Source organism: Odontesthes bonariensis, chromosome 17 (genome assembly GCF_027942865.1).
Source record: "Odontesthes bonariensis isolate fOdoBon6 chromosome 17, fOdoBon6.hap1, whole genome shotgun sequence".
Classification (NCBI taxonomy): domain Eukaryota; kingdom Metazoa; phylum Chordata; class Actinopteri; order Atheriniformes; family Atherinopsidae; genus Odontesthes; species Odontesthes bonariensis.
Genome location: NC_134522.1, coordinates 866,860 through 995,867, shown reverse-complemented (window position 1 = coordinate 995,867; position 129,008 = coordinate 866,860). Strand labels below are relative to the sequence as shown.

At 46.7% G+C, this 129,008-nt stretch overlaps 3 protein-coding genes and 1 long non-coding RNA gene across 7 annotated transcripts; 3 read left to right on the top strand and 1 right to left on the bottom strand.

Moving 5' to 3' along the window:
• Positions 1–17,387: 17,387 nt before the first annotated feature.
• LOC142366181 (NLR family CARD domain-containing protein 3-like) lies at positions 17,388–48,508 on the top strand. Of its 4 annotated transcripts, none has more exons than XM_075447999.1 (10): positions 17,388–17,668; positions 18,434–18,544; positions 26,563–26,630; positions 28,264–28,545; positions 33,375–35,172; positions 35,394–35,570; positions 42,233–42,406; positions 47,288–47,461; positions 47,688–47,781; positions 47,938–48,508. In XM_075447999.1, exons 2-9 carry the CDS (start codon positions 18,477–18,479, stop codon positions 47,740–47,742), a joined length of 2,796 nt encoding a protein of 931 aa, XP_075304114.1. In that variant the 5' UTR covers positions 17,388–17,668; positions 18,434–18,476; the 3' UTR covers positions 47,743–47,781; positions 47,938–48,508. The 4 variants fall into 4 exon arrangements, with proteins under 4 accessions (XP_075304114.1, XP_075304112.1, XP_075304113.1 ...); XM_075447997.1 differs by having other exon boundaries at positions 47,605–47,781; XM_075447998.1 differs by lacking the exon at positions 18,434–18,544 and having other exon boundaries at positions 47,605–47,781.
• A 2,252-nt stretch (positions 48,509–50,760) lies between these two features.
• On the top strand, positions 50,761–73,217 carry LOC142366262 (transcription regulator protein BACH2-like). The gene is made up of 5 exons (XM_075448094.1): positions 50,761–50,875; positions 59,283–59,553; positions 60,645–61,796; positions 66,024–66,230; positions 72,837–73,217. Exons 2-5 carry the CDS (start codon positions 59,299–59,301, stop codon positions 73,191–73,193), a joined length of 1,971 nt encoding a protein of 656 aa, XP_075304209.1. The 5' UTR covers positions 50,761–50,875; positions 59,283–59,298; the 3' UTR covers positions 73,194–73,217.
• Positions 73,218–82,192: 8,975 nt separating this feature from the next.
• Positions 82,193–90,321, bottom strand: LOC142366605 (uncharacterized). The gene is made up of 3 exons (XM_075448555.1): positions 90,198–90,321; positions 84,087–85,508; positions 82,193–82,605 (listed from the first exon to the last, which is right to left on the bottom strand). The coding sequence occupies exons 2-3, from the start codon at positions 85,468–85,470 to the stop codon at positions 82,193–82,195; spliced, it is 1,797 nt and encodes a 598-aa protein (XP_075304670.1). The 5' UTR covers positions 85,471–85,508; positions 90,198–90,321.
• Positions 90,322–120,172: 29,851 nt separating this feature from the next.
• Positions 120,173–121,651, top strand: LOC142366485 (uncharacterized). The gene is made up of 3 exons (XR_012766832.1): positions 120,173–120,276; positions 120,425–120,692; positions 120,896–121,651. It is a non-coding gene; the product is annotated as an uncharacterized LOC142366485 (long non-coding RNA).
• Positions 121,652–129,008: the final 7,357 nt, after the last annotated feature.

Sequence of the window (129,008 nt, the reverse complement as noted above, 5' to 3'; positions counted from 1 at the left end):
CAGTATGACAGTAAGGTGAGAGCAGTATGATAGTAAGGTGAGAGCAGTATGATAGTAAGGTGAGAGCAGTATGACAGTAAGGTGAGAGCAGTATGATAGTAAGGTGAGAGCAGTATGATAGTAAGGTGAGAGCAGTATGACAGTAAGGTGAGAGCAGTATGACAGTAAGGTGAGAGCAGTATGATAGTAAGGTGAGAGCAGTATGATAGTAAGGTGAGAGCAGTATGACAGTAAGGTGAGAGCAGTATGACAGTAAGGTGAGAGCAGTATGACAGTAAGGTGAGAGCAGTATGACAGTAAGGTGAGAGCAGTATGACAGTAAGGTGAGAGCAGTATGACAGTAAGGTGAGAGCAGTATGACAGTAAGGTGAGGGCAGTATGACAGTAAGGTGAGAGCAGTATGACAGTAAGGTGAGAGCAGTATGATAGTAAGGTGAGAGCAGTATGACAGTAAGGTGAGGCAGTATGACAGTAAGGTGAGAGCAGTATGACAGTAAGGTGAGAGCAGTATGATAGTAAGGTGAGAGCAGTATGACAGTAAGGTGAGAGCAGTATGACAGTAAGGTGAGAGCAGTATGATAGTAAGGTGAGAGCAGTATGACAGTAAGGTGAGGGCAGTATGACAGTAAGGTGAGAGCAGTATGACAGTAAGGTGAGAGCAGTATGATAGTAAGGTGAGAGCAGTATGACAGTAAGGTGAGAGCAGTATGATAGTAAGGTGAGAGCAGTATGATAGTAAGGTGAGAGCAGTATGATAGTAAGGTGAGAGCAGTATGATAGTAAGGTGAGAGCAGTATGACAGTAAGGTGAGAGCAGTATGACAGTAAGGTGAGAGCAGTATGATAGTAAGGTGAGAGCAGTATGATAGTAAGGTGAGGCAGTATGATAGTAAGGTGAGAGCAGTATGACAGTAAGGTGAGGGCAGTATGATAGTAAGGTGAGAGCAGTATGACAGTAAGGTGAGAGCAGTATGATAGTAAGGTGAGAGCAGTATGATAGTAAGGTGAGGGCAGTATGATAGTAAGGTGAGAGCAGTATGACAGTAAGGTGAGAGCAGTATGATAGTAAGGTGAGAGCAGTATGACAGTAAGGTGAGAGCAGTATGACAGTAAGGTGAGGGCAGTATGATAGTAAGGTGAGAGCAGTATGACAGTAAGGTGAGAGCAGTATGACAGTAAGGTGAGAGCAGTATGATAGTAAGGTGAGAGCAGTATGATAGTAAGGTGAGAGCAGTATGACAGTAAGGTGAGAGCAGTATGATAGTAAGGTGAGAGCAGTATGACAGTAAGGTGAGAGCAGTATGATAGTAAGGTGAGAGCAGTATGACAGTAAGGTGAGAGCAGTATGACAGTAAGGTGAGAGCAGTATGACAGTAAGGTGAGAGCAGTATGATAGTAAGGTGAGAGCAGTATGATAGTAAGGTGAGAGCAGTATGACAGTAAGGTGAGAGCAGTATGACAGTAAGGTGAGAGCAGTATGAAGTAAGGTGAGAGCAGTATGACAGTAAGGTGAGAGCAGTATGATAGTAAGGTGAGAGCAGTATGATAGTAAGGTGAGAGCAGTATGATAGTAAGGTGAGGGCAGTATGACAGTAAGGTGAGAGCAGTATGACAGTAAGGTGAGAGCAGTATGATAGTAAGGTGAGAGCAGTATGATAGTAAGGTGAGAGCAGTATGACAGTAAGGTGAGAGCAGTATGACAGTAAGGTGAGAGCAGTATGATAGTAAGGTGAGAGCAGTATGATAGTAAGGTGAGAGCAGTATGACAGTAAGGTGAGAGCAGTATGACAGTAAGGTGAGAGCAGTATGACAGTAAGGTGAGAGCAGTATGACAGTAAGGTGAGAGCAGTATGATAGTAAGGTGAGAGCAGTATGACAGTAAGGTGAGAGCAGTATGACAGTAAGGTGAGAGCAGTATGACAGTAAGGTGAGAGCAGTATGATAGTAAGGTGAGGGCAGTATGACAGTAAGGTGAGAGCAGTATGACAGTAAGGTGAGGCAGTATGATAGTAAGGTGAGGCAGTATGATAGTAAGGTGAGAGCAGTATGACAGTAAGGTGAGAGCAGTATGATAGTAAGGTGAGAGCAGTATGACAGTAAGGTGAGAGCAGTATGACAGTAAGGTGAGAGCAGTATGACAGTAAGGTGAGAGCAGTATGACAGTAAGGTGAGGGCAGTATGACAGTAAGGTGAGAGCAGTATGACAGTAAGGTGAGAGCAGTATGACAGTAAGGTGAGAGCAGTATGACAGTAAGGTGAGAGCAGTATGACAGTAAGGTGAGAGCAGTATGACAGTAAGGTGAGGCAGTATGACAGTAAGGTGAGAGCAGTATGATAGTAAGGTGAGAGCAGTATGACAGTAAGGTGAGAGCAGTATGATAGTAAGGTGAGAGCAGTATGACAGTAAGGTGAGAGCAGTATGACAGTAAGGTGAGAGCAGTATGACAGTAAGGTGAGAGCAGTATGACAGTAAGGTGAGAGCAGTATGATAGTAAGGTGAGGGCAGTATGACAGTAAGGTGAGAGCAGTATGATAGTAAGGTGAGAGCAGTATGACAGTAAGGTGAGAGCAGTATGATAGTAAGGTGAGAGCAGTATGACAGTAAGGTGAGAGCAGTATGACAGTAAGGTGAGAGCAGTATGACAGTAAGGTGAGAGCAGTATGACAGTAAGGTGAGAGCAGTATGACAGTAAGGTGAGAGCAGTATGACAGTAAGGTGAGAGCAGTATGACAGTAAGGTGAGAGCAGTATGACAGTAAGGTGAGAGCAGTATGACAGTAAGGTGAGAGCAGTATGACAGTAAGGTGAGAGCAGTATGATAGTAAGGTGAGAGCAGTATGACAGTAAGGTGAGAGCAGTATGATAGTAAGGTGAGAGCAGTATGACAGTAAGGTGAGAGCAGTATGACAGTAAGGTGAGAGCAGTATGACAGTAAGGTGAGAGCAGTATGACAGTAAGGTGAGAGCAGTATGACAGTAAGGTGAGAGCAGTATGACAGTAAGGTGAGAGCAGTATGACAGTAAGGTGAGAGCAGTATGACAGTAAGGTGAGAGCAGTATGATAGTAAGGTGAGAGCAGTATGATAGTAAGGTGAGAGCAGTATGATAGTAAGGTGAGAGCAGTATGACAGTAAGGTGAGAGCAGTATGACAGTAAGGTGAGAGCAGTCATGACAGTAAGGTGAGAGCAGTATGACAGTAAGGTGAGAGCAGTATGACAGTAAGGTGAGAGCAGTATGACAGTAAGGTGAGAGCAGTATGACAGTAAGGTGAGAGCAGTATGATAGTAAGGTGAGAGCAGTATGACAGTAAGGTGAGAGCAGTATGACAGTAAGGTGAGAGCAGTATGATAGTAAGGTGAGAGCAGTATGACAGTAAGGTGAGAGCAGTATGATAGTAAGGTGAGAGCAGTATGACAGTAAGGTGAGAGCAGTATGATAGTAAGGTGAGAGCAGTATGACAGTAAGGTGAGAGCAGTATGATAGTAAGGTGAGAGCAGTATGATAGTAAGGTGAGAGCAGTATGACAGTAAGGTGAGAGCAGTATGATAGTAAGGTGAGAGCAGTAGTAGGGTGAGCAGTATGATAGTAAGGTGAGAGCAGTATGACAGTAAGGTGAGAGCAGTATGATAGTAAGGTGAGAGCAGTATGACAGTAAGGTGAGAGCAGTATGACAGTAAGGTGAGAGCAGTATGACAGTAAGGTGAGAGCAGTATGACAGTAAGGTGAGGGCAGTATGATAGTAAGGTGAGAGCAGTATGACAGTAAGGTGAGGGCAGTATGATAGTAAGGTGAGAGCAGTATGATAGTAAGGTGAGAGCAGTATGACAGTAAGGTGAGAGCAGTATGACAGTAAGGTGAGAGCAGTATGACAGTAAGGTGAGAGCAGTATGACAGTAAGGTGAGAGCAGTATGACAGTAAGGTGAGAGCAGTATGATAGTAAGGTGAGAGCAGTATGACAGTAAGGTGAGAGCAGTATGATAGTAAGGTGAGAGCAGTATGACAGTAAGGTGAGGGCAGTATGATAGTAAGGTGAGAGCAGTATGACAGTAAGGTGAGAGCAGTATGACAGTAAGGTGAGAGCAGTATGATAGTAAGGTGAGAGCAGTATGACAGTAAGGTGAGAGCAGTATGATAGTAAGGTGAGAGCAGTATGACAGTAAGGTGAGAGCAGTATGATAGTAAGGTGAGAGCAGTATGATAGTAAGGTGAGAGCAGTATGATAGTAAGGTGAGAGCAGTATGACAGTAAGGTGAGAGCAGTATGACAGTAAGGTGAGGGCAGTATGACAGTAAGGTGAGAGCAGTATGACAGTAAGGTGAGAGCAGTATGATAGTAAGGTGAGAGCAGTATGATAGTAAGGTGAGAGCAGTATGATAGTAAGGTGAGAGCAGTATGATAGTAAGGTGAGGGCAGTATGATAGTAAGGTGAGAGCAGTATGACAGTAAGGTGAGAGCAGTATGATAGTAAGGTGAGAGCAGTATGACAGTAAGGTGAGAGCAGTATGACAGTAAGGTGAGGGCAGTATGATAGTAAGGTGAGAGCAGTATGACAGTAAGGTGAGAGCAGTATGACAGTAAGGTGAGAGCAGTATGACAGTAAGGTGAGAGCAGTATGATAGTAAGGTGAGGGCAGTATGACAGTAAGGTGAGAGCAGTATGATAGTAAGGTGAGAGCAGTATGATAGTAAGGTGAGAGCAGTATGACAGTAAGGTGAGAGCAGTATGATAGTAAGGTGAGAGCAGTATGACAGTAAGGTGAGAGCAGTATGATAGTAAGGTGAGAGCAGTATGATAGTAAGGTGAGAGCAGTATGATAGTAAGGTGAGAGCAGTATGACAGTAAGGTGAGAGCAGTATGATAGTAAGGTGAGAGCAGTATGACAGTAAGGTGAGAGCAGTATGACAGTAAGGTGAGAGCAGTATGATAGTAAGGTGAGAGCAGTATGACAGTAAGGTGAGGGCAGTATGACAGTAAGGTGAGGGCAGTATGACAGTAAGGTGAGAGCAGTATGACAGTAAGGTGAGAGCAGTATGACAGTAAGGTGAGAGCAGTATGACAGTAAGGTGAGAGCAGTATGACAGTAAGGTGAGAGCAGTATGACAGTAAGGTGAGAGCAGTATGACAGTAAGGTGAGAGCAGTATGACAGTAAGGTGAGAGCAGTATGATAGTAAGGTGAGGGCAGTATGACAGTAAGGTGAGAGCAGTATGACAGTAAGGTGAGAGCAGTATGATAGTAAGGTGAGAGCAGTATGACAGTAAGGTGAGGGCAGTATGATCAGTAAGGTGAGAGCAGTATGACAGTAAGGTGAGGGCAGTATGACAGTAAGGTGAGAGCAGTATGACAGTAAGGTGAGAGCAGTATGATAGTAGGTGAGGAGGCAGTATGACAGTAAGGTGAGAGCAGTATGACAGTAAGGTGAGAGCAGTATGACAGTAAGGTGAGAGCAGTATGATAGTAAGGTGAGGGCAGTATGACAGTAAGGTGAGAGCAGTATGATAGTAAGGTGAGGGCAGTATGACAGTAAGGTGAGGGCAGTATGATAGTAAGGTGAGAGCAGTATGACAGTAAGGTGAGAGCAGTATGACAGTAAGGTGAGAGCAGTATGACAGTAAGGTGAGAGCAGTATGATAGTAAGGTGAGAGCAGTATGACAGTAAGGTGAGAGCAGTATGATAGTAAGGTGAGAGCAGTATGATAGTAAGGTGAGAGCAGTATGATAGTAAGGTGAGGCAGTATGACAGTAAGGTGAGAGCAGTATGACAGTAAGGTGAGGGCAGTATGATAGTAAGGTGAGAGCAGTATGACAGTAAGGTGAGAGCAGTATGATAGTAAGGTGAGAGCAGTATGACAGTAAGGTGAGAGCAGTATGACAGTAAGGTGAGAGCAGTATGACAGTAAGGTGAGAGCAGTATGACAGTAAGGTGAGGGCAGTATGATAGTAAGGTGAGGGCAGTATGACAGTAAGGTGAGGGCAGTATGATAGTAAGGTGAGAGCAGTATGACAGTAAGGTGAGAGCAGTATGACAGTAAGGTGAGAGCAGTATGATAGTAAGGTGAGAGCAGTATGACAGTAAGGTGAGAGCAGTATGACAGTAAGGTGAGAGCAGTATGACAGTAAGGTGAGGGCAGTATGACAGTAAGGTGAGGGCAGTATGACAGTAAGGTGAGGGCAGTATGACAGTAAGGTGAGGGCAGTATGATAGTAAGGTGAGAGCAGTATGACAGTAAGGTGAGAGCAGTATGACAGTAAGGTGAGAGCAGTATGACAGTAAGGTGAGAGCAGTATGACAGTAAGGTGAGGGCAGTATGACAGTAAGGTGAGGGCAGTATGATAGTAAGGTGAGAGCAGTATGACAGTAAGGTGAGAGCAGTATGACAGTAAGGTGAGAGCAGTATGACAGTAAGGTGAGAGCAGTATGACAGTAAGGTGAGAGCAGTATGACAGTAAGGTGAGAGCAGTATGACAGTAAGGTGAGAGCAGTATGACAGTAAGGTGAGAGCAGTATGACAGTAAGGTGAGAGCAGTATGACAGTAAGGTGAGAGCAGTATGACAGTAAGGTGAGAGCAGTATGACAGTAAGGTGAGAGCAGTATGACAGTAAGGTGAGAGCAGTATGACAGTAAGGTGAGGGCAGTATGACAGTAAGGTGAGAGCAGTATGACAGTAAGGTGAGAGCAGTATGACAGTAAGGTGAGAGCAGTATGATAGTAAGGTGAGAGCAGTATGACAGTAAGGTGAGAGCAGTATGATAGTAAGGTGAGAGCAGTATGACAGTAAGGTGAGAGCAGTATGACAGTAAGGTGAGAGCAGTATGACAGTAAGGTGAGAGCAGTATGACAGTAAGGTGAGAGCAGTATGATAGTAAGGTGAGAGCAGTATGATAGTAAGGTGAGAGCAGTATGACAGTAAGGTGAGAGCAGTATGACAGTAAGGTGAGAGCAGTATGACAGTAAGGTGAGGGCAGTATGATAGTAAGGTGAGGGCAGTATGATAGTAAGGTGAGAGCAGTATGACAGTAAGGTGAGAGCAGTATGACAGTAAGGTGAGAGCAGTATGACAGTAAGGTGAGAGCAGTATGATAGTAAGGTGAGAGCAGTATGACAGTAAGGTGAGAGCAGTATGACAGTAAGGTGAGAGCAGTATGACAGTAAGGTGAGAGCAGTATGACAGTAAGGTGAGGGCAGTATGACAGTAAGGTGAGAGCAGTATGACAGTAAGGTGAGAGCAGTATGACAGTAAGGTGAGAGCAGTATGACAGTAAGGTGAGAGCAGTATGACAGTAAGGTGAGAGCAGTATGATAGTAAGGTGAGAGCAGTATGACAGTAAGGTGAGAGCAGTATGACAGTAAGGTGAGGCAGTATGACAGTAAGGTGAGAGCAGTATGACAGTAAGGTGAGGGCAGTATGACAGTAAGGTGAGAGCAGTATGACAGTAAGGTGGAGGGCAGTATGACAGTAAGGTGAGAGCAGTATGACAGTAAGGTGAGGGCAGTATGATAGTAAGGTGAGAGCAGTATGACAGTAAGGTGAGAGCAGTATGACAGTAAGGTGAGGGCAGTATGATAGTAAGGTGAGAGCAGTATGACAGTAAGGTGAGGGCAGTATGATAGTAAGGTGAGGGCAGTATGACAGTAAGGTGAGAGCAGTATGACAGTAAGGTGAGAGCAGTATGACAGTAAGGTGAGGGCAGTATGATAGTAAGGTGAGGGCAGTATGACAGTAAGGTGAGGGCAGTATGACAGTAAGGTGAGAGCAGTATGACAGTAAGGTGAGGGCAGTATGACAGTAAGGTGAGGGCAGTATGATAGTAAGGTGAGAGCAGTATGACAGTAAGGTGAGGGCAGTATGATAGTAAGGTGAGAGCAGTATGACAGTAAGGTGAGAGCAGTATGATAGTAAGGTGAGAGCAGTATGATAGTAAGGTGAGAGCAGTATGACAGTAAGGTGAGAGCAGTATGACAGTAAGGTGAGGGCAGTATGATAGTAAGGTGAGGGCAGTATGACAGTAAGGTGAGGGCAGTATGACAGTAAGGTGAGAGCAGTATGATAGTAAGGTGAGGGCAGTATGACAGTAAGGTGAGGGCAGTATGACAGTAAGGTGAGGGCAGTATGATAGTAAGGTGAGGGCAGTATGACAGTAAGGTGAGAGCAGTATGATAGTAAGGTGAGAGCAGTATGACAGTAAGGTGAGAGCAGTATGATAGTAAGGTGAGGGCAGTATGACAGTAAGGTGAGAGCAGTATGATAGTAAGGTGAGGGCAGTATGACAGTAAGGTGAGAGCAGTATGATAGTAAGGTGAGAGCAGTATGACAGTAAGGTGAGAGCAGTATGATAGTAAGGTGAGGGCAGTATGACAGTAAGGTGAGAGCAGTATGACAGTAAGGTGAGGGCAGTATGATAGTAAGGTGAGAGCAGTATGATAGTAAGGTGAGAGCAGTATGACAGTAAGGTGAGGGCAGTATGACAGTAAGGTGAGAGCAGTATGATAGTAAGGTGAGAGCAGTATGACAGTAAGGTGAGAGCAGTATGATAGTAAGGTGAGAGCAGTATGACAGTAAGGTGAGAGCAGTATGACAGTAAGGTGAGAGCAGTATGACAGTAAGGTGAGAGCAGTATGACAGTAAGGTGAGAGCAGTATGACAGTAAGGTGAGAGCAGTATGATAGTAAGGTGAGAGCAGTATGACAGTAAGGTGAGAGCAGTATGACAGTAAGGTGAGGGCAGTATGACAGTAAGGTGAGAGCAGTATGATAGTAAGGTGAGAGCAGTATGACAGTAAGGTGAGGGCAGTATGATAGTAAGGTGAGAGCAGTATGATAGTAAGGTGAGAGCAGTATGATAGTAAGGTGAGAGCAGTATGACAGTAAGGTGAGAGCAGTATGATAGTAAGGTGAGAGCAGTATGACAGTAAGGTGAGGGCAGTATGACAGTAAGGTGAGAGCAGTATGATAGTAAGGTGAGAGCAGTATGACAGTAAGGTGAGGGCAGTATGACAGTAAGGTGAGGGCAGTATGATAGTAAGGTGTGAGCAGTATGACAGTAAGGTGAGAGCAGTATGATAGTAAGGTGAGAGCAGTATGACAGTAAGGTGAGGGCAGTATGACAGTAAGGTGAGAGCAGTATGATAGTAAGGTGAGAGCAGTATGACAGTAAGGTGAGGGCAGTATGATAGTAAGGTGAGAGCAGTATGATAGTAAGGTGAGAGCAGTATGATAGTAAGGTGAGAGCAGTATGACAGTAAGGTGAGAGCAGTATGATAGTAAGGTGAGAGCAGTATGATAGTAAGGTGAGAGCAGTATGACAGTAAGGTGAGAGCAGTATGATAGTAAGGTGAGAGCAGTATGATAGTAAGGTGAGAGCAGTATGACAGTAAGGTGAGAGCAGTATGATAGTAAGGTGAGAGCAGTATGATAGTAAGGTGAGAGCAGTATGATAGTAAGGTGAGAGCAGTATGATAGTAAGGTGAGAGCAGTATGACAGTAAGGTGAGAGCAGTATGACAGTAAGGTGAGAGCAGTATGACAGTAAGGTGAGAGCAGTATGACAGTAAGGTGAGGGCAGTATGACAGTAAGGTGAGAGCAGTATGATAGTAAGGTGAGAGCAGTATGATAGTAAGGTGAGAGCAGTATGACAGTAAGGTGAGAGCAGTATGACAGTAAGGTGAGAGCAGTATGACAGTAAGGTGAGGGCAGTATGATAGTAAGGTGAGAGCAGTATGATAGTAAGGTGAGAGCAGTATGACAGTAAGGTGAGAGCAGTATGACAGTAAGGTGAGAGCAGTATGACAGTAAGGTGAGGGCAGTATGACAGTAAGGTGAGAGCAGTATGACAGTAAGGTGAGAGCAGTATGACAGTAAGGTGAGAGCAGTATGACAGTAAGGTGAGGGCAGTATGACAGTAAGGTGAGGGCAGTATGACAGTAAGGTGAGAGCAGTATGACAGTAAGGTGAGAGCAGTATGACAGTAAGGTGAGAGCAGTATGACAGTAAGGTGAGGGCAGTATGATAGTAAGGTGAGGGCAGTATGATAGTAAGGTGAGAGCAGTATGACAGTAAGGTGAGAGCAGTATGACAGTAAGGTGAGAGCAGTATGACAGTAAGGTGAGAGCAGTATGACAGTAAGGTGAGAGCAGTATGACAGTAAGGTGAGAGCAGTATGACAGTAAGGTGAGAGCAGTATGACAGTAAGGTGAGAGCAGTATGATAGTAAGGTGAGAGCAGTATGACAGTAAGGTGAGAGCAGTATGACAGTAAGGTGAGAGCAGTATGACAGTAAGGTGAGAGCAGTATGACAGTAAGGTGAGAGCAGTATGACAGTAAGGTGAGAGCAGTATGACAGTAAGGTGAGGGCAGTATGATAGTAAGGTGAGAGCAGTATGACAGTAAGGTGAGGGCAGTATGATAGTAAGGTGAGAGCAGTATGATAGTAAGGTGAGAGCAGTATGACAGTAAGGTGAGAGCAGTATGACAGTAAGGTGAGGGCAGTATGACAGTAAGGTGAGGGCAGTATGATAGTAAGGTGAGAGCAGTATGACAGTAAGGTGAGAGCAGTATGACAGTAAGGTGAGAGCAGTATGACAGTAAGGTGAGGGCAGTATGACAGTAAGGTGAGGGCAGTATGATAGTAAGGTGAGAGCAGTATGACAGTAAGGTGAGAGCAGTATGACAGTAAGGTGAGAGCAGTATGACAGTAAGGTGAGAGCAGTATGACAGTAAGGTGAGAGCAGTATGACAGTAAGGTGAGAGCAGTATGACAGTAAGGTGAGAGCAGTATGACAGTAAGGTGAGAGCAGTATGACAGTAAGGTGAGAGCAGTATGACAGTAAGGTGAGAGCAGTATGATAGTAAGGTGAGAGCAGTATGACAGTAAGGTGAGAGCAGTATGACAGTAAGGTGAGAGCAGTATGACAGTAAGGTGAGAGCAGTATGACAGTAAGGTGAGGGCAGTATGATAGTAAGGTGAGGGCAGTATGATAGTAAGGTGAGGGCAGTATGACAGTAAGGTGAGAGCAGTATGACAGTAAGGTGAGGGCAGTATGATAGTAAGGTGAGGGCAGTATGACAGTAAGGTGAGAGCAGTATGACAGTAAGGTGAGAGCAGTATGACAGTAAGGTGAGGGCAGTATGATAGTAAGGTGAGGGCAGTATGACAGTAAGGTGAGGGCAGTATGACAGTAAGGTGAGAGCAGTATGACAGTAAGGTGAGGGCAGTATGACAGTAAGGTGAGGGCAGTATGATAGTAAGGTGAGAGCAGTATGACAGTAAGGTGAGGGCAGTATGATAGTAAGGTGAGAGCAGTATGACAGTAAGGTGAGGGCAGTATGATAGTAAGGTGAGAGCAGTATGACAGTAAGGTGAGAGCAGTATGACAGTAAGGTGAGGGCAGTATGATAGTAAGGTGAGAGCAGTATGACAGTAAGGTGAGAGCAGTATGATAGTAAGGTGAGGGCAGTATGATAGTAAGGTGAGGGCAGTATGACAGTAAGGTGAGAGCAGTATGATAGTAAGGTGAGGGCAGTATGATAGTAAGGTGAGGGCAGTATGACAGTAAGGTGAGAGCAGTATGATAGTAAGGTGAGAGCAGTATGACAGTAAGGTGAGAGCAGTATGATAGTAAGGTGAGGGCAGTATGACAGTAAGGTGAGAGCAGTATGACAGTAAGGTGAGAGCAGTATGACAGTAAGGTGAGAGCAGTATGATAGTAAGGTGAGGGCAGTATGATAGTAAGGTGAGAGCAGTATGATAGTAAGGTGAGAGCAGTATGACAGTAAGGTGAGGGCAGTATGACAGTAAGGTGAGAGCAGTATGATAGTAAGGTGAGAGCAGTATGACAGTAAGGTGAGAGCAGTATGACAGTAAGGTGAGAGCAGTATGACAGTAAGGTGAGGGCAGTATGACAGTAAGGTGAGAGCAGTATGACAGTAAGGTGAGGGCAGTATGATAGTAAGGTGAGAGCAGTATGATAGTAAGGTGAGAGCAGTATGATAGTAAGGTGAGAGCAGTATGACAGTAAGGTGAGGGCAGTATGACAGTAAGGTGAGAGCAGTATGATAGTAAGGTGAGAGCAGTATGACAGTAAGGTGAGAGCAGTATGATAGTAAGGTGAGGGCAGTATGACAGTAAGGTGAGAGCAGTATGATAGTAAGGTGAGGGCAGTATGATAGTAAGGTGAGAGCAGTATGATAGTAAGGTGAGAGCAGTATGATAGTAAGGTGAGAGCAGTATGACAGTAAGGTGAGGGCAGTATGACAGTAAGGTGAGGGCAGTATGACAGTAAGGTGAGAGCAGTATGATAGTAAGGTGAGAGCAGTATGATAGTAAGGTGAGGGCAGTATGACAGTAAGGTGAGGGCAGTATGACAGTAAGGTGAGGGCAGTATGACAGTAAGGTGAGGGCAGTATGACAGTAAGGTGAGGGCAGTATGACAGTAAGGTGAGGGCAGTATGACAGTAAGGTGAGGGCAGTATGATAGTAAGGTGAGGGCAGTATGACAGTAAGGTGAGGGCAGTATGACAGTAAGGTGAGGGCAGTATGACAGTAAGGTGAGAGCAGTATGATAGTAAGGTGAGAGCAGTATGATAGTAAGGTGAGGGCAGTATGACAGTAAGGTGAGGGCAGTATGACAGTAAGGTGAGAGCAGTATGATAGTAAGGTGAGAGCAGTATGATAGTAAGGTGAGAGCAGTATGACAGTAAGGTGAGGGCAGTATGACAGTAAGGTGAGAGCAGTATGATAGTAAGGTGAGGGCAGTATGATAGTAAGGTGAGGGCAGTATGACAGTAAGGTGAGAGCAGTATGACAGTAAGGTGAGAGCAGTATGACAGTAAGGTGAGGGCAGTATGACAGTAAGGTGAGAGCAGTATGATAGTAAGGTGAGGGCAGTATGATAGTAAGGTGAGAGCAGTATGATAGTAAGGTGAGAGCAGTATGATAGTAAGGTGAGAGCAGTATGACAGTAAGGTGAGGGCAGTATGACAGTAAGGTGAGGGCAGTATGACAGTAAGGTGAGAGCAGTATGATAGTAAGGTGAGGGCAGTATGATAGTAAGGTGAGAGCAGTATGATAGTAAGGTGAGAGCAGTATGACAGTAAGGTGAGGGCAGTATGACAGTAAGGTGAGGGCAGTATGACAGTAAGGTGAGAGCAGTATGATAGTAAGGTGAGGGCAGTATGATAGTAAGGTGAGAGCAGTATGATAGTAAGGTGAGAGCAGTATGATAGTAAGGTGAGGGCAGTATGATAGTAAGGTGAGAGCAGTATGATAGTAAGGTGAGAGCAGTATGATAGTAAGGTGAGAGCAGTATGACAGTAAGGTGAGAGCAGTATGATAGTAAGGTGAGAGCAGTATGATAGTAAGGTGAGAGCAGTATGACAGTAAGGTGAGAGCAGTATGATAGTAAGGTGAGAGCAGTATGATAGTAAGGTGAGAGCAGTATGACAGTAAGGTGAGAGCAGTATGATAGTAAGGTGAGAGCAGTATGATAGTAAGGTGAGAGCAGTATGATAGTAAGGTGAGAGCAGTATGATAGTAAGGTGAGAGCAGTATGACAGTAAGGTGAGAGCAGTATGACAGTAAGGTGAGAGCAGTATGACAGTAAGGTGAGAGCAGTATGACAGTAAGGTGAGAGCAGTATGACAGTAAGGTGAGAGCAGTATGACAGTAAGGTGAGAGCAGTATGACAGTAAGGTGAGAGCAGTATGATAGTAAGGTGAGGGCAGTATGACAGTAAGGTGAGAGCAGTATGACAGTAAGGTGAGGGCAGTATGACAGTAAGGTGAGAGCAGTATGATAGTAAGGTGAGAGCAGTATGATAGTAAGGTGAGAGCAGTATGACAGTAAGGTGAGAGCAGTATGACAGTAAGGTGAGAGCAGTATGACAGTAAGGTGAGGGCAGTATGATAGTAAGGTGAGAGCAGTATGATAGTAAGGTGAGAGCAGTATGACAGTAAGGTGAGAGCAGTATGACAGTAAGGTGAGAGCAGTATGACAGTAAGGTGAGAGCAGTATGACAGTAAGGTGAGGGCAGTATGACAGTAAGGTGAGAGCAGTATGACAGTAAGGTGAGAGCAGTATGACAGTAAGGTGAGAGCAGTATGACAGTAAGGTGAGGGCAGTATGACAGTAAGGTGAGAGCAGTATGACAGTAAGGTGAGGGCAGTATGACAGTAAGGTGAGAGCAGTATGACAGTAAGGTGAGAGCAGTATGACAGTAAGGTGAGGGCAGTATGACAGTAAGGTGAGAGCAGTATGACAGTAAGGTGAGAGCAGTATGACAGTAAGGTGAGAGCAGTATGACAGTAAGGTGAGAGCAGTATGACAGTAAGGTGAGGGCAGTATGACAGTAAGGTGAGGGCAGTATGACAGTAAGGTGAGGGCAGTATGACAGTAAGGTGAGGGCAGTATGACAGTAAGGTGAGGGCAGTATGACAGTAAGGTGAGGGCAGTATGACAGTAAGGTGAGAGCAGTATGACAGTAAGGTGAGAGCAGTATGACAGTAAGGTGAGAGCAGTATGACAGTAAGGTGAGAGCAGTATGACAGTAAGGTGAGAGCAGTATGACAGTAAGGTGAGAGCAGTATGACAGTAAGGTGAGAGCAGTATGATAGTAAGGTGAGAGCAGTATGACAGTAAGGTGAGAGCAGTATGACAGTAAGGTGAGAGCAGTATGATAGTAAGGTGAGAGCAGTATGACAGTAAGGTGAGAGCAGTATGACAGTAAGGTGAGAGCAGTATGACAGTAAGGTGAGGGCAGTATGATAGTAAGGTGAGAGCAGTATGATAGTAAGGTGAGGGCAGTATGACAGTAAGGTGAGAGCAGTATGATAGTAAGGTGAGAGCAGTATGACAGTAAGGTGAGAGCAGTATGATAGTAAGGTGAGGGCAGTATGACAGTAAGGTGAGAGCAGTATGACAGTAAGGTGAGAGCAGTATGACAGTAAGGTGAGGGCAGTATGATAGTAAGGTGAGAGCAGTATGACAGTAAGGTGAGAGCAGTATGACAGTAAGGTGAGAGCAGTATGATAGTAAGGTGAGAGCAGTATGACAGTAAGGTGAGAGCAGTATGATAGTAAGGTGAGAGCAGTATGACAGTAAGGTGAGAGCAGTATGACAGTAAGGTGAGGGCAGTATGACAGTAAGGTGAGAGCAGTATGACAGGACTCTCTTGCATTAGCTCTCTGATCTCAGTGAGACACTTCCTGGTTGAATAAAGGCGATGAGGTGAGCTTCCGTTAGCTTTGCATTCACAGAGCTGCTGGAATTTCCCTTCAACAGGTTACTTTGTACTTTTAGACTGAAAAGTACATTTCAGAGTATGTATTACCAAATATTTTCTCTACATGAATTATCACATGTGTGTATAATGAAATGTTTTTTAATGTATTCTGTGTGTAAATTCTCCCAGGAAGGTAGTATCATATCATATGTCAGGTTGTGTATGTTTTTCTCAGGGGTGGAAAGTAACGAATTACATTTACTCACGTTACTGTAATTGAGTACTTTTTATGAGTAATTTGTAATTTTCTGAGTAGTTTTTGAAATGTGTAATTTTTACTTTTACTCGAGTACATTTTGACCCAAGTACTTTTACTTCGCTACATTTGAAACCCCTCACGTTACTGAGTAAAACAAATATTTATGGTGAAAAATTAAATGCGGGCGGAAATTTAAACAGCTGTCCCGGAACTGAAAGTCAATAGCTGGCTTTCACTTGACGTCACTTCTGTATTTTCTAAGCGCGCGAACCTAAATGGTGGGCAACCTGAGCTGGAGCCCTTTGAAAACACTGTGTTTTGTCTGCCACTTTTTTGCCCAAAATGCCTCAGTTTTGTGCCGTTTTTGGATGTTGCAATCGGTCTAACCGAGAGAAGGGAGAGGGTTACTATCGAGTACCTGAAGGTAATCGCCCATAGAGGTGAGAAATGGAAAAAAACTCACAGAACAACGCCGTAAAAAGTGGATAGCTAACCTACGTTTACAGACTGGAGGAGCTGAATCTGCAAATGCTCGTGTCTGCGGTGACCACTTCGTCAAAGGTATGCGCGAAATCTAACTGTTTTGTAGTAGTGCAGTAAAGTATTATGTTGCTAAATGCCAATCAGCAGTAATGTAATACGGGCTACGTTTGGGCTTTGTTTTGAAGGCTGCCCCAGCGCGTTGTTGGCTACCGAGTCAGTGGACTGGGCTCCGACGTCAGTATTTGGATATTTGGATCTCGGCATTTTATCAAAACATAAACATTTTTTATTGTTATTCCACAATGAAGTCCCGCAGGTCAGAGGGTTCTGGGGAATTGGACGGGTACCTTGCCTGTGTGTCGGAGAGCATGGACCTGCTGAACTCCTTCCCAAACATTAAGAAGCTGTCTCTGAAACTCAACACAGGCCTTCCAGCCTCAGCTGCCTGTGAGAGGCTTTTTAGTTCAGCCGGGTTGCTCTTCTCAGCAAAGAGAGCAAGACTTACAGCAAAAAACTTCGAAAATCAGCTGCTGCTGAAATTGAACAAGAGCTTTTCCGGTCCAAAATTGTAGATTATAGGCAGATTTGTGGGATCCTGTGGGCACTGTATTTTGTATGGTGGGATCCTGTGAGCATTTTGTTTTATTTTGAGATGTGGGATCCTGTGGCATTTTATTGTGAATAGTGGGATCCTGTGGCATTTTATTGTGAATAGTGGGATCCTGTGGCATTTTAGTTTGATTTGTGGTATCCTGTGGGCACTTAATTTTTTTGTGCATTTTGTTTTTTTAAATACTTTGATTGTAGTTTAAATTTCTTTATTCTTATCATAGTGTTGTCCATTGGACAATAAGACTGAAAATTCTTTGCACTTTATTCAATTCAATTCAAAAATACTTTATTTATCCCAGAGGGAAATTAAATGTTGATGTAGCTCAATTAAATCAAGGAGTTATTATAGATGCTGATGGCTGTGGGCAGGAAAGATTTCCTGTAGCGGTCCGTTTTGCATCCAAACTGAAGAAGCCTTTGACTGAAGAGACTCTGTTTTCCGATAACAGACTCATGGAGAGGATGTTCAGGGTTGTCCATAATTATGGTACAAGTTGTGACTGTCCTTGTGAGGAAGTATGTTCCTGAGCCCAGTTGATCTTTTGCAAGTGTGGATGTGCACTTTAATACACCTCGAAATAGATTAAAACAACTTGTACTGAATTTGATTCATAACTCGTCTTTTTTTGCATTAAGAAACTGAAAGTAATTAAGTAACTTTTACTCAAATTACATTTTAAATGAAGTAATTTTGTACTTTTACTCAAGTAAATTTTGAGATGGGTAATTTTACTTTTACTCTGAGTAGAATTTAGGCAAAGTAAAGATACTTTTACTTAATTACAATTTTTCAGTACTCTTTCCACCTCTGGTTTTTCTGTCACTTTAGTAAAATGCCAGGCAGAGGACAGTGAAAGTGCTTGTGGAACTTGGACAATAATGTACAAAACAGGGGAGATTTTATTCATTTTTATTAAGAAATAATGTGGTACAGCCGGGTAGTGAAGCTTTGGACGTCATCATTTTCGGCTCCTCCCCTAAATGAAGGAAGCCTAAACACACACACTTCGAAGCCTCCGCACATCACACATAACATCAGGAGCTCCACCATGGAACGCTGTTCATTTCTGGTGTTTCTGCTTCAGCTGTGAACAATCTGTAAGTTCAAACTTTCCTGTTTGTTTCTGCTCTGTAATGTTGGAGAAAAGGGTTCACTTCTTATTTCAGAACAAACTTTGATCAGTTTGTGTTTGAAGATAAATCTACATGATTATCAGATTATTGATTAACTGGAAAGAAATCAACATGATGATCGGCTGATGTTTTTTTTGTTTGTTTCCTTCACAAACAAACTGCTTCATGTTTTTATTTCCTGGAATCAAAGTGTCGTCTCCACCATTAAAGTCAGAAAGAGCAGCTTCCTGTCAGAGCTTCCGTTATGAAACTGTGATGAAATGTATGAAGATGTGAAGAGTTCATTGTGGTTCAGTCTTTTCACTTCCTGCATTTTGCTGCAGGATCCAGTTAGACCAATCAGAACCTGCCGTGTGGGAGTCTGTCGCTTTTTCAGTCAGACTTCACATTCAGACTGAAATCATTCTTTAACATAATCCTTTAGTTTCTGTTGTTGATATCTATTCATTACATTCAGAGTACAAATGCTGCTGTATTCAGGTGTCAGCAGGAAAAGAAACTCTGAAGTGTCTAAAAGTCAGTTTAGAGGAGATGTTAAAGATCAGGGGCTGCATTTATAAAGATTCTGTTAGAGCTGCTCCTGGTGATGAAAATCTAAATTCTTAGAATGTTTGAGAATGAAAGAGTAGATCCTTCTAAAGATAAAAGTTATTCAGCAACATGTTAACCCTTAAAAGGAAGGAGGATTTGAGTTGATGTGCAGATGAATGATTTGTGTTTCCTCTGCAGATGAAGGTAGAAAGTGTGTGTGAGCTGATGTGAGTTCAGCAGCATGGATCAGTGTGAGGACACTGAAACCTCTCTGTGTGGGGAACATGAGAGCCAGAGCAAAGCTCAGAGGTGAGAGGACCATCTCTAAAGGCTGAGTCATACTTCTTTTAACTGCCCTTGCGCTTGCGTCTTGCGCGTATGTTAATGGCTCGAGACGTTTATACTTCATTTTGCTTTGTCTGCGCCTGCGTGTGCTGCATGGCGATTCACCGCCAGGACAGTAGGTGGAGTAGCGGGTTTTTTCAATGACAAGCCTACTATGATGAAAGGAAATTCACCGCCAGGACCTCTTCGAGTGGATTCATGCTTCTTCTGCTTGTAAATAGCCGGTATTTTGTCAGATTTTCAACACCTTGGGGGTCTAAACGACTACTTTCTCGCCTGAAAATGTTTCAAATGTTGCTAAAGTTATATATTTACAGAGTTTATAGCTTAAGGGAAATCAGCTTTTCAGGCTGGCTGATTTCGGCTCGGGCAGGAGTGAAGTGCACTGTGTGTAAACGCTCTGCATGCTGTCAGATCAATGAGTATGCCGTTTTCAAGTAGTAGGCGGTTTCGAACACAGCCAGTGGCTTGCGCTTGCGTCTTGCGTAAAGTTTAGAAAATTGAGGTGACACACGCAAGCACGCAAGGGGGGGCTTGCAACCGCGCAAGGGCTTGCGTTGCGTCTTGCGTTGCGTCTTGTGTTACCGACTATAAACCAGGCTTAACTGTCCGTGACTCTTCTCCATGTCAGAGCTCAGCACTCACATCACCAAACCACCTTTATTCACAGTAAAAAAAAAGTTAAGTGTTGTGTTAAAGACCAGAACAGCAACAAACTTCTCACGATGCTGGACATGGACCTAAACTTCAACCTGCATCCGGACCAAGCTCTGTCACCAGCTTCATATTTTCTAACCCAGAAACACTTCCCTTCCTGTTCGTCCACCTCGCTGTTCACTACACCTGGAACTGAACCTGAAGAACCAGTTCCTAAAAACAAACCTAATTATTGGCCTTCAATTCAATTCATTTTTATTTATATAGCGCCAAATACAACAAATGTCATCTCAAGGCACTTAGATAATAAAGTCCAATTCAAGCCAATTGGAATTCAATTAATTGTAATCATAATTATTCATAAAATAATCCAATTCGTTCATATAGAGCCAATTCAAAAACAATTTCCTAGCTAAGAAAACCAACAGATTGCACTGAAACTGTAACACTATTCAAAGGATATCTGTTGGAACAGGGAAACACGAGTTAATGACCACAATAATGTCACATGTACATAATATCATTTGAGAAATTAAACGGGGGAAAAAGAGTAAAGTGAGGAAAGGTGTGACAGATGAGGCCCCCCAGCAGGCTGGGCCTATAGCAGCTTAACTATGGGATGTTTCAGGATCACCTGAGCCATCCCTAACTATAAACTTTATCAGAAAGGAAAGTTTTAAGCCTGGTCTTAAAGTGGAAAGGGTGTCTGCTTCCAGGACATTTACTGGCAGCTTATTCCACAATATAGGGGCCTGATAACTGAAGGCTCTGCCTCCCAAACTGGCAGCTGGTTCCACAGAGAGGGGCCTGATAACTGAAGGCTCTGCCTCCCAAACTGGCAGCTGGTTCCACAGAGAGGGGCCTGATAACTGAAGGCTCTGCCTCCCAAACTGGCAGCTGGTTCCACAGAGAGGGGCCTGATAACTGAAAGCTCTGCCTCCCAAACTGGCAGCTGGTTCCACAGAGAGGGGCCTGATAACTGAAGGCTCTGCCTCCCAAACTGGCAGCTGGTTCCACAGAGAGGGGCCTGATAACTGAAGGCTCTGCCTCCCAAACTGGCAGCTGGTTCCACAAGAGAGGGGCCTGATAACTGAAGGCTCTGCCTCCCAAACTGGCAGCTGGTTCCACAGAGAGGGGCCTGATAACTGAAGGCTCTGCCTCCCAAACTGGCAGCTGGTTCCTCAGAGAGGGGCCTGATAACTGAAGGCTCTGCCTCCCAAACTGGCAGCTGGTTCCACAAGAGAGGGGCCTGATAACTGAAGGCTCTGCCTCCCAAACTGGCAGCTGGTTCCATAGAGAGGGGCCTGATAACTGAAGGCTCTGCCTCCCAAACTGGCAGCAGGTTCCAGAGAGGGGCCTGATAACTGAAGGCTCTGCCTCCCAAACTGGCAGCTGGTTCCTCAGAGAGGGGCCTGATAACTGAAGGCTCTGCCTCCCAAACTGGCAGCTGGTTCCACAAGAGAGGGGCCTGATAACTGAAGGCTCTGCCTCCCAAACTGGCAGCTGGTTCCATAGAGAGGGGCCTGATAACTGAAGGCTCTGCCTCCCAAACTGGCAGCTGGTTCCTCAGAGAGGGGCCTGATAACTGAAGGCTCTGCCTCCCAAACTGGCAGCTGGTTCCTCAGAGAGGGGCCTGATAACTGAAGGCTCTGCCTCCCAAACTGGCAGCTGGTTCCATAGAGAGGGGCCTGATAACTGAAGGCTCTGCCTCCCAAACTGGCAGCTGGTTCCACAGAGAGGGGCCTGATAACTGAAGGCTCTGCCTCCCAAACTGGCAGCTGGTTCCTCAGAGAGGGGCCTGATAACTGAAGGCTCTGCCTCCCAAACTGGCAGCTGGTTCCACAAGAGAGGGGCCTGATAACTGAAGGCTCTGCCTCCCAAACTGGCAGCTGGTTCCATAGAGAGGGGCCTGATAACTGAAGGCTCTGCCTCCCAAACTGGCAGCTGGTTCCATAGAGAGGGGCCTGATAACTGAAGGCTCTGCCTCCCAAACTGGCAGCAGGTTCCAGAGAGGGGCCTGATAACTGAAGGCTCTGCCTCCCAAACTGGCAGCTGGTTCCTCAGAGAGGGGCCTGATAACTGAAGGCTCTGCCTCCCAAACTGGCAGCAGGTTCCACAGAGAGGGGCCTGATAACTGAAGGCTCTGCCTCCCAAACTGGCAGCTGGTTCCTCAGAGAGGGGCCTGATAACTGAAGGCTCTGCCTCCCAAACTGGCAGCTGGTTCCACAAGAGAGGGGCCTGATAACTGAAGGCTCTGCCTCCCAAACTGGCAGCTGGTTCCATAGAGAGGGGCCTGATAACTGAAGGCTCTGCCTCCCAAACTGGCAGCAGGTTCCAGAGAGGGGCCTGATAACTGAAGGCTCTGCCTCCCAAACTGGCAGCTGGTTCCTCAGAGAGGGGCCTGATAACTGAAGGCTCTGCCTCCCAAACTGGCAGCTGGTTCCACAAGAGAGGGGCCTGATAACTGAAGGCTCTGCCTCCCAAACTGGCAGCTGGTTCCATAGAGAGGGGCCTGATAACTGAAGGCTCTGCCTCCCAAACTGGCAGCTGGTTCCTCAGAGAGGGGCCTGATAACTGAAGGCTCTGCCTCCCAAACTGGCAGCTGGTTCCTCAGAGAGGGGCCTGATAACTGAAGGCTCTGCCTCCCAAACTGGCAGCTGGTTCCATAGAGAGGGGCCTGATAACTGAAGGCTCTGCCTCCCAAACTGGCAGCTGGTTCCACAGAGAGGGGCCTGATAACTGAAGGCTCTGCCTCCCAAACTGGCAGCTGGTTCCTCAGAGAGGGGCCTGATAACTGAAGGCTCTGCCTCCCAAACTGGCAGCTGGTTCCACAAGAGAGGGGCCTGATAACTGAAGGCTCTGCCTCCCAAACTGGCAGCTGGTTCCATAGAGAGGGGCCTGATAACTGAAGGCTCTGCCTCCCAAACTGGCAGCTGGTTCCATAGAGAGGGGCCTGATAACTGAAGGCTCTGCCTCCCAAACTGGCAGCAGGTTCCAGAGAGGGGCCTGATAACTGAAGGCTCTGCCTCCCAAACTGGCAGCTGGTTCCTCAGAGAGGGGCCTGATAACTGAAGGCTCTGCCTCCCAAACTGGCAGCAGGTTCCACAGAGAGGGGCCTGATAACTGAAGGCTCTGCCTCCCAAACTGGCAGCTGGTTCCTCAGAGAGGGGCCTGATAACTGAAGGCTCTGCCTCCCAAACTGGCAGCTGGTTCCACAAGAGAGGGGCCTGATAACTGAAGGCTCTGCCTCCCAAACTGGCAGCTGGTTCCATAGAGAGGGGCCTGATAACTGAAGGCTCTCCCTCCCAAACTGGCAGCTGGTTCCATAGAGAGGGGCCTAATAACTGAAGGCTCTGCCTCCCAAACTGGCAGCAGGTTCCACAGAGAGGGGCCTGATAACTGAAGGCTCTGCCTCCCAAACTGGCAGCTGGTTCCATAGAGAGGGGCCTGATAACTGAAGGCTCTGCCTCCCAAACTGGCAGCTGGTTCCACAGAGAGGGGCCTGATAACTGAAGGCTCTGCCTCCCAAACTGGCAGCTGGTTCCACAGAGAGGGGCCTGATAACTGAAGGCTCTGCCTCCCCAACTGGCAGCTGGTTCCACAGAGAGGGGCCTGATAACTGAAGGCTCTGCCTCCCAAACTGGCAGCTGGTTCCACAGAGAGGGACCTGATAACTGAAGGCTGTGCCTCCCATTCTACTTTTAGAAACTCTGGGAACCTCAAGTAAACCTGCAGTTTGTGAACGAAGTGCTCTGTTAGGAAAATATCTTACAATGAGATCTTTAAGATATGATGGAGCTCGGTCATTAAGAGCTTTATATGTGAGGAGAAGAATCTTAAATTCTATTCTGAATTTAACAGGGAGCCAATGAAAAGAAGCTAAAACTGGAGAAATATGATCTCTGCTGTTAGTTCTCATCAGAACTCTGGGTGCAGCATTTTGGATCAGCTGGAGGCTTTTCAGAGAATATGTGGGACAGCCCAATAATAAAGAATTACAGTAGTCCAATCCTGAAGTAACAAATGCATGGACTAGTTTTTCTGCATCACTCTGAGACAAGATGTTCCTGATTTTAACAATATTACGAAGATGAAAGAAGGCAGTCCTAGAAACCTGTTTTATATGCGAGTCAAATGATAAGTTCTGGTCAAAAATAACTCCAAGGTTCCTCACTGTAGAACTAGAAGCCAAGGAAATACCATCTAGAGTAACTATATAGCTAGACAATTTCTCCCTGAAACGCTCAGGTCCAAAGATAACGACTTCAGTTTTGTCTGAGTTTAGAAGCAGACAGTTCTGAGTCATCCAGGTCTTTATGTCTTTAAGACATGCTTGTAGTCTGACCAACCTATTGGGTTCATCTGGTTTTATAGATAAGTACAGCTGAGTATCATCAGCATAGCAATGGAAATTTATGCCATGCTGTCTAATAATGTTACCTAATGGAAGCATGTATAAAGTGAAAAGAATCGGTCCAAGCACAGAACCCTGAGGAACTCCATGACTTACTCTGGTGTGTGAGGAAGATTCTTCATTTACAAGAACAAACTGAAATCTATCAGATAAATATGACTTAAACCAGCCTAATGCAGTTCCTTTAATCCCAATAACATGTTCAAGTCTGTGTAATAAGATACTGTGATCGACCGTATCAAATGCAGCACTGAGATCCAACAGGACAAGCACAGACACAAGTCCGCTATCAGAGGCTAAGAGGAGATCATTGGTAACTTTCAGCAGTGCAGTTTCTGTGCTATGATGCACTCTGAATCCTGACTGAAACTCTTCAAACACATTATTTCTGTGTAAGTGATCACAAAGCTGAGCTGCAACTATTTTTTCAAGAACTTTAGACATAAAAGGGAGATTGGATATAGGTCTATAATGAGCCAACACTTCTGAATCAAGAGTAGGTTTTTTAAGTAAAGGTTTAATTACAGCAACCTTAAAAGTCTGAGGTACATATCCTGTCAACAAAGACAGATTGATCAAATCCAATATGGAAGTGTCAATTAATGGGAAAACCTCCTTGAACAGTCTGGTTGGGATTGGGTCTAAAACACAAGTTGATGGTTTAGAAGAGACTATTGCTGTTGTTAGTTCAGAGAGATCAACTGGGCAGAAGCCGTCTAAATACAAATCAGGTTCTAAAGATACTTCTAAAGCTGCTGTACTTGATGATACATCACTGATAATAGTGGGAAGGACTCCATCAATCTTCTCTCTAATAGAAACAATTTTATTGATAAAGAAGCTCATGAAATCATCACTGCTGAGAGTTAAAGGAATAACTGGCTCAGCAGAGCTCGGACTCTTAGTCAGACTGGCTACAGCGCTGAAGAGAAACCTGGGATTATTCTTATTCTCTTCTATAAATGATGAATAATAAGCAGTTCTAGCTTTACGAAGGGCTTTCTTATACATTATTAAACTATCTTTCCAGACTAACTGAGACTCTTCTAAATTAGAGGAACGCCACTGTCTCTCCAGCTTTCTTGCAGTCTGCTTTAAAGCACGCAGCTGTGAATTATACCAAGGAGCCAGCCTCTTCTGACTGATTACCTTCCTTTTCAGAGGGGCAACATTGTCCAGTGCTGCACGCATTGAAACTATAGTGCTGTCAACAAGAGAGTCAAGTGTTGCTGGAGTAAAGTTTAGGTAGTCGTCCTCTGTCATATCTGCACATGGCAGTGAAGAAAAGGATGATGGAATTAATTCTTTAAATCTGGTTACAGCATCCTCTGATAGACACCTTCTATATGTAAATTTCTTCTCAGAAACTGTATAGTCAAGTAATGTAAACTCAAAGGTTATCAGAAAATGGTCAGACTAGAAATGCACTCAGAGACTGCAGACCTATCTATAGTTAATCTATATTGTATATAATAATAATCTATATCTATAGACGCCAATGAAGCTTTGTTTTATAAGCGCATTTTTTTTATCCACCCATATATTGTAGTGAATGGTCTGAAACGATTAAGGTCGTAATCCACCACGTCCGAGAGAAAGCGATGCGTCTGCTTAAACTTGTGCATAGATTCAGCTGGCTCGTGTTCCGATTGAAAAGGTTTACAAAGTTAAGATGCTATCTTTCAGATGCGACTTCTCAGAAACGGCAAAGACGGCTTTCACACTGCGACCCGCTACCTTAGCGGGTCCAAATTGCGGTTCTCCTTGTCTCCCCAGTTGGCCATATTAAAAAATGTCTCCAACTTGATGTAGGCTAAAACAGAGTGAAACTTGTCCTCACCTGTCGCTGTTGTTCTGAATCAGCTGTCCATTCTGTCTTTTAAACTCCTCACGTCACGCCACGCCCACGTCCGACCAGCGTCGATTGTGTTCACATCAAACTCGGCTCGGCAAAAACACTAGGGTCCGACGCGGGTCGAAAGGCGAGTCGAGTTGACGCGGCAGCCCGGGTCGTCAGTGTGAACACAACAGCGGACACGCTAAATTCGCGAATTAAACGCGGGTTATTCGGCAGTGTGAAAGGGGCTACTGTTTACCTTCCCCCCTGCGCAGTTAGTGTAAGCTTTCCCCCTGCGCACCCCCTCCTACCCCTCCCTCAACGACAACGAAACAACCAAGCCCCGCCACCTTGTGGCAGGTCGCAATATTGCAGCACGAACAGACGAACATCCAGACCAACAGACAAACTCGGGCGATCACATAACCTCCTTGGCGGAGGTAATAAGACAGAGTTATGAGGGAACACTGTTAACTGTTCACTCTCAATGCCATAAGTCAGAACAAGATCAAGGGTGTGATTAAGGCAGTGAGTCGGTCTGTGAACACTCTGAGAAAATCCAATAGAGTCAAATATAGAATTAAAGTTCATTTTCAGGCTGTCATTTTCAACATCTACATGAATATTAAAGTCACCCACTACAATGACTTTATCTGTACTCAGCACCAACTGGGATAAAAACTCTGAGAATTCTCAGAAACTCAGAATAAGGGCCAGGTGGACGATACACAACACCTTCTGAAGCGTCCTCTGAACCTAAACCTGCCTCACATCCTGGAGCTTGTGCTAAATATGAGCCCAAAGTATGTGAACCAGCACCAGCAGTCACATCCAGAGTTCAACCTGAATACGAACCACCAGTTGAGCCAAGACTAGAGTCTGGACTGCATTCAGCTCTTGAAAGAAAGCCTCTGAAGTAAACTGAAGCTGAAAGTTACTCAGATTAGCTTCATGGTGAAATATTTTAAACCTTCACACACACTCTGGTTACATACTTAGTAATTTACTTTTGCATCAGTTTCATTAGTTTTTGTTGCATTATAGAGAACTTTCCGGCTTCTTTTTCTCTTTTAGAGCAAAGATGGAGACACCTGTGGAGCACCCGGAGGACCCTCCACCCCAGGCAGCTCCAGCTTCAGCAGGTAGGAGTCCAACAGTTTCTGCATGGAGACACCAGTAAGACACATGATGCTCAAACTGACCAATCACAGCTCCGGTTGTTTCTGTGTGGTTCCTTCAGTTAGCAGTGACTGTTAGACTCTTTAACTACGTTATAAACCCTTAATACAACTGCAGCAGGAGGCAGGGTACAACACCCCACATTCACCTGTCAGTCACAACTCTGATATGTAAGGGAAAACACCAGTTACCATGGTGATAAGTGCCTAACAGTCTTATGTGATTTAAATTCCTTTAATCTAAAGATCTCTGCAGCCTGCCATCGGTTTGATGCCATCATTGAACAGAATGTAGAATGAGTTTTTAGGTGATGTCTTCTCCAGAATAACCAGAAACAAGTATAGAAGCCTGTTCTATCCCGCTGATATCTGATCCAACACATCAGCCTTCATATCAGAGAGCATACGTCAGATTAAAGTCAACTTTGATTTGGTCATTGAATCTCTACATTATTTTTGCTCACTGTCAGAGCGAACTCCGCTGCTTATTAAGTTCAGAGCTTTATGTGCAGCTGTCAGGACATTAATGGCAGATAGATATAAACTTTGCACAAATTATACAAGTTTTCATTTTGCTTTTGGAAACAAAAGTCTAAAAATGTTTTAGTTCTAATTGTGTTTATTTTGAAAATGCTTCAGATTTTCATCACTACTTTATAGCATTAGCTTTAATTTATCTTCAAACAGATCCACCCATCAAAAACCATCTGGTTAAATATAGAACAAACCATTTCTGATCAAGTTATCTTTGATCTGAAACAGGGACAACAGCAATGACTGACTGTCAGTTAGGGTGGTGTGAAAGGACACGGATGCGGATGTTGAAAAAAGCAAACTTGATTTATTTAACAAAAACAAAGTACCAACAGAAAGCGCGGCTGAGCCGGATTCAAAAACCTAAACTGTGGAATAATTATTTAACAAGACAAAACACTTGGCATAGCATGGAAAACCACTTAACTGGGTCGTGGCATGGCATGGAGGATGTTGACGGGGAAGGATCTCACAAAACAATGAGGGGACCTGGAAACTAAATACTGTGGAGGGTGATTAGGGATAGAGTGCAGCTGATGGGGAAAACACAGGTGCAGTGAATGAACTAAGTGCAGGGAAACTAAAACATGGGAAAACTAAGAACTAAACTAAGACATGACTAAAACGTGATCTAAAAACCAAACATGACCTAAAACATAGTCCCATGACTCTGACAGCCTGGAAGGTTGATAAAATCACAAGCACTCTTCTTGTGATTTACCCCAATTTTTGGAATACCTTGACTTTCAACCTTTTATGTCATTAAAATATTGTTTAACACCCGGGTCCCATTTTCTCATTTGGTTTGGGTGTGTGATATTAGGAAGAAACACTTTTTGGGAAATCTTGCACACAAAGCGAGCTCCTCTTCCCTGAGCCTCACAGCCATATGAGCAACAAAAGCACAATGAAAGCTATGCTCATGGCATCATTCATCACTGACTGTCAGCTTTAAAATGTACAGGGACCCCTGAAGTAGTCATGATTCACACGCATTAGTTTTACATTTCAACAACATTTACTGAAAAGTGAGATTCGTGTTCATGTCTATGACACCTTGCAGAGAGCGAACTCAACAGAATACGAGCGGAGTTTGTGGAGAGGGTGACAGAAGAAATCATCAAGCAGCTGCTTGATGCCCTCTTAGCAGATGGTGTCTTCAATCGTTTGGAGAAAGAAGCAATAAGCGAGGAAAAACATAAAGCAGATCGGGCACGAAGCCTCGTCGATGATGTAGGAAAAAAAGGAGAGGAAGCCAGCAGGATGATGATGGAACATCTTCAAAAATTAGACCGTACACTTTCCTCTCAGCTGGGTTTGTTGTCTGGCCCATCAGCACAAACAGGTAAGGCCACATATTTCTGTTATAAGGGCTTATATTTTTATATTCAGTTATATTGACCAAATTAGTCTTTTGGACTCATAATTTAAACATCTCTTAAAGAGCTGACATCCCTTAGGGCCCTTTAAGACCAAGTGTGACATGTGCCATGGAGAAAAGCCCACCCTGATAAGTCAACATTTTCTTGCTACTCGAGCACGTGTCAGACCTTTTCTAGAATAGATTTTTTTTTAGTCTCTGCCAATTTGAGATCTACTATTTCAGACAGCTGGTATGATAGTATAGTAATATCGGATCATGCCTCTGTTTCATTTAATTTAAATGCACCCAAAGCTTTTCTTAGGTCCACTAGATGGCACCTTCAATCATTCTGGCTGAAGGATCCAGACTTTTTGCATTGTATTGGGGCACAAATTGATTGTTACTTTGAACTGAATACTCATCAAACATCTGCTGCTATACGCTGGGATGCCTTTAAAGCATTTTTGAGAGGTCAGATGATAAGCTACACTAGCTTTAAACATAAAAGTTGGAAGAAAGAGATGGAACAATTAGAACAAAAGATAAAAAACATTCAAACAGATTATTTTACAAACCCCTCTGAGGCATTATTTAAAGAGCTGAATGAAAATAGAGCTAAGTATAATGTACTGTCAATAAACAAGGCAACCAAAAGCCTAATGAAATTGAAACAGTCTTACTGTGAGCAAGGTGAAAAAGCCAGTAAGTTGTTAGCCTGGCGTATTAAGCAGTTGGAAATTGAGAGAACAATCAATACAATTACAACTGAAGAGGGTTTAGAAACTAGTGACCCACAGGAAATTAATAGAACTTTCAAAAAGTTTTACGAAGAATTATATCACACAGACTGCTCATCTGCAACTATTGAAACACAAAAGGAATTCTTAGATTCGTTCAATTTTGCAACTTTGGATGACGATTCTGTAAAATCCCTAGACTTGGAACTAATTGCTGAGGATCTATCCCTGGCCATTTCCAGCATGAAGGGAGGAAAAAGTCCTGGACCTGATGGAATTCCTATTGAAATATATCAAATATTTAAGGATAAACTAATACCTCCTCTATCAGATATGTATAATGCATCTTTGGATAATGGCTCCCTTCCTCCATCTCTTAACATGGCAGAAATTTCACTCTTGTTAAAACCAGGAAAAACATCCTCCCTGTGTACATCATACAGGCCAATCTCACTTCTTAACAATGATCTTAAAATTCTCTGTAAAGTGTTGGCTAAGCGGCTTGAAACACTCTTGCCACAGATGGTCCACTGTGACCAGAACGGTTTTGTTCAAGGAAGACAAGGTTTTCATAATATACGAAGCGTGTTTAACATACTCTGTGAAAAATCTGGTTGTCATGACACCGCCATTTTGTGTTTAGATGCCGAGAAGGCTTTTGATAGGGTGTCGTGGCAATACCTATTTGAAGTTATGCAAAGATATGGTATTAAAGGGAAATTTCTTAGTTGGATTAAACTAATATATGCTGATCCACAGGCCATGGTTTTAACCAACGGACTGACTTCCCAGCCTTTCCATCTGCTACGGGGCACAAGACAAGGCTGTCCTTTATTGCCACTGCTATTTACCCTGGCTATTGAACCACTGGCTATGGCTATCCGTAAAGATCCAAAATTAGAGGGCATAAAGGTTGGAGATGTAGAACATCGTATAGCACTTTACGCAGATGATATTCTTTTATTTTGTTCTAATTTGAAATATACATTACCCACTTTAATAGAACTGAAGTTATTTGGGTCTTTTGCAGGTTATAAGATTAATGATACTAAATCAGAAATTATGTTCATGAATGAAAATGAGGCACAAAATCCTCCAATACACAGTCCTTTTCGGATTTCCCCAAAAGGCTTCACCTATTTGGGCATTAAGATTTCTCCATATGTTGATAAGATTGTTCCTGACAATTATAATCCAATTGTGGAAAAGGTCACTCAGCTGGTGAACAGATGGACAAAAGTCCCTATCTCTATGATAGGACGAGTGAATGTTCTTAAAATGTCAATATTACCAAAGTTTTACTCATTACGAAAGCTTTTTTCTAACTTCATATGGAACAATAGGCGCCCCAGGCTCAGGTTATCACTACCTTATGATAGAGGTGGACTAAAGCTTCCAAACCTTGAATCAGGGCAGGGATGTTTTATTTTGAAAAAAATAATCCTCCATCCTGGATTTCAATTGAATCACATCAAATCAATATCTCCCCAAACCTATATATGTACTCTGCCAGTAATAACATACTAACTAGCAAGACAAAAAACCCTTACCTTAAAAATACCATTTCAGTCTGGTTTAAAGTCTGTGCACATTTAGCTGAGCCTCCACAAACATTAACACAGTTTTCCCCCATTTATGGCAATAATGCCTTTCAACCTGGTAGGTCTGATGCAGGATTTAAATTTTGGGCATCTCAGGGTACAGCTAAGGTAGCTGACCTATATGATGATAGATCTGTCTTCATGTCATTTGAAGAACTTCAGTCTAAGTACACAATCCCTTCCAAACACTTCTTTAAATATTTACAATTGAGAAGCTTTATCCTAAGTCGCCAAGGCGGTAGCTTACAACTACCCCCTCTTTCTACTTTAGAAAAAATAATTCTCAATTTCTTAAACTCCAGAGGACAGGTCTCTTTATTGTATAACCTCCTTGTGGGTAATTCCTCAGAATCATCACATAATATCCTTCAAGCTTGGAAAGCAGACTTACAGGAGGCTATCACAGAAGAAGACTGTCCTGAAGCATATACTTTAGCTCAGTCACAAACCATAAATATAAATTCTAAACTACTACAATACAAATGGTTGAATAGACTATACATAACTCCAGCCAAGCTACATCGATTTAATCCCAATATTCCAGACACCTGTTTTAAATGTAAACATAGCAAAGGGTCTTTATTTCATTGTATGTGGGAGTGTCCACATTCCTTTTCATTTTGGAAGAAAGTGACAGACGTTGCTAGTCGGATCATCGAGGAAGAGGTGCCTCTTAAACCAAAACTATGCCTACTGCACATCTATCCAGAAGACTTTACCCCCTCTAACAATGCACAACACTTGCTGAATATTTGTTTTTTGGAGGCTAAGCGCTGTTTGGCCAAAGAATGGAAAACAGAAGTGTCCTGTGTTTAGGCGCAGTGGTTGAAAGGAATGTGCTTTTATTTTGCTGTGGAGAGAATTAGTTATACCACAAAAGGCAAGCTAGACACGTTTTGGAAGATTTGGTACATATTTTGCGACTTTCTTGAAAATAATAATATTAAAGTAGAAGGCTGGGATACTGTTGGAATTTGAAATGAGCCCCCCCTCCCTTTTTTTTTACTTTATTTTATTCTATTCTAATTTATTATTATTAATTATTATTATTATTATTAGTTTGTTTTTATTTTAATTTATTAAATTTTTATGTATATATGTATTTTCCTTTTCCCCTTCAAAGAACCCACAACTTTATCAGTTCCTTACCGATTGCTTTTGTTTGTGTGTATTGCATTGAGGCTGAGACATTAATCAGCTTGACATAATATGTAATGTGTCTTGGAACATACATTTGGGTTGTTTTTGGACCACACAACAAGGAATTTCTGTCTTTAAGAGACTTTATTCCTTTTATTAGGTGGACACTTACAGAGCTCATGCTTTCAGGGGAGACTTTTTATATCATTTCAGTTTGTGCCTTGGGTTTGGGGTTGTTGTGTGTTTGTATAAAAGAACGAAACCTTATGGCCCTGTCACACTGTTGCGTATGAGAGAAGCGTATGAGTTGCGTATGAAAATTAATAATATAATTTTCATACGCACGAAAAGTCCTTGAAAATAAAGAATTGTGCGTATACTTACCGTATTGAACCTATGAGTAGCGTATGAGTAGCTTATGGTCAGCGTATTGATAGCGTATGGACAGCGAATGTTAGCAAATGTCAGCGTATGAACAACGTATAACCAGCGTACTCTGCGTATGACTAGCGTATGAGTAGCATATGAACTGCGCATGCCCAGCGTACGTTTCAACGCGCCTACATCAGCAGCCTTTCCACATTGCTCCATTATTGCAGTAGAGTCGACGACGCGCTATCAACATCTCTCGAGACATTCTTCTCGATCATGCCTCCCAAGAAGCAATCGTCGTTTGCCCGGGCCCTGGGCCGAGGAAAAGGCAACAAAACACAAGAATCATTCTCACCCAAACCTGCTGAAATGCCTGATGCACCTGCGGCTGATGAGTTACATGCTTCTGAGCGATCAAGATCCCCAACTCCTCCTCCTGACCGCTCCCGTGAATCGTCGGTTGCCTCAGATATGTCAGTTGCAGACGGGCGGAGGCTATAAATACGCTAGCTGTACGGTACACCTTCATACCAATGTATGGCAACTTATGTCCAGCGTTCTCGACCTATCAGTAACGTACCTATATCGTACCTCTAGCGTATTCAGCGTATGCCTAGCGTATGCTTAGCGTATTAACCATACGCACAAAAGTTTTGAGCATGTTCAAAAATTTATTTCGGCCTCAGCGTATGCCAACGTATGGCAACGTGCTTGAAACGTATACAACCTATGCCTAACGTTCCCCTGGCGTATGTCAGCGTATACCAGCGTATGAGTGATCATTTTCATACGCAACTCATATGCTTCTCTCATACGCAACAGTGTGACAGGGCCATAAGATAAGTGTCTCATCAGAGAGTGAGGGAAATTTAGCTTTAAAGGCACGTGACTTCAGACTTTATTTTCTTTATATTTACGCTCCATACGCTGCTCAGTAACAGGAAATCTTCTTATCTTCCAGTTCGTCATTCAGAGCTTCTTCACAGGTGTCAACCCAAACTCAAGTCTGCTCTGAAGAAGAAGTTCCAGCGTGTGTTTGAGGGGATTCCTGAAGCAGGAAAGAAAACCCCTCTGAGTCAGATCTACACAGAGCTCTACATCACAGAGGGAGAGGTCAATGATGAACATGAGGTCAGACAGATTGAAGCAGCAGCCAGGAAAGCAGGCAGAGCAGAAACATCCATCAGACAAGAAGACATCTTTAAAGGCCCACCTGGAGATGACCCAATCAGAACCGTGCTGACAAAGGGAGTGGCTGGCATTGGGAAAACAGTCTTAACACAGAAGTTCACTCTGGACTGGGCTGAAGGCAAAGCCAACCAGGACATCCAGCTCATGTTTCCATTCACTTTCAGACAGCTGAATGTGCTGAGAGAGAGAAAGTTCAGCTTGGTGGAACTGGTTCATGAATTATTTAATGAAGTTAAAAAAGCAGGAATCTGCAGCTTTGAAGAGTTCCAGGTTGTGTTCATCTTTGACGGTCTGGATGAGTGTCGACTTCCTCTGGACTTCCACAGCGAGGAGCCCCTGGCTGATGCTACAGAGCCCACCTCAGTGGCTGTGCTGCTGACAAACCTCATCAGGGGGGAGCTGCTTCCCTCTGCTCGCCTCTGGATAACCACACGACCCGCAGCAGCCAATCAGATCCCTTCTGACTGCGTTGACATGGTGACAGAGGTCAGAGGGTTCACTGACCCACAGAAGGAGGAGTACTTCAGGAAGAGATTCACAGATGAGAAGCTAGCAACCAAAATAATCTCCCACATCCAGACATCCCGAAGCCTCCACATCATGTGCCACATCCCGGTCTTCTGCTGGATCACTGCTACAGTTCTGGAGAAAGTGTTGGAAACCAGAGAGGGAGCAGAGCTGCCCAGCACCCTGACTGAGATGTACATCCACTTCCTGGTGGTTCAGGCCAAAGTGAAGAATGTGAAATATCATGAGAAAGCTGCGACAGATGCAGCCTGGAGTCCAGAGAGCAGGGAGATGATTGAGTCTCTGGGAAAACTGGCTTTTGAGCAGCTGCAGAAAGGAAAGCTGATCTTCTATGAATCAGACCTGACAGAGTGTGGCATCGATATCTCAGCAGCCTCAGTGTACTCAGGAGTGTTCACACAGATCTTTAGAGAGGAGAGCGGGCTGTACCAGGATAAGGTGTTCTGCTTCATCCATCTGAGTGTTCAGGAGTTTCTGGCTGCTCTTCATGTGCATCTGACCTTCAGCAACTCTGGACTCAACCTGCTGAAGCAGCAAACAAGCCCCTGGAGGCCTAAATGGTTCAATAAACAAGGTCTGAAACATCTCCATCAGAGTGCTGTGAACCAGGCCTTAGAGAGTCCAAACGGACACCTGGACCTGTTCCTCCGCTTCCTCCTGGGTCTTTCCCTGCAGACCAATCAGAGGCTCCTACGAGACCTGCTGACACAGACAGGAAGTAGCTCACAGACCAATCAGGAAACAGTCCGTTACATCAAGAAGAAGATCATCAGTAAGAATCTGTCTGCAGAGAGAAGCATCAATCTGTTCCACTGTCTGAATGAACTGAATGATCGTTCTCTGGTGGAGGAGATCCAACAGGCCCTGAGTTCAGGAAGTCTCTCCACAGATAAACTGTCTCCTGCTCAGTGGTCAGCTCTGGTCTTCATCTTACTGTCATCAGGAGAAGATCTGGATGAGTTTGACCTGAGGAAATACTCTGCTTCAGAGGAGGCTCTTCTGAGGCTGCTGCCAGTGGTCAAAGCCTCCAACAAAGCTGTGTACGTACAACATAGATATATTTCTTTTTAAGTACATTCTTTACTTATTAACAGAGAAAAAAACTCTATTTAGCTTCTTTTATTTCATGTTTTTACTTTATTTCCATAGACGTATAAACAGAAACAAACAGGGAAACAGAATTCTTCCACTAAAGAAATTCAAATGCAGTTTAATTGATTAATCGATCAAGTTATTTCCTTCCATCTCATTTCCTCCTCAGCCTGAGTGTCTGTAACCTCTCAGAGAGAAGCTGTGCAGCTCTGTCCTCAGTTCTCAGCTCAGAGTCCTCCAGCCTGACAGAACTGGACCTGAGTAACAACAAAAAGCTGCAGGATTCAGGAGTGCAGCAGCTTTCTGCTGGACTGAAGAGTCCAAACTGCAGACTGGAAAAACTCAGGTAAGGATTCATGAGCTTTCCAGCTGAGAGCTGATATAATTCTGGCTTAAATGGATTAAAAACAGCTTCCAGGTACCTTGATCAATGAAACGGGTTGATCTGTTCTGCCTTTTGATTATCTGGCTTAAATAACTCTGATAATGAAATATAACGCACACAGTTTAAAGACATACCAAAGTGCTCTTTCACTCCTTTGCATTCCTGTAGATTTGTCCTAAAACACAGATCCATCACATACCCAAAGTAAACTACTTTACAGAAATATGAGCTGTTTTTCCTCTGAATGTGAGCATCAAACCTCCTTTAAATGTGGACACACTGCACTGGAACAGAGGGATGATATCTGTATGGTTATTTGGTTTGAGGTGAACCTGAGCCTTTGTGAATTAGACAGATGTGCAGCCTCTGGTTTGCTGCCATTTAACGGGCAACAAAGCCACAGAATCCTTCAGTGAATCAGAAGCTGAATGTGTTTCCCAAACACACAGAATCCTTCTAAGTGTTACTGGAAGTGAATAAGACATGTTTGAACACACTGGGGAACAAATCATGTCCAGGTGACTTTTATTAACAGATGTCTGTAGATGACTAAAATCAGGATCTGCAAGTCCTGCTGCTCACCAAGTCTGACTCCTAATATTAAAATGGAACATAAAGGATATTTTACAGCTTTTTATCAGACTAAATGTAGAAGCTGTCCAAAAGCAGCTCCACACAGTCCACAGAAATGTTGCTGCTTTTATCAGATATTTCCTCCCCAGACTCCTCAGAGTCATGCTGACTGCATGTTTTCAGCATGTCAGGAAAATGAATAAGAATACTCAGGAATACTGTCTGAAGTTCCAAAGCAGAGGACATTAATTCTCCTGCAGCAAGGGAAGGTTTACATCCAGAAGCTGTGATGCAAATGTTCAGAGATGCAGAGTTCTCAGGAAGCTTTTATAGGCCAGAGAAGACGGATGCTTGCATCTATTTATTTATTTTTTATTCTATTTTTATTTTTTCACAAATATAACAAACAAACAGCTAAAATACAGCAAACCAGATGTGCAGGTGAGATTAAAAAAACCCAGAGAGGTTTATAAGTATATCTCACCTCATAGAAACAAAAAATTGCAAGCCACAACAATAAACAAGACAAAACAAGCTATCTTAAAAGGCATAAAATCAAGAAAAAAAATACAATATAGAACAGAGCTAAATTTAAAAGTGAGTATATGTTAGTGTGATGCATGCTTATGTGTACGTGTGTGTGTGCATATGTGCGTGTGCATGAAGGTGTCTAGCGAACATGAAAATATGCAACTGTGGGCTACACGCATTCCAAGGCATACTTCAGTTCAGTCAAGTCCTTATAGTGAAGGGAGAATAGACGGTTTTAGTCAGGTAAGAGTTTGGTTCATCAGATAGGACCGAAGCCTTTGTTTGAATTTCTGTAAAGAGCTGGACTGGAATGCAATTGGAATATGACTGTTCCAAAGCTGGGCTCCTTTATATCGAATAGACAACTGACAAAGCCTGGTATGAAACATTGGAAGGTGTAAATCTTTGGCCCGTCTAGTATTATATTTATGAACATCACTATTAATCAAAAAAAAATCTTTACAAGGCATGGAAAATGATACAGGCATATAAATAATTTTATAGATGAAAATACAAGTTTGATATATATTTATTTTAAAGATTGATAAAACATTGAGCTGATTAAAGAGAGGGGCAGAGGGTTCTGTTTGGTTGCCATTGGTAGCAATTCTACAGAATTTTTTTTGTAAGATATAGAGCTTATGTAGGTGAGTGGGATAGGTAGCTCCCCAGATGATATTATAATATATGAGGTAAGGATAAATTAGGCTATAATAAAGGGTTAGTAGGCACTTCTGATGAACCAAACTTTTAATTTTGCCAATGATACCAATAGATCTGGATATGTTATTACAGACAGACTGGATGTGAGTCTTCCAACTTAAGGTTTCATCGATTAGAACTCCAATGAAATGTGTAGATGAGACCTGAGAGATGGGATTATTTCCAATGGAGAGACAGGAGTTGGATTTGCAGTATTTTTTGTTCTTTGAAGAAAATACAATGAAATTAGATTTTTTGAAGTTTAAAGATAATTTGTTTGATTGAAACCATTTGAAGATTTTTTTCTAAGTCAGACTTTGCTTTGGCCATCAGTACAGAAAAATCAGAATGTGAAACAACTAAACTGGTATCATCAGCAAAAAGTATAGGGAATATAGAGGATAACGCTGCGGTCAGGTCGTTGATGTAAATAAGGAATAAGAGTGGTCCTAAAATAGATCCCTGAGGGACCCCACATGTTATAGTCGCCCTGTCAGATGTCGATCCATTAATATTAACAAATTGTTGTCGATTATGAATATAATTGTAAAACCATATGTAGGTGCTTCCAGTGAAGCCATAGTGTAACAATTTTGATAATAAAATATTATGATTAACAGTGTCAAAGGCCTTGGATAAATCAAGAAAAACTCCCAAAGCATATTCGTTGTTATTTAACGCAGTGTGGATTTTGTCAACTAGTTGGAGCACAGCCATTTCTGTTGAATAATTTTTCCTGAATCCATACTGATGTTCATAGAGGATGTTAAACCTCTGCAGATGGATCATCATTCTATTGTACACCAATTTCTCCAGAATCTTTGAAAAGCATGGAAGGACAGAGATTAGGCGATAGTTGTTAAAAGAGCCTTTGTCACCAGATTTAAATACAGGGGTTACTATGACTATCTTTAGGTCTCTTGGTAATGTTCCAGACTCTAAAGATTTAGCAGATATATAGGTCAAAGGCTTGATAAATGAGGGAATAAATTGTTTGATCACACATGCCCTAATCTCATCATGACCAGCAGCGGAATTCTTCATATTGACAACAATGTCCATGATCTTCTTCTCAGTAGGAGGGTCAAAACTCAGGAGGGAAGGGTAGCAACCCTTCAGGTACTCAGATGGAGACCCGGTTGAATACATCCTCTCTGACAGAACTGAACCCATGTTGACAAAATAGTGGTTAAACGCATGAATCTGTATAAACTCTATTTTCATCAACAAACTGAGAGGGGAAAGTGGCTGATGTCTTTTTTCTATGCAGAAGCTGATTGATGACTCTCCATGTTTCTTTAATATTATCTGAGGCCTCGTTAAATTTGGTGGTGTAATATTTTTTTTTGGCAATTCTAATTAGATGGTTATATTTATTTCCATATATCTTATAATTTGCAGCATTCAAGGGAGATGGATTTGTCATAAATTTCCTGTACATTCTATTCTTTTTTAGTGCAGACTTGTGGATACCTGGAGTAAACCAGGGTTTGCTAAATGATTTTTCTTTTTTAGTGAGCATTTTAACCAGTGGAAAACATTTGTTGAATGCAGAGTTGAATAACGCTATAAATGACTGATAAGCAAGTTCAGCATTGTCATGCGTATATACATTATCCCACGTGACATCACCAATCAGCTTCCCAAATTTGTCAGTATTTCTTTTGTTGAACACGCTCATCCTTGGGGATTTCGCTATTTCCTGCTGTTTTGCTATAGTGGTTGCAATGAAATACTGGAAAATGATCAGATATATCACAGTAAAAGACACCAGACCTCCATATGTTACTGAGAGAGTTGGTAAATATGTTATCAATCAAGGTCGCAGATGAAGGAGTTATCCTAGTAGGTTTAGTGATTAGGGGATATAGGGAATTAGCATAGAGTAAATTCAGAAAATCAGCCTTGAGGGAATGAGACTCATTTTTAAAAAGATTAATGTTGAAATCACCTATGAGGAAGCATAATCTACCGTCATGATTAATTTTTTCCAAGACACAAGCGAGACTAGAATTAAAATTTGCAATGCTTGTATCAGGAGGCTTGCAATGCAACCGATGATGACATTTTTACCAGCAAAATTATCACATGAATGTATTTCAAGAAAGAGGGATTCGACATCATTACAGGCAGAATTCAGCATAAGATCATCTCTAAGCCTATAATTAAATTTAATGTGTAGATATATGGATACCCCTCCACCAGATCTATTCTTTCTATAATGATGGAGAGCATGATAATTTGGGATGCTGTAAAGAGATGTGAATTCATTAGTTAACCAAGTTTCTGTAAAAGCTATCACTGAGAATTCATGATTTAAAGAAGACAAAAAGTGACAGAGTGAATGAAAATTCTTGGAGAGACTGCGGATATTTAAATGGAGAGTAGAGAATATAATAGTTTGGGGCTCAGGTAGCTCATTATTAAATCTATTAATATTAAGATAATTACAGGATAAAGCCTTTAAATCTGGTGAGTTAAAGAAATTAGAATCGGGATCAAAAGGCTCCATAAATTTTGTGTCACTCTGTGACACAAAGGATTAAAAACCAAATGATCAAGAGTAGTTTTCTTTTTGTAATTTTGATTGATATCAGCAATCAGACCATCATCACTGACATCATGATAAGGAAACATGGAAACACAATTTGCACAAGTCCATGAAAACCATTCGTCCATTTCATGTTCACCAACAGGTGTACATCTCAGATGGGAACATATTTTACAACATGAACAATAGATGATGGAAGACAGGATTAAAGTCTGACAGTGGTAAAGAGAGTTTTGGTGCCTTATGGGCATGGAAATGCTGATGGGTACACAAAAATGCATGAGACGTTTCCTTCTGTCCTGCTGGGAGCAGATAGTGGTGCTGGTACCGCCCAGGCTGTGGGACACTCACTTCTTAGAGCGGACAGCGGTGATCTCCAGAGTGCAGCTATTAATCTCATGCATGCGGCAACATAAGCAGTTACACACAAGCAGAAATGATCATGTGAGCATAAAGGATCAGATTTTTTCTATCACAGTACGTACTGAAGTGTAGATTTAGTTTTGCTGTCCGTTCTGAACATGAACATGAAACTTTAAGAATAAATAAATAAATAACCAAAGTGCAGTTTAAGCTTTTTAAACTCTATAACGGGAGTGAACCGGGCTTAGACCATACAGTGGGATGACATCATTGACGCGTGGAATGTACTTCTCTGTGGAAACTTTTTAAAGTGAGTCAAAGTAAAAGAAAAACAAGTTGTCCTTTCTGTATTAATATGTTGGAAGAAAGGTCTGCCAGTCCTACAGAAAGCATGGCGGTCTGCAGAGCGACACACAAAGGCTGCAGCTACAGAGCCCCGCTCGGCTCGGGTTAGAGGAGAGCAACATGAAATATTTCCACATGCTAAGTAGGAGTTTAAAGGTTTATTGAGGGACCAAGGGGATTAAAAAGACGAGATAAACCTGAGGAATTTAGGGCAGAAGGGCTAAAGAGCCGATCCTTGCTGGGTGATGACACACTCGACTTTGCATGAAGGAGGGAGGTTGGGTGACTTCTCCAGAGGCCGAGGGCCTTAAAGGGGAAGTTCGTTTTTTTAAACCTGAACTTTATTTCTGGCATAAAATACGTTCATCTACTCACCGATAACAGTTTGGTGAAAGTCAGCGTCCTTCGGACACTATTTATATCACTCGAGATCCGCGTAGAGAACCGGGCTTAGACAATACAGGGGGAGGACATCATCGACGCGTGTATAGAAAGCCCCCGGTAGCCCCAAATAACAACAGCATGGCAGCTCTGAGCTAACAGGGCAATAGTACGCGTTCATTCAGTCATTGGTCTTAAAGTATTGGTGAAATAAAGACAGATAATGCCTTATTTAGAGGCCGTATTGTCTGCCCTGTTCACTCCGGCAAAACAGCTGACTGTCAGTGTGAGAAGATGCTTTGCTCACATGGTGTTCTTTGCTGAGCTGAGATCATCAGTAACAAAACAGGATGAGCCGACAACAGCAGAAGATACATCTCTTAGTTTCTGCTTTGGTAGCGAGCATCTGTACTGATCTGCTCATTAGTCCAGTGTTTGGATTTCCTGAAGATGAGTCTCTCAGTGGAGCTGCTGCCGGCTGTGTTTCTGTCTGCTGCTAAATCATGTGACTCTGATGGAAGCTGTGATGTTTAAAGACTGAATGGAAACACTGAACTGAACACTCTGACTCCTCTTGACTTCAGCTTTGTAGCTTCCTGCTGGAGATGGGGAGGTCTCCCAACCATCAGCCTCAAACTGCACTGATTCTGATAGTTAGTCAAAGCGTCCATCAGCATCCATTAATCAGCCAAACTGATCAATCAGTCCACCTCTGGATGCTTCCAACACTTTTCTAAGGCTCTGTAATGTTTGCACTGACTGAAATATTCAAACACAACAAGTCACAGTAACAAGTTCTGCTGCTGTCCACTCTTTAAAGAAGTTTGATTCCATGATTCCATTAAACATCACTGCACCATGTTTTTGTGCCTTTAACCTTCAATAAAACACTGAACCTGATCTCCATTTCTATCACTTTGTTCCCATTTGCTCCAAAGTTGCTCCTGACATGTTTGTTTTCTTTGAAACTTGAATCATTTGGCTGCACAACATGAGTTTGTATGGATGGAGCCACTGGTGGAGCTGGCAGAGTGTAAGAGCTGAAGTCACTCCGTCTTTATTGAAGCAGCAGCATGTTGTCATTAATATTAATGAGAGCTCTTTTTCACTTGTTCTGTTGGACTGTTTTAACCTGCATCCTGTTGGCTTCAGCTCACATGTTTTATTCTTTATTCAGATTGGAGTACTGCAGGTTGTCAGAGATCAGCTGTGCTTCTGTGGTCTCTGCTCTGAAGTCCAACCCCTCCCATCTGACAGAACTGGACCTGAGCAGCAACACCATCAGAGACTCTGCAGCGAAGGAGCTGAGCAGCTTTCTGCAGAGTCCTCACTGTGGACTGAAGACTCTGAGGTCAGACACCATGTTTTAGTTGTTTGTTCAGATTAATATGATGTGAAAGTTGTGCTGGTCTTCATGGTAAAGTCTGTTTTCTTCTTCAGTGGTTCAGTTGATGAAATGATGATTCATTAAATAATGAGAAAACAGTGAATCTGTCAGACAGAAACAAATCTAGAATCACTGGCTGATGCTTCCAGAGCTCCAGAGTTGGTGAATATTTCTGTCTGAAACAACAACAACAGTTTGGAGCAGCAAAACTCCAAAAGCCCGTTAATCAGCTGATACTAACAAACTCCCCTCCAACACTGTTGGAAATGAACAATCTTTGACTTGGTCAGAAAACAGCTTTCATCACAGCAGCAGTTCTCTTCAGTCAGATTCATTCATGATGACAAAATCCAGCCAAAAAGCTTCTCCCACTGATAACTGAAAGGAAATCACTTTCAGTTGAGCTTTATTTCATGAATTCTATCAATAATTCCCTGTTACACAATGTCAAGTCCAGCTGAAAGTGATGCTGACATTTAGTGACTGTGAGGAAAACACAAAGAAGAGTTTATCAGAAGAAGAATAACATGATTGGACGATGGATGGAAGAAAAGCTGAGCTAACTTGTTGCTAGGTAACAGCAGATGGAAGGAGGCTGTGAGTGTGTGTGCAGCTTTTTTATTTCCACTTTAGTCTCATTTCTTCATATTTGAGATGTTTTCTGTTTTCAGATTCAAACTTTCTGTCAGATTCTGAACTTTTTTCCATCTTCTGACCCGTTTTTTCACTTTCAAACTTTTGCTGCTGACCTGCTTTGAGAGCCCGGACGTCAGCTGACGGGGGGGTTAAATCCTGCCTGCCAGAATAACAGAGGAGGCTGAAGGGCCCCCATCATGCAGCCTTCAGGGACTGTGGGAACTGCAATCCTTTCTTAGACACCTCCTCCACACTATATTTCCATGAGTGCTGGTGAAAACAACCTGCAGCTCTGACACACTTTGTTAATGTCAGCTGGTTCTGTCAGCACTCAGCACAGATCAGCTGCTCATCGTCCATGATGGACAGCAGCTTGTTCAGAGTCCTTTTCTCTGCATCTGATGTTAAGGACTCCAGCTCTGCAGCAGCCACAGAGCCAGCTTTCCTCAGCAGCCTGTCCAGTCTGCTGACATCTCTCCTCTTAAAGTTGCCTCCCAGCACACCAGCGCATAGAAGAGAAGGCCAGCCACTAAAACATGAAGAATAACAGAAAAGAGAAGATTTGATATCAAATCAAAGTTAGCTCCAAACTAAAATCAGATTTCTTTTAGTTCTTGTGCTTTAGTTGAAATGATTTAGTGATGTGTGGAAATATCCAAATGTTCAGTGTTTCCACATGTCTGAATTAATCTTGCCTCACATCTTTTTCACCTGCCAAAGCAATTCTTTTCTCACTTTCAGAGACTGAAGCAGAGCTGTTCCTTAGAAAAATCATCCTGGTAAAAAACATTTTTCTTAAGTCATTAAAGGAGAGAAAACACTTTAGATCAGAAGTAAAAATGGAGCAGCTGAAATGTAGCTGTGACTCACCTTTCTGGGTCCATCTGAGAGATCTTTGATCAGTAAAGTTGGGAAAGCTGGATGAAGATTAAACTGCAACCCAAACTGACAGATCTGCTGGTTCTGCTGCTCATTTGAACAGGACAAATGTGCAGAGTTCAGTCACTTTAACTCCAATGACTCAGTCTGCTTTGGGTTTCAGCCTTCACCCGGTAATTAGTGACAGACTGGAGGAAATGGCAAAGCACTGACTCAGCACTTTATTTTAAACATGAAGGATGAAAAATCAGCAAAGTTGAGAGGATCACATGCTAAAAGAATCCATAAAAAAGTGTGCAGAAACCAGAGTGGAATTCAGAATTACACCAAAGAAGAAGAAGCTGTTTGATTTGTGTTTAAAAAAGTAAAAATCCAGAAGTAACAGATGTGCAGCAGAGCCCTGCCAGCACAGAGAGATGGGGCCACCTCTTCAGAGGGCTGTGCTACAAGGACAGAGTGATGGCTTACCGAGGACTGTTGGGCCTAAAGTCAGTCAGAGTTTTCAGTGTCAGATCACCGTGGTAACAGGTGGTGATCACATGACCTGCTCTGAAGCAGGTTCTGTTCAACATTTCATCTGAAGTTCCCAACAGAAAGGCTCCGCCCGTTCACTGATGAGTTTCCAGATGTCCCAGATTAGAAAGAGAAACACAGTAAATCATTTAAATGTGGTCAGGCAGAAGTGATGCATTGTTGTTTATTTCTGACATTAAAACCAAACTCAAAGATTGTTCCGATCAATGTTAAAAATGTCAGATTGTCAGCCATAACTGACAGAAAATCCATGATTCAGCTGCACAATAACAGGTCAGAGTGCAGCAAGTTGAGTCAGTACTGAGGAAGTTTGACCTTTTTAATCATCACATTTAACCAGAATGGAATAATGTTTTCATTAGATTTCATTTTCCAGAAAAGTTTGGATTTTTTTCTCTAAAATGTGACAGAAATAACTTGACAGTGTTTCACTGACCAACTTCAAATGTTGACTTTAATGTAGAAAGAGTCAGAAAAGGGAGAGAAGCATGTTCACCATTAGCCATGGTTACACTATCAGGCCACTGGAAGCTCGTCCAACTTTCAAACCAGTGCTTTATTTTAGCCCAGGGACTAAAGCTCCGAGTTAAAGACCTCTTTGCATTTTAACTGTGTGGCAACTAGTTCTGAAGTAAACCCACCCACCCAGTTAGCTGACGACACCACCGCTGTAGGACAAACGATGACGAGCCGGCCAACAGGGAGGAGGTCCAGCACCTGACCCACCAGTGTCTCCACAACAATCTGGGCCTGAACACTTCCAACAATAAGGAACTTATTGAGGATTTTAGGAGATCCAAGAAGTCCATGCTCCCCTCCCTCCATCAGCTGAGAGGAAGTCAAGAGGGTGGAGAGCTTTAAGTTCCTGGGAGTCCACATCTGGGCTAACCTGACCTGGTCCACCAACATCTCCTGGCAGGTGGAAAGCAGGGCAGAGCCTTTACTTCCTCAGGAAGTTAAACCAGGCCCACCTCCGTCATCACCTGCTGGTTAACCTCTACAGGACCACCATAGAGAGCATCCTGATGGTGGAGGAGGAGGTTCTAAGAAGGGATGCAGCTGATACTGAGGTGAATAGGCCAGTTAGAGAGAGAAATATGGAGCGGAAAGCTAGAGTTGTGGCCGAGGGCAAATAGCAACAAAGAATGGGAGGCAGTCAATAAAGATTTGTCGATAATATTAGATAGATTAGGAGGAAATGCAAGCGATAGGCTAGAGAAGATGGGATATTTAATTTACTCCTATGGTGTAGAAAGATTTGGGGTGCAAGATAGAGAGTTGAAAGAGTACATTTAGTTAAGGCTAGATGGCAAAAAGAGATGGAGAAATTGGTTAAGGAGTTGATAGATCACTGATCTATATAGGGAGTATAGGGAACTATTCACTGAGTGGTTCACTTTTTCTTTAGCACAAGTTTCTTGTGTTTACCTTAAATCCAGTAGCAAAACATAACAATAAAATGTTTTATACAACTATAAACTATTTAAAGATATTAAGTGAGCGTACAAGTGGCAGAAGTAAGTGACACACTAGTGACAGAGCTGGATTCAAATGTGATTTTTGGAAAGGCACATAGTGGATTAAAACTGGTTTGTTCACAGTGTTATGTGGAGGCTGTGAAGTGTTTTCCGGGTTATTGAGCAGCCTCAGCAACATTCTTCTTTCCATACTCTGCTCCTGGGGCTCCAGAGCAGTTTGTGTGTCTCTCTGGCTCTGATGCTGCTGGCCCAACAGATGCTGCGAGGCACATCACACTTTCCACCACAGACCTATAGGAGATATGGGGATGTGCAACACCCTGATGCTAATGTTGTACCACATTAGCTTCCTCCAGGTTAATGATTTTAAAGGAAAAGAAGGAAAATGTCTGTTTGGTTTGTCTTTCTTTTACTTTTGTAAAGCTGTTGTTTTGTGCTGACTCAGTTTTTGCTCTACTTCCATGTTCTGTATTCCAGTCATGTTTCTAATGAAATCAGCTCCTCTTCTGTATCTTGTTAGCTTTACTTCCTATTTTATTTGGGAGAACTTGCTTCTCGTTTGTATCCGGTTCAGCTGTGCTTCTCCCTCATGTTTTCCTCCAACTCCTTATCCATTTCTCAGTTTCCACAGAGGCTGAATGAAGGAGACATTTGTACGCTCAGCAGTTTATCAGAGAGCAGAAACTCAGATTTAAGTTGAAGAAGAACAGATCTGTAGCTTCAGCTTTGTAGCTTCCTGCTGGAGATGGGGGAGGTCTCCCAACCATCAGCCTCAAACTGCACTGATTCTGATAGTTAGTCAAAGCGTCCATCAGCATCCATTAATCAGCCAAACTGATCAATCAGTCCACCTCTGGATGCTTCCAACACTTTTCTAAGGCTCTGTAATGTTTGCACTGACTGAAATATTCAAACACAACAAGTCACAGTAACAAGTTCTGCTGCTGTCCACTCTTTAAAGAAGTTTGATTCCATGATTCCATTAAACATCACTGCAGCATGTTTTTGTGCCTTTAACCTTCAATAAAACACTGAACCTGATCTCCATTTCTATCACTTTGTTCCCATTTGCTCCAAAGTTGCTCCTGACATGTTTGTTTTCTTTGAAACTTGAATCATTTGGCTGCACAACATGAGTTTGTATGGATGGAGCCACTGGTGGAGCTGGCAGAGTGTAAGAGCTGAAGTCACTCCGTCTTTATTGAAGCAGCAGCATGTTGTCATTAATATTAATGAGAGCTCTTTTTCACTTGTTCTGTTGGACTGTTTTAACCTGCATCCTGTTGGCTTCAGCTCACATGTTTTATTCTTTATTCAGATTGATGTACTGCAGGTTGTCAGAGGTCAGCTGTGCTTCTGTGGTCTCTGCTCTGAAGTCCAACCCCTCCCATCTGACAGAACTGGACCTGAGCTTCAACACCATCAGTGACTCTGCAGCGAAGGAGCTGAGCAGCTTTCTGCAGAGTCCACACTGTGGACTGAAGACTCTGGGGTCAGACACCATGTTTTAGTTGTTTGTTCAGATTAATATGATGTGAAAGTTGTGCTGGTCTTCATGGTAAAGTCTGTTTTCTTCTTCAGTGGTTCAGTTGATGAAATGATGATTCATTAAATAATGTTTTATTCTTTATTCAGATTGTGCAGCTGCAGTTTGTCAAAGATCAGCTGTGCTTCTCTGTTCTCTGCTCTGAAGTCCAACCCCTCCTCCCATCTGACAGAACTGAACCTGAGGGGGAACAACCTGAAGGAATCAGATGTGAAGCAGCTGTCTGATCTTGTGAAGAGTCCACACAACAAACTGCAGACTCTGAGGTCAGTAGAGGGTTGGAGGTCCATGCAGCTCTCAGCTGTATTTTATCAGACTTTATTTATTATTTATTACATTATATTTATTAAAGCTGATGGCAGCTGAGGAAGAGATGCTCTGAAACACTCCTTTATCTCCTCTCTTCTCTCTTCTCTCTACAGGTGGGAGTGGTCATGAACAGGCCGATGTGAGCTGAGAGGATGAAGCAGCAGCAGCTTGTGTGCAGAGAGACTCTGACTGATGATGATGATGATGATGATGATGATGGTATTCTGTGTTTTTCTTCCTTTGCGATAATATTGTTAAAGTTGGGTTAGAAATGATCAGTAATGGAAACGATCCATAAACCTTCAGTTCCGTCTGAACTTAAAGAACAGCCGCAGTCTAAAGTTCGACACCTGTTTTATTCTCTCGGCTTCATTTTCTGCCTTTAAAAACGGACTTTTAATCTGTAAATCTTTCATCTTTTAATCTTTAAATCCATCAGTGGAAATGAAAAGCTGTCGGTGTGATTCAGTCAGAGACGACTGACCTGATGGAAACATTTATTATTATTATTGTTATTATTATTATTATTATTACAAACAAAGAAGAGGAACAGACTGAAGCCCAACTCGGCTGAAATGATCTTGTTGTTAAATAAACATCTTTGAACCTTTCTATAAATCTTAGTAAATCATATCTCTGTTACATTTTATGATGGCACAATCACATTATAACACAAATATATTATTAATGTCTCTAATAAAACATTTGAAGATGCTCATCAAACCTTTATTGTTATGCAGAACATTTAAAGTCCAACTTTCTGCCTCTGGGCCCCTGCTGCTGAGCACTAATAATGTGGAATGGCTGCAGACTGTGGGGGGGGTAGCTGTGGTGGAGCAGCGCTGCTGCCACACACACACACTCAGCCCTGTCGTTCCTCATGTTTTCGTGTCATTTCGTATCACTCTCAGCTTCTCTGTGATAGCTCTTTTGTGGCCATCCTGAAAGGTTTCCCCCGCACTGTGAGCCCCCCCCCAATCATGGTCACATCCTTTTTATTCCTGTCACCGATTAAGTTATTGATCCTTCAGACTGTTGCCTCGTGTTCCCTGCTGGTGATGTCACTGTAACGGGGGATGCATCACCATGGCAACCAGAGCCAGCCCAAGGCATATGCCAACTACGCGGTCGCTTAGGGCCCCCACGCCACCAGGGGGCCCCAGAGAGCACCGAGACGTTGTGATAAAAAAGTAAATATATACATGAAATTAAAATAACATTGAATAATTTAAATGAAATTGTATTACTCCAGAAAAAAAAATTATTTTGACAAAATAGTAATACTAGGTTAATTTATGTCTCCTGTTGGCTGCTGCCACCGTTGGGCAAAATTATTTAAGTATTGTATTTATTATTTAAGTATTTAATTTTGATTACAACTTTATTTTTCTGTAAGATAATGTGAATGTCATTTGATTCTATTTTGTTTTTTGAACATTTTGCACACCATTGCACATCTGAAAGAAACGAAACTATTTAACGTGTTTGCTATAAATGCAGTCTCCAGCCTGCTGATGTTACTTTCAAATAGTTAAATTAATGAGCCATACTTATACATCACTCTTTAAGTAGAAGTTAATTAAACCATATTTATGAGTTTGCTATCCCTTTAAGGTTAAAAACAAGAATGACACCTGTATAATGTAAGAGGATTACAAATAATGCTAATGATTGTGGGTCCGTTACACACATAACAGTGTAGCCTATGGAATAATGAGGCATCTGGAGCTGAGGTGGTGGCAGGGGGGCCCAAATGAAATTCTGCTTAAGGCCCCATAAAGGCTTGGGCCGGCCCTGATGGCAACCTTAAAGATGGAGAAGCTTCAGACAGCAACAAGGTGTATTTGAGCTAACAACCACAGAACAAACATCAGGAAGCTGCTCCACATGGTGATCCATGAATTCATGCATTTGTTCTTTATAGAACTTCTGGTTCCTGTTCTTGAGCCTAAAATGAGCCTAAAATTAGGCTGAAAGGAGCCTAAAAGGAGACTAAAATTAGGCTAAAAGGAGACTAAAATTAGGCTAAAAGGAGCCTAGCAGCACCTTGTGGTGCACCAAACTCCTTCTGTGAGATTTACTCATAAAATCGATAGCTTTAAGACTCTTAACAGCTCTCTGCTCAGCTTTAAGACTATCCGGGCAGACAGAGACCGCAGACAGAGCGCTAACAGGAAAGGAGGAGGATCACAGAGCTGGTTAACAACAGATGCTGTAATCCTGGACCTGTCACTGAGAACCTCAGACCTCTGAAGGTTTCCACCACATCTTCCTCTCTGCTACACTTCAGCTGATTTATATTTTATTTGTTCTCTGTAACAACAGCTGATCTTTGTGATATACTTTACCTTCAGAGATAAAGGTAATGAACTGAATTGAATAAATGTTTTGGTGAACATCTGTTGTGATTTCCATTAAATCAACTTTTTATTAACTGTAATGATGTGATATATGATATGATATATAATGCTGAGCATGGACATGTAGCGTGGGTTTGTTTACTCTTCTTAGAGTAAACAAACCAACATGAGTCTTTGTGTTGTTGTTGTTGGATCAGAGCACGTGTGACGTCACATGTGTTATAAGTGACATCACCGAGGCGGCATGCTGTTTAAAGGCACGCGCCTCAGGTGGACTTCATCACAGACTCTGGACTCTGGAGGAGTTGTTGTCTCCTTTGTTTGAAGGATTGTTTACTTGTTTACACACCTCGGTCTGTTCACAGAGGAGCACGTGACCCCTGAAGGAGTTCAGTCACGTGAGAACAGATGTTAATCAGGATGGAACATGATCTACAAATGTTCCTGATAAATTAATCAGTGATGCTCAGAGTGTGCGCGTGCGTCTGTGTGTGTGTGGGGGGGTCTCTGCTGTTATTGTGAATGAGGGGTAGCATGACGTCACGAAGCCAATGTCAACAATGCAGCTCCTGGAGGAGGAAAGGCGTTTCATCCCAGACTCACACGCGGACACGCGCGCAACACCCAGCTGCGGACTTTAAACACAATGTGGACCCGATCCGGGCTCTGAGGTTCTGAGCCGGAACAGCAGGTGAGTTGTGTCGGTACCGGTCCGGCCGGCGGGGCTGGGAGCTGTTTGTATCCATGTGAAGGTGCCTGCGTAGCGGCTGCGAGCTGCGGGCTGCCCGCCTGTCCGCTCCGGAGGTGTGAGCTGTTTGTATCCGTGTGAAGGTGCCTGCGGAGCGGCTGCGAGCCGCGGGCTGCCCGCCTGTCCGCTCCGGAGGTGTTTGGCGGTGCAGCCGCTGCATCTGACGGGGTGTGTGTGTGCGTGTGTGCGTGTGATGGAGGTTTGTGGGTCTTTGTGTGGTTTACGTTGGTGAACACGCGGCAGACTCTCATTTCCACCGGGAAACCAACGCATCCGGAACCGGAGCTCCGGCTGCTGTGCGGCGGGGGGAGGACGGGGCCGCGGCGGACAAAGGAGGCAGCTGCTCACGCCCTCAGCCGCCAACAAAGCGCTAAATGCGGCACCGAGCCGACGGCACCTGGCTCATTTAAACCAGCTAACAGTGAATACTCGGTGTGGAGGCGGGGCGTGCGCGTGTTGTGCGCGCTCGCGCCTACTTGTGTGCAGGGCTCTTTGTTGTCCTTTGTTAAGCAGACTGTTTACCTCTGAACCTCTGGAACCAGAACCTGGTTCTGATCCACCACACCGGGCCAGATGGGTTCAGATCAGGTGTGAACGGGCCACATGGGCTCAGATCCATCTTTGTTTACCCTGAACCCTCCTTGACCACAATGAAGGAGCTGCTCTGGTTCCAGAGTTCAGCCTCAGAGGGGAACTGTTCAGAGGAACCCCCCGCGGTTCCACATCTGTACGAACCTTCAGCAAAGTGTTCAGTTCCCTCTCTGAACTGTTCAGAGGAACCACATGCATCTGTACGGACTGTTGGCAAAGTGTTCAGTTCGGATGAGGAACTGTTCAGAAGAACCTGCCGCCATCTGCAGGAACCCTTAAAAGGGACTGAGTTTGGGTTGAGAACTGTTCAGAGAAACTTTCTGTGGGTCGTTTCTGTTCACATCTGTTCAGATCTGTTCACATCCGTTCACATCTGTTCATATCTGTTCAGATCTGTTCAGATCCGTTCATATCTGTTCATATCTGTTCAGATCTGTTCACATCTGTTCACATCTGTTCATATCTGTTCATATCTGTTCAGATCTGTTCACATCTGTTCATATCTGTTCAGATCTGTTCACATCTGTTCATATCTGTTCAGATCTGTTCACATCTGTTCAGATCCGTTCATATCTGTTCACATCTGTTCACATCTGTTCAGATCTTTTCAGATCTGTTCACATTGTTCACATCTGTTCACATCTGTTAAGATAGATAGATAGATAGATAGATAGATAGATAGATAGATCAATACTTTATTCATCCCAATTTGGGAAATTGTTTTGTTGCAGCAGCATACAGTAAAGATATGAAAGATATGAAAAACAATTTAAGTAGTAAAAACAAGCCAATAGAATAAAATAAAATAAAATAAATAGAAATAGTGAACAAACATTCGCAATGTACAAATCTACAGTATTTTTATTTATTTTTTTTGTTATTGTTTTTTAGGAGATACTTCAAGCCTATTGAGGTTGAAGTTCTCTTCCAGCCAGAGGGGGGGTGTTGAAGATGGTGATGGCTGCTGGTAGGAAGGAGTTCCTGAATCGGTCCTTGTGACAGCGGAGCTGGATGAGCCTGTTAGAAAAGGAGCTCCGCTGTCCAACCACCAGCTGGTGGAGAGGATGGGTGGGGTTATCCATGATGGATAACAGTTTGTTCAGTGTCCTCCTCTCCACCACCGATTCGAATGAGTCCAGTTTGCAGCCGATGACAGAACCAGCCTTCTTAATAAGTTTATTAAGCCTGCTGGTGTCACCGGCTCTGATGCTGTTCCCCCAGCAGACCACAGCAAAGAAGAGTGCACTGGCAACAACAGACTGATAGAACATCTCCAACATCTTGCTGTTCATCTCTGTTCACCTCTGTTCACATCTGTTTACATCTGTTTACATCTGTTCACATCTGTTCACATCTGTTCAGATCTGTTCACATTGTTCACATCTGTTCACATCTGTTAAGATCTGTTCATCTCTGTTCACATCTGTTCACATTGTTCACATCTGTTCACATCTGTTCACATCTGTTCACATCTGTTCACATCTGTTTACATCTGTGTACATCTGTTCACATCTGTGCACATCTGTTCACATCTGTTTACATCCGTTCAGATCTGTTCACATCTGTACACATCTGTTCACATCTGTTCACATTGTTCATCTCTGTTCACATTGTTCACATCTGTTCACATCTGTTCACATCTGTTCACATCTGTTTACATCTGTTTACATCTGTGTACATCTGTTCACATCTGTTCACATCTGTGCACATCTGTTCACATCTGTTTACATCTGTTCAGATCTGTTCACATCTGTTCACATCTGTTCAGATCTGTACACATCTGTTCATCTCTGTTCACATCTATTTACATCTGTTCACATCTGTTCACATTTGTTCACATTTGTTCAGATCTGTTCACATCTGTTCACATTTGTTCAGATCTGTTCACATCTGTTCAGATCTGTTTACATCTGTTCAGATCTGTTCACATCTGTTCAGATCTGTACACATCTGTTCATCTCTGTTCACATCTATTTACATCTGTTCACATCTGTTCACATTTGTTCACATTTGTTCAGATCTGTTCACATCTGTTCAGATCTGTTCAGATAGGATTTTCTTTTATTTCAGAGTGAATGAAATATAGTTTTATTTCTGGAGTTTTATTTTCAGTCTTAATCACATTTAGTTCCCTGCGCAGCGATAAAACTGGGACATCTCAAACAGAAAAACCTGAAATTAAATCTGCATACAAAGACCCAGTGAGGATGATGAGGACAGACCGTCCTCGGAGGTGAAGAATAGCTCTGGGAACAGACTGATGAAGCTCTTTGCTTTTGTGTTGCGGCTCTATTTTTATCACCTTTACCTCATCTGTCCGCTGCCTCATCATCTGACCATCGATCTGCCTGTGAAACCATAAACTATCAGCTCTTTGTCATCAGTCCCAAACTTTCCAGCTTCATCCAAAGGCTCACTGTGGAGTCCCCCAGGGGTCAATTCTTGGACCTCTTCTGTTTAACTTGTATATGCTCCCTTTGGGTCAGATATTGCAGAACTTTAACATCAACTATCACAGTTTATGCAGACGATACACAACTTTATGTGTCTCTGTCACCATGGCGACTGCAACCCAGCAGACGTACTGTGTCAGTGTCTGGAGGAAGTAAACACCTGGATGAGAGAGAATTTTCTACAGTTAAATTAAGACAAAACTGAGATCATTCTGTTTGGGAGCAAAGAGAAGAGGGACCATAAAATCACTGACCAAGTTGGTAACCTCGGAGTGCAGATAGACTCAGATCTGACTTTCAGCAGCCACGTCAAAGCTGTCACCAAGGCAGCTTTTTACCAACTCAGAAACATCAACAGAATTAAAGGTTTCCTCTCCCAAACAGACCAGGAGAAACTCATCCATGCGTTCATCTCCAGCAGACTCCATCACTGTAATGCTCTTTTAACTGGACTTCTCATTGTTAGGGCCTAACCCTAACCCTAAGGCTTAGTTAGGGCCTAACCCTAACCCTAACCCTGAGGCTTAGTTAGGGCCTAACCCTAACCCTAAGGCTTAGTTAGGGTCTAGCCCTAACCCTAAGGCTTAGTTAGGGCCTGACCCTAACACTAAGGCTTAGTTAGGGCCTAACCCTAACCCTGAGGCTTAGTTAGGGCCTAACCCTAAGGCTTAGTTAGGGCCTAACCGTAACCCTAAGACTTAGTTAGGGTCTAACCCTAACCCTAAGGCTTAGTTAGGGCCTGACCCTAACCCTAACCCTAAGGCTTAGTTAGGCTTAGTTAGGGCCTGACCCTAACCCTAAGGCTTAGTTAGGGCCTGACCCTAACCCTAAGGCTTAGTTAGGGCCTGACCCTAACCCTAACCCTAAGGCTTAGTTAGGGCCTGACCCTAACCCTAACCCTAAGGCTTAGTTAGGGCCTAACCGTAACCCTAAGGCTTAGTTAGGGCCTGACCCTAACCCTAACCCTAAGGCTTAGTTAGGGCCTGACCCTAACCCTAACCCTAAGGCTTAGTTAGGGCCTGACCCTAACACTAAGGCTTAGTTAGGGCCTGACCCTAACCCTAACCCTAAGACTTAGTTAGGGCCTGACCCTAACCCTAAGGCTTAGTTAGGGCCTGACCCTAACCCTAACTAAGCCTTAGGGTTAGGGTTAGTGTTAGGCCCTAACTAAGCCTTAGGGTTAGGGTTAGGCCCTAACTAAGCCTTAGGGTTAGGGTTAGGGTCAGGCCCTAACTAAGCCTTAGGGTTAGGGTTAGGCCCTAACTAACCCTAAGGCTCCACAGGTAAATGTACACCTGTCACAGAGCAGCAGGTGGAGGCAGACGGGTGATTCTGACTTAGCAACGTGTGGAGGCATCAGTTTAAGCTGCAGCTCACCCTGCTTCACCTTCAGATGACCTTATGAATGTCTGATCAGGTATCTGGGAGGGATGGACTGAAGTGGGCATTTTAAGGATCTAATCTAAGGAATCTTCTTATCTGAGTTTGGTCAGTTTGAACTCATCTGTCAGGTCCCACCGCAGCTCGCAGCTTTGTTTGGATCAAACTTCACCAGTTAGCATACTGACCCACAGCTGAGGGCTGCAGACCTGCTGAGGGTTCTGAAGGTTCTGAGGGCTGCAGACCTGCTGAGGGTTCTGAAGGTTCTGAGGGCTGCAGACCTGCTGAAGGTTCTGAAGGTTCTGAGGGCTGCAGACCTGCTGAAGGTTCTGAGGGCTGCAGACCTGCTGAGGGTTCTGAAGGTTCTGAGGGCTGCAGACCTGCTGAAGGTTCTGAAGGTTCTGAGGGCTGCAGACCTGCTGAAAGTTCTGAAGGTGCTGAAAGTTCTAAAGGCTCTGAAGGTTCTGAGGGTTCTGAAGGATCTTAAGGTTCTGAAGGTTCTGAGGGCTGCAGACCTGCTGAAGGTTCTGAAGGTTCTGAGGGCTGCAGACCTGCTGAAAGTTCTGAAGGTGCTGAAAGTTCTAAAGGCTCTGAAGGTTCTAAGGGTTCTGAAGGATCTTAAGGTTCTGAAGGTTCTGAGGGCTGCAGGCCTGCTGAAAGTTCTGAAGGTGCTGAAAGTTCTAAAGGCTCTGAAGGTTCTGAGGGTTCTGAAGGATCTGAAGGTTCTGAAGGTTCTGAGGGCTGCAGACCTGCTGAGGGTTCTGAAGGATCTAAAGGTTCTGAAGGTTCTGAGGGCTGCAGGCCTGCTGGAGGTTCTGTTCTTCCAGCTCAGAGATCCTTGTTCTGATCGCTGCTGCTGTGTTGCTCCGGTCTGAGCTGAGATGGAAACAGCATCATTGTTTCCTTCAGCGGCTCGAGTGTCAAAGGAACCTTTGAAGACGTCCCTCTGAGGGGAAGTTCAGGGTGTGTTCCTCCTCTGATCCGGCCTCCTCTGCTGGACTCAGTTCTTTCTGAACGGGACCTGCTTCACTTTCCCTGAAACCTGACCGGTCGGATCCGGTTTCTGCTTCCTGAGGCAGAGTGATGTCAGCCCAGCTGAAAGGAGGAGCAGGGAGTCGCCATCACACAGGTGGAATGGATCCTTCAGCTCTTCTGGGTCCCCTCAGGGCTCAGCTGGTGATGGTGTCACTCTGACAGAACGCGCCGGAGCTCAAGCTGCCGGCCGGAGGCTGAGATGCAGACATGTGAACACTTTCTGCTTCTGATTTTAATTTCCACCTGACAGCCGTAGGCTGTGACAAGTGGAGGTCAGCAGGTGGCGCCGTGGGGCAGTTAGGTAGTTAGTTGGGTACATAGGCTGTAGTCCACATATGTCACAGTCGAGGCCCGCGGGCCAGATCCGGCCCGGGAATTAATTATCTATTTTCTGTTTATAATGCATGCGCTTTTATTTATGCATTTTTCTTGATATTAAGAAACATATTTTGTTTTTAAAAACAATTAAATGTTTTGCTATTTGCCTGTTGAAAATGTTTTCCCTTGAAGTTACTGACAGAGCCATAACAAAATATTGCTTTATTCATTTAATCATTAAATAATATACAGTGTGTTAGGTCTTGGTTCAATAGGCTACGTGCAATCATTTCAATATGTTTTAATAAACATTGAACCAGTCCGGCCCTCGGCTTGTAACAAATTTGTTTTTTTGGGCCCTCGGTGTATTTGACTTTGACATCCCTGCTGTAGTCGCTCTGGATAAAAGCGTAAAATGCAAAAACATAAACAAAACGTCAAACAACCCTAATAATCCTGAAGGATTTGGTAGACCTTTAAATCTTTAAACTAAATCAGCGCGGTTTCTGCTTCCACTGCCAAAGACTCACAAACAATCCTGATGGCTGGTTTTAACGTGAGTCTGTCGGTCCCTGTTTGCTCTGAAGATCCTTCTGTAACAAGTTCTCCTGAGAGAACAATAGTGGTGCAACGGATAATCATTGATCCGTGATCCGTTCGGATCAATTATTTCGGTTCGGCACACACATGATCCGCGGATTGATTTATGAAAAAAAAAAATTGTGCGCATGTTCAGTCCTCACACAGCCGTTACAATTCCTGCTAGTTCCAGGGACAGAGCTACTTTCCACGCTCTGGGTAAAAGTCTGCAACAGTTCCCTCTTCAATAAGCAAACAGTCCTATGGCTCGTTTGTGATTTATTGTCCTCAGCGTACAACACGTAGAACAGTGGGCATGGAAAATAAAAGTAGGCTAGACTTCGGTGACTAGGCCTACTGTAACGATAACTGCTGCCTCTAGTGCTACGTCTGTTTCCATATACTCGCGCTGCCACACAAACCTGTCGCCTAGGTTACCACACAGACATAACACGTAGCTGACATAGCGATAGCTAACGTAAAGAAAACCCCTAACCTGCAACACAGTGTGGTCATGGCGAGCGGAGGAACAGAAGAGCTTGAACGCCCCACGTCATTTAAATCCCCTGTTTGGGAGCATTTTAGCTTCCCTGTCAAATTTAATGAAGAAGGAAAGAGGTTGGTGGATAAAACCGTGACGGTGTGTAGGCACTGTGGCACAAGAAAGCCACACAACAGTGGAAACACATCGAGCATGGCCACGCATTTGCAGCGACATCACCCCGGTGTTTCACTGACAGGAGTGAAACTGAAAGCGGCTCAACAACCGCTCATCACCGCGGCATTTAAGCAGCCCCTTCCTTCACAAGAAGGTTTAGTCTTCTGATTACATCTTATCAGAGAAGCCATGTTGTTAGGGATGGGAATCGAAAACCGGTTCTTGTTGAGAACCGGTTCCCAGTGTTTCAATTCCTTGTAATCGTTTGCCAATTTTGCAAACGATTCCCTTATCGATTTCAGTGGGCGCGAATGACGTCACCACGCAACGTTGCGTGGCGAGTCCAGCGCAGCCAGCAGCCAACAGTAAACATGGCGCGGTACAAACGCTCGAAAGTTTGGTTACACATCCCTAAAAAAGACGACAACAGGGCAACTTGCAAAGTGAATATTTCACCAAAAGGAGGAAATACTACCAACATGCAATAACTATGAATGAATGTCGCGTTTTCGATCCGCTCCGGACTAACGTTGGTGAATCTGAACCCAGCAACGTTAGCAACGTTAGCATGTCCTCGGCTAACACTACAGGTAACTAACTAACTAACAAACACTGCCTATCATGTTAGCACATTTGCCTGATTGTAAAAGCTCCTGTTAGTAACGGTTAAGGTTAAATGAATGCCTTCTCAGGCATTACATTTAGATGAATTCATGAGAGACAGAGCCTGACTGGCTCAGAGCCAGAGGCTGGTGGTACTACCCCCAGTTCACCTCTACCTCCAGCTTCTCCTTTCACCAGAGCAGGAAGAGTTAAATTACCCAGGCCAGGATAGACCAATGTGGACCTCACCGTTGTTGGGTTTGTGAGGTCATGACTCGTGTTACTTCTAAACTAAACAAAGTTGATGCTAATCGACCGATTTGTTGTCCTTTTTCTCCAACTGAGAATCGATAAGGGAACCGACAAAGAACCGAATCGTTAAGCAGAATCGAAAATGGAATTGAAATCGTAAAAATCTTATCAATTCCCATCCCTACATGTCGTAGCTACTGCTGCCATCTGAATAAGACAGCTATCCAGTTACCTGACTGTATGATGGTGTTCCACAGGGATCCGTCCTGGGGCCCTTTCCATTCATTTATCATAAGTCTTCATTCAGATGGCAGCAGTCCCAGTTTCCATGCTTTGGGGCGGAGTCTCCCACACCTTTGGTCATCATGTCTCCACCTCAAAGACCCATTCCTTCGTCGTTTGCTGTGGTCTCCTCATGTTTTGCAGCATGTTTTGTATTTCCTGGTTCCTGGTTGAATAAGGTGCGTTGTGTCCTCTGCAGACTGACGGGGGGAGTGATGTCGGAGCAGCGGGGGAGCGAGGCGCCCGTCTACGTGTACGAATCCAAGGTGCACTGTGCCAACGTGCTGCTGAGCCTGGAGGAGCAGCGGCGGCGGGGCATCCTCTGCGACGTCACCCTGCTGGTGGAGGGCAGGGAGGTGCGGGCGCACAGGGCCGTGCTCGCCGCCAGCAGTCGCTACTTTCTGCAAGCTCTGCTGGGACCCGGCGGGTCAGCCAGCGACACCGAGCCCATCATCAACCTGCCAGACAAGGTAACCATGGCAGCACTGAGGGAGGAGAAGGGTCCAGGTACTCTCTTTGGCAGGTTATACAGTCCCTGCGTAACCCATAAGAGCTGTGGACCCATTCTCTGTCTGTGGAGCTGGTTTATGGTGATGTTGGACTCCACCAGGGCTGCCCCCCCTCACCGTTCCTGTTTGTGGTTTCATGGACAGGATCTGGAGGTATAGTCAGGGGGAGGAGGGCATTTGGTTTGGGGGTCGGGGCTAAGTCTCTGCCTCAGGGGGAGGAGTTTCTGCTTCAGGGGGAGGAGTCTCTGCCTCAGGGGGAGGGGTCTCTGCATTAGGGGGAGGGGTTTCTGCTTCAGGGGGTGGAGTTTCTGCCTCAGGGGGAGGAATCTTTGCCTCAGGGGGAGGAATCTTTGCCTCAGGGGGAGGAGTCTCTGCCTCAGGGGGTGGGCTGCTGCTTCTCCTTATCTAATAAAATGAAGACAGAGGCTGTGGGCTGGTTTGTGTCGGACTGAGCAGGACTGCAGGCCGTGATGGGGAGGAGGGAGCTGCATCTTCCTGTGATTAATCAGGTCAGAAGGCAAAGAGCCATGAAACTGCAGAGCTGACACAAAGTCATGAACACATGTTGGGTGGAGAATTAATGGCTCCTTCCTCTGAGGCCCACATGGCCCAGATCTGTCGTCCTGATTAATGTCTGAGTCCATCTCAGGCCTCCACCTTTGCACAGCTCCACCTTCTCTGGCTGCAGCTTTGTCGTCCACAGGAACAACGTGAAGCCGTCACAGCTCGACGCTTTCAGGACCGAAGAGAACAAACTGCTGAACCTCCTGGTTCTTAGTCAGTGTCCTTGGGATGTCTCGGAGCATCTGGTTGGTTAACCTCAGAGCTCTTACTGGGGTGTGAATGTGGAGCAGCTCAGACAGGCAGGATGGTGCCGGTCCATTTAAAACCTTAAAGTGAGCAATAAAACCTGAAAAGCAATCTGAAAACAGACTGGGAGACAATGAAGGGGTTAAAGTTTTACTCTCAGTCAGATGAAGACAGAGTCAGACGGATTCTTACACATGTGACAGTCCTCATGAAAGGCTAACCTGAGTCTGTTCTCTCCGCAGGTGACGGCCCGAGGCTTCGCCCCTCTGCTGCAGTTCGCCTACACGGCCAAGCTGGTGCTGAGTCAGCAGAACATCCACGAGGTCATCCTGTGCGCCGACTTCCTGGGCGTGCACAACCTGGAGGACTCCTGCTTCCGCTTCCTGCAGGCGCAGCTCCAGAACGACGAGCAGCACGCCGGCAGCAGCGAGGTGGAGCACGAGGACGAGGACGCCGTCTTCTCCGAGGACACCGTCTACACCGAGGACGCTCGCTTTGACAGCTGGGCAGACAGGATGCAGCAGGCGGGACACGAAGCTCCGCCCCCTGCTGACCTCCCTCAGTGCCGCAGGTACAGGAGGCATCAGCAGGTGGGAGGTGGCAGCAGGGAGGAGGTGCAGCACGCCAACCCCGCCTCCGTCAGCCCCGTGAGCTCAGGCCCCGCCCCTCTGACGCCCTCCGGGATCAAAGAGGAGCCGCCGGTGTCCGAGGACGGCGCCGATGAGGACGCCGAGGAGGGCTGCAGCCCCGAGCTGTGCACGGAGGAGGTGCTGGAGATGGAGCTGGAGGTGGAGGGCGTCCCGGCGGAGCCCTCGGCGTCCTGCCTGCGCTCCTACCTGCAGCGCGGCGGCCTGGACCTCAGTGCCACGCCCGGCGCCGCCATCCAGCAGCTGCTGAGCCGCCAGCTGAGCCTCAGCCACTACAGGGAGCTCCTCCGGGGTCGAGGGCCCAAGGGCGACCACATGGGCAGGGCCTCCACTCAGCACGGCGAGCTGGACCGGCGCAGCGTCATCTTCTCCTCTGCGGGCGGTGAGCGGCGGGCTCTGCGGCCCGAGGTGGACGAGAAGCTCAGAGACAAAGTGTCGGCCCTGATGGAGGCGGAGGTGGCCGGCTCCACCCGGGCCGGTTCTCCGGCTCCGTCCGACGCCCAGACTTCCAGCTCCCGCTCGTCCGTGTCCCACCCAGAGGACGGCTTCTCCCCGGGGTCGGGGTCGGGCTCGGGCTCGGGCTCGGCTCTGTCCCGCTGCCTGGAGCGGATGGAGCCCCAGGACGCCGGCCACGCCAGGGTCAAGAGCGAGCGGGGCTTCGGCGCCAGCGGCGGGACCTCCAGTGACGAGTCCAGCTCCTTCTCGGAGGGCGACAGCGAGGGCGGCGCTTCGGTCTCCAGGCCCGAGGTGAGTACGCTGCCCTCAGCCCGGTTGGTGTTTGGTTGGGTCTGAGAGGAAATCTGGACCCTGGTGCTGGTTTAATCCGTTATTTATTACCCCTGAGCTGCGTGTGTGTGGGCCGACCCAAACACACTCAGGGACTCTGACCTCTGAAAATTTTGAAAATTCAACCCTCTGAAATGGCATTTCCTGCATTTTTGAGAGGATTTCAAAGTAAGAAACTGAGACTGTAGATAACTGTTTCAGGCAGTATTTTTTCAAAGAATGTATACATTTTCGATGAAGAATACGAATTCAATATATTCATTTTTGTAATGCCTCCACCTGCATTGACATGTGAGTTTTATTAATGTTTTGTGTACATTGTGCTTACGATTTAAAGAGGCGAAATGATAAGAGACATGTTAATTGTAGTAGAGATAAGTCAGAGGATGCAATGTGAGTGAGGTCCACATGACGATCTGAAATGCTACAATGACAGTCACTTTGCAGCATCTTAATAACTTGCTAGGTTACTTAGGGGCACTTTACACGGAAACGAAAACGGGTTAAAAACGCAAAACCTTTTTGGCGGACGCACTATATCGTTTAGATGGTAACGGCGTTTTGGGGGGATTAAACTGCCCTCCAGAGTGGAATTCTTAAATTTTGAAATTCTGTCGAGTGGCTGTTCCCATAAATCCGTGTAAATGTTCGTAATTACCCCCTGAAGAAGTTGTATTAATGTTTTCACACGTGTGGTCTATCTGCTCATTATACACCGTTTCTCCAAAATCATTTTGATCAATGAAATACTGTGTTCATTGGTGTTTTCAGTCAAACATATTATAACAACCCTTAATGTGTAGGCTATTGTACATCATAATCAAAATTAAATCAAATCAAATTTACTTATATAGAACATTTCATGTACAAAACAATTCAAAGTGCTTTACATAAAATAAAAGCATTGCAGCAGGGAGTGGAAGAAGCATTAAAAATACATAAAAGAATATAAAGAGAACAAATAAAATCTTTTAAATGAATTTAAAAACCAGCAACAGTCCAGATAAGTTCAAAGATATCGTGCAGATTTCATGCACAGACACATGAGAACAGAAATGTCTTTAACCTGGATTTAAAAAAGTCTCCATTTGGTGAAAGTTTAATCTCCACTGGCAGTTTGTTCCACTTGTTTGCAGCATAACAGCTAAATGCTGCTTCTCCATGTTTAGTCTGGACTCTGGACTGGACCAGCTGACTCACTCACTCACCATCATTTTCTGATGTAACGCGGTCAGGACACTGATCAGGTGTGATCAGAGACCTTTAACAGACCTGTAACAGACCTGTAACAGACCTGTACACCTGTACCTGTGGACCTCACACAGTGGATTCATGAGACAACACCTGGAACCCGCTCCAGTTTCTTTAATACTGTCTCTGGATGTGTCTCAGATAAACGATTAAACTGAATCTCACCTCTAAACTTCACATGTAGCTCCTGTTTGTTCTGGTCCCGTCTGTTAAACTTCCTTCATCTCAGCAGGTTCATGAAGAGTTTAAAGTTACGGCGTGCTGAGTGACGTCATCACCACAGAAAGCTGCTGCTCTCTGAGTCAGGGCTGACACTGCCCCCTGCTGGGCGGCTCACCACATTACACCATAACATCATAGTTTATTGAAGGACAATAAATCCGATTCTTTACGATGTTTTATTCCAGTTTTATCAGAACATGAGAACTTTTATTTGTTTCAGTGCTCAGCGCCCTGCAGCCTCACCAGTCCCTCCATCCGCTCAGCTTTCACCAGGGGAGGCTCAATAGATAAGCACACTCAATATCTGGACTTTGTTCTGTTGATGGGAAGGCGCAGTATTCTCAAGGCCACCAACAATGGAAGGTTTTACCCGACCTAATGAGAGAAGCACCCACAGAGGGACATTTGGGCTTTGAAGATTAGGGATGGGAATGGATAAGATTTTTACGATTCCAATTCCATTTTCGATTCTGCTTAACGATTCGGTTCTTTGTCGGTTCCCTTATCGATTCTCATTTGGAAAAAAAGGACAACAAATCGGTCGATTAGCATCAACTTTGTTTAGTTTAGAAGTAACACGAGTCATGACCTCACAAACCCAACAACGGTGAGGTCCACATTGGTCTATCCTGGCCTGGGTAATTTAACTCTTCCTGCTCTGGTGAAAGGAGAAGCTGGAGGTAGAGGTGAACTGGGGGTAGTACCACCAGCCTCTGGCTCTGAGCCAGTCAGGCTCTGTCTCTCATGATTTCATCTAAATGTAATGCCTGAGAAGGCATTCATTTAACCTTAACCGTTACTAACAGCAGCTTTTACAATGAGGCAAATGGAGCTAACATGATAGGCAGTGTTTGTTAGTTAGTTAGTTACCTGCAGTGTTAGCCGAGGACATGCTAACGTTGCTAACGTTGCTGGGTTCAGATTCACCAACGTTAGTCCGGAGCGGATCGAAAACGCGACATTCATTCATAGTTATTGCATGTTGGTAGTATTTCCTCCCTTTGGTGAAATATTCACTTTGCAAGTTGCCCTGTTGTCGTCTTTTTTAGGGATGTGTAATCAAACTTTCGAGCGTTTGTACCGCTTGGGCGCCATGTTTACTGTTGGCTGCTGGCTGCACTGGACTCGCCACGCAACGCTGCGTGGTGACGTCATTCGCGCCCACTGGGATCGATAAGGGAATCGTTTGCAAAATCGCCAAACGATTACAAGGAATTGAAACACTGGGAACCGGTTCTCAACAAGAACCGGTTTTCGATTCCCATCCCTATTGAAGATCTCTCTAGACTTCTTGATGCATCAGTCTGTAGTTCTGAGACGGACCTGATTGGTTTCTGTGTTCGACCAAGTCTGTGTCGGCAGAGTTCTTCCTGCTCCGTCTCCACATCGGCTGTTTGAAGGCGACCATCCCCGATGCGCCACACTGTGAACAGCTACCTGAAATATCTGAGTCACTGATGAACACACTTTCACCAGAGGGTCAAACTGTTCCTGTTTGGCTGTTTTATCTTGGTCCTTTTCAGGATTTTCTCAGTGTTTGGTATCTTTTTGTTTGAAGCCCAGTTTGGTCCTGATTGTACAGCGAACCCTAACCCCCGCATCTTTGGGAGGCTCCTTATGTCCAAGAACTGTTGTAAATATGATAATTCTTCATTTTTGTGAGAATGCTTTAAGGCATTCTCACTATTAAGTTCCTGTTTCTCTTTATTATTATTATTCCGCCAGTTTTCGGCACCTAACTACTCCTGCATACTTTCAGCTATTTCTACAATTTTGGTATCAAAGCTCTTTCAGCAGATTCCTTCTATATTTTTTTTGGTGTTTTTAACTTTTACACTTTTTAAGATATTCAACTTTTATCAAAATTTTCCCGTCATTCAAATGAATGGAAACTGCCTTCAGCTCTTCCAAATCATCTTCCTCTTTCCAACCTAACTACTTCTGCATGCTTTCAGCTAGAGACACCATTCAAACTTTAAATGGGTCACAAGACATTCAGCTATCACTAATTGTTTCAGCTTTTTCAAATATTCAGCCAATTTTGAAATATGACAGTTTCAAAAACATGAACATTTAGCTCCTTCTTGATTTTTATGAATGAGCACACAGTTGAGTGCGTGCTGATAAGTTTAAAATTTTTCAGTTTTTTTCAAACAAATTCCTCTAACTTTCATACAGTTTAACTTAGAGAAATAAATTATACCTTAAAATGTAGGAAACATTGTCCTCTTTCAGCCAATGTAACTACTAAAGAGCTCACATTTACAGAATTTCAGCTATGAGCCTTGAACCGAGATCAACCTCTCAAATTCTCTGACTAACTCCAATGTTAAGTTTGGCAGTACACAAAAATCACAAAATTCCTTCAACCAATACCTCAGCAACAGTTTTTACTGCTAAAATTGAACTATTTTCAGCTTTTTTAGCATGGTCAGCTATCCCCATTCAGCTCATAAGCATTCTCACTGCTGTTTCGCAGGAACAGCTCTTTCTAGTTCATATTATTTGTTCCTAATAAACTCATTTGTGTCTTATTTTAGTTTCTTATTTGTTGTTTTAACCCAAATAAACCCTGACAGACCAAACTCAGGACAGTGACCCACACATCTGTACCCTGACCTTTGAATGATTCTTTAGGACCCTGAAAACACTTTCTTGGTTTCTATGAAGACCTTCTGGTCACCCCTCTGAAATAAAGCCTTGTGGTCCTTTCAGGTGAAGCTGCCCTTCCCTGTGGACCAGATCACCAACCTGCCACGCAACGACTTCCAGATTCTCATCAAGATGCACAAACTGACCTCAGAACAGCTGGAGTTCATCCATGACATCCGCCGCCGCAGCAAAAACCGCATCGCCGCCCAGCGCTGCCGAAAGAGGAAGCTGGACTGCATCCAGAACCTGGAGAATGAGATCCGCAAACTGGTACAGCCTGAAACACATCAAAGCTGAATTCGTAACCCTAACCATTAACCTGAACCCCAACTATGGCCATAAAGGCCCTTTAAAGTCCCTCTAAATATGTGGTTGGTGACCATAAAAGTTCTGCAGGCTCCTCATTTGAATGTAGAAAAGGGAACACACTCATGGTTCCATTTGAAACAAGAAGCTAAGGGCAGATTATTGATGCGCAAACAGAACCAGAGTTTAGGTCAGAGTTTGGGTCAGAGTTTGGGTCAGAGTTTGGGTGAGTTTGGGTCAGAGTTTGGGTCAGAGTTTGGGTCAGTTTGGGTCATTTTGGGTCAGAGTTTGGGTCAGAGTTTGGGTCAGTTTGGGTCAGAGTTTGGGTCAGAGTTTGGGTCAGTTTGGGTAAGTTTGGGTAAGTTTGGGTCAGTTTGGGTCAGAGTTTGGGTCAGTTTGGGTCAGTTTGGGTCAGTTTGGGTCAGTTTGGGTCAGAGTTTGCATCAGTTTGGGTCAGAGTTTGGGTCAGTTTGGGTAAGTTTGGGTCAGTTTGGGTCAGTTTGGGTCAGAGTGGGTAAGTTTCGGTCAGTTTGGGTGAGTTTGGGTGAGTTTGGGTCAGTGTGGGTCAGTTTGGATCAGAGTTTGGATCAGTTTGGCTCAGTTTGGGTCAGAGTTTGGGTCAGTTTGGGTCAGAGTTTGGATCAGTTTGGGTCAGTTTGGGTCAGAGTTTGGGTCAGTTTGGGTCAGTTTGGGTAAGTTTGGGTAAGTTTGGGTCAGTTTGGGTAAGAGTTTGGGTCAGTTTGGGTCAGTTTGGGTCAGAGTTTGGGTAAGTTTGGGTCAGAGTTTGGGTCAGTTTGGGTAAGTTTGGGTCAGTTTGGGTCAGTTTGGGTAAGTGTGGGTCAGTTTGGGTCAGTTTGGGTCAGTTTGGGTCAGTTTTGGTCAGTTTGGGTCAGAGTTTGGGTCAGTTTGGGTCAGAGTTTGGGTCAGAGTTTGGGTCAGTTTGGGTCAGTTTGGTTAAGTTTGGGTCAGTTTGGGTCAGTTTGGGTCAGAGTTTGGGTCAGTTTAGGTCCGAGTTTGGGTCAGTTTGGGTCAGTTTGGGTCAAAGTTTGGGTCAGTTTGGGTCAGAGTTTGGGTCAGTTTGGGTCAAAGTTTGGGTCAGTTTGGGTCAGTTTGGGTCAGTTTTGGTCAGTTTGGGTCAAAGTTTGGGTCAGTTTGGGTCAAAGTTTGGGTCAGTTTGGGTCAGTTTGGGTCAGTTTGGGTCAAAGTTTGGGTCAGTTTGGGTCAGAGTTTGGGTCAGTTTGGGTAAGTTTGGGTCAGAGTTTGGGTCAGTTTGGGTCAGTTTGGGTCAAAGTTTGGGTCAGTTTGGGTCAGAGTTTGGGTCAGTTTGGGTAAGTTTGGGTCAGCTTGGGTCAGTTTGGGTCAGAGTTTGGGTCAGTTTGGGTCAGTTTGGGTCAAAGTTTGGGTCAGTTTGGGTCAGAGTTTGGGTCAGTTTGGGTCAAAGTTTGGGTCAGTTTGGGTCAGTTTGGGTCAGTTTTGGTCAGTTTGGGTCAAAGTTTGGGTCAGTTTGGGTCAAAGTTTGGGTCAGTTTGGGTCAGTTTGGGTCAGTTTGGGTCAAAGTTTGGGTCAGTTTGGGTCAGAGTTTGGGTCAGTTTGGGTAAGTTTGGGTCAGCTTGGGTCAGTTTGGGTCAGAGTTTGGGTCAGTTTGGGTCAGAGTTTGGGTCAGTTTGGGTCAGAGTTTGGGTCAGAGTTTGGGTCAGTTTGGGTCAGTTTGGTTAAGTTTGGGTCAGTTTGGGTCAGTTTGGGTCAGAGTTTGGGTCAGTTTAGGTCCGAGTTTGGGTCAGTTTGGGTCAGTTTGGGTCAGTTTGGGTCAAAGTTTGGGTCAGTTTGGGTCAGAGTTTGGGTCAGTTTGGGTCAAAGTTTGGGTCAGTTTGGGTCAGTTTGGGTCAGTTTGGGTCAGTTTGGGTCAAAGTTTGGGTCAGTTTGGGTCAAAGTTTGGGTCAGTTTGGGTCAGTTTGGGTCAGTTTGGGTCAGTTTGGGTCAAAGTTTGGGTCAGTTTGGGTCAGAGTTTGGGTCAGTTTGGGTAAGTTTGGGTCAGCTTGGGTCAGTTTGGGTCAGAGTTTGGGTCAGTTTGGGTCAGTTTGGTTCAGAGTTTGGGTCAGTTTGGGTCAGGTTGGGTAAGTTTGGGTCAGTTTGGGTCAGTTTTGGTCAGAGTTTGGGTCAGTTTGGGTGAGTTTGGGTGAGTTTTGGTCAGTTTGGGTGAGTTTGGGTGAGTTTGGGTCAGTGTGGGTCAGTTTGGATCAGAGTTTGGATCAGTTTGGCTCAGTTTGGGTCAGAGTTTGGGTCAGTTTGGGTCAGAGTTTGGATCAGTTTGGGTCAGTTTGGGTCAGAGTTTGGGTCAGTTTGGGTCAGTTTGGGTAAGTTTGGGTCAGTTTGGGTCAGTTTGGGTCAGAGTTTGGGTCAGTTTGGGTAAGTTTGGGTAAGTTTGGGTCAGAGTTTGGGTCAGTTTGGATAAGTTTGGGTCAGTTTGGGTCAGTTTGGGTAAGTGTGGGTAAGTTTGGGTCAGTTTGGGTCAGTTTGGGTCAGTTTTGGTCAGTTTGGGTCAGAGTTTGGGTCAGTTTGGGTCAGAGTTTGGGTCAGTTTGGGTCAGTTTGGGTCAGAGTTTGGGTCAGTTTGGGTAAGTTTGGGTCAGCTTGGGTCAGTTTGGGTCAGTTTAGGTCAGAGTTTGGGTCAGGTTGGGTCAGTTTGGGTCAGTTTGGGTCAGTTTGGGTCAGGTTGGGTAAGTTTGGGTCAGTTTGGGTCAGTTTTGGTCAGAGTTTGGGTCAGTTTGGGTGAGTTTGGGTGAGTTTTGGTCAGAGTTTGGGTCAGTTTGGGTCAGAGTTTGGGTCAGTTTGGGTCAGTTTGGGTCAGTTTGGGTCAGAGTTTGGGTCAGAGTTTGGGTCAGTTTGGGTCAGTTTGGGTCAGAGTTTGGTTCAGAGTTTGGGTCAGTTTGGGTCAGTTTTGGTCAGTTTGGGTCAGAGTTTGGGTAAGTTTGGGTCAGTTTGGGTCAGTTTGGGTCAGAGTTTGGGTCAGTTTGGGTCAGTTTGGGTCAGAGTTTGGTTCAGTTTGGGTCAGTTTGGGTCAGAGTTTGGGTCAGTTTGGGTCAGAGTTTGGGTCAGTTTGGGTAAGTTTGGGTCAGTTTGGGTCAGTTCGGGTCAGAGTTTGGGTCAATTTGAGTCAGAGTTTGGGTCAATTTGAGTGAGTTTGGGTCAGAGTGTGGGTCAGTTTGGGTCAGTTTGGGTCAGTTTGGGTCAGAGTTTGGGTCAGTTTGGTTCAGAGTTTGGTTCAGTTTGGGTCAGTTTGGGTCAGTTTGGGTCAGAGTTTGGGTCAGTTTGGGTCAGTTTGGGTCAGAGTTTGGATCAGTTTGGGTAAGTTTGGGTCAGTTTGTGTCAGTTTGGGTCAGAGTTTGGGTCAATTTGGGTCAGTTTGGGTCAGAGTTTGGGTCAGTTTGGGTCAGTTTGGGTAAATTTGGGTTAGTTTGGGTCAGTTTGGGTAAGTTTGGGTAAGTTTGGGTCAGTTTGGGTCAATTTGGGTCAGTTTGGGTCAGAGTTTGCATCAGTTTGGGTCAGAGTTTGGGTGAGTTTGGGTGAGTTTGGGTGAGTTTAGGTCAGAGTTTGGGTCAGTTTGGGTCAGAGTTTGGGTCAGTTTGGGTAAGTTTGGGTCAGTTTGGGTCAGTTTGGGTCAGTTTGGGTCAGAGTTTGGGTCAGTTTGGGTCAGAGTTTGGGTCAGTTTGGGTAGGTTTGGGTCAGTTTGGGTCAGTTTGGGTCAGAGTTTGGGTTAGTTTGGGTCAGTTTGGGTCATTTTGGGTCAGTTTGGGTCAGTTTGGGTCAGAGTCTGGGTCAGTTTGGGTCAGTTTGGGTCAGAGTTTGGATCAGTTTGGGTCAGTTTGGGTCAGTTTGGGTCAGTTTGGGTCAGAGTTTGGGTCAGTTTGGGTCAGAGTTTGGGTCAGTTTGGGTAGGTTTGGGTCAGTTTGGGTCAGTTTGGGTCAGAGTTTGGGTTAGTTTGGGTTAGTTTGGGTCAGTTTGGGTCAGTTTGGGTCAGTTTGGGTCAGAGTCTGGGTCAGTTTGGGTCAGTTTGGGTCAGAGTTTGGATCAGTTTGGTTCAGTTTGGGTCAGAGTTTGCATCAGTTTGGGTCAGAGTTTGGGTGAGTTTGGGTGAGTTTGGGTGAGTTTAGGTCAGAGTTTGGGTCAGTTTGGGTCAGAGTTTGGGTCAGTTTGGGTCAGAGTTTGGGTCAGTTTGGGTCAGTTTGGGTAAGTTTGGGTCAGTTTGGGTAAGTTTGGGTCAGTTTGGGTCAGAGTTTGGGTCAGTTTGGGTCAGAGTTTGGTTAGTTTGGGTCAGTTTGGGTAAGTTTGGGTCAGTTTGGGTCAGTTTGGGTCAGTTTGGGTCAGAGTTTGGTTAGTTTGGGTCAGTTTGGGTAAGTTTGGGTCAGTTTGGGTAAGTTTGGGTCAGTTTGGGTCAGTTTGGGTCAGTTTGGGTCAGAGTCTGGGTCAGTTTGGGTCAGTTTGGGTCAGAGTGGGTCAGTTTGGATCAGAGTTTGGGTCAGAGTTTGGGTCAGTTTGGGTCAGAGTTTGGATCAGTTTGGGTCAGTTTGGGTAAGTTTGGGTAAGTTTGGGTAAGAGTTTGGGTCAGTTTGGGTCAGTTTGGGTCAGAGTTTGGGTCAGTTTGGGTCAGAGTTTGGGTCAGTTTGGGTCAGTTTGGGTCAGAGTTTGGGTCAGTTTGGGTCAGAGTTTGGGTCAGTTTGGGTCAGTTTGGGTCAGTTTGGTTAAGTTTGGGTCAGTTTGGGTCAGTTTGGGTCAGAGTTTGGGTCAGTTTAGGTCAGAGTTTGGGTCAGTTTGGGTCAGTTTGGGTAAGTTTGGGTCGGTTTGGGTCAGTTTTGGTCAGAGTTTGGGTCAGTTTGGGTCAGTTTGGTCAGAGTTTGGGTCAGTTTGGTTCAGAGTTTGGGTCAGTTTGGGTCAGTTTGGGTCAGTTTGGGTCAGAGTTTGGGTCAGTTTGGGTGAGTTTGGGTGAGTTTTGGTCAGAGTTTGGGTCAGTTTGGGTCAGTTTGGGTCAGTTTGGTTCAGAGTTTGGGTCAGTTTGGGTCAGTTTGGGTCAGTTTGGGTCAGAGTTTGGGTCAGTTTGGGTCAGTTTGGGTCAGTTTGGGTCAGTTTGGGTCAGAGTTTGGTTCAGAGTTTGGGTCAGTTTGGGTCAGTTTTGGTCAGTTTGGGTCAGAGTTTGGTTCAGAGTTTGGGTCAGTTTGGGTCAGTTTGGGTCAGTTTGGGTCAGAGTTTGGGTCAGGTTGGGGAAGTTTGGGTCAGTTTGGGTCAGTTTGGGTCAGAGTTTGGGTCAGTTTGGGTCAGTTTGGGTCAGAGTTTGGGTCAGTTTGGGTCAGTTTGGGTAAGTTTGGGTCAGTTTGGGTCAGAGTTTGGGTCAGTTTGGGTCAGTTTGGATCAGAGTTTGGGTCAGAGTTTGGGTCAGTTTGGGTCAGTTTGGGTCAGAGTTTGGTTCAGAGTTTGGGTCAGAGTTTGGGTCAGTTTGGGTCAGAGTTTGGGTCAGTTTGGGTAAGTTTGGGTCAGTTTGGGTCAGTTCGGGTCAGAGTTTGGGTCAATTTGAGTCAGTTTGGGTCAGAGTTTGGGTCAGTTCGGGTCAGTTTGGGTCAGTTCGGGTCAGAGTTTGGGTCAATTTGAGTCAGTTTGGGTCAGAGTTCGGGTCAGAGTCTGGGTCAGTTTGGGTCAGTTTGTGTAAGTGTGGGTTAGTTTGGGTCAGTTTGGGTCAGAGTTTGGGTCAGAGTTTGGGTCAGTTTGGGTCAGTTTGGGTCAGAGTTTGGGTCAGTTTGGGTCAGAGTTTGGGTCAGTTTGGGTAAGTTTGTGTCAGTTTGGGTCAGAGTTTGGGTCAGTTTGGGTCAGTTTGGGTCAGAGTTTGGGTCAGTTTGGGTCAGTTTGGGTAAATTTGGGTTAGTTTGGGTCAGTTTGGGTAAGTTTGGGTAAGTTTGGGTCAGTTTGGGTCAATTTGGGTCAGTTTGGGTCAGTTTGGGTCAGAGTTTGCATCAGTTTGGGTCAGAGTTTGGGTGAGTTTGGGTGAGTTTGGGTGAGTTTGGGTCAGTTTGGGTCAGTTTGGGTCAGTTTGGGTCAGTTTGGGTCAGAGTTTGGGTCAGTTTGGGTCAGAGTTTGGGTCAGTTTGGGTAGGTTTGGGTCAGTTTGGGTCAGAGTTTGGGTTAGTTTGGGTCAGTTTGGGTAAGTTTGGTTCAGTTTGGGTCATTTTGGGTCAGTTTGGGTCAGAGTCTGGGTCAGTTTGGGTCAGTTTGGGTCAGAGTTTGCATCAGTTTGGGTCAGAGTTTGGGTGAGTTTGGGTGAGTTTGGGTGAGTTTAGGTCAGAGTTTGGGTCAGTTTGGGTAAGTTTGGGTCAGTTTGGGTCAGTTTGGGTCAGTTTGGGTCAGTTTGGGTAAGTTTGGGTCAGAGTTTGGGTCAGTTTGGGTCAAAGTTTGGGTCAGTTTGGGTCAGTTTGGGTCAGTTTGGGTCAGCGTTTGGATCCTCAGAACCTGATCATCACATGCTGACAGACAGTCACCTGTTTAACATGCTGAATGTTGAACATGTTGAACATATTTTCTGCACCCAGGTGTGTGAGAAGCAGAAGCTGCTGAGCGAGCGGAACCAGCTGCAGGTCTGCATGTCGGAGCTGTGGCAGAACCTCTCCTTCCTGTCCCAGCAGGTGTGCCAGGAGGTGCAGGGCAGCCAGAGTCCCTCCATCACCGCCAGCATCGACCTCACCTCCACCCCGTCGCCCCGCTCCGACCCGGGCTCCATCCGGCTCGGATCACCGGACCCCTGTCGGCCGGGGTTCCAGATGTCGGGTCCGGGTCAGGAGAACCCGGAGAGCCCACTGGTGCTGGGGGCCACTGTGACGGTAGATTTCTGTCAGGAGATGACTCAGAAGTGCACGACGGAGGAGCAGCGGAACCAGAACCACTTGTAGATCTGGACCTGCTCAGACTGACAGACCTGGGGGGGGGGGTTCTGTTCTGTTTCGATGTTTCATCAGCAATATTGTGGGACAGGTGTTTCAGGGTGGGTGTGAACCAACGTTCTTCCTCCTGGAGCTGCAACTCAGGAACTTCATAGCTAACTCACGTGTGCACGTCGGTAGGGATGGGAATCGAGAACCGGTTCTTGTTGAGAACCGGTTCCCAGTGTTTAAATTCCTTGGAATCGTTTGGCAAACGATTTTGCAAACGATTCCCTTATCGATTCCAGTGGGCGCGAATGACGTCACCACGCAACGTTGCGTAGTGAGTCCAGTGCAGCCAGCAGTCAACAGTAAACATGGCGCCCAAGCGGTACAAACGCTCGAAAGTTTGGTTACACATCCCTAAAATAGACGACAACAGGGCAACTTGCAAAGTGAATATTTCACCAAGGGGAGGAAATACTACCAACATGCAATAACTATGAATGAATGTCGCGTTTTCGATCTGCTCCGGACTACCGTTGGTGAATCTGAACCCAGCAGCAACGTTAGCAACGTTAGCATGTCCTCGGCTAACACTGCAGGTAACTAACTAACTAACAAACACTGCCTATCATGTTAGCGCCATTTGCCTCATTGTAAAACCTGCTGTTAGTAACGGTTAAGGGCCGCGTATACTCTCGCAGCAGTGTGTCGCAGTGAGCTTGTCGCAGACACGACGCAGTTATTTTTGATTTATGCCCACTTTTGAAGCGCTGTCTGCGCTATGTTAATCCCACGCCACAACGCAAGAGGGACAATCACGAACAAGCTAGGATTGTGGGTGTGGTGGGAGGCGTGTTTCTCTTCCGGTTACGGAGTTCATTCAACAACAATGGCGACTGGACGAATGCGCACTTTGATTGACATGCAGCTGATCGATCTAGAAATAGAATAAATATTGCTACTACTGGAGCTGGCAGAGAGGCGAAAGAATCGTCACGCTTAGCACGGTTAGCGTCACCATTAGCCGGTTAGCAAACCGGAAATACGCATAGTGTAGAGCGGATGTAGAGTTGACCAATCAGAGGCCTCCTTTCTCTCCTCCCTGCGGCGATGTCTGCGGCACTGTCTGCGGTGAGTTACAATTTTGGGGAGGTGCACCAGACTGTCTGCGTAAGGGGCGGGGGCATGTCTGCGTTAACTGCGACACACACGCAGATGACCTGGTTTCCGACCATAAATCAGCCTTTAAGGTTAAATGAATGCCTTCTCAGGCATTACATTTAGATGAAATCATGAGAGACAGAGCCTGACTGGCTCAGAGCCAGAGGCTGGTGGTACTACCCCCAGTTCACCTCTACCTCCAGCTTCTCCTTTCACCAGAGCAGGAAGAGTTAAATTACCCAGGCCAGGATAGACCAATGTGGACCTCACCGTTGTTGGGTTTGTGAGGTCATGACTCGTGTTACTTCTAAACTAAACAAAGTTGATGCTGATCGACCAGTTTGTTGTCCTTTTTCTCCAAATGAGAATCGATAAGGGAACCGACAAAGAACCGAATCGTTAAGCAGAATCGAAAATGGAATTGGAATCGAAAAAATCTTATCAATTCCCATCCCTAGCAGTCGGTGCTTTTGTCTCGTCCAGCATCTGGCGCTGTGGACCCGGCCTCTGAGGGAGTCCTTCCTTTGAAGGCTCCGTAAACCCAGAGCTTCACGGTCGGTTCTGTAGAATCTTTTTCCGGCTGACATAGTTTACATTTTCCTGAAGTTTACAGTTTTTTTTTTTTTGTAACGCCACGGTTCAGTAAGTTCTGTCAACAGTTTGGGAAATTCTGTCTGACATAAAAGGGTGGGAAGGTGAAGAGGAACTGGACCCAACTTCATCTCCTGCCTGACCCGGTTCTGTTGGTTCTGTCTTTCACTTGTTTCATTAAACACTGCTGGGTCAGGAGTTTGGAAACGGACTCTCAGTACATCTACCTCATGTTAGACGGATCGCTGACAGATGTGCACATCTGCACAAATAGCAGGAGGGAGTCCTCTGGTAGTTCCAAGAACTACAGAAAGGGTTCTGCAAACATCAGCTGAGATGAGAGACTGATAGAACGTCGGTTCTGTGTGTTCGGTAAGATTAAACAGCTGACCTCTGTCCAGGTGTTGGAACCAACATCTGTACAACAAACTCATCAGAACTAGAACTAGAACCTTGTGTTTGTGCTGATGAACAGATTTCAGTAGGAAGTTTGGTTCCTGTGTTCCAACAAAAAGGATATTTTCCTGTCGTTCATTCAGCGAGGGTCTGTTTTAACACAACCGTGTTGTTAACCGGGTTAATATCCGATCATAACCTGGTTAATATCTAATCATAACCTGCTTAATATCTGACCATAAACCGGTTAATATCTGACCCTAACCTGGTTAAATATCGGCCCTGGTTAATATCTGAACATAAACCGGTTAATATTTTACCATAACCTGGTTAAAATTCAATTCAATTCAATTCAATTCATTTTTATTTATATAGCGCCAAATACAACAAATGTCATCTCAAGGCACTTAGATAATAAAGTCCAATTCAAGCCAATTGGAATTCAATTCATTGTAATCATAATTATTCATAAAATAATCCAATTCGTTCATATAGAGCCAATTCAGAAACAATTTTCTAGCTAAGGAAACCAACAGATTGCACTGAAAACTTTTTCTTTTTCGGTCCAATCTCCCGTCCTGAGCGTGCCTGAGGCGACTGTGGAGAGAAATATAATATCTGACCATAACCTGGTTAATATCTGACCATAACCTGGTTAATATCTGACCCTAACCTGGTGAATATCTGACCATAACCTGGTTAATATCTGACCCTAACCTGGTGAATATCTGACCCTTGTGGGTTCTGGTCCCAGGTTTGGGTTCGGGTGGGTTCTGGTCCCAGGTTAGGGTCAGGGTGGGTTCTGGTCCCAGGTTAGGGTTCGGGTGGGTTCTGGTCCTGGGTTAGGGTTAGGGTTCGGGTGGGTTCTGGTCCCGGGTTAGGGTCTGGGTGGGTTCTGGTCCCGGGTTAGGGTTCGGGTGGGTTCTGGTCCCAGGTTAGGGTTCGGGTGGGTTCTGGTCCCGGGTTAGGGTCTGGGTGGGTTCTGGTCCCAGGTTAGGGTTCGGGTGGGTTCTGGTCCCAGGTTTGGGTTCGGGTGGGTTCTGGTCCCAGGTTAGGGTCTGGGTGGGTTCTGGTCCCGGGTTAGGGTCTGGGTAGGTTCTGGTCTCGGGTTAGGGTTCGGGTGGGTTCTGGTCCCAGGTTAGGGTTCGGGTGGGTTCTGGTCCCGGGTTAGGGTCTGGGTGGGTTCTGGTCCTGGGTTAGGGTTCGGGTGGGTTTTGGTCCCGGTTAGGGTTCTTGTGGGTTCTGGTCCCGGTTAGGGTTCGGGTGGGTTCTGGTTCCGGTTAGGGTTCGGGTGGGTTCTGGTCCCGGGTTAGGGTTCGGGTGGGTTCTGGTCCCAGGTTAGGGTTCGGGTGGGTTCCGGTCCCGGGTTAGGGTTCGGGTGGGTTCTGGTCCCGGGTTAAGGTTCGGGTGGGTTCTGGTCCCAGGTTAGGGTTCGGGTGGGTTCTGGTCCCGGATTAGAGTTTGGATGGGTTCTGGTCCCAGGTTAGAGTTCGGATCGGTTCTGGTCCCAGGTTAGGGTTCGGGTGGGTTCTGGTCCCAGGTTAGAGTTCGGATGGGTTCTGGTCCCAGGTTAGGGTGGGTTCTGGTCCCAGGTTAGGGTTCGGGTGGGTTCTGGTCCCGGGTTAGGGTTCGGGTGGGTTCTGGTCCCGGGTAAGGGTTCGGGTGGGTTCTGGTCCCAGGTTAGGGTTTGGGTGGGTTTTGGTCCCAGGGTTCGGGTGGGTTCTGGTCCCGGGTTAGGGTTCGGGTTGGTTCTGGTCCCGGGTTAGGGTCTGGGTGGGTTCTGGTCCCGGGTTAGGGTCTGGGTGGTTTCTGGTCCTGGGTTAGGGTTCGGGTGGGTTCTGGTCCCAGTTAGGGTTCTTGTGGGTTCTGGTCCCGGTTAGGGTTCGGGTGGGTTCTGGTCCCGGTTAGGGTTCGGGTGGGTTCTGGTCCCGGGTTAGGGTTCGGGTGGGTTCTGGTCCCGGGTTAGGGTTCGGGTGGGTTCTGGTCCCGGGTTAGGGTTCGGGTGGGTTCTGGTCCCAGGTTAGGGTTCGGGTGGGTTCTGGTCCCGGATTAGAGTTTGGATGGGTTCTGGTCCCAGGTTAGAGTTCGGATCGGTTCTGGTCCCAGGTTAGGGTTCGGGTGGGTTCTGGTCCCAGGTTAGAGTTCGGATGGGTTCTGGTCCCAGGTTAGGGTGGGTTCTGGTCCCAGGTTAGGGTTCGGGTGGGTTCTGGTCCAGGGTTAGGGTTCGGGTGGGTTCTGGTCCCGGGTTAGGGTTCTGGTGGGTTCTGGTCCCGGATTAGGGTGGGTTCTGGTCCCAGGTTCGGGTTCGGGTGGGTTCTGGTCCCAGGTTAGGGTTCGGGTGGGTTCTGGTCCCAGGTTAGAGTTCAGATGGGTTCTGGTCCCGGGTTAGAGTTCGGATCGGTTCTGGTCCCAGGTTAGGGTTCGGGTGGGTTGTGGTACCAGGTTAGAGTTCGGATGGGTTCTGGTCCCAGGTTAGGGTTTGGGTGGGTTCTGGTCCAGGGTTAGGGTTCGGGTGGGTTCTGGTCCCAGGTTAGGGTTTGGGTGGGTTCTGGTCCCGGGTTAGGGTTCGGGTGGGTTCTGGTCCAGGGTTAGGGTTAGGGTTCGGATGGGTTCTGGTCCAGGGTTAGGGTTCGGGTGGGTTTTGGTCCCAGGTTAGGGTTCGGGTGGGTTCTGGTCCTGGGTTAGGGTTAGGGTTCGGATGGGTTCTGGTCCAGGGTTAGGGTTTGGGTGGGTTCTGGTCCCGGGTTAGGGTTCGGGTGGGTTCTGGTCCCAGGTTAGAGTTCGGATGGGTTCTGGTCCCAGGTTAGGGTTTGGGTGGGTTCTGGTCCCAGGTTAGGGTTCGGGTGGGTTCTGGTCCCAGTTTAGGGTTTGGGTGGGTTCTGGTCTCAGGTTAGGGTTAGGGTGGGTTCTGGTCCCAGGTTAGAGTTCGGGTGGGTTCTGGTCCCAGGTTAGGGTTCGGGTGGGTTCTTGTCCCGGGTTAGGGTTCGGGTGGGTTCTGGTCCCGGGTTAGGGTTCGGGTGGGTTCTGGTCCCAGGTTAGGGTTCGGGTGGGTTCTGGTCCAAGGTTAGAGTTCGGGTGGGTTCTGGTCCCAGGTTAGGGTTCGGGTGGGTTCTGGTCCCAGGTTAGAGTTCGGATGGGTTCTGGTCCCAGGTTAGAGTTCGGGTGGGTTCTGGTCCCGGGTTAGGGTTCGGGTGGGTTCTGGTCCCGGGTTAGGGTTCGGGTGGGTTCTGGTCCCGGGTTAGGGTTCGGGTAGGTTCTGGTCCCAGGTTAGGGTTCGAGTGGGTTCTGGTCCCAGGTTAGGGTTCGAGTGGGTTCTGGTCCCAGGTTAGAGTTCGGATGGGTTCTGGTCCCAGGTTAGGGTTCGGATGGGTTCTGGTCCAAGGTTAGAGTTCGGGTGGGTTCTGGTCCCAGGTTAGGGTTCGGATGGGTTCTGGTCCCAGGTTAGGGTTCGGGTGGGTTCTGGTCCCAGGTTAGGGTTCGGGTGGGTTCTGGTCCCAGGTTAGGGTTCGGGTGGGTTCTGGTCCTGGGTTAGGGTTAGGGTTCGGGTGGGTTCTGGTCCCGGGTTAGGGTTCGGGTGGGTTCTGGTCCCAGGTTAGGGTTCGGGTGGGTGCTGGTGGGTTCTGGTCCCAGGTTAGTGTTCGAGTGGGTGCTGGTGGGTTCTTGTCCCGGGTTAGGGTTAGGGTTCGGGTGGGTTCTGGTCCTGGGTTAGGGTTAGGGTTCGGGTGGGTTCTGGTCCCGGGTTAGGGTTCGGGTGGGTTCTGGTCCCAGGTTAGGGTTCGGGTGGGTTCTGGTCCCAGGTTAGGGTTCGGGTGGGTGCTGGTGGGTTCTGGTCCCAGGTTAGGGTTCGAGTGGGTGCTGGTGGGTTCTTGTCCCGGGTTAGGGTTCGGGTGGGTGCTGGTGGGTTTTGGTCCCGGGTTAGGGTTCGGGTGGGTTCTGGTCCCGGGTTAGGGTTTGGGTGGGTTCTGGTCCCAGGTTAGGGTTCGGGTGGGTTCTGGTCCCGGGTTAGGTTTCGGGTGGGTTCTGGTCCCGGGTTAGGGTTCGGGTGGGTTCTGGTCCCGGGTAAGGGTTCGGGTGGGTTCTGGTCCCAGGTTAGGGTTCGGGTGGGTTTTGGTCCCAGGGTTCGGGTGGGTTCTGGTCCCGGGTTAGGGTTCGGGTGGGTTCTGGTCCCAGGTTAGGGTTCGAGTGGGTTCTGGTCCCAGGTTAGGGTTCGAGTGGGTTCTGGTCCCAGGTTAGAGTTCGGATGGGTTCTGGTCCCAGGTTAGGGTTCGGGTGGGTTCTGGTCCCAGGTTAGGGTTCGGATGGGTTCTGGTCCCAGGTTAGAGTTCGGATGGGTTCTGGTCCCAGGTTAGGGTTCGGGTGGGTTCTGGTCCCAGGTTAGGGTTCGGATGGGTTCTGGTCCCAGGTTAGGGTTCGGGTGGGTTCTGGTCCCAGGTTAGGGTTCGGGTGGGTTCTGGTCCCAGGTTAGGGTTCGGGTGGGTTCTGGTCCCAGGTTAGGGTTCGGATGGGTTCTGGTCCCAGGTTAGGGTTCGGGTGGGTTCTGGTCCCAGGTTAGTGTTCGAGTGGGTGCTGGTGGGTTCTTGTCCCGGGTTAGGGTTAGGGTTCGGGTGGGTTCTGGTCCTGGGTTAGGGTTAGGGTTCGGGTGGGTTCTGGTCCCGGGTTAGGGTTCGGGTGGGTTCTGGTCCCAGGTTAGGGTTCGGGTGGGTTCTGGTCCCAGGTTAGGGTTCGGGTGGGTGCTGGTGGGTTCTGGTCCCAGGTTAGGGTTCGAGTGGGTGCTGGTGGGTTCTTGTCCCGGGTTAGGGTTCGGGTGGGTTCTGGTGGGTTTTGGTCCCGGGTTAGGGTTCGGGTGGGTTCTGGTCCCGGGTTAGGGTTTGGGTGGGTTCTGGTCCCAGGTTAGGGTTCGGGTGGGTTCTGGTCCCGGGTTAGGTTTCGGGTGGGTTCTGGTCCCGGGTTAGGGTTCGGGTGGGTTCTGGTCCCGGGTAAGGGTTCGGGTGGGTTCTGGTCCCAGGTTAGGGTTCGGGTGGGTTTTGGTCCCAGGGTTCGGGTGGGTTCTGGTCCCGGGTTAGGGTTCGGGTGGGTTCTGGTCCCAGGTTAGGGTTCGGGTGGGTTCTGGTCCCGGGTTAGGGTTCGGGTGGGTTCTGGTCCCAGGTTTGAGTTCGGGTGGGTTCTGGTCCCAGGTTAGGGTTCGGGTGGGTTCTGGTCCCGGGTTAGGGTTCGGGTGGGTTCTGATCCCAGGTTAGGGTTCGGGTGGGTTCTGGTCCCGGGTTAGGGTTCGGGTGGTTTCTGGTCCCAGGTTAGGGTTCGGGTGGGTTCTGGTCCCAGTTTAGGGTTTGGGTGGGTTCTGGTCCCAGGTTAGGGTTCGGGTGGGTGCTGGTGGGTTCTGGTCCCAGGTTAGGGTTCGAGTGGGTGCTGGTGGATTCTTGTCCCGGGTTAGGGTTTGGGTGGGTGCTGGTGGGTTCTGGTCCCGGGTTAGGGTTTGGGTGGGTTCTGGTCCCGGGTTAGGGTGGGTTCTGGTCCCAGGTTAGGGTTTGGGTGGGTTCTGGTCCCAGGTTAGGTTTTGGGTGGGTTCTGGTCCCAGGTTTGGTTTCGGGTGGGTTCTGGTCCCAGACTGCTGGTTCTGTGGGACCTGAAGTGTTGGTCTGGGTGGGTTCTGGTCCCAGGCTAGGGTCTGGGTTCTGGTCCCAGGTTAGGGTTCGGCTCGGTTCTGGTCCCAGGTTAGGGTTTGGGTGGGTGCTGGTGGGTTCTGGTCTCAGGTTAGGGTTCGGGTGGGTTCTGGTCCCGGGTTAGGGTTCGGGTGGGTTCTGGTCCCAGGTTAGGGTTCGGGTGTGTTCTGGTCCCGGGTTAGGGTGGGTTCTGGTCCCAGGTTAGGGTTCAGGTGGGTTCTGGTCCCAGACTGCTGGTTCTGTGGGACCTGAAGTGTTGGTCTGGGTGGGTTCTGGTCCCAGGTTAGGGTCTGGGTTCTGGTCCCAGGTTAGAGTTCGGCTCGGTTCTGGTCCCAGGTTAGGGTTCGGCTCGGTTCTGGTCCCAGGTTAGGGAAGTGCTGGTCTGGGTCTGGTCTCTTTTCTGAGGTCGATGTCTGCCGACACATCGGTCTGTTTGCTCTGGAGCTGCAGATGAACTCGGCTGCGTTATTGATCCGCTGGACGCCAGATTCACGTGCCGACGGGTCGATGGGGCGTCACGTTGCCCCGGAGAGTGCTGCAGAGTCAGGCTGCAACGTGTCCGCCGCAGGCGGGTCCAGGCCCGCCAGAACCAGCAGCTTACAGAAGCAGAGCTGGGATCAGAATATGTTCAGAACATGATCCGGACTGTAGACCCAGCAGAACCCAGCAGAACCCGGGATGTAGACCCATCTGCCTGCATACCTCCTCTCCAGGACTGGACCGTTGGACAGATGTCCTCTCCAGGACTGGACAGATGTCCTCTCCGGGACCGTTGGCAAATGTTGGACAGACGTGGTACAGATGTTGGACAGATGTTTCTAACTTTTTACAGTGACTTCATGGTATTTGCAGGTTTTTTTTAGCCATTTTTTTACATCTTTGTGTGACTGCAGGATGATTGTTCTGGTTCTGTTTTTTTTATCTGAATGTTTTCTCTGGATTCTGTACATACTGTCACATCTGGTTCTTTGATAAGAAATATGGGTTTGAAGGGAAATAATAAAGCATGAGGACTGCAGTGTGTTGCCGGTGTGATTAAATCTGCTCGGAGCTCTGAGGTTTGTTAGAAGATTTTAATGTGAATATAACAGAGGATCAGGTTTCTGCTCAGGTTTCTGCATATAAACCACTCTACACTGTCTTTGGTTACAGAGGCCAGCAGAGCCTCACAGTCCACCAGGCTGTGCTGCAAACACATTTTAACCACAGGAGGCCTCACCGTGGCCTCATCAGGACCGACTCTGATGCAGCAGATACGCCTTCTGCTGGTGAGCCTGCTGTTGGTGAGCCTTCTGCTGGTGAGCCTGCAGCTGGTGAGCCTGCAGCTGGTGAGCCTGCTGTGGCTGAGCCTTCTGCTGGTGAGCTTGCTGTTGGTGAGCCTTCTGCTGGTGATCCTGCAGCTGGTGAGCCTGCTGTGGCTGAGCCTTCTGCTGGTGAGCCTTCTGCTGGTGAGCCTGCTGTTGGTGAGCCTGCTGTTGGTGAGCCTGCTGTGGCTGAGCCTTCTGCTGGTGAGCCTGCTGTTGGTGAGCCTTCTGCTGGTGAGCCTGCTGTTGGTGAGCCTGCTGCTGGTGAGCCTGCAGCTCGCCTCCTCACTTCTTCATGATGGAGGAGATGTCCAGAAACATGCTCTGAAACACACAAACACACAGTTTACAGCCTCCTCCACACTTCCTGCAGACTCCTGATTTATGAGATGTTACACATTCAGGAACCAGCAGGGGTCACTAACAACACTGAGACTAGAATTGAGACAAATATACTTGGTAAGACTTTGATTTTTTTCCAGTGAACAGTCTGAAATCCTTCAAATGGATGTTAACCCCTTAACGCCTATTGTTGCATATATGCTACGAACCGTTTCACTCAATCAACCAGCTGAGATAGCATCTTGTTTCTAGTGGGACCGCAAAGTGAATAAAAGGGTGAATAAAAAAACGTTGTTTTTTCACTGTTATATTACTGTGTTGTTGTTGTTATCTTATTATTGACCATTATGCCTGGTGTTGAAAATAAGCAACATACCAAAATTTCTATTTATTTTTTGTGCAAAAGTGAAATTAATAATCTCAGCATTATTTACCATCTACTTAAAGGCTAAAACACACACACAACATTTTTTTTATATACAGCTATATAAATTCAGGCGTTAAGGGGTTAAGATAAAAATAAGCTGTTTTGTATTAAAATGACAAAACAGAAACTTATTATTCTCAGATTATCCTCATATTCCCATCTGAGGACCTCCAGGTTCTACTTCCTATCAGAGCTGCGGATGAACAGATGCTGATGGCTGCTCTTCATCCACATCTACAGGAAACATTTCTGTCTTTTTAAAGGACGATGCCTCCTCTCGTTGGTCCGTTTTAGGCTCAGACCTCAGACTGACTGCACTGGAAAAAATGCCCCTCCAAAAATAAGTAAGAAAAACAACAAATAAAAGACTTTTTTTGCTTGAAATAAGCAAAAAAATCTGCCAAAGGAACTAGTGAAAATCGGCTTGTCAAGATTTCTTGAAATAAATGTGATATTTGGGACTTTTGAGATAAAAGTGATCTTGAAATTAGCTTACAAACCTCTTCAAATGTAAAAAAAAAAGCTTGTTTCATATTAAATCCGACTCAAAACAATTTGTTTTCAAGACTTTTTCATTTAACAAGATATTCCAGATGTATTGTCTTCAAACAAGTCCCTATATCTGGCTGAAATGGTACTTGTTAGGCAGTTGTGTCTCATATCAAGTGTAATGAGATACTCAATGAGACGAATATACTTTGTAAGATTTAGATTTTTTCCAGTGTGTGACTGGTTTACATGTTTCTGTAAATGATGCACTGGAAAAAATCAAAGTCTTACCAAGTATATTTGTCTCATTTCTAGTCAAAATATCTCATTTCAAGATCACTTTTAACTCAAAAGTCCTAAATATCACATCTTATTTCAAGAAATCTTGACAAGACGATTTTCACTAGTTCCATTGGCAGATTTTTTTGCTTATTTCAAGCAAAAACGTCTTTTATTTGTTGTTTTTCTTACTTATTTTTGGAGGGGCATTTTTTCCAGTGCGGGGGGAGGATGGACTCTGGGGGTCGTGACATGCTGGGATCTGTACTTGCCATCGACATTCTCCGCCCCCCGGCGGGCGGCATCATGGGCATGTCTCCCTGCAGCGAGCCCAGCTCGTCCGACTCCTCGGAGGAGTGCAGGGACGCGCTGGTGGAGCCGCTCATGGACGACAGGCTGTCGGACGGCGGCCGGGTCATGAAGCTGGTCTTCCTGGGGTTGGGGAGGAGCAGCTCGCTGCCCGTCGACTCCCGTCTCTCGTCCTCCTCGAGCTGCCTCAGGGGTCCGGGCCTTAGGCTGACCCCAGACAGCAGGGGCTCCAGGTGGCTGGGGGGAAGATCCTGCCCCCCGTGGAGGTCCGCCTGGCTGGGGGCCTCAACGGTAACAGAGGTCCAGGCCGGATGGTGGTCCATCATCGCAGTTTGGACCTCTGGACCCACGGTGGTTTGGGGGTACTGGCTCCCACAGCTCATTCTTGTTTGGGGGTCGGTGTAGGCGGACGGCCCCCAGCTGTCGAGTCCCTCCTGCACGACTCTGGGCCCACAGCTGTACAGAGGGGGCTTCATGTCGGCCTCCGGGATCACCCTGAAGGTCTGCGTCAGAGGCCCGTTGTGAGGGGACAGTTGGCTCAGGACACACAGCTGCTGCAGGGACTTCTTCTTGTACCTGTAGGCCGCGCCGTCCTCCTCCGTGTACCGCTCTCCGTACAGAGTCTGTTTGATCTTACGGACTCCCAGGTGGGATATTTCCAGAATGTTCAGGAGCAGCGACACTCCGGCGATGACGATCATGAACACCATGAAGATGGTCTTCTCCGTGGGCCTGGAGATGTAGCAGTCCACGCTGTTGGGGCAGGGCAGCCGCTCGCACTTGTAGAGCGGCTCCAGTTGGACGCCGTAGAGGACGTACTGGCCCAGGATGAAGCCCACCTCCACCACGGAGCGAGTCAGGATATGGATGATGTATGTTCTCAGCAGGGAGCCTCTCAGAGGAGCCTTCTTCACCTTCCTCGGCTCCTCCACTCTCCTCAGCTCCTTCTCAATGCGTTTGTGCTCATCGAGCAGCAGGTCCATCTCGTCCAGCTCCTCCTTCAGCTGGGCCCGGCGCCGGTGCCGCTCCTTCTCCAGCGCCCGGATGCAGTACAGAGCGTGGCCCATGTAGACCAGCGAGGGCGCCGACACGAAGATGACCTGCAGCACCCAGAAGCGGACCAGGGAGATGGGGAAGGCCCGGTCGTAGCAGACGGCCTTGCAGCCCGGCTGGTCCGTGTTGCAGACAAACTCCGACTGCTCGTCGTCCCACACGTCCTCGGCGGCCGCGCCCAGGATCAGCATGCGGAAGATGAAGAGGATGGTGAGCCAGATCTTCCCCACGATGGTGGAGTGAATGTGGACCTCCTCTAGGATGCTGCCCAGCAGGTTCCAGTCCCCCATGGTCAGCTTCTCACCCGCCTCACTGCCTCATACTCAGACTGAGGAGACACAGACACGGCTCATTAGACACCTCAGGATCTCATTCAGGTTCATTTTCAGGAAAACTGCAGTCTACAAAATAATATTGACCTCAAACAAGCCGGCAGTCACCAACAAACCAGAGATGGGAACAAGTCACACATGTGCAAGTCTCAAGTAAGTCTTAAGTCTTAGCTTTCAAGTCTCAAGTAAGTCCCAAGTAATTTTTTTCTTGGTCAAGTCAAGTCAAGTCAAGTCAAGTCAAGTCAGGTCAAGTCAAGTCAAGTCAAGTCAAGTCAAGTCAAGTCAAGTCAGGTCAGGTCAGGTCAGGTCAGGTCAGGTCAAGTCAAGTCAAGTCAAGTCAAGTCAAGTCAAGTCACCTTATTATTGCAATTTTACCTGCAGAATCTGATCTTAATAAAGTGAAAACACAAAGATATAAGTAACTGTCAGTAAACATCATTGGCCAATGTGTCCAACCTGTCCACCCCGTATCATATCAAGCTAACGTTAGCTAACTACCAACTAGGCTAACAGGATAATATTAGCTAATTTGACGAGCACTTACTGGTCAGAATGGATCTTCAAATGACGAACAAAGTTCGAAGTTATGCTCGATGCTTAACACCAGAGGTGGGAGAAAGTCCCTATGTTGCAAGTCCAAGTAGAGTCTCAAGTCTTTGCTCTCAAGTCTCAAGTAGAGTCTCAAGTCTTTGCTCTCAAGTCTTTGCTCTCAAGTCCAAGTCAAGTCCAAGTCCTATGATTTTTGTTTCGAGTCCCAACCAAGTCCCATGATTTTTGTTTCGAGTCGCAACCAAGTCCTAAGATTTTTGTTTCGAGTCCCAACCAAGTCCTAACAAATTGATTATAATTAATGATACGGATCATGACCACGCCTCAATTAAGTTGTTTATATTTTATTGTTAATGTTCTGCCACTTATTCATTTGTTTATTTTTATTAATATTGTGTTTAGATGCTTCGTCAATATAAGCACTGCCTTCTTGTGCTAAAGCTATTTGAAATTGAAAAAATTGGGCGATATCATTTTTTGTGTGTATTGGCATTAATTATCTAGCCAAGACTGATAACAGGAGTGCATTTGTAAATCAATAGACAATAGACTTTGGGAGGTATTTCTCCTTTTATTTCTACACAAACTTGCTGAAACTTGCAAATAAAAAATCATTAAAAAAAACACCATTCAAAACCAGCTGCACCCAGATGTGACCATGTTGAACCACTGGTCTGTAGTGACGTGACGTAGTGACGTGACGTGGCGGGCGGCGTTCAGGTGTCACTGACAGCTGGGATTTCTGGCTGGTTGCTACAGTATTGATTCGACACTTTTAAAAAATATTTTAATATTTGTGCTTGCTGCATGTGACTTGACTCGAGTCCAGAGGGTTAAGTCCAAGTAGAGTCCAAGTCTTTTTTTGATTTGGTCAAGCAAGTCTCAAGTCATCAAAATCGGGACTCGAGTCCAAGTCAAGTCTCAAGTCTTCGAGTCCAAGTCCCCACCTCCGCTTAACACTCAAGTCATTCAAGTCATCGTGTCTCAAGTCAAGTCAAGTGTCGAGTCCTTAACTTCCAAGTCCGAGTCGAGTCTCAAGTCTTTTATTTTTTGTCAAGTCAAGTCACAAGTCATCAAAACAGCAACTCGAGTTGACTTGAGTCCAAGTCCCAGCGACTCGAGTCCCCATCTCTGCAACAAACCAAAGGAAGCAGGAAGTCAGGGCATCAGACGGCTGGTGAACGAGGTAACAGCTGATCAGTAGAAACAGCTGACTGCAGGTCTGCAGGTCATCATAGACACTCAGAAACATCCAAAGACTCTTTAGACTGAGCGGCCATCCTCTGGAGGGACGAACACCATGGCTGTGTTCGAAACCGCCCACTTCTCCTACTACTCCTACTACTCATACTAACTTTAACTTTTTTTAAGTTCCCGGATGCATACTAGATTCTCTGAAATGTTGGGTATGCATCATGAGGTTACTACTCATACTCAAACTACCCAAGATGCAACGTAACGTGACGTCGCCGATCGTCATTTCCTGTCAAAACGGCAGTTTCAAGCTAGCTACAACAAGGGTAGGTTCACTTCCTGTTTTCAAAACAAAAGCACCAATTGTATGGTAATGGCTTTCCCTATGATAAAAGGCAACGGGTATTTTATTTTGTGAAAATAACCGGAAGTGCGTTGCTCACTGCGGCTAGCTTTAGTAGCGCCGAATTCGTGGAAACAAAATAGTAAATAGCCAGTATTTTGTCAGGTTTTCAACACGTTGGGGATCTAAACGACTACTGTCTCGCCTGAAAATGTTTCAAATGTTGCTAAAGTTTACAGAGTTTAGAGCTTAAGGGAAATCAGCTTCAGGCCGAAGCTGTTTTCGGCTCGAGCAGGAGTGAAATGCATTGTGGGTAAACTGCATACTGTCTGATCAATCGGTAAGTAGTATGTAGTATGTAGTATGTAGTATGTAAGTATGTAGTATGTAGTATGTAAGTATGTAGTATGCAGTATGTAGTATGTAGTATGTAGTATGCAGTATGTAGTATGTAGTATGCAGTATGTAGTATGTAGTATGGAAGTATGTAGTATGGAAGTATGTAGTATGTAGTATGTAGTAGGCGGTTTCGAATCTTCTAGAAACCTTCCTTCATTTGCTGTGTTGATGGTAGGTTAGGGTTCGAGGTCCTAACCCCAAACCACCTGATTTCTGAATAAAACGTTATCCAAAAGGAGGATGAAGAAATCTCAGAGGAAGAAACTTCGTGGTCACATGTGGAATCATCTTCAATAAAAAGACGACATCGCAACAGCACCAACGGGAAGCAAACATAGAACTGTGTTTAAACAGTTTTAAACAACCCTAACCCTAACCCTTTAGACAATTTTAAACAACCCTAACCCTTTAAACAGTTTTAAACAACCCTAACCCTAATCCTTTAAACAGTTTTAAACAACCCTAACCCTAACCCTTTAAACAGTTTTAAACAACCCTAACCCTTTAAACAGTTTTAAACAGTTTTAAACAACCCTAACCCTAACCCTTTAAACAGTTTTAAACAACCCTAACCCTTTAAACAGTTTTAAACAGTTTTAAACAACCCTAACCCTAAACAACCCTAACTTCAAACAGTTTTAAACAACCCTAACCATAACCCTTTAAACAGTTTTAAACAACCCTAACCCTTTAAACAGTTTTAAACAGTTTTAAACAACCCTAACCCTAAACAACCCTAACTTTAAACAGTTTTAAACAACCCTAACCATAACCCTTTAAACAGTTTTAAACAACCCTAACCCTTTAAACAGTTTTAAACAGTTTTAAACAACCCTAACCCTAAACAACCCTAACTTCAAACAGTTTTAAACAACCCTAACCATAACCCTTTAAACAGTTTTAAACAACCCTAACCCTTTAAACAGTTTTAAACAGTTTTAAACAACCCTAACCCTAAACAACCCTAACTTTAAACAGTTTTAAACAACCCTAACCCTAACCCTTTAGACAGTTTTAAACAACCCTAACCCTAAAAAAACCCTAACTTTAAACAGTTTTAAACAACCCTAACCCTAAACAACCCTAACTTTAAACAGTTTTAAACAACCCTAACCATAACTCTTGAAACAGTTTTAAACAACCCTAACCCTAAACAACCCTAACTTTAAACAGTTTTAAACAACCCTAACCCTAAACAACCCTAACTTTAAACAGTTTTAAACAACCCTAACCCTAAACAACCCTAATCCTTTAGACAGTTTTAAACAACCCTAACCCTAACCCTTTAGACAGTTTTAAACAACCCTAACCAAACCCTAACCCTTTAAACAGTTTTAAACAACCCTAACCCTAAACAACCCTAACCCTTTAGACGGTTTTAAACAACCCTAACCCAAACCCTTTAAACAGTTTTAAACAACCCTAACTCTAACCCTTTAAACAGTTTTAAACAACCCTAACCCTAAACAACCCAAACCCTAACCCTTTAGACAGTTTTAAACAACCCTAACTCTAACCCTTTAAACAGTTTTAAACAACCCTAACCCTAAACAACCCAAACCCTAACACTTTAGACAGTTTTAAACAACCCTAACTCTAACCCTTTAAACAGTTTTAAACAACCCTAACCCTAAACAACCCAAACCCTAACACTTTAGACAGTTTTAAACAACCCTAACTCTAACCCTTTAGACAGTTTTAAACAACCCTAACTCTAACCCTTTAAACAGTTTTAAACAACCCTAACCCTAAACAACCCAAACCCTAACACTTTAGACAGTTTTAAACAACCCTAACTCTAACCCTTTAAACAGTTTTAAACAACCCTAACCCTAAACAACCCAAACCCTAACACTTTAGACAGTTTTAAACAACCCTAACTCTAACCCTTTAGACAGTTTTAAACAACCCTAACTCTAACCCTAACCCTTTAAACAATTTTAAACACAGAAATAAGTTCCTTAGACAAACACTGGACCAAACGTCTGTTTTTAAAGCTCAGTTTGGTGAAACCTTCTGTAATGCCAGACTGTTGTGATGCTGCTGCTGTGCTTTGACCCTGAGGGCCACTGAAGTGTTTGGGAACAGGAGGCCGTCGGATGAGGGATTTTATGGTGCGACAGAAGCATTCGGAGCAGATTCACATCAAACACTGATGTTGGATCATCATTCAAAGCAGCAACACGCCAACAGAACTTACATATCACAGGTCCGGCTTCCCTCCGCTGCCCTCCATCGTGGTTGTGGTTCCTGGGCCGTCCGGGCGGCTCTACCCCATCGAGGTGTCGGGACGTCCTTGTTTTGGCTGATTTCAGGCGGCCGTCCACGTCCCTGTGCTGTGTGCCTGTCGGTCTGTGCGATGGGAGTAATCTGCCGTGCTACATGCAGGGTTCACAGGATGTGAGCATCGATCCCCTGCTGCCGGGACACTGCCCCCACCCCGCATCCTGCTCCCTGCCAGGGCTGCCAACTCCAGCTGCGACCGTCAATATCAGTGATGGAGAGCGGCACGTTTGTTCAGCAGAGCGGCTTCTGGAGCCCGCAGAGAGATGTGGAGGCCCAGAGGGGTTCTGACCCGGGCTCTGACCCGGGCTCTGTGGTTAAATGCACCGTATGGTGCTGCAGCTCTGCTCTGAAACATGTCTGTGAGATGAGTGAGGGGCGCCCTGCTGTTTGGACTCGACCCCCCAGAGAAGCAGCCTCACATGATGGTGCCCACAGCATCTGGAGTCCGGTTCTGTCCAACAGCCATTGGTTCTGTCCAACAGCCTTTGGTTCTGTCCAACAGCCTTTGGTTCTGATTTTAGTTCTGTCCAACAGCCTTTGGTTCTGTTAGTTCTGTCCAACAGCCTTTGGTTCTGGTGATAGTTCTGTCCAACAGCATTTGGTTCTGGTGTTAACTCTGTCCAACAGCCTTTGGTTCTGATGTTAGTTCTGTCCAACAGCCTTTGGTTCTGGTGTTAGTTCTGTCCAACAGCCTTTGGTTCTGATGTTAGTTCTGTCCAACAACCTTTGGTTCTGATGTTAGTTCTGTCTAATAGCCTTTGGTTCTGGTGTCAGTTCTGTCTAATAGCCTTTGGTTCTGGTGTCAGTTCTGTCCAACAGCCTTTGGTTCTGGTGTTAGTTCTGTCCAACAGCCTTTGGTTCTGATGTTAGTTCTGTCCAACAACCTTTGGTTCTGATGTTAGTTCTGTCTAATAGCCTTTGGTTCTGGTGTCAGTTCTGTCTAATAGCCTTTGGTTCTGATGTTAGTTCTGTCCAACAGCCTTTGGTTCTGATGTTAGTTCTGTCCAACAGCCTTTGGTTCTGTCCAACAGCTTTTGGTTCTGGTGTTAGTTCTGTCCAACAGCTTTTGGTTCTGGTGTTAGTTCTGTCCAACAGTATTTGGTTCTGATGTCAGTTCTGTCCAACAGCCTTTGGTTCTGGTGTTAGTTCTGTCCAACAGCCTTTGGTTCTGTCCAACAGCCTTTGGTTCTGTTAGTTCTGTCCAACAGCTTTTGGTTCTGGTGTTAGTTCTGTCCAACAGCCTTTGGTCCTGTTAGTTCTGTCCAGCAGCTTTTGGTTCTGGTGTTAGTTCTGTCCAACAGCCTTTGGTTCTGGTGTTAGTTCTGTCCAACAGCCTTTGGTTCTGATGTTAGTTCTGTCCAACAGCCTTTGGTTCTGTCCAACAGCTTTTGGTTCTGGTGTTAGTTCTGTCCAACAGCTTTTGGTTCTGGTGTTAGTTCTGTCCAACAGTATTTGGTTCTGATGTCAGTTCTGTCCAACAGCCTTTGGTTCTGGTGTTAGTTCTGTCCAACAGCCTTTGGTTCTGTCCAACAGCCTTTGGTTCTGTTAGTTCTGTCCAACAGCCTTTGGTTCTTGTGTTAGTTCTGTCCAACAGCCTTTGGTTCTTGTGTTAGTTCTGTCTAATAGCCTTTGGTTCTGGTGTTAGTTCTGTCCAACAGCCTTTGGTTCTGATGTTAGTTCTGTCTAACAGCCTTTGGTTCTGGTGTCCAACAGCCTGGTTCTGTTAGTTCTGTCCAACAGCCTTTGGTTCTGTCCAACAGCATTTGGTTCTGGTGTTAGTTCTGTCCAACAGCATTTGGTTCTGGTGTTAGTTCTTTCCAACAGCTTTTGGTTCTGGTGTTAGTTCTGTCCAACAGCTTTTGGTTCTGGTGTTAGTTCTGTCCAACAGCCTTTGGTTCTGTTAGTTCTGTCCAACAGCCTTTGGTTCTTGTGTTAGTTCTGTCCAACAGCATTTGGTTCTGGTGTTAGTTCTGTCTAATAGCCTTTGGTTCTGGTGTTAGTTCTGTCTAACAGCCTTTGGTTCTGATGTTAGTTCTGTCTAACAGCCTTTGGTTCTGGTGTCCAACAGCCTGGTTCTGTTAGTTCTGTCCAACAGCCTTTGGTTCTGTCCAACAGCCTTTGGTTCTTGTGTTAGTTATGTCCAACAGCCTTTGGTTCTGGTGTTAGTTCTGTCCAACAACCTTTGGTTCTGATGTTAGTTCTGTCCAACAGCCTTTGGTTCTTGTGTTAGTTCTGTCCAACAGCCTTTGGTTCTGGTGTTAGTTCTGTCCAACAACCTTTGGTTCTGATGTTAGTTCTGTCCAACAGCATTTGGTTCTGATGTTAGTTCTGTCCAACAGCCTTTGGTTCTGGTGTTAGTTCTGTCCAACAGCTTTTGGTTCTGGTGTTAGTTCTGTCCAACAGTATTTGGTTCTGATGTCAGTTCTGTCCAACAGCCTTTGGTTCTGGTGTTAGTTCTGTCCAACAGCTTTTGGTTCTGGTGTTAGTTCTGTCCAACAGTATTTGGTTCTGATGTCAGTTCTGTCCAACAGCCTTTGGTTCTGGTGTTAGTTCTGTCCAACAGCCTTTGGTTCTGTCCAACAGCCTTTGGTTCTGTTAGTTCTGTCCAACTGCCTTTGGTTCTGTCCAACAGCCTTTGGTTCTGGTGTTAGTTCTGTCCAACAGCCTTTGGTTCTGTCCAACAGCTTTTGGTTCTGATGTCAGTTCTGTCCAACAGCCTTTGGTTCTGGTGTTAGTTCTGTCCAACAGCTTTTGGTTCTGGTGTTAGTTCTGTCCAACAGCCTTTGGTTCTGGTGTTAGTTCTGTCCAACAGCCTTTGGTTCTGTTAGTTCTGTCCAACAGCCTTTGGTTCTGTCCAACAGCCTTTGGTTCTGGTGTTAGTTCTGTCCAACAGCCTTTGGTTCTGTTAGTTCTGTCCAACAGCTTTTGGTTCTGTCCAACAGCCTTTGGTTCTGGTGTTAGTTCTGTCCAACAGCCTTTGGTTCTGTCCAACAGCTTTTGGTTCTGGTGTTAGTTCTGTCCAACAGCCTTTGGTTCTGGTGTTAGTTCTGTCCAGCAGCTTTTGGTTCTGGTGTTAGTTCTGTCCAACAGCTTTTGGTTCTGGTGTTAGTTCTGTCCAACAGCCTTTGGTTCTGGTGTTAGTTCTGTCCAACAGCCTTTGGTTCTGTCCAACAGCTTTTGGTTCTGGTGTTAGTTCTGTCCAACAGCCTTTGGTTCTGTTAGTTCTGTCCAACAGCTTTTGGTTCTGGTGTTAGTTCTGTCCAACAGCTTTTGGTTCTGGTGTTAGTTCTGTCCAACAGCCTTTGGTTCTGTCCAACAGCCTTTGTTGTTAGTTCTGTCCAACAGCCTTTGGTTCTGTCCAACAGCCTTTGGTTCTGGTGTTAGTTCTGTCCAACAGCCTTTAGTTCTGATGTTAGTTCTGTCCAACAGCCTTTGGTTCTGTTCAACAGCTTTTGGTTCTGGTGTTAGTTCTGTCCAACAGCCTTTGGTTCTGTTAGTTCTGTCCAACAGCTTTTGGTTCTGGTGTTAGTTCTGTCCAACAGCCTTTGGTCCTGTTAGTTCTGTCCAGCAGCTTTTGGTTCTGGTGTTAGTTCTGTCCAACAGCCTTTGGTTCTGGTGTTAGTTCTGTCCAACAGCCTTTGGTTCTGTCCAACAGCCTTTGGTTCTTTTAGTTCTGTCCAACATCCTTTGGTTCTGGTGTTAGTTCTGTCCAACAGCCTTTGGTCCTGTTAGTTCTGTCCAGCAGCTTTTGGTTCTGGTGTTAGTTCTGTCCAACAGCTTTTGGTTCTGGTGTTAGTTCTGTCCAACAGCTTTTGGTTCTGGTGTTAGTTCTGTCCAACAGCCTTTGGTTCTGGTGTTAGTTCTGTCCAACAGCCTTTGGTTCTGGTGTTAGTTCTGTCCAACAGCCTTTGGTTCTTTTAGTTCTGTCCAACATCCTTTGGTTCTGGTGTTAGTTCTGTCCAACAGCCTTTAGTTCTGATGTTAGTTCTGTCCAACATCCTTTGGTTCTGGTGTTAGTTCTGTCCAACAGCCTTTAGTTCTGATGTTAGTTCTGTCCAACAGCCTTTAGTTCTGATGTTAGTTCTGTCCAACAGCTTTTGGTTCTGGTGTTAGTTCTGTCCAACAGCCTTTGGTTCTGGTGTTAGTTCTGTCCAACAGCCTTTGGTTCTTTTAGTTCTGTCCAACATCCTTTGGTTCTGGTGTTAGTTCTGTCCAACAGCCTTTAGTTCTGATGTTAGTTCTGTCCAACAGCCTTTAGTTCTGATGTTAGTTCTGTCCAACAGCCTTTGGTTCTGGTGTTAGTTCTGTCCAACAGCCTTTAGTTCTGATGTTAGTTCTGTCCAACAGCCTTTGGTTCTGGTGTTAGTTCTGTTCTGATTGGTTTTGATCGGTCCAAACCATTGAATCCTCTCTGAGAGCGTGAGGGGAAAATATTTTATTGATCCAAACAGAAAAGAACTTGGGCTCTCAGTGTCACAGGTGTTCTGGATCTGGAGGTGTTCTGGATCCGGAGGTGTTCTGGGTCTGGATCTGGAGGTGTTCTGGATCTGGAGGTGTTCTGGATCCGGAGGTGTTCTGGGTCTGGATCTGGAGGTGTTCTGGATCTGGAGGTGTTCTGGATCTGGATGTGTTCTGGGTCTGGTTGCCCACAGGATGACCCGGGTTCTGGTGTTAGAGTGGACCTCCAAACCGGGCCAGAACAGAATCAAAGCTTAAATCCTGAGCTGTGTGCTTACGCTGCAGATTTTAAAGTAGAAATCGTTTGTTGCCAGTTTGTACCGAGCTGCCCCGTGTTGTTGATCTTTCCCCCTGTTTACATCCTGCTGTCTGCACAGATCAGGCCCCGCCCACAGCACGAGCACAGATCAGGCCCCGCCCACAGCACATGCTGCTGGTTTTATTTCAGCTCTGCTTCTCGGCTGCAGAAATGACCAGCCGTGCCCGTGGGGCCTTTAATTAGGTTTCCATCTCGCCCTCACACAGTCAATGCAGCATTGATTTGATTTTCCCTTCAGAAGCTGCCACAGCAGGATCATTGGGTTACACAACCCTGCTGCCTCAGAGCTCCGCCCACAGGCGGGCGGGGGCTCCCCCACGCCTCGTTTACCAGCAGACACGTGGTGGTTCAACCGATTTACCTTTAGAAATCACTATTTCACCAGGGTGATGGCATCCAGCACATTAAAAACATTTGATTTTTTTATTGTAGAAAAAAACTTATTTTAAAGTCATGAAAAAGAGTGTCCACCATCTTCAGATTCTAATATTTTCTTTATCAGGATATAATAAAACTCAGCTGTTCCTCAGCAGCTGTTAAACTCAGTGAATCCAACCTCAGATGAACACATATTCAATTCAGTTAAATTCAATTCAATTTTATTTATAATAATAATACATTTAATTTTAAAAAAGCGCTTTTCTCAACGCTCAAGGACACTTTACAACACATTTATAAAGGGCCAATTGCAACAAATGTCATCTCAAGGCACTTAGACAATAAAGTCCAATTCAAGCCAATTGGAATTCAATTCATTGTAATCATAATTGTTTACAAAATAATCCAATTCATTCATATAGTGCCAATTCAAAAACAATTTCCTAGCTAAGGAAACCAACAGATTGGACCGAAACTTGTCTTCAGTCCAATCTCCCGTCCTGAGCGTGCCTGAGGCGACTGTGGAGAGAAACGACTCCCTTTGAAAAGAAAGAAACCTCTGGCAGAACCAGAACCAGGAAGGGTGGCCATCAGAACCAGACCCAGGAAGGGTTTGAGAGGACAGAAAAGAGGGGACAACAAACACTGTATAACCATTCAAAGGATATCTGTTGGAACAGGGAAACACGAGTTAATGATCACAATAATGTCACATATACATACTATCATTTGAGAAATTAAACGGGGGAAAAAGAGAGTAAAGTGAGGAAAGGTGTGACAGATGAGGCCCCCCAGCAGTCTGGACCTATAGCAGCTTAACTATGGGATGTTTCAGGACCTCCTGAGCCATCCCTAACTATAAGCTTTATCAGAAAGGAAAGTTTTAAGCCTGGTCTTAAAAGTGGAAAGGGTGTCTGCTTCCTGAAGCCAAACTGGCAGCTGGTTCCTCAGAGAGGGGCCTGATAACTGAAGGCTCTGCCTCCCAAACTGGCAGCTGGTTCCACAGAGAGGGGCCTGATAACTGAAGGCTGTGCCTCCCAAACTGGCAGCTGGTTCCACAGAGAGGGGCCTGATAACTGAAGGCTCTGCCTCCCAAACTGGTAGCTGGTTCCACAGAGAGGGACCTGATAGCTGAAGGCTCTGCCTCCCAAACTGGCAGATGGTTCCACAGAGAGGGGCCTGATAACTGAAGGCTCTGCCTCCCAAACATGCAGCTGGTTCCATAGAGAGGGGCCTGATAACTGAAGGATCTGCCTCCCAAACTGGCAGCTGGTTCCACAGAGAGGGGCCTGATAACTGAAGGCTCTGCCTCCCAAACTGGCAGCTGGTTCCACAGAGAGGGGCCTGATAACTGAAGGCTCTGCCTCCCAAACATGCAGCTGGTTCCATAGAGAGGGGCCTGATAACTGAAGGCTCTGCCTCCCAAACTGGCAGCTGGTTCCACAGAGAGGGGCCTGATATTTGAAGGCTCTGCCTCCCAAACCGGAAACTGGTTCCACAGAGAGGGGCCTGATAACTGAAGGCTCTGCCTCCCAAACTGGCAGCTGGTTCCACAGAGAGGGGCCTGATAACTGAAGGCTCTGCCTCCCAAACATGCAGCTGGTTCCATAGAGAGGGGCCTGATAACTGAAGGCTCTGCCTCCCAAACTGGCAGCTGGTTCCACAGAGAGGGGCCTGATAACTGAAGGCTCTGCCTCCCAAACATGCAGCTGGTTCCATAGAGAGGGGCCTGATAACTGAAGGCTCTGCCTCCCAAACTGGCAGCTGGTTCCACAGAGAGGGGCCTGATAACTGAAGGCTCTGCCTCCCAAACATGCAGCTGGTTCCATAGAGAGGGGCCTGATAACAGAAGGCTCTGCCTCCCAAACTGGCAGCTGGTTCCACAGAGAGGGGCCTGATAACTGAAGGCTCTGCCTCCCAAACTGGCAGCTGGTTCCACAGAGAGGGGCCTGATAACTGAAGGCTCTGCCTCCCAAACTGGCAGCTGGTTCCACAGAGAGGGGCCTGATAACTGAAGGCTCTGCCTCCCAAACTGGCAGCTGGTTCCACAGAGAGGGGCCCGATAACTGAAGGCTCTGCCTCCCAAACCGGCAGCTTGTTCCACAGAGAGGGGCCCGATAACCGAAGGCTCTGCCTCCCAAACCGGCAGCTGCTTCCACAGAGAGGGGCCCGATAACCGAAGGCTCTGCCTCCCAAACCGGCAGCTGCTTCCACAGAGAGGGGCCCGATAACAGAAGGCTCTGCCTCCCAAACTGGCAGCTGGTTCCACAGAGAGGGGCCTGATAACTGAAGGCTCTGCCTCCCAAACTGGCAGCTGGTTCCACAGAGAGGGGCCTGATAACTGAAGGCTCTGCCTCCCAAACCGGCAGCTGGTTCCACAGAGAGGGGCCCGATAACTGAAGGCTCTGCCTCCCAAACCGGCAGCTTGTTCCACAGAGAGGGGCCCGATAACCGAAGGCTCTGCCTCCCAAACCGGCAGCTGCTTCCACAGAGAGGGGCCCGATAACCGAAGGCTCTGCCTCCCAAACCGGCAGCTGCTTCCACAGAGAGGGGCCCGATAACCGAAGGCTCTGCCTCCCAAACCGGCAGCTGGTTCCACAGAGAGGGGCCCGATAACCGAAGGCTCTGCCTCCCAAACCGGCAGCTGGTTCCACAGAGAGGGGCCCGATAACCGAAGGCTCTGCCTCCCAAACTGGCAGCTGGTTCCACAGAGAGGGGCCCGATAACTGAAGGCAGTCCTAGGAACCTGTTTTAAATGTGAGTCAGAGGACAGATCCTGGTCAGAAATAACTCAGAGGTTCCTCACTGTAGGACCAGAAGCTGTCTCATTATTTATGGAACACAAACTGAGACAAAACACCGAAGCAGTGAGTGAGAAACTAAGTGAACCCTTCCTGACTCAGAGGGTCAGTATCAGCCCGGCCTGCAGTCCCACAGGCTGCCAGCAGGTGGCAGCAGATTTCAGCAGACAGAGCTGGTCCTGCTATGGTTTCATCTGTCGGTGAGGGATCACAGAACAGGATGCTTCTAAACTTCACCAGAGAAACCCTCTGAGACGGCCATCTTGTTTCTGAGGAGAAGTTCAGCCTCTCTTTATCCCTGGGGTCGATGTTGGGTCCACTTCCTGTTCCTGCAGCTCTCAGCTGAGACCATCGAAGGGGACGTACAGAACCAGCTCCCAGAGTGTGAAACAGAGAGACTGAACCGGATCAGAACCAGCTCCCAGAGTGTGAAACAGAGAGACTAAACCGGATCAGAACCAGCTCCCAGAGTGTGAAACAGAGAGACTACACTGGATCAGAACCAGCTCCCAGAGTGTGAAACAGAGAGACTAAACCGGATCAGAACCAGCTCCCAGAGTGTGAAACAGAGAGACTGCGACTATATTTATATTATAATATATATATATAGGTAGGACACCAGTTAGAGGCTCAGGTGTTCAGGTGTCGTGCTGTTATCTGGTTGTAAATAAAGCTGAACACAGAACACTTCCAGCTGTTTCCACATGTGCAGATCATCAGAATTTGTATCCTCCCAGCTTCTGTTTCAGCAGCTGAACAGAGGGATTAACTCCATGTTGTGTAACACATGTTATACAGCACAGACCTGAGAGATAAAACATGTGATGTAACCTCTGAGTTACTGTGAGCTGCTGGTTTCTGTGGTTAACTCCTGGGTTTAGTTATCCACTGACTCCATGAGCTAACAGAGAGCTGTCAGAGGAAACAATGGGACGGGTTATAAAACTCCTTCAAGAAGTTCCTTCTTCATTCAATCAGCTGGCTCTGACATCTGGGGCAAATACAGACAAAATGGAGGTTTTAGAAGAGAAACATTCAGGTCAAAGAGTCATGACGGCAGGTAAAGGACCGGGGGAGATGGCGGGTAAAGGACCAGAGGAGATGGAAGGTAAAGGAGCAGGGGAGATGGAAGGTAAAGCATAAGGGGAGATGGCGGGTAAAGGACCGGGGGAGATGGCAGGCAAAGGACCAGAGGAGATGGCGGGTAAAGGACCGGGGGAGATGGCGGGTAAAGGACCGGGGAAGATGGCGGGTAAAGGACCAGAGGAGATGGCGGGTAAAGGACCAGAGGAGATGGCGGGTAAAGGACCGGTGGAGATGGCAGGTAAAGCATAAGGGGAGATGGCGGGTAAAGGACCGGGGGAGATGGCGGGTAAAGGACCAGAGGAGATGGCGGGTAAAGGACCGGGGGAGATGGCAGGTAAAGCATAAGGGGAGATGGCAGGTAAAGGACCGGGGGAGATGGCGGGTAAAGGACCAGAGGAAATGGCGGGTAAAGGACCAGAGGAGATGGCGGGTAAAGGACCAGAGGAGATGGCAGGTAAAGGACCGGGGGAGGTGGCGGGTAAAGGACCGGTGGAGATGGCGGGTAAAGGACCAGAGGAGATGGCGGGTAAAGGACCGGGGGAGGTGGCGGGTAAAGGACCAGAGGAGATGGCGGGTAAAGGACCGGTGGAGATGGCGGGTAAAGGACCAGAGGAGATGGCGGGTAAAGGACCAGAGGAGATGGCGGGTAAAGGACCGGGGGAGGTGGCGGGTAAAGGACCAGAGGAAATGGCGGGTAAAGGACCGGGGGAGGTGGCGGGTAAAGGACCGGTGGAGATGGCAGGTAAAGGACCAGAGGAGATTGCAGGCAAAGGACCGGGGGAGATGGCGGGTAAAGGACCAGAGGAGATGGCAGGTAAAGGACCGGGGGAGGTGGCGGGTAAAGGACCAGGGGAGATGGCAGGTAAAGGACCAGAGGAGGTGGCGGGTAAAGGACCAGGGGAGATGGCAGGTAAAGGACCAGAGGAGATTGCAGGCAAAGGACCGGGGGAGATGGCGGGCAAAGGACCAGGGGAGATGGCGGGCAAAGGACCAGAGGAGATGGCGGGCAAAGGACCAGAGGAGATGGCGGGCAAAGGACCAGAGGAGATGGCGGGCAAAGGACCGGGGGAGATGGCGGGCAAAGGACCAGGGGAGATGGCGGGCAAAGGACCAGAGGAGATGGCGGGTAAAGGACCAGGGGAGATGGCAGGCAAAGGACCAGAGGAGATGGCGGGTAAAGGACATGGGGAGATGGCGGGTAAAGGACCAGGGGAGATGGCAGGCAAAGGACCAGGGAAGATGGCGGGTAAAGGACCAGGGGAGATGGCAGGTAAAGGACCAGAGGAGATGGCGGGTAAAGGACCAGAGGAAATGGCGGGTAAAGGACCAGAGGAGATGGCAGGTAAAGGACCAGAGGAGATGGCAGGTAAAGCATCAGGGGAGATGGCAGGCAAAGGACCAGAGGAGATGGCAGGTAAAGCATCAGGGGAGATTGCAGGTAAAGCATCAGGGGAGATTGCAGGTAAAGGACCAGAGGAGATGGCAGGTAAAGGACCAGAGGAGATGGCAGGTAAAGCATCAGGGGAGATGGCAGGTAAAGCATCAGGGGAGATTGCAGGTAAAGCATCAGGGGAGATGGAAGGTCCAGTTGGCACCCAGACCCCCGTCTGCGTGGCAGGAGGAGGAGCCGGGGACCGTCCCACTGTCGGCCAGACACCCGGCGGGGGGGGAGCCCCCCCTTCAAGGGATGGATCACAGACATCCCCAACGTCTGGGGGTGGGAGGCAGGGGCCCAAAGAGGTGAGTCCATGGTCCGGGGCCCCGTGGGCTCTCAGGCTTTGTTGGGCCCTGCCGCCTCTTTGTCAGGCCCTGTGGCGTCTTGGTCAGGTTCCGGGTCAGGTTCTGGGTCAGGTTCTGGGTCAGGTTCTGGGTCAGACTCGTGGTCAGGCCCTGAGGCCCCTTGGTCAGGCCCTGCGGCCTCTGTGGCTGGGGCCAGCTCCGGGACTGCTGGGGCCAGCTCCTGGTGGGCTGGGGCCAGCTCCGGGACGGCTGGGGCCAGCTCCGGGACGGCTGGGGCCAGCTCCTGGTGGGCTGGGGCCAGCTCCGGGACTGCTGGGGCCAGCTCCTGGTGGGCTGGGGCCAGCTCCTGGTGGGCTGGGGCCAGCTCCTGGTGGGCTGGGGCCAGCTCCTGGTGGGCTGGGGCCAGCTCCGGGACGGCTGGGGCCAGCTCCGGGACGGCTGGGGCCAGCTCCGGGACGGCTGGGGCCAGCTCCGGGACTGCTGGGGCCAGCTCCGGGACTGCTGGGGCCAGCTCCGGGACTGCTGGGTCGCTGGACACTGTGGCTGTGGCTGTGGCTGCTGGGTCCTGGGTCCTGGGAGCCTGAGGAAGAGGAGCCGTACAGCTCAATTACCTCGTGTGGCTCCAAGCCGAAAACGTCCTGCGAGGCATCGCGCTGTACAGTCCTGGCGTGGTTCCATACGCCCTCCAGGATGTTGTCCCACTCCCGGAGCCCCCGCTTCGCCGATAGAAAAACCAGGAGCTCCGCAGCTGCTCGCAGCCTGGCAAACACGGAGTCCCGGTCAATACTTCGCCACAGGTCACCGTAGAGGTCCCAAAAGCGATCTGAGTCCGCCGCGTCCATAGTGGCCGGTTCTTTCTGTCAAGGTGGGTGAGGAGGGAGGACACGGATGCGGACTTCTCAAAAAATAAGGCTTGGTTTATTAACAAAGAAACAAAGTGCAAACAAAAGACGCGGCAAAGCCGGATTCAAAAAACAAAACGTGGCAAAATAAACAAAGGGCTCAACATGGCATAAATAAATAAATAAATACTTAACTTTGGCAATATCGACGCGGAACATGGCTCAAGAATCTTGGCATAGAAGGCAAACAACATACAACAAAGAACCGGCAAACTGACAGGGGAGGCAGGAAACTAAATAGGGAGTGAGAGTGATTGGGGAGTGAGTGCAGCTGAGGGAAAAACACAGGTGAAGTGAGTGAGCTAATAAACAGAGTGCAGGGAAACTAAGACATGACTAAACTAAACATGGACTGAACACAAAAACATAACCTAAAACATGAAACTAAAAACGTGAGTCCATGGGTGTGACAACTGCTGACTGCAGGGGTTTTATGTTGGTCTAACCTGTTAAACAGCTCATGGTCCCCACCTGTTCTCTCTCTGGAGATAACTGACTGCAGGGGTTTTATGTCGGTCTAACCTGTTAAACAGCTCATGGTCCCCACCTGTTCTCTCTCTGGAGATAACTGACTGCAGGGGTTTTATGTCGGTCTAACCTGTTAAACAGCTCATGGTCCCCACCTGTTCTCTCTCTGGAGATAACTGACTGCAGGGGTTTTATGTCGGTCTAACCTGTTAAACAGCTCATGGTCCCCACCTGTTCTCTCTCTGGAGATAACTGACTGCAGGGGTTTTATGTCGGTCTAACCTGTTAAACAGCTCATGGTCCCCACCTGTTCTCTCTCTGGAGATAACTGACTGCAGGGGTTTTATGTCGGTCTAACCTGTTAAACAGCTCATGGTCCCCACCTGTTCTCTCTCTGGAGATAACTGACTGCAGGGGTTTTATGTCGGTCTAACCTGTTAAACAGCTCATGGTCCCCACCTGTTCTCTCTCTGGAGATAACTGACTGCAGGGGTTTTATATTGGTCTAACCCTTTAACCCTTTGTGCGGTCTTAACATTGTGTTTACTCCCTTTGTCCTACGGGTCAGAAATGAGCCGCCCTACCAAAGCCCCAAAATAAAGCAACTTAATTGAATTTTAAATCCAAAATCTACTTTGTATGATGAAAGCACCTGTTATTTATCTATTCAACTCAATTCAATACATTTTTTATCATGTTTTTTTGTTACACAATACAAAAAGACAATCACCAGTTTTCAGGATTACACTTTTTTTTTTTTTTTTTTTTTTTTTTTACTACTAACCAACTGTCAGTTGGACCAACAGTTTTCTTGTTTTCTCAGGTTTCTTTGACATAATAAAGGTTTATTATTGCTATTATATAAATGTGAAGTAATTACTTCTGAATTAATTATATTGAAAGAGAAAAAAAACAGTGAACTTTTTTCTGCTGTTTAAATGTTTTTATAATTCACGGGTCAAAAATGACCCATAAGACAATCTTTGTGCCCTAGTGGTGTACAGCCCACATGGAAACAGAAACAAAAATAAAGTCTGACTTTTTCTAATGATGGGGTCCCTTTAGGAAAAGTCAGAACATTTCAAGTTGGAAAAAGATAGTTTAAGGTATTTTTTCTGCAGCTAAACATGGTCGTGGCTCACTTTGGTCAACAGGACAACAGGAGGGTTAAACAGGGCAACAGGAGGGTTAAACAGGACAACAGGAGGGTTAAACAGCTCATGGTTCCCACCTGCTCATTAGGTCCAATCGGGTCTTATCCAACCTGATGGGGTTGGCAGCTGGTTCTGTTAGATTCTGCAGTCAGTGATGTCATACGTACAGCCTCATGACATCACTGACTGCATGATGGGAAGTTAAAACAGTTAAAACATCGATCTCCTGATCTAACGGCCCAACATTTATTCATTCACTTTAAATCTCCTGATATCTCCCAGCAGCAAAGATCAAACCTGCAGCTCTGAGTGTTTTCATTCCTCTTTCATTTCCTCTTTTCTCTGCATGTGATGGACTGTGTGCACGTGCAGGAATCTCTCTTCCTTTCCAGGCCATCAGTGGATTGCGTAACCTCCGGCCGTCTGCATTACGCTGCGTTACATAAGAAGATCTGATGTTCAGAGGCTTAATCCGGCTCAGCGTGCCACATCTGGGATCTCCAGCTGAGCTGCGTCACCGCTCAGAGCTTCCCACAGAAAGAGGAGGGGAGGCCCGGTTCTGTCAGGGAGGCGGGTCAGGGAGGCCGGTCAGGGAGGCGGGTCAGGGAGGCGGACCGGTTCTGTCAGGGAGGCGGGTCAGGGAGGCGGACCGGTTCTGTCAGGGAGGCGGGTCAGGGAGGCGGGTCAGGGAGGCGGGTCAGGGAGGCGGGTCAGGGAGGCGGGTCAGGGAGATGGGTCGCGGAGGCGGGTTAGGGAGGCGGACCCGGTTCTGTCAGGGAGGCGGGTTGGGGAGGCGGGTTAGGGAGGCGGGTTAGGGAGGCGGGTTAGGGAGGCGGGTCGCGGAGGCGGGTCACGGAGGCGGGTCGCGGAGGCGGGTTAGGGAGGCGGGTTAGGGAGGCGGACCCGGTTCTGTCAGGGAGGCGGGTCGGGGAGGCGGGTTAGGGAGGCGGGTTAGGGAGGCGGGTTAGGGAGGCAGACCCGGTTCTGTCAGGGAGGCGGGTCGGGGAGGCGGGTTAGGGAGGCGGGTTAGGGAGGCGGGTTAGGGAGGCGGGTCGCGGAGGCGGGTCACGGAGGCGGGTCGCGGAGGCGGGTTAGGGAGGCGGGTTAGGGAGGCGGACCCGGTTCTGTCAGGGAGGCGGGTCGGGGAGGCGGGTTAGGGAGGCGGGTTAGGGAGGCGGGTTAGGGAGGCAGACCCGGTTCTGTCAGGGAGGCGGGTCGGGGAGGCGGACCGGTTCTGTCAGGGAGGCGGGTCAGGGAGGCGGGTCACGGAGGCGGGTTAGGGAGGCGGACTCGGTTCTGTCAGGGAGGCGGATCGGGGAGGTGGACCCGGTTCTGTCAGGGAGGCGGGTCGCGGAGGCGGGTTAGGGAGGCGGACCCGGTTCTGTCAGGGAGGCGGGTCGCGGAGGCGGGTTAGGGAGGCGGGTTAGGGAGGCAGACCCGGTTCTGTCAGGGAGGCGGGTCGGGGAGGCGGGTTAGGGAGGCGGGTTCGGGAGGTGGACCCGGTTCTGTCAGGGAGGCGGGTCAGGGAGGCGGGTTAGGGAGGCGGACCCGGTTCTGTCAGGGAGGCGGGTTAGGGAGGCGGGTCGGGGAGGCGGGTCAGGGAGGCGGGTTAGGGAGGCGGACCCGGTTCTGTCAGGGAGGCGGGTCGGGGAGGTGGACCCGGTTCTGTCAGGGAGGCGGGTCGGGGAGGCGGGTCGGGGAGGCGGGTTAGGGAGGCGGGTCAGGGAGGCGGGTTAGGGAGGCGGACCCGGTTCTGTCAGGGAGGCGGGTCGGGGAGGCGGGTTAGGGAGGCGGGTCGGGGAGGCGGGTCGGGGAGGCGGGTTAGGGAGGCGGGTTAGGGAGGCGGGTCGGGGAGGCGGGTCGGGGAGGCGGGTTAGGGAGGCGGGTTAGGGAGGCGGGTCGGGGAGGCGGGTCGGGGAGGCGGGTTAGGGAGGCGGGTCGGGGAGGCGGGTCGGGGAGGCGGGTTAGGGAGGCGGACCCGGTTCTGTCGGGGAAGCGGGTCGGGGAGGCGGGTCAGGGAGGCGGACCCGGTTCCGGAATATCAGAGATAATGTAGAATATTACTTTATTATCAGTTTAGAAGGGAAAAATAAAGATAAAAAGGTAAATATATTGCCCCCTGTCCTCATATTTATGATTTATTTATGGATGACAATAAAGGAGCGTCGGGCCCCGAAGGTTCTGAACACCCTGTTGGACCCTGTGAAACCAGATGTGACCCAGTGTTTCTGATAGGGGTGGAGGATGAGAAGGACCCAAAAAGCTTGAGGAGGGGAAACAAAACGTCATTTATTACAAAAACTGCGCTGACTAATCAAAAAAAAAAAAACAAAGAACAAAGAAACCTGACAAAGACTGGGAACATGACCCAGAACACAAACAAATGGCACGAGGATTAACGGAAAGGATCTGGCAAAGGAAATCAGGGGGAATAAACAGCGAAGGGAACTAAAGGGGAAGTGAGTGCTGAGAGGAACGGACTGGAAAACAGGTGTGGAACCTTAGAACCAGGCAGGAGGGAAAACTAAGGATAAAGAGAAATAATGATTAAACAATGAAGAACATTAGAAACCAAAAACTCCAGATCGTGACAGTTTCCATGGAGGAAAGGAAGAACTCTGACTATTTTTATTAGTAGAGTATTAACTTGCCAAACGCTGCAGGTAAAGTGTTATCAGTATTTCCTTTAGAGGTGATCAGAGATGGGGCAGCCTCTGTCTGAAGGTCCCAGACCTGAGGTCATGTGTGTGCTGTTAGGGTTAGTGGCTGTTAGGGTTAGCGGCTGTTAGGGTTAGCGGCTGTTAGCGGCTGTGAGGGTTAGCGGCTGTTAGGGTTAGCGGTTATATCTCAGAGCGTTGTAAGGGTAAGCGGTTATATCTCAGAGCGATGTGAGGGTAAGCGGTTATATCTCAGAGCGATGTTAGGGTAAGCGGTTATATCTCAGAGCGATGTGAGGGTAAGCGGTTATATCTCAGAGCGATGTTAGGGTAAGCGGTTATATCTCAGAGCGATGTTAGGGTAAGCGGTTATATCTCAGAGCGATGTTAGGGTTAGCGGTTATATCTCAGAGCGATGTTAGGGTTAGCGGTTATATCTCAGAGCGATGTTAGGGTAAGCGGTTATATCTCAGAGCGATGTTAGGGTTAGCGGTTATATCTCAGAGCGATGTTAGGGTTAGCGGTTATATCTCAGAGCGATGTTAGGGTTAGCGGTTATATCTCAGAGCGATGTTAGGGTAAGCGGTTATATCTCAGAGCGATGTTAGGGTTAGCGGTTATATCTCACAGCGATGTTAGGGTAAGCGGTTATATCTCAGAGCGATGGTAGGGTTAGCGGTTATATCTCAGAGCGATGTTAGGGTTAGCGGTTATATCTCACAGCGATGTTAGGGTAAGCGGTTATATCTCAGAGCGATGTTAGGGTTAGTGGTTATATCTCAGACCGCTGTTAGGGTTAGCGGTTACATCTGAGAGAGATGTTAGGGTTAGCGGTTATATCTCAGACCGCTGTTAGGGTTAGCGGTTACATCTGAGAGAGATGTTAGGGTTAGCGGTTATATCTTAGAGCGACAGCACAGCTGTACGCTAAGCTGCTCTGACTGCTCCTACAGCTGCGGTCATGTGGGCTGAAACTGTCCGCCTGCGTTTTCTTCTGTTCTCACAATAACCATCAGAGGGATTTCAGTGTCATCACATGTTGGAGCCACGGCTGGTCGGCCTCACATCTGTTCATCTTTTAAATCAGCTGGGGGGGGGGGGGGTCCTGCCACAGTCTGAGGGTGGAATTACTCCTCAGTGTTTCATATTTAATGGTGGTTTCAGTCAAAGGACAGATGGATAATATCAGCTGCAGAGAATGCTGCAGCACAGCTGCAGTAACACAGCTGCAGTAACACAGCTGCAGTAACACACCTGCAGTAACACACCTGCAGTAACAGAGGTCACCTGTAACACACCTATAACACACCTTCAGTAACAGACCTGTAACACGCCTGTAACACACCTGCAGTAACAGAGGTAATCTGTAACACACCTGTAACACACCTGCAGTAACAGAGGTAATCTGTAACACACCTGTAACACACCTGCAGTAACAGAGGTAATCTGTAACACACCTGTAACACACCTGCCGTAACAGACCAGCTGTAACACACCTGCAGTAACAGACCTGTAACACACCTGTAACACACCTGTAACACACCTGCAGTAACAGACCTGTAACACACCTGTAACACACCTGCAGTAACAGACCAGCTGTAACACACCTGTAACACACCTGCCGTAACAGACCAGCTGTAAAACACCTGCAGTAACAGACCTGTAACACACCTGTAACACACCTGCAGTAACAGACCAGCTGTAACACACCTGCAGTAACAGAGGTCACCTGTAACACACCTATAACACACCTTCAGTAACAGACCTGTAACACGCCTGTAACACACCTGCAGTAACAGAGGTAATCTGTAACACACCTGTAACACACCTGCCGTAACAGACCAGCTGTAACACACCTGCAGTAACAGACCTGTAACACACCTGTAACACACCTGCAGTAACAGACCAGCTGTAACACACCTGCAGTAACAGAGGTCACCTGTAACACACCTATAACACACCTTCAGTAACAGACCTGTAACACGCCTGTAACACACCTGCAGTAACAGAGGTAATCTGTAACACACCTGTAACACACCTGCCGTAACAGACCAGCTGTAACACACCTGCAGTAACAGACCTGTAACACACCTGTAACACACCTGTAACACACCTGCAGTAACAGACCTGTAACACACCTGTAACACACCTGCAGTAACAGACCAGCTGTAACACACCTGTAACACACCTGCAGTAACAGACCTGTAACACACCTGTAACACACCTGTAACACACCTGTAACACACCTGTAACACACCTGCAGTAACAGAGGTCACCTGTAACACACCTGCAGTAACAGAGGTCACCTGTAACACACCTGCAGTAACAGAGGTCACCTGTAACACACCTGCAGTAACACACCTGCAGTAACACACCTGCAGTAACACACCTGCAGTAACACACCTGCAGTAACAGACCTGCAGTAACACACCTGCAGTAACAGACCTGTAACACACTTGTAAAGGCGGTAGCATGGTTGCCGCGTCTGTCACGGCGTTTCAGCCCTGGCGCTTCCCTTGAAAAGACGGCGCAGCGCGTTGTCGTGCACCAGTCGATTTTTGTAACTTGGCGGCGCCGAGCACAAAGAACCGGATGGACCGATGTGAGACCAGGCTCAGTCAGGAGGTGCGTTTGTACAGGCAGCTGTACGAAACTGCAGGGAAACAGCTCCCTGTGCTGTTTCCCTGCAGTGTAAACTCCCAAAACTTGTGCACAGAGATTGGCAGAACTTTGGGGAAAGAGGGAGAGTTCTGTAAGAATGTGTGGAAGAAGCTACGGGACAGATACGTGAAGGCAAAGAAAGGGGCAGAGACTCTGTTGATGCGGGGGGCTTCAAACCTTCACCTCTATTAACTGAATTAAAAAATTAAAATGATCCGAAAACTGCAGCAGTATCATTAATTACAGTATTCTTGCTCTTGACAGCGGCATTGTTTTCTTCTCGACTTTCGTGGTTGTAGAGTAGAGGTAACCTTCACGTAGCAGCGCCACCTCTGTGACGGAGAAAATTGCAACTACTGGCGCATCGACTTGCGCCACTATATAGGGTCCTATGGCGGGCACGAACTCGTGACGTCATCAACACCGCTCGCGCGAGCAGACGCTGCAACCATGCTAGAGCCTTAACACACCTGCAGTAACAGACCAGCTGTAACACACCTGTAACACACCTGTAACACTCCTGCAGTAACAGACCAGCTGTAACACACCTGTAACACACCGGCAGTAACACACCTGTAACACACCTGTAACACACCTGCAGTAACAGAGGTCACCTGTAACACACCTGCAGTATCACACCTGCAGTAACAGAGGTTACCTGTAACACACCTGTAACACACCTGCAGTAACACACCTGCAGAAACAGAGGTCACCTGTAACACACCTGTAACACACCTGCAGTAACAGACCAGCTGTAACACACCTGTAACACACCTGCAGTAACAGAGGTCACCTGTAACACACCTGTAACACACCTGCAACACACCTGTAACACACCTGTAACACACATGCAGTAACAGAGGTAACCTGTAACACACCTGTAACACACCTGCAGTAACAGAGGTAACCTGTAACACACCTGCAGTAACAGAGGTCACCTGTAACACACCTGTAACACACCTGTAGTAACACACCTGCAGTAACAGAGGTCACCTGTAACACACCTGTAACACACCTGTAACACACCTGCAGTAACAGAGGTAACCTGTAACACACCTGCAGTAACACACCTGCAGTAACAGAGGTCACCTGTAACACACCTGTAACACACCTGCAGTAACAGAGGTAACCTGTAACACACCTGTAACACACCTGTAACACACCTGCAGTAACAGAGGTCACCTGTAACACACCTGTAACACACCTGCAGTAACAGAGGTAACCTGTAACACACCTGTAACACACCTGTAACACACCTGCAGTAACAGAGGTCACCTGTAACACACCTGTAACACACCTGCAGTAACAGAGGTCACCTGTAACACACCTGTAACACACCTGTAACACACCTGCAGTAACAGAGGTAACCTGTAACACACCTGCAGTAACAGAGGTCACCTGTAACACACCTGTAACACACCTGCAGTAACAGAGGTAACCTGTAACACACCTGTAACACACCTGTAACACACCTGCAGTAACAGAGGTCACCTGTAACACACCTGTAACACACCTGCAGTAACAGAGGTAACCTGTAACACACCTGTAACACAACTGCAGTAACACACCTGCAGTAACACACCTGCAGTAACACACCTGCAGTAACACACCTGTATCTCACCTGTAACGCACGGCCGGCGACAGTGTTGTGCCAGTTCACAGCTTTTCTGAACTACTTCAAGTTCAGTTCATACATGCTCAAAGTGAACAGTTCATGTTCAAAGTTCACAATTTTAATTCTGAACTAGTTCAAAGTTCAGTTCATTTTACTTTTTTCGTGAGATATTCAAATAAATACTTTTTTTCACACTACGAGCTAGAAATCACTATACGTTCTTTGAAACTGCTCATTTTAGACATTTGCTCATGACACTGCAATTGTGGGTTTCTCACCAGGTGATTAAACTTGCAGCAGTACAGACAAGGTAGACCAGTTCTATACTTAGTGCAATGAAATCTACCAGCATTTAATTAAAAAAAGAATATGTAATATGAAATATGGATATATTATTTGATATATATGATATTATATATACATATGTGTGTGTATGAAATCAGCAAAACTCTTGAATGAAGGTAATGAAGGCAAAACTCAAAGGCACAAAAAACTTTATTTTTAAGGAAACTGCGTATCTTTATGGTTGATACAGTGATTTTTAAGATGTAACTTTGTGTAAGATGTAACTTTATGCAACTTTAGGTAGGTAACTTCAACTTTCATACAGTATTTGGTGACCTTTTCAATTCAGTGCTGGGGACATGATCTACAGGAACATGGTTTCACTAGTGCGAACTGAAAACTGAACCCCACCCCCTGGATACTTCTTTCTCCCCTCAGGTCAGTCCAAAGAGTTTTTTGTTTGCATTTAACACCAACTGTTTTTCGAAGTTGGCATCTCCCAATCGGTCTCGCTCTCTCGCTCCTCCAGCCCTCCGCGCTCTCGTCGTTGCCTGCTACGCGGCGTTGCTATGCCTACCCCGCTCTGCTGCAATTCATCACGGGTAACGTCGTGCGGAAGCCAGTATGTTATTCAACTATTCTCAGCCGGACACTACATTGCCCATAATGCATTGCGCACACAATGTCAAAACCATTTCTGTCTGGTGATACATGATTTAAGCGGCACCAGCGAGAATACAGGAGGGAGGAACTTTCTCTCGTTGCGTTTCAAAAGAGAAAACAGATGTCACTCAGTTTTCAATGGAAAACAAATTCCAACGTTCATTTACAGTGATGTCTGCCGTTCATGACACATAATGTGAACTAATTCACGTTCAAGTTCTTTATTAAAAAATGTGTTGCGTTCAGTTCAACGTTCACGAAAAAATGAGCGTGTTCAATGAACGCGTTCTTTTGAACTCGTTCACGCACCTGCTGTCAGGGAACCCAACTAAAGGCTGATTTATGGTCGCCTACGGAGACCCTCCCAGACGCTCTCCGTCTCTTGCGTGCGTCGGCCAACATTCCCATCTTTCTATCCGTCGAGGCAACGGAGACAGCAAGGCTTGTGATTGGTCGGCTAACAACATAATTTCCTGAATCACTTTTCCGGTTTAGCTCCTTCCTCTCAGAACAACAACACCGCCATTTCTGAAAGAGTTTACTGTGTGCCGGACAACATTTGGTCAAAATTACTTGCATTTCAACATCAATAAGCTCCAACTCCAACAACATTATTTCTCTCTCGGTCGCCATCGTTCACTGTGAGGAGGAACGGAGCCGGAAGGTGAACAACCAATCAACCACTTTCACCATAGACGTCGCCAGATTGGGTCGTCTAACGTAGCGCCGCCTACTGATCGGGAGGTGAACTGCCTTGGGTATCCGACAGCCTGACGGAGAACTTTGAAAGGACGGAGAGCTGACGGAGAAGCAGACTGAGGCATTAAGACTGTAAGGGGGTCCATCACAGGACTCACCCCCTTGGTTTCACCAACACACAGAAACCTTCAGTGTGCACATGAGTAGGGATGGGAATCGAAAACCGGTTCTTGTTGAGAACCGGTTCCCAGTGTTTCAATTCCTTGGAATCGTTTGGTGATTTTGCAAACGATTCCCTTATCGATTCCAGTGGGCGCGAATGACGTCACCACGCAGCGTTGCGTGGCGAGTCCAGCGCAGCCAGCAGTCAACAGTAAACATGGCGCCCAAACGGTACAAACGCTCGAAAGTTTGGTTACACATCCCTAAAAAAGACGACAACAGGGCAACTTGCAAAGTGAATATTTCACTAAAGGGAGGAAATACTACCAACATGCAATAACTATGAATGAATGATTAACGTTGGTGAATCTGAACCCAGCAACGTTAGCAACGTTAGCAACGTTAGCATGTCCTCGGCTAACACTGCAGGTAACTAACTAACTAACAAACACTGCCTATCATGTTAGCACCATTTGCCTGATTGTAAAAGCTGCTGTTAGTAACGGTTAAGGTTAAATGAATGCCTTCTCAGGCATTACATTTAGATGAAATCATGAGAGACAGAGCCTGACTGGCTCAGAGCCAGAGGCTGGTGGTGCTACCCCCAGTTCACCTCTACCTCCAGCTTCTCCTTTCACCAGAGCAGGAAGAGTTAAATTACCCAGGCCAGGATAGACCAATGTGGACCTCACCGTTGTTGGGTTTGTGAGGTCATGACTCGTGTTACTTCTAAACTAAACAAAGTGGATGCTAATCGACCGGTTTGTTGTCCTTTATCACCAAATGAGAATCGATAAGGGAACCGACAAAGAACCGAATCGTTAAGCAGAATCAAAAATGGAATTGATATCGTGAAAATCTTATCAATTCCCATCCCTACACGTGAGCCAACATGGGGTCCATCCAGGTCAGAAACACCTCTGAACTGCAGCCCTCCTGTTAGCATAGAGTTCCCCTTCTGTGTGGTAATGATCTATGATTTGTGTTCACTGTGATGACTAAAACTGAACAGAAAGACCTTTTAAACCGTTCTTCACATGAAATGTTCCTGTTTGAAGTCCTCATGTTTCAGGCAGATGTTTCTGAGTAAAAAGTGTCCTCGACTTTATTACACTGCATGTGGGAATGCGGACAAATGAAGGCGTTTTGGAAGGAGGTGAAGGACACAGTTGAAAAAATTCTCTCAAAACAAATCCCATGGGATGTAAAGTTATTCCTGTTAGCTTCATACCCCGAAAAACATAATTTTAGTAAAACAGAACGCACCTTTATAGACATAAGTTTATCATCTGCAAAGAAATGTATAGCTCTTGCCTGGAAAAATGTTGATAGACCGAGTACCCCCCAATGGTTAAGCCAGCTGTTGTCCAACTTACCACTGGAAAGAATAGCATACATCAGCAAATCCAAACAATACCTCTTTGAGAGGGTGTGGGGTCCTTTCATTCATTTTAGCAATCAGACTTGACGGTAGGATTACAGGACTAGACCTGACAGAACCTGTGGTTCACTAACTTAATTAGACATGTATTGCAATATCGAGTCTGCCGGTAAAGCCCAGAATAACCTAAGTAAGAGAAGCGATGTTTGTGGGGATTATTTTTATTTTTTAATATTTTTTTATTTATTTATTTATTGTAATTATTATTATTTTTTATTATTATTTATAGATATATATATTTTTTTTTCTTTCTTTTCAGTTTTTCTGCTGGTTAGATCAACTTCACCTTGTTCTTGTCCCCCGGACGAGTAGAGAGGGAAGGGGCATTAAACAGTGAAAAGCTTGTTCAGTTTGTTGTATGTTTGTATTTTTCACCGTGGAAAACTTCAATAATATATTTCTGAAAAAAAAAAAAGTGTCCCCGTTTGTTGGACCAATAGTGCCGACAATGAAGCCAGAGGCGTGTGGTCTGAAGGTTTAATAACTAAACACAAAGTGAGAATTAGTGGGGGAAAACACATGATCATCACACAAGGATAAATTAGCCGATGTGGCAATGAGCAAAGGAAAGCAGGTGAGACAGGAAGCTGTGACCCGACAGATCAGGATTTACCAAAATAAAACAGGAAGTAACCAGAGCACGGGAAGGATACATTTCAGTTGGAATGATCTGAGTCTCATAAAGTTCTTCCAGCACCTGGTTTCTGAACCAATCTGTGAGGAACTGTTGTCTCTAATGATCCATAAATCCATAAATCTTTCATATGATGGCTCTGTTGAGAATTCAGAACACGAGTTGAGGTTTGTGAGAAGAATGATTCCTGTTGGCTCTCTGAACCTTAACCTTCGTCTTGTGTTAGTTCCCTGTTACCATCTCTTATTTTAACGGGTCGGTTTTGACCCGTGTTTTAATTTAGTTGTAAAATACACTAAAAACAATGATCTATCATCCAATTTGTTTCTCATCTCTTGGTTACGTTGTTAGGCTTCCTTATCCATAAAAATAATGGTTTTAGTATTTTTGGTGTGGGCCACTGGGCCTTGTTTTTGTCAGTGTACCCCTCGATTTCAATAAAAAAAAATACCCTAAAACAAGGCAAAATGAGAATCCCCTAAAGCTCACATGATTGGGGAGGAGCTGGCTGTCAGTGTGTTGGCTGACAGTGAACTTGTGATTTCAGTTTTGGCTCTAATTATTGCTTTATAATCTTATTTTTATAACTGGGTCGAAACCGACCCTAACAACACAAAGGTCTTAATTTCAACTAGAACATTTTATAATTTAGTGAAAATAATTTTTTTTTCTTTTATTTTGTTGAAATAGAGGTTCCTGACAAAGTCATAAAGCCTTGATAAAATAAACAAATTTATATGGTTATTTTATGCATTTAAAACCTAAAAACGGGTCGGTGCCGACCCCAACACAAGACGAAGGTTAAATGCATCATTCAGATGGATGAATTCTCCCTGAGGACACGATTAGAATGAAAGAACTGACCACAGATGAGAGGATGAACCATTTGCATTCAGAAGGCATCTCTGAACGTCCAACAGACCAACCTAAGAAGAAGAAGGCCATTCGTTGAGGGATCTCCAGGAACAACAGCTGCATCACGTGTTCCAGATGTTTTAATGCACATCAAAGCCGTCCAAGCTGCTAATTTCCTGCCAATTCTGGGGTCAGAACCACTTTTACATCACATCACATTACGGTCATTCTGCAGACGCTTTTATCCAAAGCGACTTACAATCAGTGTGTTCTACATCGGGAGGCAAAAGAACTTCAGGTATCAAGAAATCATAAGTGCATTTCCTTCCAAAACCAAACAGATAAGAGCAGAACTAGTGCAGAGTAAGTGCAGTAAGTTAGGTAGACACATGGGAAGATAATTTAGGAAACAAAGACAATTTAGGAAACAAAGACAGTTTAGGAAACAAAGACAGTTTAGGAAACAAAGACAGTTTAGGAAACAAAGACAGTTTAGGAAACAGAGACAATTTAGGAAACAAAGACAGTTTAGGAAACAAAGACAGTTTAGGAAACAAAGACAATTTAGGAAACAAAGACAGTTTAGGAAACAAAGACAGTTTAGGAACCAAAGACAATTTAGGAAACAAATAAGTGCGTAAGGAGCTGGGAGGAAACAGGTGATGTCCTCAGAGGGCGGATCTGGGTGGTGTTTCCTGCAGAGATGGTTTGCAGCCTGCGGCCAAAGATGGGCAGCGACTCAGCTGTCCTGACATCAGCGATCGAACCACCATCGGGGGGCCAGAACAGAGAAAAGCCGTGACCGTGTGGATGGTGCGCAGGGACCGCTGAGTGAGGTGGCAGCCGGCCGCCTGGAGGCCGCAGAGCGAAGTGGTCGGGCGGGGGTGTAGGGCTGGACCACAGCCTGGAGGTATGAAGGAGCTGCTCCTTCCACTGCCCTGTAGGCCAGCACCAGAGTCTGAAACTGGACCACAGCCTGGAGGTATGAAGGAGCTGCTCCTTCCACTGCCCTGTAGGCCAGCACCAGAGTCTGAAACTGGACCTCAGCCTGGAGGTATGAAGGAGCTGTTCCTTCCACTGCCCTGTAGGCCAGCACCTGAGTCTGAAACTGGACCACAGCCTGGAGGTATGAAGGAGCTGCTCCTTCCACTGCCCTGTAGGCCAGCACCAGAGTCTGAAACTGGACCTCAGCCTGGAGGTATGAAGGAGCTGCTCCTTCCACTGCCCTGTAGGCCAGCACCAGAGTCTGAAACTGGACCTCAGCCTGGAGGTATGAAGGAGCTGTTCCTTCCACTGTAGGCCAGCACCAGAGTCTGAAACTGGACCTCAGCCTGGAGGTATGAAGGAGCTGCTCCTTCCACTGTAGGCCTGCACCAGAGTCTGAAACTGGACCTCAGCCTGGAGGTATGAAGGAGCTGCTCCTTCCACTGTAGGCCAGCACCAGAGTCTGAAACTGGACCACAGCCTGGAGGTATGAAGGAGCTGCTCCTTCCACTGTAGGCCAGCACCAGAGTCTGAAACTGGACCATAGCCTGGAGGTATGAAGGAGCTGCTCCTTCCACTGCCCTGTAGGCCAGCACCAGAGTCTGAAACTGGACCTCAGCCTGGAGGTATGAAGGAGCTGCTCCTTCCACTGCCCTGTAGGCCAGCACCAGAGTCTGAAACTGGACCTCAGCCTGGAGGTATGAAGGAGCTGCTGCTTCCACTGCCCTGTAGGCCAGCACCAGAGTCTGAAACTGGACCTCAGCCTGGAGGTATGAAGGAGCTGCTCCTTCCACTGCCCTGTAGGCCAGCACCAGAGTCTGAAACTGGACCACAGCCTGGAGGTATGAAGGAGCTGCTCCTTCCACTGCCCTGTAGGCCAGCACCAGAGTCTGAAACTGGACCTCAGCCTGGAGGTATGAAGGAGCTGCTCCTTCCACTGCCCTGTAGGCCAGCACCAGAGTCTGAAACTGGACCTCAGCCTGGAGGTATGAAGGAGCTGCTCCTTCCACTGTAGGCCAGCACCAGAGTCTGAAACTGGACCACAGCCTGGAGGTATGAAGGAGCTGCTCCTTCCACTGCCCTGTAGGCCAGCACCAGAGTCTGAAACTGGACCTCAGCCTGGAGGTATGAGGGAGCTGCTCCTTCCACTGCCCTGTAGGCCAGCACCAGAGTCTGAAACTGGACCTCAGCCTGGAGGTATGAAGGAGCTGCTCCTTCCACTGCCCTGTAGGCCAGCACCAGAGTCTGAAACTGGACCTCAGCCTGGAGGTATGAAGGAGCTGCTCCTTCCACTGCCCTGTAGGCCAGCACCAGAGTCTGAAACTGGACCTCAGCCTGGAGGTATGAAGGAGCTGTTCCTTCCACTCTAGGCCAGCACCAGAGTCTGAAACTGGACCACAGCCTGGAGGTATGAAGGAGCTGCTCCTTCCACTGTAGGCCAGCACCAGAGTCTGAAACTGGACCATAGCCTGGAGGTATGAAGGAGCTGCTCCTTCCACTGCCCTGTAGGCCAGCACCAGAGTCTGAAACTGGACCATAGCCTGGAGGTATGAAGGAGCTGCTCCTTCCACTGCCCTGTAGGCCAGCACCAGAGTCTGAAACTGGACCTCAGCCTGGAGGTATGAAGGAGCTGCTCCTTCCACTGCCCTGTAGGCCAGCACCAGAGTCTGAAACTGGACCTCAGCCTGGAGGTATGAAGGAGCTGCTCCTCCCACTGCCCTGTAGGCCAGCACCAGAGTCTGAAACTGGACCTCAGCCTGGAGGTATGAAGGAGCTGCTGCTTCCACTGCCCTGTAGGCCAGCACCAGAGTCTGAAACTGGACCTCAGCCTGGAGGTATGAAGGAGCTGCTCCTTCCACTGTAGGCCAGCACCAGAGTCTGAAACTGGACCACAGCCTGGAGGTATGAAGGAGCTGCTCCTTCCACTGTAGGCCTGCACCAGAGTCTGAAACTGGACCACAGCCTGGAGGTATGAAGGAGCTGCTCCTTCCACTGCCCTGTAGGCCAGCACCAGAGTCTGAAACTGGACCTCAGCCTGGAGGTATGAAGGAGCTGCTCCTTCCACTGCCCTGTAGGCCAGCACCAGAGTCTGAAACTGGACCTCAGCCTGGAGGTATGAAGGAGCTGCTCCTTCCACTGTAGGCCAGCACCAGAGTCTGAAACTGGACCTCAGCCTGGAGGTATGAAGGAGCTGCTCCTTCCACTGTAGGCCAGCACCAGAGTCTGAAACTGGACCTCAGCCTGGAGGTATGAAGGAGCTGCTCCTTCCACTGTAGGCCAGCACCAGAGTCTGAAACTGGACCACAGCCTGGAGGTATGAAGGAGCTGCTCCTTCCACTGTAGGCCAGCACCAGAGTCTGAAACTGGACCTCAGCCTGGAGGTATGAAGGAGCTGCTCCTTCCACTGCCCTGTAGGCCAGCACCAGAGTCTGAAACTGGACCTCAGCCTGGAGGTATGAAGGAGCTGCTCCTTCCACTGCCCTGTAGGCCAGCACCAGAGTCTGAAACTGGACCTCAGCCTGGAGGTATGAAGGAGCTGCTCCTTCCACTGCCCTGTAGGCCAGCACCAGAGTCTGAAACTGGACCTCAGCCTGGAGGTATGAAGGAGCTGCTCCTTCCACTGCCCTGTAGGCCAGCACCAGAGTCTGAAACTGGACCTCAGCCTGGAGGTATGAAGGAGCTGTTCCTTCCACTGTAGGCCAGCACCAGAGTCTGAAACTGGACCTCAGCCTGGAGGTATGAAGGAGCTGCTCCTTCCACTGTAGGCCTGCACCAGAGTCTGAAACTGGACCTCAGCCTGGAGGTATGAAGGAGCTGCTCCTTCCACTGTAGGCCAGCACCAGAGTCTGAAACTGGACCTCAGCCTGGAGGTATGAAGGAGCTGTTCCTTCCACTGTAGGCCAGCACCAGAGTCTGAAACTGGACCACAGCCTGGAGGTATGAAGGAGCTGCTCCTTCCACTGTAGGCCAGCACCAGAGTCTGAAACTGGACCACAGCCTGGAGGTATGAAGGAGCTGCTCCTTCCACTGTAGGCCAGCACCAGAGTCTGAAACTGGACCACAGCCTGGAGGTATGAAGGAGCTGCTCCTTCCACTGTAGGCCAGCACCAGAGTCTGAAACTGGACCACAGCCTGGAGGTATGAAGGAGCTGTGGGCTGGTTCTGAACTTACGGCCCGTCATTTATTATTTTCTTTTACAGTTTTTCTCAGTCGCTTTTGGACAATTCTCAGATCAGAGTTGTAATTCTCAAAACTACGTCACATCATTGTGTCACTTGTGCACATCAAACAAGCAGTTTCTCATTTCTTTCAGCAAGTTGCCAATGCTTTGGCACATCCATGCACATGATTATGTACAATTCTCTGCTGTTTCCTACATTATCAATTGCTTTTGTCATGTTGATCAAAATGTATTGTACAGGTCTCTGTTGAATAGTCTCACACCCCACAACATTAAGGCATTAGTTCATCGTATAGGTCTTTACATGCAAAATGGTTGAACAAGTTGTCATAATATGTCAAGCATATTTCTATACATTTCCATTAGACTTTTGTTCAAAATCTGTCCTGAATTGGTAAATTGCTCCCAGGTGAATGTTGACTTTCTCTAACGACCAATCAACTGACAAATATATATATAGCTGGAGCACAACACAATGTTTCAATGTCTGACAATGGAAGGAATTAGACGGGGCCAACAGCCAAGAGGAAGAGGAAGAGGAAGAGGAAGAGGAAGAGGAAGAGGAAGAGGAAGAGGAAGAGGAAGAGGAAGAGGAAGAGGAAGAAGAAGAGGAAGAAGAAGAGGAAGAGGAAGAGGAAGAGTTGGGAGTCAGAAGTCAGAACAGAGGAAGAGGCAGAAGAGGCCGAGGACATATCATCAAACATATCATGAGGATCTCATCAGAGCCACCATTGTGGACCATGTTCTCAATCATGGGCTTACAATGGCAGAGGCTGGTCGAAGGGTGCAGCCAAATGTTGGCAGAACAACTGTGTCCTCAATCGTTCAGACTTTTCGTCGAGAGAACAGGTATGTAATCCAACAATAGGCACTGTTCTGTAATGCTTCATACAATGTAACAGTATTCCACATTACAATATAAGTAAGTATACTTCATACAGTGACATTTTATCTTACTCAATTTTGTGTTTTGCATTGCTATATTGTTTCCACATAGGACTGCAAGACAACTTCACAGGGGTGGCAGAGGGCCCCTTTTCACACCTGAACAGGAGGTCATTTGCACCATGGTTATAGAGAACAATGCCATAAGACTTAGGGAGATACAGAGTGCCATTATAGAGGACAACAACATCTCTGCAAACATCCAAACAGTCAGCATCTCAACAATTGACAGGGTACTGAAAAGACACCAAATGCACATGAAACAGCTGTACACTGTTCCCTTTGAAAGAGTGAAGGAGCTGCGCTACCATTATGTACAGGTAAAACATGTATGAGCATACAGTAGCCGTACTTCACAGTACAACATTGCATAGTGATATACAGTACAGTAAGTGTGACCTTTACACATTTGCTATGGCTGTAGAAAAGAAGATGCAATATGTGCTGTATACATTTGATGTAGCCTTATCAAAATGAAAATGCATGTAACTCATAAAACTAATTTTGTGTATTCTGGATATAGCGTATAATGGAACTGGAAGCAAGCGAGCCACCGCACAGCTTCATCTACATGGATGAGGCTGGCTTCAACCTCACAAAACGCAGAAGGCATGAGCGAAATATCATCGGGTACAGAGCGACAGTTGATGTGCCAGGCCAACGGGGCGGGAACACAACAATGGGTGCTGCCATCTCAGAAAATGGTGTGCTAACGCATATTCCCCTTATTGGTCCATATAACACAGAGCGTCTAGTCACCTTTTTAGACGCTCTTTACAGGGATCTCATCCCTGAACATGAGAGGTCAGATTGGAGATGACTTGCCAAAGCATGTGGTAAATTGTGACAATGTCAGCTTCCATCGCTCAAACATCGTCAGGCAATGGTTTGCAGCTCACAATAGGATGCTGATGGAGTTCCTCCCACCCTACTCCCCATTCCTTAACCCCATTGAAGAGTTTTTCTCTGCGTGGCGTTGGAAAGTGTATGATCGCCAGCCACATACACAAATTACCCTTCTGGCTGCCATGGATGCGGCGTGTGAGGACATCACAGCAGATGCCTGCAGAGGCTGGATAAGACACTCAAGAAGATTCTTTCCACGCTGCATCGCAAGAGATAATATTCAATGTGACATGGATGAGAATATGTGGCCCAACAGACCGGAACGTCAACAGGTCTAGGAAGACTGTCTGCACTGTAATTCCTACAGCACTGTATGTACAGTTTTCCCTTACTAGATTGTAGGTTCACATTTCTACTTTTTCTTTGTGCTATACAGTGCTGTCTTTTCTTTTTTGTACAAATTACAAACAGTAAAAGGTTAATTGTGAATCTTGTCTCTTATAATCAATCTCACACATACACTAAGGTGTAAATTACAATAATTGTCATCAAAACTTAGCCATAGTTTACATCAGAACATCCCTCCAGAGTACACTGTTATATTGACAACATGACTAAGCAATTTGACTGTCTTATCCGTACACAATGACACAAGGACTTGACATTCTGATGGCACTGACATGTTCATTGACACAGATATTTAGTTTTGAGAGATGAACTAAGGATTTTGAGCAAGAGAGTGGCTTTTGCAGGTCATCCAAGGTGTTTTGCTATTTGTCCAAACAGTTTTGAGAAATGGCGTACTGTTTTGCAAATGGCGAGGATGATTCGAGAATTGTACCAAAGCGACTGAGAAAAACTGTAAATTATTTTTGGGGCTTTTTGTGCCTTTATTAGATGAGACAGGAAGCAGGGGGCAGAGAGAGGGGGAACAACATGCAGCAAAGGGCCAGCTGCAGTGAGAACTATAGCCTCTGTACATGGGGCGCCTGCTCAACCCACCACGCCACCGACTGCCCCTACAGCAGGTCATTTATATGCATTTTAAGTTTTTACGCTGTCCTTTTTATACACTTGAAGCCTTTTCGTGTGTCATTTTACGCTGTTCTTATCACACGCCAAATGGTTAGGGTACAGTATGATGGAAGGTCTCCCCCTATCACATCACATACCATCAGAATTACTGCACAGATTGTGAAATGGTTTGGGTTGGAGCAAAAGTTCAGGGCGTGACATCATTTAATCCAAATACGAAGCATGAAATGACACGGAAAAGCACAAGAATGTGAGAATGGTTGGGAAAGTTGGTGTCACTGGATGTTCTATAACATCTTCAGTGATGTCACACAGTGAAGAAATGTCTGACTAAATTAACACTGTCCCTTTAACTGATGAAGACATTAATGTGAAAGGTGTTCATTAAGGAGAAGGAGTAAAAACAGTGTACTTAAGTCCTAACATGATGTTAGGAGCAGTCAGAATCAGAAAAAACTTTATTTATCCCCGAACGGCAATTAGAAGGGCGAAGAGCGGTACATTAAAAGAAGAGCAAGGAAATGGAATCACAAAGAAAAGAAAAACACAAAAGGGGGTGACAAAAAACAAATAAATAAATTTTGTAGCAAATAAATTAAATTGAAAAAATCAATAAATTAAATTTAAAAATTTTAAAAATTAAAAATTAAAAAAAAATAGGGCGTCGATAAAATTTAAATGACAATGTGATTATAGTGACATTGTAGTTAAAGTGTCAAGGTGATATTGTAATATTGCACATCAGGACATGAGATATTGCACTAAAGTATTGTACTTTAGTGCATGTTGTCATGGTTACAGGCTCCTCTCTGGACCTCCCTCCTCAGAACTCTGATGCTGGTGTAAAAGCTTTAATAAATTTAATTTAGCGGCGGTTCCGCCTCTATAAACCTGCATGTTTTGGACTCCATGCGCGGCTCCGCCGGTTGGTTTTATTCTTTGGTTTTATTCTTCGGTTTTATTCTTCGGTTTTATTCTTTGGTTTTATTCTTCGGTTTTATTCTTTGGTTTTATTTTTTGGTTTTATTCTTTGGTTTTATTCTTCAGTTTTATTCTTTGGTTTTATTCTTCAGTTTTATTCTTTGGTTTTATTCTCCACGGGGAGAATTATCTAACTGCTGTTGTGTCAGGCTGCAAATAATCCCTGAGCGCGAGCGCGTGCGTGCGTGAGGGTTACGGATGTTGAGTCCGCTGCATGAGGATCACACAAAGAGGCTCGTGCGGCGGAGTCGGATGCCACGGCCGTGTCCGCGTGCTTCTCGTGCTTCTCGTGCTGAGGATGCAGCAGCCTGAGCTCCACCTGTAACTCACCGTCAGGATGCCGGATCTGACCAAAGCTGCGCTCCTGCTGCTCTGCCTGCTGCTCTGCCTGCTCCTCACCGCGGAGAGCCGCCGGCACCGGCACCGGCACCGCAGGTGGGCCGGACCTGCGGAGAGCCAGAAGCTCGGAACGTGGACCGGACCCGCGGAGAGCCAGAAGATCGGAACGTGGACCGGACCCGCGGAGAGCCAGAAGCTCGGAACGTAAGTGGAGGGTTTCATCTTTCAAAGTTCAGTAAGTAAAGGAGGAAGGTGGGGGTGTGAAGGAGGGGAAGGTAGAGGTGTGAGGGAGAGTAAGGTGGAGGTGGAGGTGTGAGGGAGAGGAAGGTGGAGGTGTGAGGGAGAGGAAGGTGGAGGTGTGAGGGAGAGGAAGGTGGAGGTGTGAGGGAGAGGAAGGTGGAGGTGGAGGTGTGAGGGAGGGGAAGGTGGAGGTGTGAGGGAGGGGAAGGTGGAGGTGTGAGGGAGAGGAAGGTGGAGGTGTGAGGGAGAGGAAGGTGGGGTGTGAGGGAGGGGAAGGTGGAGGTGTGAGGGAGAGGAAGGTGGAGGTGGAGGTGTGAGGGAGAGGAAGGTGGAGGTGTGAGGGAGAGGAAGGTGGAGGTGTGAGGGAGAGGAAGGTGGGGTGTGAGGGAGGGGAAGGTGGAGGTGTGAGGGAGAGGAAGGTGGAGGTGGAGGTGTGAGGGAGGGGAAGGTGGAGGTGTGAGGGAGAGGAAGGTGGAGGTGTGAGGGAGGGGAAGGTGGAGGTGTGAGGGAGAGGAAGGTGGAGGTGTGAGGGAGAGGAAGGTGGAGGTGTGAGGGAGAGGAAGGTGGAGGTGTGAGGGAGAGGAAGGTGGGGTGTGAGGGAGGGGAAGGTGGAGGTGTGAGGGAGAGGAGGGTGGATGTGGTGTGAGGGAGAGTAAGGTGGAGGTGTGAGGCAGAGGAAGGTGGAGGTGTGAGGCAGAGGAAGGTGGAGGTGTGAGGGAGAGGAAGGTGGAGGTGAGAGGAAGAGGAAGGTGTAGGTGAGAGGGAGAGGAAGGTGGAGGTGTGAGGAAGGTGGAGGTGTGAGGGAGAGGAAGTTGGATATGTGAGGAAGAGGAAGGTGGAGGTGAGAGGGAGATGAAGGTGGATGTTTGAGGGAGAGGAAGGTGGAGGTGAGAGGGAGATGAAGGTGGATGTTTGAGGGAGAGGAAGGTGGAGGTGAGAGGGAGATGAAGGTGGATGTTTGAGGGAGAGGAAGGTGGAGGTGTGAGGAGGGTGGAGGTGTGAGGAAGGTGGAGGTGGAGGTGAGAGGGAGAGGAAGGTGGATGTTTGAGGGAGAGGAAGGTGGAGGTGTGAGGAAGGTGGAGGTGGAGGTGAGAGGGAGAGGAAGGTGGAGGTGTGAGGGAGAGGAAGGTGAAGGTGTTCCTCTCATCACTTTTTCTGAGGGTCCTTATCCAGGAAACATATGAATGTGGGCTGGTTCTGAATATGTGGGCTGGTTTTGAATATGTGGGCTGGTTCTGGGCTTGTTCTGGGCTGGTTCTGGGCTGGTTCTGAACATGTGGGCTGGTTCTGGGCTGGTTCTGAATATGTGGACTGGTTCTGAACATGTGGGCTAGTTCTGGGCTGGTTCTGAATATGTAGTCTGGTTCTGAACATGTGGGCTAGTTCTGGGCTGGTTCTGAACATGTGGGCTGGTTCTGAACATGTGGGCTGGTTCTGAATATGTGGGCTGGTTCTGAACATGTGGGCTGGTTCCGGGCTGGTTCTGAATATGTGGGCTGGTTCTGAACATGTGGGCTGGTTCCGGGCTGGTTCTGAACATGTGGGCTGGTTCTGGGCATGTGGGCTGGTTCCGGGCTGGTTCTGAACATGTGGGCTGGTTCTGGGCATGTGGGCTGGTTCCGGACAGATACAGAGTTCTGATATGGAGTTCTGTTTAACCACCAGAACCGCAGCCAGCAGCTCATCTCTGGTACCAGGTGGAGGTCCTTAGAGATCTGTAGGATTCATTTCTATGGTGGTTATTCTCTGTGGTTTCTGCTCCCTCTGTTCGGTCTGGGTCAGAACCCAAGAACCCAAGAACCCGAGAACCCGAGAACCAATGAACCCATGAACCCGAGAACCCATGAACCCGAGAACCTATGAACCCGAGAACCAATGAACCCGAGAACCAATGAACCCGAGAACCAATGAACCCGAGAACCTATGAACCCGAGAACCTATGAACCCGAGAACCAATGAACCCATGAACCCGAGAACCCATGAACCCGAGAACTCGAGAACACGAGAACCCAAGAACCCCTGAACCCGAGAACCCGAGAACCCATGAACCCGAGAACCCAAGAACCAAAGAACCCATGGACCAAAGAACCCGAGAACCCGAGAACCAAAGAACCCGAGAACCCGAGAATCCAAGAACCCAAGAACCCGAGAAGCCAAGAAGCCAAGAACCCATGAACCCGAGAACCCAAGAACCCAAGATCTCAAGAACCCAAGAACCCAAGAACCCAAGAACTCGAGAACCAGAGAACCCAAGAACTGGAAAACCCAAGAACCCGAGAATCCAAGAACTCAAGAACCGAGAACCCCAGAAACCCAAGAACTCGAGAACCCTAGAACTCGAGAACCCTAGAACTCGAGAACCCGCGAACCCGAGAACCCGAGAACCCAAGAACTCAAGAACCCGAGAACCCGAGAACCCATGAACCCGAGAACCCAAGAACCCGAGAAGCCAAGAACCAAAGAACCCATGAACCAAAGAACCCGAGAACCAAAGAACCCGAGAACCCGAGAATCCAAGAACCCAAGAACCCAAGAACCCGAGAAGCCAAGAAGCCAAGAACCCATGAACCCGAGAACCCAAGAACCCAAGAACTCAAGAACCCAAGAACCCAAGAACCCAAGAACTCGAGAACCAGAGAACCCAAGAACTGGAAAACCCAAGAACCCGAGAACCCAGAAACCCAAGAACTCGAGAACCCTAGAACTCGAGAACCCGAGAACCCAAGAACTCTAGAACCCAAGAACCGAGAACCCCAGAAACCCAAGAACTCGAGAACTCGAGAACTCGAGAACCCAAGAACCCGAGAACTCGAGAACCTGAGAACCCTAGAACCCAAGAACTCAAGAACCAAAGAACCCAAGAACTCAAGAACCCGAGAACCCAAGAACCCGAGAACCCAAGAACCCGAGAACTCGAGAACCTGAGAACCCTAGAACCCTAGAACTCAAGAACCCAAGAACCCGAGAACTCAAGAACCCAAGAACCCAAGAACCCAAGAACCCGAGAAACAGAGAACCCGAGAACCTGAAAACCCAAGAACCCAAGAACCCGAGAACCCATGAATACGAGAACCCAAGAACCCGAGAACCCGAAAACCCGAGAACCCGAGAATCCGCGAACCCGAGAACCCGTGAATCCGAGAACCCGAGAACCCGAGAACCCATGAACCCGAGAACCCGAGAACACGTGAACCCAAGGACTCGAGAACCCAAGAACCCAAGAACCCAAGAACCCGAGAACTCGAGAACCTGAGAACCCTAGAACCCTAGAACTCGAGAACCCAAGAACCAAAGAACCCAAGAACTCAAGAACCCGAGAACTCGAGAACCTGAGAACCCTAGAACCCTAGAACTCGAGAACCCAAGAACCCAAGAACCCAAGAACCCAAGAACTCAAGAATCCAAGAACTCAAGAACCCAAGAACCCAAGAACCAGAGATCTGGAGAACTCGAGAACTCGAGAACCCGAGAACCGTGGAGCCTCTGTGTTCTGGTGCAACTCTGAGATGTTTGGTCCGGTTCCAGTCAGTTTACGGCGTTAGGTTTAGGGTTAGGGTTCCGGTGTTGGGCATCTGGATGTTTACGGTGGATCAGAAGTCTGGTTTCCGGCTTCAGTTTAAATTAAATTAAATTAAATTAAATTGAATAACCCTTAAACAAACCAGGCTGGAAACTGAGAGTTTTTAATAATAATTACTGACAGTAAATAATTATAATTAAATCAATTCTCTGAAATCTGAGATCAATTTGAAAATACATAAAGATGGAAGTTTTATTTATTTTCAGTTTTTCATGTTATTTTACTTTTGACGCGTACGTAAATCTGTCATTTTATTGATATTTTCCGACAGCGTGGGTCAGAACTGGGTCAGGACTGGGTCAGAACCGGGTCAGTACCGGGACAGAACTGGGTCAGAACTGGGTCAGAACCGGGTTAGCGTGGGTCAGAACCGGGTCAGAACTGGATCAGGACTGGGTCAGAACTGTGTTAGGACTGGGTCAGAACCGGGTCGAGTGGGTCAGAACCGGGTCAGAACTGGGTCAGAACCGGATGAGAACTGGGTCAGAACCGGGTCAGCGTGGGTCAGAACCGGGTCAGGACTGGGTCAGAACTGTGTTAGGACTGGGTCAGAACCGGGTCGAGTGGGTCAGAACCGGGTCAGAACTGGGTTAGAACCGGGTGAGAACTGGGTCAGAACTGGGTCAGCGTGGGTCAGAACCGGGTCAGCGTGGGTCAGAACTGGGTCAGAACCGGGTCGAGTGGGTCAGAACCGGGTCAGAACTGGGTCAGAACTGGGTCAGAACCGGGTGAGAACTGGGTCAGAACTGGGTCAGAACCGGGTCAGCGTGGGTCAGAACCGGGTTAGAACCGGGTCAGAACTGGGTCAGCGTGGGTCAGAACGGGTCAGAACTGAGTCAGAACCGGGTGAGAACTGGGTGAGAACTGGGTGAGAACTGGGTCAGAACTGGGTCAGCGTGGGTCAGAACCGGGTCAGAACCGGGTCAGCGTGGGTCAGAACCGGGTCAGTGGCTCTCTGACTCTGACTGTCCTTCGCAGGCCGCTGGTGAAGAAGCCTCCAGATGTGACCAAGTCTCGCAAAACGAAGACGGAACATCTGCTCAAAGTGGACGATCACGACTTCACCATGAGGCCGGCGTTCGGCGGTAAGACCGATGACATCACACTGCATCATCACAACATTAGCTCTGTTCTGGCCCCCCGATGGTGGTTCAATCGCCGACTGATGTCAGGACAGCTGAGTCGCTGCCCATCTTTGGCCGCAGGCTGCAAACCATCTCTGCAGGAAACACTACCCAGATCCGCCCTCTGAGGACATCACCTGTTTCCTCTCTTTGTTTCCTAAACTGTCTGTTTCCTAAACTGTCTTTGTTTCCTAAACTGTCTTTGTTTCCTAAATTGTCTGTTTCCTAAACTGTCTTTGTTTCCTAAACTGTCTTTGTTTCCTAAACTGTCTTTGTTTCCTAAACTGTCTTTGTTTCCTAAACTGTCTGTTTCCTAAACTGTCTTTGTTTCCTAAACTGTCTTTGTTTCCTAAACTGTCTGTTTCCTAAAGTGTCTGTTTCCTAAACTGTCTTTGTTTCCTAATTTGTCTTTGTTTCCTAAACTGTCTTTGTTTCCTAAACTGTCTGTTTCCTAAACTGTCTGTTTCCTAAACTGTCTTTGTTTCCTAAAT

Bases quoted from the DNA above. Each gene is read 5' to 3' on its own strand.
- LOC142366181 (XM_075447997.1), top strand. From the start codon at position 18,477: ATGGATCAGTGTGAGGACACTGAAACCTCTCTGTGTGGGGAACATGAG. The intron at 18,545-26,562 runs GTGAGAGGACCA...TTTCTCTTTTAG, and splicing joins AGCCAGAGCAAAGCTCAGAG to AGCAAAGATGGAGACACCTG. The intron at 35,173-35,393 runs GTACGTACAACA...TTTCCTCCTCAG, and splicing joins AAAGCCTCCAACAAAGCTGT to CCTGAGTGTCTGTAACCTCT.
- LOC142366262 (XM_075448094.1), top strand. From the start codon at position 59,299: ATGTCGGAGCAGCGGGGGAGCGAGGCGCCCGTCTACGTGTACGAATCC. The intron at 59,554-60,644 runs GTAACCATGGCA...TTCTCTCCGCAG, and splicing joins TCATCAACCTGCCAGACAAG to GTGACGGCCCGAGGCTTCGC. The intron at 66,231-72,836 runs GTACAGCCTGAA...TTCTGCACCCAG, and splicing joins AGAATGAGATCCGCAAACTG to GTGTGTGAGAAGCAGAAGCT.
- LOC142366605 (XM_075448555.1), bottom strand. From the start codon at position 85,470: ATGGGGGACTGGAACCTGCTGGGCAGCATCCTAGAGGAGGTCCACATT. The intron at 82,606-84,086 runs GTACAGATCCCA...TGTGTGTTTCAG, and splicing joins GCGGAGAATGTCGATGGCAA to AGCATGTTTCTGGACATCTC.